At 40.3% G+C, this 138,297-nt stretch overlaps 3 protein-coding genes, 1 long non-coding RNA gene and 1 other non-coding gene across 11 annotated transcripts in view; 2 read left to right on the forward strand and 3 right to left on the reverse strand.

Moving 5' to 3' along the window:
• Nucleotides 1–7,023: 7,023 nt before the first annotated feature.
• LOC102076939 (uncharacterized) lies at nt 7,024–7,590 on the forward strand. The gene is made up of 3 exons (XR_001224525.3): nt 7,024–7,130; nt 7,226–7,347; nt 7,437–7,590. It is a non-coding gene; the product is annotated as an uncharacterized LOC102076939 (long non-coding RNA).
• Nucleotides 7,591–38,227: 30,637 nt separating this feature from the next.
• LOC100710851 (uncharacterized) lies at nt 38,228–48,097 on the forward strand. Its single transcript, XR_002062011.2, has 2 exons — nt 38,228–38,708; nt 45,233–48,097. It is a non-coding gene; the product is annotated as an uncharacterized LOC100710851 (transcript).
• A 2,370-nt stretch (nt 48,098–50,467) lies between these two features.
• igf2bp1 (insulin-like growth factor 2 mRNA binding protein 1) lies at nt 50,468–96,131 on the reverse strand. Its single transcript, XM_003446386.5, is given in 16 exon segments — nt 50,468–57,147; nt 57,913–58,026; nt 58,141–58,272; nt 58,382–58,456; nt 58,667–58,783; nt 58,894–59,016; nt 59,251–59,386; nt 59,555–59,677; nt 59,793–59,927; nt 60,238–60,380; nt 60,383–60,530; nt 60,821–60,884; nt 63,406–63,457; nt 66,333–66,381; nt 94,156–94,216; nt 95,367–96,131. Coding segments are annotated over 16 exon segments (1,803 nt in total). The 5' UTR covers nt 95,542–96,131; the 3' UTR covers nt 50,468–56,991.
• A 10,195-nt stretch (nt 96,132–106,326) lies between these two features.
• Nucleotides 106,327–119,623, reverse strand: LOC102075819 (zinc finger protein 646). 4 transcript variants are annotated; one of them, XM_005468616.4, is made up of 7 exons: nt 119,377–119,623; nt 116,780–117,078; nt 116,439–116,685; nt 113,954–114,043; nt 111,099–111,317; nt 110,876–111,010; nt 106,327–107,985 (listed from the first exon to the last, which is right to left on the reverse strand). In XM_005468616.4, exons 1-7 carry the CDS (start codon nt 119,509–119,511, stop codon nt 107,638–107,640), a joined length of 1,473 nt encoding a protein of 490 aa, XP_005468673.2. In that variant the 5' UTR covers nt 119,512–119,623; the 3' UTR covers nt 106,327–107,637. The 4 variants fall into 4 exon arrangements, with proteins under 4 accessions (XP_005468673.2, XP_005468672.2, XP_005468671.2 ...); XM_005468615.4 differs by having other exon boundaries at nt 110,828–111,007; nt 119,377–119,622; XM_005468614.4 differs by having other exon boundaries at nt 110,828–111,010; nt 119,377–119,622.
• A 4,036-nt stretch (nt 119,624–123,659) lies between these two features.
• rab11fip4a (RAB11 family interacting protein 4 (class II) a) overlaps nt 123,660–138,297 on the reverse strand; it is an 18,685-nt gene continuing 4,047 nt past the window's right edge. The window contains exons 2-15 of one of the 4 annotated variants that reach the window (XM_005468613.4): nt 133,390–133,477; nt 132,845–132,933; nt 129,919–130,064; nt 129,656–129,778; nt 129,116–129,250; nt 128,178–128,213; nt 127,846–127,954; nt 127,242–127,345; nt 126,874–127,014; nt 126,386–126,467; nt 126,017–126,154; nt 125,739–125,885; nt 124,177–124,320; nt 123,660–124,096 (exon numbers count right to left, since the gene is read on the reverse strand). In XM_005468613.4, coding sequence (XP_005468670.1) covers nt 123,980–124,096; nt 124,177–124,320; nt 125,739–125,885; nt 126,017–126,154; nt 126,386–126,467; nt 126,874–127,014; nt 127,242–127,345; nt 127,846–127,954; nt 128,178–128,213; nt 129,116–129,250; nt 129,656–129,778; nt 129,919–130,064; nt 132,845–132,933; nt 133,390–133,477 — 1,599 coding nt within the window. In that variant the 3' untranslated portion in view covers nt 123,660–123,979. Of the gene's footprint in view, nt 124,097–124,176; nt 124,321–125,738; nt 125,886–126,016; nt 126,155–126,385; nt 126,468–126,873; nt 127,015–127,241; nt 127,346–127,845; nt 127,955–128,177; nt 128,214–129,115; nt 129,251–129,655; nt 129,818–129,918; nt 130,065–130,504; nt 131,667–132,056; nt 132,822–132,844; nt 132,934–133,389; nt 133,478–138,297 lie in introns of those variants that run through there. The other 3 variants (XM_003446431.5, XM_025906682.1, XM_019358326.2) reach the window with 3 other exon arrangements.

Raw genomic sequence — 138,297 nt, forward strand, 5'->3', positions numbered from 1 at the left:
GTTTTAGAGCAGTTCCTGAGAGTTCTCAATCCTGAACTGCGCACGTGGATAAAGGAGCATAACCCAACCACGTCTAAGCAAGCAGCAGAGCTGGCGGACGCTTTTCTTGCAGCCCGTCGGCCATTAAAGAACTATGGGAGTCCCAAACCATTAGCCCCAGTAATAGTGGGTAGGACGGAGAGTGGGAACAGTCAAAAAACTAGGAATTTCAGGCAGGGCCCCCATAATTCCACTAGTAGTCGGGCTAGGGAAATCAAGCAACGTGGGCCTTTAGTGTGTCACTCTTGTGGTCAAACGGGTCACTTTAGGGCAGATTGTCCAAGTCAGACTGTCAGTAACACATATATGTGCTTTTCTTCAAGGGGTGTCGAAGGTCAGGAAGATGAAGTTGAGTCTTTAGCGCCCTCTTCTCAGCATGAGCGCACCACATGCGTTTTTATTGAGGAAAAGCCATGTGTGGCTCTTCTGGATTCAGGAAGCAGCCGTACCTTGGTTAGGCAGGAATGTCTTCCCAGGGATGCTTCGTTTTGCGGCAAGGTAAAAGTTTGGTGTGTTCACGGTAATGATGTGGATTACCCGATTGCCAACATTAATATTCAGATTGACGGCAAGCTGTATTTACTTTCAGTGGGTGTTATGAGTAAACTGCCATATCAGGTTGTGTTGGGTCGTGATCTTCCCATTTTGCGGGATTTGATAGCCAGGGAAGAGGAAATCAACCCAAGTGTTACAGCTGGGTCCATGGTAGCCGTCACCAGGTCAAAACATAAGCATCACACAGAAGAAGGTTCAGGTTGGAGTGAATTTCCATTCGCTAACAGTGATGTTCCTGATTTTGAAGGATCAAGTCAGGGTCGCATAAGAAAGAGCAGAGCCCAGAGGCGACAGGCTAAGGTGAGAGGGACAAAGTTCACTGAACCAGTTCCAGTGCCACAATGTGACGAATTACCAGTCGTACCTGGTGAAATAGCTCAGCTTCAAAGAGAGGATCCATCTTTAGCTCCCCTGTTTTCAAAAACTGTCACAAATGCCACAGAGGTCATTGAGAGAGGCAGAGAGCTATTTTTCCTAAAGGGTGACCTATTATATCGCCGCAGTAGGGTGGGAGACCAGTTGGTTGTGCCTACGAGTTTAAGATCCACAGTACTGCAGTTAGCTCACTCAGTCCCTTGGGCAGGACACCTGGGTCAAGCCAAAACCTTCTCTCGTATGTCACCTAGATTTTACTGGCCACAGCAGTTTACAGACACTGTTCAGTTTTGCAAGTCTTGTCCAGAGTGTCAGTTAACAGCACCAGGAAGGAAAGGTGAGAGGGCTCCCCTGATCCCTATGCCAGTTATAGACACTCCATTCTCCCGTGTTGCGATGGACATCATAGGCCCATTAGAGAGGAGCAGTGCAGGGCACAGGTATATTTTGGTAGTGTGTGACTATGCTACAAGATATCCCGAGGCTTTCCCCTTAAAAAAGGTTAAAGCTCGTCAGATTGCCAACTGCTTAATACAAATGTTCTCGAGGGTAGGCATCCCAAAAGAAATCATTACTGATCAAGGGTCCAACTTTACATCTAACTTCATGAGAGAAGTCTATAGATTGCTGGGGATCAAAGGTATTAAGACAACTCCCTACCACCCACAAACAGATGGCCTTGTTGAACATTTCAACAAAACCCTTAAAGCCATGTTGAGGAAGTTTGTGAAAGATACAGGAGCAGATTGGGACCAGTGGCTTCCTTTCTTGCTATTTGCCTATAGAGAGGTACCTCAAGCTTCCACAGGGTTTTCTCCTTTCCAGCTCTTGTATGGCCACGCTGTTCGGGGTCCCCTTGATGTGTTGAAAGAGGCTTGGGAGGCTCCAAATCCCAGAAAACAATGCAATGTTCTTTCATACGTACTGAAAATGAGAGATAAGCTTGAGGAGCTCCAAGAGCTGGCCAATACTCATCTGGTTGGTGTCCAACAACGTCAGAAGCAGAGTTATGACAAGGCAGCTCGACGGAGGATTTTTCAAGAGGGACAAAAGGTTTTGCTGCTTCTTCCATCATCTGAGAACAGTCTCCTTGCCAAGTGGCAGGGACCGTATGCGATCAGTAGGAAAGTGGGTCCAGTTACCTATGAACTACACATGCCTGAGCGTCGCAAGAAGCATCAAATATTTCATGTAAATTTGTTGAAAGAATGGTTTGATCGGCCAGCATCTTCGCTAGAGTGTTGGGCCCGAGCCGTGGTCGAAGAGGAGGAACCACGGGAGCTGTTCTTTCCTTCTCCAGCAGGTCAACAGCCAGTTCCTGATGTGAGTCATCTTACTTCCGAACAACAGACAGAGTTGAAAGCAATTATGCCTGCTGATCTTTTTAGCACCAAACCAGGTTGCACCAATCTCATCCAACATGAGATACAACTCCACTGTCCCAATCAAAAACCTATTAGGGACACCACCTCACGGGTTCCTGCAAAGCTGATGCCAGCATTAAAACAAGAGGTGGAAGACATGCTTGACATGGGAGTCATTGAGCCATCTAGAGGTGAGTGGTGTAGTCCAGTGGTGCTAGTGCCGAAGAAAAATGACTCTAAACAGAGATTTTGTGTGGATTTCTCTAAACTCAATGCTGTTTCTGCTTTTGATGCTTATCCGATGCCGAGAGTAGAGGAACTGATTGAGCGCTTAGGGAACGCTACGTATCTTACAACACTAGACCTTTGCAAGGGCTACTGGCAAGTACCTTTGACTGAGTCTTCGAAAGATTTGACAACTTTTAGAGTTCCCAGTGGACTTTACCGTTTTAGAACAATGCCTTTTGGTCTGCACGGTGCACCAGCCACATTTCAGAGGTTGGTGGACGAAGTTTTGAGAGGTGCAGATGGGTACTCCGCAGCATACATTGATGACATTGTGGTGTTTAGTGAGACATGGGAGGATCATGTTCAGCACCTTTCTGATGTCTTCCAACGGATTAAGAGAGCTGGACTTGTCATAAATGCACACAAATGTCACATTGCTAAGTCTGAGGTGGAGTACTTGGGTTACGTCATCGGGGGTGGGGTCATCCGCCCTCAGGTGTCAAAGATTGAAGCTCTGAGGGCCTACCCACCTCCTACAACCAAACGAAAAGTGAAATCCTTTTTGGGTCTGGCGGGGTGGTATCGCCGCTTCATCCCTAACTTCTCTGCCAGGGCAGCGGTCCTTAGTGACCTTACTCGTAAATCCAGCCCCACAAAGGTTAAATGGACTGCCGAGTGTGATGCTGCTTTTGTTGATCTTAAAAACTGTTTGTGTAGTGAACCTGTTTTGCAGTGCCCGGATTTTACCCAGCCATTCACGTTGCAGACGGATGCTTCCGGAGAAGGACTTGGAGCCGTGTTGCTGCAGGGTGAGGGTGAGAATAAACGACCAGTGGTGTATATCAGCCGTAAGCTCTTTCCTAGGGAAATGAAATATTCCACTGTTGAGAAAGAGGCACTGGCAATCAAATGGGCTCTGGATACATTAAAGTACTATCTAATGGGTGATGAGTTTGTTTTGGAGACTGACCATCGTGCATTACAATGGATGAACAGAATGAAAGACTCTAATGCTAGAATCACTAGATGGTATCTGTCCCTACAGCCATTTCGTTTCAGGATCCAGTATAGACCAGGGCATAAGAATGTAGTGGCTGATTTTCTGTCTCGTTCCATGGAGGAGTGAGTGCCTTAAGGGGGGGGCGTGTGACAAAGTGGAGGAGCAGTTGTAAAGTTCTCCATTTGTCCCATATGTGTTTACTTTATTTTGCACATTGTACACATTCTGTTTCTATGTATTTGCTTCCATTTGCTATTTGTCAAGTAACATTGCTTCACTCACTATCCCGGGTTTGTTTGTGTAAGCGTTCTGTTGCCGGCAAATTAACATTCTGCAAATTAAGACAAATACTAAGTTATGTTTCTTTATATTTTATTATGTTACAGATTAAGTCATTTGTTCATACTTACTTTGTTTGTCTTTTCAGTTTTCATGAGGGTCAGGTGTGGGGAAACGCCCGCCTGGCATTTCCTCATTTTAAAATCCTGATGATGTCACACATGACATCAGCGGGTCAAACCAAGTGGAGGGGTTTCTTTTTCCATAGAGATGCTTCCTTTTGTTTGTGTTAAGGTTTAAAGGAATTTGTTGAATGTTTTTCCTTTTGTTAATATTGCCATTTAGTTGTGTAAATGTGCATATTAGACGTGTGTAGAGGTTTTGTGTTTTTAAATCATTTGTGTAGAGTTTTACATCCCTCAGTTGAGTGAGTGGTACTGGCTGGGCAATTGGAGGGAAATTGATGGCCCTATTTAAAGCCAGTCTCTACCAGATGCAAGAGAGAGGAGAGGTGAGCTGTGTCACCAGAGCCATGTTATGTTGAGTTTTGTTAATTGAATTGATTTGGGGGGAAGTTTTGTTAAGTTCTATTATATTAAGTTCACTGTAAATAAATTGCTCACCTTGAAATCTGAAATGCCTGCCTAGTCTGCTTCCCTACCACCTTCCTTGACGTTCGTGTCCGACTACCTCACATGCACATGTGTGGGTTTGTGTGTTTGATCAGCTGCAAAAGTCTTTGTTGTGGAGTCTGACAGCAGTGGGGAGGAAAGGCCTGTGAAATCTCTCCGTCCCACATCGTGGGTGCCGCAGCCTGCCACTGAAGGAGCTGCTCAGTGCTGTCAGAGTTTCCTGCATGGGGTGGGAGATGTTGTCCAACACCGATGACACACTGTTCCAAAAAATAGTAATGTCAAAGTATCTTACTGTATATTTTACAGTTTTGTACTGTTTTTCTAGAATATCATTAAATTTACATAAGTAGACTGTGATTTTACATGTCAAAGGTAAAATAACATAACATCACTGTAAATATAGTAAAACACAATTTACTTGTTCTTTAAATATATTTTTTTTGTACATATGCATATTTAGATTGTAAAAATACATTCAGAAATGTATCATAATTTCACAAATATTTGTCTGTTATGTGAGAGAATGATCTGTTAAATTCAAATGTAATACTATGGAAAAATATATAAAATGATCGAAAATTAATGAGAATAATCAATAATTAAAGGAGTATTTGAATTATAATTTTGCTGAAAATTTCATGTCATCTAGGTCTGATTCAATAATTCAGAGGTAACAAGTGAAAATATTATTAATAGGAATAAAAACTAAAAAAAACATATAAAACATTGCACAACCACACTGTGCTAATTATATATTTTAAAAAATAAATGTAGAGGTAGGAATTGCAATTAATATAAATTTCAAAGTATTCACAGCATTCCTGAACAGAAATAGGCCTCTGCACCTGGGGTGAGGGTGTGGCCATGAAAACAATGCGACATGCCATTGGATGTTGGGACACATAATAACATGACGCTAAGCATCGGCCAATGAATGTGAACTAACAACCACAAGGTCGCGGGTATGGCTGCACTGTAGGAAAAAATCCTAATATAAAAGTATTTTACTGTGCATTTCACAGTTTTGTTCTGTTCTTCTAGAATATCATTAAAGTTACGTAAATAGACTGTGACTTCATATTTCAAATGTCAATTAACGTTAAATCACTGTAATGTAATAAAACATAATTTTCATGATTATTAAATGTATCTGTCTGTACATATGCATATTTACATTGTTAAACTACATGCACAAATGTATCATGATTTCACAAATATCTGTCCGTTATTTGAAAGATTGAACTGTTGAATTCAAATGTAATGCTATGGAAAAGTATATAACATGATTCCTATAAGCTTGTGTTACATCACATAAGTATTATTATCATTGCTATTTAGGGCGATCGTGGCTCAAGAGTTGGTAGTTCGCCTCAGAAGGTTACCGGTTCGAGCCCCGGCTCGGACACTCTCGGTCGTTGTGTCCTTGGTCAAGACTCTTCACCTACCGCCTACTGGTGAGGGGCCGATGGTGCGATATGGCAGCCTCGCCTCTGTCAGTCTGTCCCAGGGCATGCAATCCATTATTATTTAAACCAACTGTTAACTGTACATTTCTGTACATTTACGTATTATGATTCATATTGCCACATTCATTGACCTTGTTTATAGGTAATTTCATTGTTTAATCACATTAAAATGTTCCTAATTTAATGTCTAAAAGCACTTGGAAAAGGCAGAATCCCATGTAAAAATAGCGCAACAAACTCTATTTTCATTACTGAAAATAACTGTATTTTTATGAGAAAGTTATTTTCTGTTATTTTACGGTATTATTTTGGCGCCCCAGCTGCCGGAATATTACTGGTTTTTTAAGATGTTTTTTTAACAGTGCAGCTTAGCCACCATTCTCCTGTCCCTCATCACCTCCACTGGGTCCAGAGGGCATCCTAGAACAGAGCTGGCCCTTCTGATCAACCTGTTCAGTCTCTTCCTGTCCCTGGCAGAGATGCTGCCACCCCAGCAGACCACACCAAAGATGGCTGAGGCCACCACAGAGTCATAGAAGGTCTTCAGGAGTGGGCCCTTCACTCCAAAAGACCTGAGTCTCCGCAGCAGGTACAGCCTGCTCTGCCCTTTCCTGTAGAGGGCTTCAGAATTATGAGTCCAGTCCAGTTTGTTGTTTAGATGAACTCCAAGGTACCTGTAGCTGTCCACAGCCTCAATAACCATACCTTGGATGTTCAGTGGTTGCAGTGGAGGATGTTTGTGCCTGTGGAAGTCTACCGCCAGCTCCTTGGTTTTACTAGTGTTGATTTGGAGGTAGTTCAGCTGGCACCAGTCCACAAAGTCTTGGGTCAGTTCTCTGTACTCCTTGTCGTCCCCATTAGTGATGAGGCCAACTATTGCAGAGTCATCAGAGAACTTCTGCAGGAAGCACTGGGTGGAGTTGTGGGACAAGTCTGCAGTGTAGATGGTGAAGAGGAACAGAGCGAGAACTGTTCCCTGTGGGGCCCCCGTGCTGCAGACGACCCTGTCTGACACACTATTGGTGTTGGTGTTTCTGGGGTTTGTTTTCCTTTTTCGGCACAGGTAGGCGGGGGGCGGTGTTTGACGGCATGCCGGCACACCTGTGGCGCATCGGACGTCATCAGTGGGAGCATTTAGGGAGCTGAGTGATGGACGTCTGATGTCGGATTATTGTCGTTCCCATAAGTGGTAACAGTGCTGTTGCAAGTTTAGTCTGTTGGTTTCGAGCGCCTGAGCTACATGTTTTAAGATTCATCTCCTGTCTGTTTTTTTCTCTGCACCAGCCTGTCTCGCCGCCTGCTCGCCTGCCTGTTTCTTTGTGCGCTGGCCCATTTTTGGATCTATGACAGAGACTTACCTGGCGCTGGCCTGCGATCGTTGTTATTCCTGTATTCTGGTGTTTCAAGTAAGCTCTCCAACTCTCTCCGTTCGTTTCAGTTTCATTCTCGATTTTCGCCGGTTATCCGCTAATTCTGTTTTGTCCCTCGTTCTTAGGTAGCTCTGGTTTGCCCATCTATCTGTCTGCATACCTCGGCTCCGTTTCATCCCCCTCGGCTCTGTTTATTTGCACATTTACCCGGTCATTGTATATAGCCCCGTCCCCCTGTAAATATTTCCTGACCACTGTTAATAAATCTGCTTCACCGCTGTTCTGTGCCTGTGTGTGTTTCTGCCACTGAATCCACCCGTTTAAATGCACCTAACACACACAGCCCTGAGTTCTCACATACTGTGGTCGGTCAGTGAGGTAGTCCAAAATCCAGGTAGTGAGGTGATGGTCCACTCCTGTGTTTTTCAGCTTGTCCTTCTGGACCATGGGAAGAATAGTGTTGAAGGCACTGGAGAAATCAAAGAACATGATTCTCACAGTGCTCCCAGCGGTCTCCAGGTGAGAGATGGAACGATGTATGAGGTGAATGACGGCATCATCCACTCCAATGCCAGGCTGGTAGGCAAACTGAAGTGGGTCCAATGATGAGCTCCCCAGTCGCCGAAGCTTAGCCAGGACCAGCCGCTCCATGGTCTTCATCAGGTGGGATGTCAGAGCCACCGGCCTATAGCTGTTGAGGTCCTTGGGGCGTGAAGTCTTTGGCACTGGTACGACACAGGAAGTTTTCCAGAGCTGTGGGACTCTCCCCAGCCTCAGGCTCAGGTTGAAGTTGAGTAGAGTTAATCCATTAAAAAATTACATTTGAGCAGGCACTGGTCTGTGGAAGTTGCCATCTTGAATACAGTGGCCGGGATGGAGATTGTGGTTATGTATATGGATAGAGAGATAGAGACTGGCCATAGAGCTCACAAATAGCTCTTTCAAACTATAGGACCATTTAACATTTGTACATGTATGTTTCCATCTCTTTCTTAATACATCTTCCTCCTCTTCATCTTCCTCATCAATCACTCCTCTCTTTCCCATCTCATTTCCATGTCATCCTTTTTTTCATTACCTCAGCTCTCATCTCTGAACTTAAGTCAGGGCTCTAATGCACATAAACATGCTTATTTATTTCCATTATTGTTACAATTACCTATTTTAAAATAGGTATTAAAAAAATATTAAAAACCAACATAACCAACAACAACAGCTAATATTATGCCAGCTAATGTTAGGCTTGAGTGCCCTAAAAGTCACACTTTCCCTCTGATAGAGTTTGAACACATTCTCACATAGTATGAGAGTTTATACACAATGTGTCCCAGTCCAACAATGTTAGATCCACTTCAAAGAAACTTTTACTGGATCATAGCAGCTAACAGAAAAGAGCTTACTGACAGGAAAGGGTGAAAAAGCCCTCAGCCCTGTTGTAAATTTGTGGACTCTGCTTAAAAGCCAGGTTCGTTCCAGGAAACCAACCAGTTTAAATAAACTCTACCAATTTTGCCCAGCAGAGTGGTTAAAGAGTGGTACATTATGTCAGAAGCTTGCTGATGGCTAAAATAACAACTGGTTGATATGCAATATGCTAAGGGACATTTAACCAAATATTAGTGGGGAGTATATATGTATATATTTAGGCCTATGTGTATAAGTTTGACCTCATGGATTAGAGAAAATCCAAAATAAATTCAAACTTTACCCAATTCTTGTTTTAGTTTTTTAATCCCTGAAGTCATTTGCTGTACAATTATTCCACCCTGTAAAAAGAGCAATACAAAGAAATCATTAAAATTCAATTCAATTCAATTCAATTCAATTTTATTTATACAGCGCCAAATCACGACAAAAATTGCCTCAAGGCGCTTTATATTGTACAGTATACTCTATAATAACAGATACAGAGAAAAACCCAACCATCATATGACCCCCTATGAGCAAGCACTTTGGCGACAGTGGGAAGGAAAAACTCCCTTTTAACAGGAAGAAACCTCTGGCAGAACCAGGCTCAGGGAGGGGCGGGGCCATCTGCTGCGACCGGTTGGGGTGAGAGAAGGAAAACAGGATAAAGACATGCTGTGGAAGAGACAGTAAGCTGTATTATTTCATAGATTATTCTAACAACATTTCCAGAAATCACCAAGTCAGCAAATCAGATGTAACATCAGTGAAATTAACCAACTAACAGACAGCTTTCAGCTGCAGCTGATTGCGCCAAATGCCACCTGTCAAAAAACATGGCTACACATGTAATTTGTGGCCAAACGAGTTATAAATTGTCCCTCCATAGAGTGATGAAGGAGTAAACTGTCTATAGATGCCAAAACCATCTTTCTATGAGACTATAGACATGCTTTTTAATGCTGGACAAGCTTGGTTTTTAATACGGGAGTCTGCAAGGATTGATTTGCTTTTGGAAATCAATCAGGTGTCACTCAGGTGACAGTTAAATGACTGCAGTTCACTGCACTTAGATTTATATTTCAGTCCCAAAGGTTGCCAGTTGTCTTACATTAGCCACCATCTATAGCAGGTTTGAGGGATGTGAAACATGATTATGAATAATGAAAGCAGCAGAAGTGTATCCATCACTTTGTGTGCAGCATCAAGATTAGCAGTTTTGAATCCAGACATAATGAGCATAAAAGTCAAGTCGTCAAGGCTTGTGACTATCTGTTTAATTTATCTGTTTAGCTTTATGTATTTATTATATATACCCTGCTACACAGGAATAAAAAAAATCCTGCTCAGTGTTGCATAATATTCTACATACTGCAGTTTGAAATATATTCAGTGTAGTGTCCTTTAAATAATGGTCAAATAAGTTGACTCAGGTCAACAAACACACCCTTCAGATTGTAAATATTTTGTTATTCGTCTTCTCCACTGTACGTCCAAGTCTTCCCTGACTAATGTCCATTCATCGTCTTTGTTTCTCTGTCCCCATCTCTCTTCAGGAAGCAGAGGGTGTGTTAGGTAGCTAATGGCTGGAAGCTTTTCATTCCTCCCAGCCTCTAATGTGTTACATACACACACACATACAGATGGACACCTACACACCCGAATCCCACTGTGACATCATGATGAAGTGTCAGGTGCTGCTGGCTAATTTCTGTCTCAATGTGTGCATGGAGGAGAGGTAGCGTGGACTGGTATGAATACTAAACAGCCAGCTAATGATCTCTATTTTCAGTGTGTGTGTGTGTGTGTGTGTGTGTGTGTGTCTGCAGCAGCTAGCTAATGATATCTATTTTCTTAGTGAACAAGCCCACTGTTTATCTCTGCAGAGGCAACTGCTCTTTTCCACTTCTGCTGCCGACTGTTACAGGCATATGTGTATGCAAACACTGTCACACAAGGTAGGATACATATCACCATAAACATGAGTGATGTTCCTGTAAATTCATTTAGGAAGCATAATAACATTGCTGCACTATGAATGAGTGCTGATGAGATTCACTACTTTGAGTAAAAGTCGCAGAATTGTGTGCTTGGTTTTTTTTTCTTCCCAAATTTTCGAAGAACCACTACAGCAAAAAAGAGTCTACATGTTTGCCTAAATAATGGTGAAATATTGTGGGGGAATGTTTTTGAAAAGATGGATGTAGCCACCATGCATCTTTTCTAGCGTGTGGCCAGTAAATATGTTTTTAATGCTGTAAAGTTGGACAGCTTGACATGTGAGTCTATAGATACTGAGTTCCTTTTGGAGCCAGACCCAAGTGGCACCTAGAGGAATTGTAGTTTTTACCCCTTGGTGAAAATACAGACAATATCACATTGTCTCTATTGGCTTTAGCTGTTGGCTGTCTGCTCGACCCCGCCTCTCCTCTCTCCCGTTACTGGTTTTCTTCACCATTTCTGTGACTTTAGGGCAATTTGAAGCATTTTTAATCTGACAAATAATATCAGATAATTCACTATAATTCACTTTTGATGACTGAAATTATTAGTCTGTTAGTGTCTGTGTCTATGTGCTGCACGGGTTTATGAAATTTATGAAAGAAATTTTCCATCCAAGGTTTCTAGCTTAAACTAATAATTTAGCACTCCTAGTTAACCTAGTTATTCAAATACTGTCATTTCAGGCACCAAAAGGCCATGTTGGCAGCCAAAACACTAACATTAAAGCTTCAGAATGCACAATCCAAACCTAATGGTTAATGTCAAAATGGCTGCGTCCAACTGTTGTATCACCTCTGGGTCATTCTAGGTAGGTGCAGTGAACACTGTGTTACAACTATTTCATAACCTAATTCAAAACCAAAAGTTCTTGCTCAATGGCAAATATATACATCACAGTTTTCCCTCCAGTTGTGTATTACACAGAAATACACCACTTCTACTCCTGGTGTCATGAGTGCTGACCTCGCTACCGATGTCATTTCCGTTGCCTCTTGGCAAGTGATCCCTGAGGAGAGAGGGATACAGGCAAACCTCTGTTGATAAGTGTGTATCTGCCTCACACATGTACACTGTGTTCTGGAGGTCTACATGTGCATGTGTGTGTGTATTGTCATAGCTCAGTGGGTGGCCTGTTTACACAAAGAACCTTCTTCTGAACCACAGATTTTAATCTTTCCTAATGAAATTATCACAATCCTGTTCCAGACCATGCAGTCTCTGTCTCTCTCTCTGTCTCTCTCTCTCTCGCTCTCTCTCTCTCACAAAGACACACACAATGGTATGCTCCATCCCTACTCATTACTCTTAAATCTATGTAGTGTGAAGCTCATAAACAAATGCATGTTCAGAGGTTCTCACAGATAAATACTCACAATTTCACAATACACACACATTCACACAGACTTCTCAGGATGCCATTCATCACTGTGGCAACAGCAGCAGGCTGGAATGTTGACCTCTGACCCCTCAGAGGTCAGTTCCCAGGGGTCAGCATAGCTGTTTGAAAAAAAGAAGACGTGTGGGCATCTGGTTTGAAACAACGATGGTCTATCTGCACTGACTGGTGTGTGTGTGTGTGTGTGTGTGTGTGCTTGTGTTTGTGTGTGTCTGTGTGTGTGTCATATATGCATTTATTGTTTGCTCTTTGTGCTGAAAGTTATGTAAGAAACAGACAATAATCATGCAGTGTTTCATATTCAAATACATTTAATTTACCTATGCAACAAAATCATATTAAAGAGCACCACTAAAAACAGCAACACACTCAAGTGGGCAAAGAAAAACCCCAGGGCTTCTATGCTTTTTAAAATATTTTTAAATGTTGAAAAATGCTCGCCGATTTTTTTGTACAATAAAAATCACTGATTTGATGAAGCATAAAGTTTAAGCTAAATGTGCACATCTGGAATTATCCACTCGTTCTTGAGTCTTTTTTGCTGCTAACTGAACAGCTCCACTTGAAGCACAGATTTCAAAATGGGAGGGGCGACTCTTCATATGGAAACACAACAGGCCAAAAGCCTACTTTTCTACTATTGAAGCGCAGATTAATATAAAAGATGAATGCCAAATGAAAAGGGAGGAGCCCAATGTGGAATTGCCTTAAACGCTTTCATTTTTTTCAGTGGCCAGCAGGAAGTGACTTTGCTGACTGCAAATAGAATTTCAGTCGTGTCGATGTTTATACAAAAAAACTTCACAGATCACAGCTGGTGTACTCTTGCTGTTAAAAATACGAGCATTGGTTATAGAACAAACATGCTTAACAAAAGTGTGTTAAGCATGTTTGCTTTGCTTGTGTGTGTGTGTGTGTGTGTGTGTGTGTGTGTGTGTGTGTGTGTGTGTGTGTGTGTGTTAGGGTGGATAATTAGAGGTGCTTTAAAATTGATTGGTTGATGCTTTTTAACAGTTTTAATATGTTTTTTCATCTCTGATAATTTTGTGAGACTATTGTCTTTACTTTTGAAGGGATCACAAATATGAGAAAAAATAATGCAAAAGTGCAAAATCTCGACCCACCCTTCAGTAAAATTTCATAGTAGAGCGATAAAATTTTATACGCCTTCATTACATATACTAAAATTAGTAGGTTACTACTTCCACACTGATAGCTGGTATCTATGATAGCTTGTGTGATCAATGGCAACTAAAATACATACATTAAAAGGTAATCACCTACTGCATGTTAAGCCTCGATGCTGACTCAGCAGCAGTTAAGGCTGCTGCAGTTTAAATGTCTTTATCACCAGTTGTATGTCTAGACTTGAGACCAATCTCCAAATCAAAGGCAGAATTTATCAGTTTTAGGCAAACTACTAATTAGGACCCATACATTTTGGGAATATCTTATAGACACACATACTTAGTGATGAGCCAAAAGGCTCTAACAGCACATACACAGTCAAGGGGACCAGTTCAGGGACTGAACAGCTGTAGTTAAAAGCAGTAAGCTTATGTAAACCATCAGTCAGTCATAATGCCCTAGTTTTTATGTATAAGTTAATATTAAAACTCTCTCCCCATTCAGTTAGCTAGGTGTCACTACATAGTGTTCATTCATTCAGACCAAATGGGAAGTGGGTATTTATGCAGCACTATTACATACATAGCCTAAACTCTGATTTAAGTCCAGAAACAGAGTTATTAGTTTATAAGATAAGAATTTCCCATAGAATATAGATTTTCCTGACACAACTGGCAATCAAAAATGGAGTGCAAGCCAGAGACTTAAAATTTATTTATTTATTTTTTTTAAAGGCAACTTCTGGTAAAAAAAAAAAAAAAAAAAAAAAAAAAAAACAACAACAACAACAACAACAACAACAAAGAAAGAAAGAAAGAAAAAATAAAAATAAGTAAAAAATAAGTGAAATCTTTGGACTGCCTGGTAAGCTCTGAAAATGTGTTCCTGTAACTTGTAATTTGGTTGTACTCTTCCTCCTGTCACAAGCTGTCATCACCAAATATTTGTGTTTTTGCAAAAACACTTTAGTGACTTTATTTGCAAGATTACCTTAAAATGAAATGGTGCTTTGCATTTGGTCTGAGCAGAGCTTGTCACTTTCCCGGGGAATTTCTGCAAATGAAAACTCTATCCATAGACAAAATCGATGTTGCACAGTTCTGGAATAGCGATAAATCAATTCAGTAAAGAGGTAATGCAACAAAACCCACCACTGCACCCTTGTGTTTGTCAGGTCTGCCTCGCAAAATCAAGTTATACATTTGATTTCACAATACAAATTCCCATGTCACCACAATACAGGCATCAACCACTTCTTATTGTGTTTGTGTGTGTGTGTGTGTGTGTGTGTGTGTGTGTGTGTGTGTGTGTGTGTGTGTGCGTGTGTGTGCGTGTGTGTGTGTAATATGAATTGAATTGACAGCACTTTTTCACCCCTTTCCAGCTCAAGCACCCTATGTGTTCTGCCAGCTGTCCATCACATCATTTCCCAGTGATGACCCTTTCCCATAACCCCTTCCCCAACTACACACACACACACACACACACACTCACACACAGAAAGAGAGAGAGAGAGAGAGAAAGGAGAGAAATGGTGTCAGTGTTAAAAGTATCAATCAAAATGACAGAAAGACTGACAGAACACAAATAACTACACACACACACACACACACACACATTGACACAAAAAATACACACACAGCTACTCTCACTCCCTCTCTGTCATGCACCCATGCAGCCATATAATCACTCCCACCACCACCAAATACACAAACACACACACACGCGCACACACCTTTTTCTCGGGCTCTTATATACACGGGCGTGCGCAGGCAGCCAGTGTGAGTATGAGTGATGGTTTCAGCTTGTGTCTATCCATTACGGCGGTCTGGCTGCAGACAGGTGAGCAGGCTGATACATGAGCAGGGTTTTATCTGCACCCACCGACTCCCCGCGTCGTTTCATTCAGCGGCTCGCAGTGTTAACAGCCCCGACCAGCCCCCCTCCACCACTACCACACACCCTCCCACACCACCTTCGTCGCCACAAAGAAGGGAGGAAGGAAAGAAAAATCTTCAGCTACCATTAAATATAAATTCATTATTAGAATATTATATTAATAGCTGGCAAGTGTGAAACATGAGGTGGGTGTTATCTACGCTTCACCGGTAATATCACTCAGTTTTATTTAATTGGCATTCACACACTTAACATACAGCAAGTGAAGTGCTTATTTCTCAAAAATATATTTCTGTGTGCATTTTGAAAAAAAAAATAATTAGTGAGAGTCATTATGTCAAGCTCATAATTCAAGTTAAAGTATAGAGCACTCTCAAAAACTGTACTTGCAGGCAGAATGAAAGAGCAGTTATATTTGCTGGGTGTCACCTTTTTTAAATGACCTGTGTGCCGTTCTGAGACAAACCTTTTTTATACTCAAATGTAATCATTTACAAGCTTTCACGTTAAAAAAAATCCTTTTCACAAAAGAAAGTGTTGTAGCATCCTGCCATCACATACTGATGCTTGATAGGCTTCACAATGTGGCACATTGGGTAGTCCGATAGAGTTCAAGCTATAGTTCAAAAAGAGTAAATTTGAACCCAAACCTGATGTTATTCCTCAATGTTCCTCCTCGATGTTGTGCCTTACATCAACTAAACATTTATGGACCAAAAAATGATGCTCCAACCAACCTCTTAACATGGACTTTTGTTGGTTTTTAGTTTTCTTCAGGTCAAAAAATTGTATCCTGATGCTGAAAAAATCCAACTAAGGTGAAAACCTTTAGTCAGTATGCGACGAGTTTGGAATGAGAAGGTGTTGGCAGACTCATTAAATAAAGCTCTTACAAGGCAAGACAGAAAAGTTTAAAGATTTAGCTAAAAAGACATATACCTTTGGTGTGTATATAAAGACAGATCAGTTCAAAAGCTGACCAAGTGTCACTTACAACTACTGCTACTATTGTACTTACTGACAATACTCCCATGTTGCATTGAGTATTTCTTCTTCAGTCACCTTTCTCACTCACCATGTGTTAATAGACCTCTCTGCATTGAATCATACTTGTTATTAATCTCTGGCTCTCTTCCACAGCATGTCTTTGTCCTGTCTTCCTTCTCTCAGCTCAACCAGCTGCGGCAGATAGCTCCGCCCCTCCCTGAGCCTGGTTCTGCTGGAAGTTTCTTCCTGTTAAAAGGGAGTTTTTCCTTCCTACTGTCGTCAAAGTGCTTGCTCATAGTGTGTGATATGATAGTTGGGTTTTTCTCTGTAGTATTATTGTAGGGTCTACCTTATACAATACAAAGCCAAGGTGACTGTTGTGGTGATTTGGTGTTGTATAAATAAAACTGAATTTAACTGAATTGAATCTGGTGCCACTGTTTTGATGCTTTCAGTTTAGACTTTTACTTTTGTGTTTCTCTTTGTTTGTGTTTAGCTTTAGGTTAGGATCACTGTGAAGGTTAAAATACTTCCTTCCAGAATATTAATCACATTTCAAGGCAAACATTTCCCTACTGCTTGTCTTTGGTTTCCAAGCTTCTTGACAACAGTAGCACAGCACATTTGGCTGCCCGTTTTAGAGATTCAGGGACTTGGTGGACTCAAACTACCATACATGCTGAAAATTATACTAGAGTCCACGGTGCTTTAAACACCTCAGGGACAAATATAAGTAATTCATGATATTTATATTTCATTTATTTATCCCACACTTTTTCAGATTTGAGACAATTAAAAAAAAAAAATTATATCGTGTGATTAACTATAGTTGGGTAAAGATTAAAGTTAAGGTTGGATTTGTCACTGATGTTGAGTTAGACCTCAAATAGATAAAGGATTATGATCAGCATTTTGTTTGTATGCTTGAATTTTGTGCCTGGCAGTAGTCAAACTGAGCTGAGTTTATGACAGATGATGATATTCAAGCTTTATTGTCCATTTTTGCAGAGAATGACATTGGGAGGAAATTCAGCAGATGTTTAGCAGAGCTTTAAGTTGTTGATATGTCTGTGGGTCAATTTATTTAAACTTCCCAAGGCCTTTTCCCTGTTGTAAGAGAACAATCCATCCTCATCCCATAATGTCATATAATGCCATTTAGTCAGATGATTCTTTCCATTATGTGCATGTTGTCCTGTGGAGTCAGTTTCCTGGTGCACCACCCATAGCACCGGGATAACAATCCACTTTTTAGAGGCTTGCTAAATCCAGTTGGAGGTTGGAAGGATGGTAATGGAATACAATGTTTTTTCTTCTTCTTTGTGTTTTGCATTTTATTTGGATATAAGGTAACAATGTATCTTTTTTTCACTGAGTGAATAAAATACTTGTAACTGTTTAACATCATGATTTAACAGCTGAGCGTCTCACTCCTATCTCACTCTCTACAAGAAAGGATACAAGAAAGTTTGTAGTTGAGCAGTTGCTAAGAAAGTATTGAATTTCAGTAGCATGTAAACACATTCTATATGGAAACAATGAATCCTTTTTCATATTTTGAAGTTTTAATGTATAATTAGACTGAGTTCTGGTCTTCTTGATGGATTTTTCCCTTTCACCACGTTCCAAAATCATTTTCTGATCCAATCAAATCAAAGTACAATATCTGCTACTTTTATAAATTGGAGATGGAAAGATGGACAATGAAGACAATCAATAATCAAAGTAGAGGACTCAAAGAGTGCAATGGAAAGAAGGAGAGCTAAATAGAAAAAAAGAGAAAGACCAATGTTTCTTCTTGATTTGAGAAATTAAAGACTGGGTGAAAAGGTAAAAGTGAGGCAGAGAGCAAGTGGAATGAAGAAAATTACACATGGCACATAAAAAGACACACACACAACACACACACACACACACACACACACACACACAGACTTCACTAGTTTTCACCACTCATGGTAAAGCACACAGACACATTCAGTCACTGTTACTGTGGTGAAGTTAAACAGTGCTTAGTATGTGACACCACCATCTATTACACTAAAACAGGAGAGTGTGCGCCAAAACCTGAAACTGCACAGACCATGTCTGTGTGTGTGTGAGTGAGAGAGAGAGAGAGAGAGAGAGAGAGATCCATCCATCACACCTGAATACTACTGATCTGACAGGAAGTGCCTGTGGCCCTCCTGCTTCCTGATTGGGCTGTCTCTGTGGGGTAGCACAATAAACAGGGGTTAAATGTTACATGATGGTGAATTTGAACAGCACTTTCAAACTCTAATGGTATCACTTACTTGTTCGGTCCTCGAAAAATGCCTGCCACTGGAGGGCACCAATGTGAAGATAACTGATGGATTTTAAGTTTCTTTTAAATCTAATGAAATTTTGGCAATACGTGTTGTTGGAATATATGAGATGTGGTCACTGTGGTCACAAAAGGATGACATGGTCAGGTACGCTGGGATTAAACAAGGCAGAAATCAGAATTCATCAGATCAGACAACTTTTTCCAACCATCTATTTCCTGTTCTCAGGTCACAGGAGTGACATCCAGTGTGGCCTAATGCTGCTGTAACCCATTCAAGGATCGACACGTGTGTTTAAAGATGATCTTTTGCATACTTTGATTGTAACAAGTAGTTGCATTACTGTTGCCTACCTATCAGCTTGAAGCCAATCATTCTCTTCTATCCTCTGCCACCAAAAAGGAATTTCTGCCCAGAGAACGGACACACGGGATATTTTCTCCTTTTCAGAACATTCTCTGTAAATCCCAGAAAATGTGCAGAGTTATCAGCCTTAGGAAGAAGGCTCTCTGAATGCTTCATTATCATTTCTAACATAAGATTTCTATTATGATTCCTGAAAGATAACATTATTGGTGGGATGATTTAAAGTAAACAATCATACACATACACTACCGGTCAAATGTTTGGACACACCTTCTAATTTAATGGCTTTTTTAATTATTATTATTTTTACTACTTTCTCCATTGTAGATACATACTGAAGACCTCAAATATATGAAGCAAGATATATGGAATTACAGTGGCTTGCAAAAGTATTCGGCCCCCTTGAACTTTCCCACATTTTGTCACATTACAGCCACAAACATGAATCAATTTTATTGGAATTCCACGTGAAAGACCAATACAAAGTGGTGTACACGTGAGAAGTGGAACGAAAATCATACATGATTCCAAACATTTTTTACAAATAAATAACTGCAAAGTGGGGTGTGCGTAATTATTCAGCCCCCTGAGTCAATACTTTGTAGAACCACCTTTTGCTGCAGTTACAGCTGTCAGTCTTTTAGGGTATGTCTCTACCAGCTTTGCACATCTAGAGACTGAAATCCTTGCCCATTCTTCTTTGCAAAACAGCTCTAGCTCAGTCAGATTAGATGGACAGCGTTTGTGAACAGCAGTTTTCAGATCTTGCCACAGATTCTCGATTGGATTTAGATCTGGACTTTGACTGGGCCATTCTAACACATGGATATGTTTTGTTTTAAACCATTCCATTGTTGCCCTGGCTTTATGTTTAGGGTCGTTGTCCTGCTGGAAGGTGAACCTCCGCCCCAGTCTCAAGTCTTTTGCAGACTCCAAGAGGTTTTCTTCCAAGATTGCCCTGTATTTGGCTCCATCCATCTTCCCATCAACTCTGACCAGCTTCCCTGTCCCTGCTGAAGAGAAGCACCCCCAGAGCATGATGCTGCCACCACCATATTTGACAGTGGGGATGGTGTGTTCAGAGTGATGTGCAGTGTTAGTTTTCCGCCACACATAGCGTTTTGCATTTTGGCCAAAAAGTTCCATTTTGGTCTCATCTGACCAGAGCACCTTCTTCCACATGTTTGCTGTGTCCCCCACATGGCTTGTGGCAAACTGCAAACGGGACTTCTTATGGTTTTCTGTTAACAATGGCTTTCTTCTTGCCACTCTTCCATAAAGGCCAACTTTGTGCAGTGCACGACTAATAGTTGTCCTATGGACAGATTCCCCCACCTGAGCTGTAGATCTCTGCAGCTCGTCCAGAGTCACCATGGGCCTCTTGGCTGCATTTCTGATCAGCGCTCTCCTTGTTCAGTCTGTGAGTTTAGGTGGACGGCCTTGTCTCGGTAGGTTTACAGTTGTGCCATACTCCTTCCATTTCTGAATGATCGCCTGAACAGTCCTCCGTGGGATGTTCAAGGCTTGGGAAATCTTTTTGTAGCCTAAGCCTGCTTTAAATTTCTCAATAACTTTATCCCTGACCTGTCTGGTGTGTTCTTTGGACTTCATGGTGTTGTTGCTCCCAATATTCTCTTAGACAACCTCTGAGGCCGTCACAGAGCAGCTGTATTTGTACTGACATTAGATTACACACAGGTGCACTCTATTTAGTCATTAGCACTCATCAGGCAATGTCTATGGGCAACTGACTGCACTCAGACCAAAGGGGGCTGAATAATTACGCACACCCCACTTTGCAGTTATTTATTTGTAAAAAAATGTTTGGAATCATGTATGATTTTCGTTCCACTTCTCACGTGTACACCACTTTGTATTGGTCCTTCACGTGGAATTCCAATAAAATTGATTCATGTTTGTGGCTGTAATGTGACAAAATGTGGGAAAGTTCAAGGGGGCCGAATACTTTTGCAAGCCACTGTATGTAGCAAAGAAAAAACTGATAAATAACTCTAAATATGTCTAATATTTTGAATTCTTCAAAGTAGCCCCCTTTGCTTTGTTGACAGTGCTGCAAACCCTCGGCTTTCTCTCAATGAGCTTCATGATGTAGTCACCTGAAATGGTTTCACTTCACAGGTGTGCTGTGTCAGGGTTCATTTGTGGAATTTCTTGCCTTCTTATAAGGGTTGGAAACATCAGTTGTGTTGGACAGAAGTCAGGTTAGTACACAGCTGACAGCCCTATTTGATAACTGCTAGAATTCATATTATCGCAAGAACCAATCAGCTAAGTAAAGAGAAACAGCAGCCCATCATTACTTTAAGAACTGAAGGTCAGTCAGTCCAGAACATTGCTAACTTTGAATGTGTCCCCAAGTGCAGTCGCAAAATCATCAAGTGCTTCGATGAAACTGGCTCACATGAGGACCGTCCCAGGAAAGGAAGACCAAGAGTCACCTCTGCTGCTCAGGATAAATTAATCCGAGTCACCAGCCTCAGAAATCTCACGTTAACAGCACCTCAGAGTAGAGCCCAGATAAATGCCACACAGAGTTCCAGTAGCAGACACATCTCTACATCAACTGGTCAGAGGACACTGTGTGAATCAGGCCTTTATGTTCAAATAGCTACTAAGAAACCACAACTAAGAAAATGGTGCAAAAATTTATTTTTCAACAGGACAATGACCCCAAACACACCTCCAGGCTGTGTAAGGGCTATTTCACCAAGAAAGAGAGTGGAGGCCTGGCCTCAACAGTCACCTGACCTAAACCCAGTGGAGATGGTTTGGGATGAGATGGCAAAAGGACCAACAAGTGCTCAGCATCTCTGGGAACTCCTTCAAAACTGTTGGCAAACCATTTCAGGTGACGACCTCATGAAGCCCATTGAGAGAATTCCAAGAGCGTACAAAGCAGTAATCAAAGCAAAGGGTGGCTATTTTCAAGAATCAAAAATATAAAACATGTTTAGAGTTATTTCACAATTTTTTGTTTCCTACATAATTCCATATGTGCTCATTCAAAGTTTTGATGCCTTCAGTAAGAATCTACAATGTAAAAAGTCATGAAAATAAAGAAAAACCATTAAATAAGAAGGCGTGTCCAAACTTTTGACTGGTAGTGTTTGTTATTGTAAACAAAAAAAATCTGTTTATCAACATCATTATTATTATTATTAAGGGTGGAAATCGAGAACCATTTCTTGTTGAGATTGCCTATCAATCCCATTTATCGGTTCCAGTTGAACTTGCACTACAATCAGCCGATTTCAGTTCATGAATTCAGCATGAATTTGGGCATTACTTTTATTTTTATAGTAATTATGCAACTGTGTGTTTCAGCTAATTTCAGTTCTCAAAGCGAAGCTAGTGAGAACCCAGTGAGCGTCAATAAGTGACTTAATAAGGAATCAAATCGATATTGGAATCGGAATCATTAAATTCTTCTTATTATTATTATTAGTATTATTAGCAGTAGTAGTAGTAGTATTAATAATATTATTAACTATTAAAGTGCAAAATTTTGCACCTTACTAGTTTTGCACCATTTGTAATACAAATGGTTCTTCAGATTTGCTGCCCTGACCATACTTTGCTATGCATGTCTGCTCTACAGACATGTAGGCACATTTTGACATGTTGATACGATTTACTGTTTTGATTTTATGAGTCATTTTTTAGGCTGGATTCCACACACAGACTGAATCATGTTACCATGGTAACTCAGTGGCTTTTCCTCTGACACAGTTGCAAGCTAATGACAGCTGATGTGTGGATTCATTTGAATATTACCATTTCATTGGGTTGAATCTCTTTTGTTCCATCACCTTTCTCTATTGGTATGCTATACCGTAAATTTTGATATTAATCCGAGGATAAGGGTTATCCTTGAGTACATCGTGTCAGTGGGGGTTTCAGAATTCAGGCCATAACATGGTTCATGTGCTTAGAGGGCAATTTGAATGTGTGAATACAAAGCCATAAAACTGCCTTTTTTGGTGATTAATAATCAGAAAAAATCCATAGATCTATAGTTTGTATGCCACAGCATGTTAACAGCATGTTGTTAAATCTTTGAATATTTATTTATGAGTCAAATATTCAAGGATTTTTAGAAATATCCTGTCTCAGAGGGATGCTGAAAAACAATGCAAACAAAAACAAAAACATGCATTTATTACTTCCAGGCTGGACTACTGTAATTCATTATTATCAGGATGTCCTAAAAACTCCCTGAAAACCCTTCAGTTAATCCAAAATGCTGCAGCAAGAGTCCTAACAGGGATTAGAAAGAGAGAGCAGATTTCTCCTATATTGGCTTCCCTTCATTGGCTCCCTGTTAATTTCAGAAGTGAATTCAAAATCCTGCTCCTCACATACAAGGTCTTAAATAATCAGGCCCCATCTTATCTTAATTAGTTAAGTACCATATCGCCTCATTAGAGTTTGGATTAAATTTGGGAGACACACTCACCATGTGTTAATAGACCTCTCTGCATTGAATCATACTTGTTATTAACCTCTGTCTCTCTTCCACAGCATGTCTTTATCCTGTTTCCTTCTCTCACCCCAACCAATCACAGCAGATGGCCCCGCCCCTCCCTGAGCCTGGTTCTGCTGGAGGTTTCTTCCTGTTAAAAGGGAGTTTTTCCTTCCCACTGTCGCCAAAGTGCTTGCTCATAGGGGGTCATATGATGGTTAGGGTTTTTTCTGTATGTATTACTGTAGGGTCTACCTTGCAATATCAAGCGCCTTGAGGCAGCTGTTGCTTTGATTTGGCGCTGTATAAATAAAATTCATTTGAACTGAAATTAAATTGATTAGACAGCAGATTTTAACTGCAAGACTCCAAATATTTTAAATTGGTTCATTTGCTTTGTTTTTTTTTTTTTAAACAAAGCAAATGAACGAATCATAATCAACAACAGGCAAATCATAATATTATGATTTGCCTCTTGATACTATACAATGATGGAACAGAATAAATATAGTTAATTATTATATTTACATGATAAAAGAGATTTATATGTATATGTATTCATATTATATATCATTGTGCTTTCAGTAATGTCATAATCACCCTGACTGCTATTTAAGAGTGACTTTTAAGAGACTGACAGGTGATCAGCAATGACAATGATTCTGTCAAAGTCCTCAAGTCGTCTTGTGCTGGCTTATCATTTTATACCACTCTTTCGCTCTCTCTTCTGCCAGTGTGAGTGAGTGTGTGAATGGGTTAACATCAGTTCTTGTGTTTCAGGGGTGAGACCTTTCCAAGACTCTTACATTCTAGCTCTGTTCAGCTCCAAAGGAGCCAGAGCTCACTTGTTAGCAACCCGCTGCTGTTTGAAATATATTTCATCAGCATCCAGACAAGAAAAAACATGGTTCTAGTTTACTGCATGGGCATGACGCCATTTAATCTGTCACAGCGAGTGACAGATTCACACTCACTGACATCACTCCTTGTCTCCTGTATTCACTACAGCTGGGATGTTTTTCATTGTTATTATTATGAGTTCATTACACGTGAAATTTGAAACCCCAAACTCCCCAGATTGAGGACATGTTTACAAACTATAGGAACTTAAAATTACTGATGGCCAAGTGAAGCTGTCTTTAGTACCAAAGCTTGTATCAAAAAAGGGTTCATTACTCAAAGCTTTTCAACACCGACCTCCTTGGTGACATCTGGTGGTCAAAAGTATGAAGAGCAGCTTAGATCTGCAACTCGAATGGCTTTGTCTGAATTGCCCACTGTACAGAATTTAGTTGACAACTTCTGTTTAACATCATGTGACATTTATTTTTGTGTAAAAATTAATGTTGTCTATTTGATTAATAAATAAAGCTTTCCCTGTTTAAACTTGTCATGATGTGGTCTCTTTGGTTGTGACTTATTGACATTTCAAGATAACAGGATAATAAATATTTAAAAAATAAAGCAAAAAGACAACATCACCACCAAAACACACCAGAAATCAAACCTCTGATGTACTTCCTTATAAACCACTGAATCGGGTACAGAGGCAGTGACGTACTGAATGAAGCTTCTGAAGTCATTCATCACGTCACTCTGGTCAGATAAATCAAGCCTTGCTACATTTCTTCTGATGCACCGTTTTTACTTATTTATTTTGACTTGTGCTTCACTACCCAGAATTTCTGCTGAGTCTGTCTGGTACTTTCCTTCACATTTCAGCCAGACTACTCCACAAATGGTGGCAGTGGTGGCTGAAGGCCAGTAGGTGGCAGTAATGCGCAATGGACTGCAAGATATAAGTACCCAGATGTAAACTAGCTGCTACTACTGTAGCTAATGAGTAATCTACTGAACTGCATAACATTGCTGAACTTTCTAACTTGTTGCATAGCCTGAGGCAGCAGCAAATTGAGTAAGAGGCAGGATGGGAACTGGATAGGCAATGGCAGGAGGAGCATTGGTGAAAAAATGAGCACCAATTTGCTCAGTTCCAGAAGTAAGTACAGTCAGAAGTGTAGTTCTTTTTTTATAAAGGTAAAGAATGACATTCTTTAAAAAACTGAAATATGTGCAGAGACTTATAGGCTCAGATTATGCCCCAATATACTGGAGGTTGATGAGACACCTAAAGAGCTGTGTGCCTCAGAGATAGCTCCAAAAGAAAAGTAAAAAAAGAAAAAATACTAGGAAATAGAAGATGCCATTGTTTTGGAGCAGTTTCTGAGAGCCCTAAATGCTGACGTGCATACTTGGATAAAGGAACACAGCTTAAGTGCGTCTAAGTAGCATAGAGGGCTGACGCTTTCTTTGCAGCCAGTGCAACTTCCACTGAAGAACTATACAAATCACAAACCATCAACCCTTCCAATCGTGAGGAAGATTCTGGGTGAGAATGGTGACAAAATTAGAAATTTAAGACAACCGCCTTAGATAAGCACAACTCAGAAGGACTTTAAGTTGGAGTGAGTTTCTGTTTGAAGAAAGCAAAGTTCTTGGCCCATCAGATTGCAAACTGTTTAATGCAAATGTTCTTGGGGGTGGTGATCCCCAAGAATTTAATACTGACCAAGGGTCCAATTCTGTCATTGCCTTCAAATCAACAAAACCTTTATTCAAATGTTGCACTGGCAATAAATCAAGACTATATAAGATAGGCTCCATCTACATTTCTTACACTGACTGTAGCCTGTTGTGAGAGAAGACGGGCTTTTCTGCTGCTTTATTGCACTTTTTTATAAACAAGGTCTATTATGTAAAACAGGGGCCTCCAACTCCAGTCCTTGAGAGCTACTGTTCTGCAGCTTATAGATGCATCCCTACTCCAACACAGCTGAATCAAGCGGTTAAATTACCTCTTCATCATGCCATCAAGTTTGGCAAAGGCAGTAGCTCGAGGACTGGAGTTGGAGACCCCTGATCTAAAAGGACTGCAGGAATGCCCAAATACATTAGATAAGAGTACAGACAGTAACAGTGGGGAAATGTAACTTCATACATTTGTGTTTCCACTGTCCTACTGTATTTTTAGACAGTAGGACTCTTCGTGGACTACAGCTCAGCCTTTAATACAATCATCCCGGACATCCTCATCACCAAACTGGTCATTCTTGGCCTCCCTCCTCTCACATGTGCCTGGATAAAGGACTTTCTCACAAACCGGCCCCAGACTGTAAGACTCGGCCCTCATCTCTCCTCCACTCGCACACTGAGCACCGGCTCCCCACAGGGCTGTGTGCTGAGCCCCCTCCTGTATTTTCTCTACACCCACGTCTGCAGTTCGACCCACAACAACAATCTCATCATCAAGTTTGCTGATGACACCACAGTAGTCAGACTCATCTCAAAGGGAGACGAGGCAGCCTACAGAGAGGAAGTCCTGAAGCTGGCAGCATGGTGTTCAGAAAACAACCTGGCACTGAACACTAAGAAAACCAAAGAACTCATTGTTGACTTCAGGAGACACAGCACTGACTTAGCCCCCCTTTACATCAACGGGGAGTGTGTGGAGAGGGTCCACACCTTCCGGTTCCTTGGTGTCCTTATCTCTGCTGACGTCTCCTGGACAGACAACGTCTCAGCGGTCTGCACTTCCTGAGAGTCCTCAGGAAGTACAAGCTGAACTCCAACCTGCTGCTGACCTTCTACCGCTCGTCCATTGAGAGCCTGCTAACCTACTGCATCACGGTATGGTACGGCAGCTGCACTAAGGCGGATAGAGCGAGGCTTCAGAGTGTAGTCAAGACAGCACAAAAGATCATCGGCTGCCCTCTTCCCTCCCTGATGGACATTTATTCCTCCCGCTGCCTCAGCAGAGCAGCAAACATCATCAAGGACAGCTCCCACCCTGGTTTCAACATGTTCAGCCTGCTTCCCTCAGGGAAGCGCTACAGGTGCATCAGCACAAAAACCCACAGACTCAAAAACAGTTTCTTCCCTAAAGCCATAACCACCCTGAACTCACACATGCACCGATAACACACTTCCTCTATGAACCACCACTGTGCAATACCAAATTCTATGTGCAATAACCCAACTGTATATACACAACACTATTTATTACATACTACTTTTTTAAAACCAGCTTGTATATTTGTAGATATATATATATATATATATATATATATATATATATATATATATATATATATATATATATATATATATATATATATGTATATATATATTTTTCCCCCCTCTGTTAAAACTGTTCATATGTATATAGTGCTGCAGAACTGTGTCCCAGAAGTAAGAGAGAGGACTTATAGGCTTTTCACCTATAAGTCCACTGAAATCTGCTAAAATCACCAGTCTCTCAGTCCCTACATTTGGAATCCCCCCTCCCACAGTCCTGCCTTTTTTTCCTCTCTTGCTGCCTCCTACCATCCCCTCCTTCTCTTTTATTCCTTTGTCTATGGGATACGGATGCACAGTTTCCACTGGCTCCCTGGTGGCCCACAGGACTCCATTTGCTCATTGTTAAACTCATGCCGAGAAATTCCGGTCTTATCTTAAATCTTATTGTTTATGATCCCCGTGTTTGATTTGGCCAAAACTTTATGCCCTGATGCAACCCTCAACATTTATCCAGGGCACTAGAAGTAGAAGTAGAAGGCTTGTGGCCCCCTGGTGGCTGAGTTATTTAATTAATCAGATATTATATATTGTAATTCTTATATGGCTCAGTCTCTAAATTGAGTGATTTCATTTTTTTGTAGTATTATGTGTTTACTTAAGTAAAGATTCTTTTGTGAAGTTTATCTTACCACTTAAATATATTTTATGTGTTTTCATAAAAAACCACCAGCACAGACCTGCATGTGGTGCCACACATTTTGAAACATTCATATTATGTTCTTATAATACTTATAATTACAGTCCATGTCATATTTAAGGACAGAGCCAAACTGTGGCTGTTGTTATTCAAATCATATTATGTGTGTATGTATGTTTAGCATGTGTGTGTGTCGCCAAGTAATGAACTCATTATCCCGCATTTATTAACTGCTCATCTGCATAACAGCATAAAGACAAAGCTGGACAGCCAACAGAGACTGAATTCACATGGAATGAACCACATGCATGATAATGGGGGCAGGGGGCATGATTTAATGCATGCACTTTGATGATGTGTGCGCACATGAGAAACAAAGAGAAGAGAAACAAATTTAAAGAAGACAAATATTCCAAAAATCTCAATTTTCTCAATCTCAACTTCCTTCACATGGTCTGGATTTTGTTGGGCTTAAGTATGTGAATGTATGTTGGTGTGTGAGTGCATGTTTGGCCAAGATAAATGTAGTGTCTCCGTGTGTGCAGATGAACCTACCCACTATCTAGGTAGCTACATATCCCTGGAATAATGAATGTATGTGAAAACTTGCATATAAACCTGTTATTTGCATTTTTATTTTTATTTATTCAATATTACAAAGATTACAAATTAAGTAGTCTACAAATTCCAAGGCTGACACTATATCATGTGGCATTTGCCATAGAAATAAATTAAAGTAGTAAACGTACATTTTAAAAAGCAGCAATAATAAGACAGCTACACGATATGGGGACCAGATTAAAATTTGCCTCTTCTGGTACAAGTCTCAGATGCTCAGAAAAGGACAGCTTTTCTCCAGTCCAGGTGCACTCTGACCCTCTGGAGTATAGTTTGTGCTGTGAGCATGAGTAGTAGTTCCAAGTAACCATATTCTCTGTACTTAGACTGCGTGAAGGCCTTCCACTGTTAACATCCTGCATTAAAACCCTGCAGGCTCAGAATGGGACAATAATAATCAAAGTTCTTAAGCCAATCAGGAAGTTCATTTCTCTCTCCTCCACTCATAACAGTAAAAGTATGTGAATGATAAACTGGGGCGTGCAGTGTAAAGGTTCTATGAGTGGTCAATGGAAAATGGACTGGCATTTTTATAACACTTTGGTACTCATATTGATGAGTCAAACTGGATTAATGCAAGCAGCTTTACCATTAGGCTTTTAGCTGCTCCTCTGTTGCTCTTTGCTCAGCACCATCATCTGATTATTCTGCACTTTTTCCTCTTTCAGTGAACCCATGCTGGCTTTCTCTTCTTGAAAATGTCCTCTTAACTTCTTAAAGCTACTTCTCCTCTATGTCTGTTGAGGGTAGACTATAGGCTGATTAATTTAGCATCTCCTTAACATGGTTTTTAAGCTTTTGTCTTCTCTTTAGGGGCTTTTAAAACTCTCACCAATTTTCCTACTTGTTCCAACTTGAGGGGCATGAACCAAGGCCAAAATAATAAAGAGAACTAGCTGTGTTTCACGAACCAATGTGATCCCTGAAACAAACAAAAAAACGTGCTAAAGCTAATCACCCTAAAAGGCAACAGCAGGAGAAAATGGCAGTCCAAAAAGGCAGTTCAACCTTTCTAACGCTACATAAACAAGCCACATACAAATAGGCTGATGTCCACAGGGCCTAGCAACACTAAGGCCTCACTACAGAAAACTCGAGGCTATAAGGGGCTTGGAGGCCAAGGAGAGGACCAGAATGCTGCTACTGTGAGTTTTTGCTGGGAGTGCTGCTGGAACTTGTTTTTTTAAAATGTATTTGAGTGTTGGAAATAACACCAGTCTCACTATTAGCCTGACCAGAGTTTCATCGCACTGATGTCCAAAGGACAGTATGGCTAAGATGCCAGCAGATATCTGAGAGTGGAAATGAGAACAGTCTCAGTTATCTCAGCTATTTGTTAATCTAAATTCAACATTAATAAATGTCAAAATAACAGCAGCATATCAGTCAAGATGCAAATTCCCAGTGATTAGTAAACTAAACTAAACTACACTACTCAAACTGTACTAAACATATCCTGAGCAAACTACAGTGTTTATTCTATCAAGAACAGTGAATGAGTCATCAAAGAGGTGATTTTGAAGCATTCTGGGAAAAATTCTTAAACCTTTCCTGCAATACCTGAACATGTCAAGTAAAGTGAAACAGAAATGTTATTTATATATCACCTTCTAATATAAGTATCACAAAATGATTCATAGAAAAAAATGCTCAAACAAATAGACTGGTTCTTGTTTAGTACTTTACTATTCTGCTTGAACACTTTCTCACAAGCCTCTTACACAAATTAATACACAATCATTTTTTCTATATCTAAGCAGCTCATTCAAACTATGATGAATCCATCGGGAGCATCTCAGAGCTCAGTATCCTACCAAAGGGTACTTTGGCATGCAGACTGGAGGAGCCAGGGATTGGCCTGCTCCACCTCCTGAGCCACCCCAAGGGAACAAAAAGGGTTGGTTGGTTGGTTGGTTGGTTGGTTGGTTGGGGTCTTTTTACATTCTGTTTTTATCCATTTTTAAACTTTTTGAGCTTTTGGGTAAATTTTTAAAAAATGGATCTCAGAACTCTTGCTTGGTTTAATGTCAACATTCAGCAGGTATCCAGCAGCACATTTAGGTTCAGGGCTATGATTCAGTTGCATTTTAGTGAAAAACTTAATAACAACAAGTTATTTGTCATATTAAGTGTCAAAGTCCAAATATTCACAAATCCCAAACATTCTAAAATGTAATGAAAGTAATGCTAACCTCATTATGCCATCCCTAAGTTAGGATTAACATATACTGGTAACCTGGTGGATGTTATTAAACTGAGGCATATTGAACGCCTGCTTAAACCTAGTAGGAAGTGCCAGAGAAGAAAGGGTTAAGATAAACAGGCGGTCTTCACTTTAATCTTCATAATGGAAGCTAAAGAGAACTAATGATGCCTCCTCTCTCCTCCTCCCTCTACTCCTTTAACCTTCCTTTTTTCCACACCTCCATTCTTAACCTCAGGACCCTATCATCCTTATTGCTTCTCTGACTTCCATCCTTCACCACTCCATCATTCCTTACTCATCTCCCTGTCTTGTCTCTGCCACGTTTCCATTTGCATCCCTCCCTTCTTTCCCTCCTCAGACACAGTCAGGCATTACCACAGTGAAAAATGGATCCTCCTACAGCACAGTATTGCCCGCTGTGTGTGTGTGTGTGTGTGTGTGTGTGTGTGTGTGTGTGACTGATAGCCAGTTGTGGTAAACAGTGCATAACTGTGCAATGGGTGGAGAACAATGGAGGTGGTACATAGGTAAAAACGTGGAGGTTAGAGAGCTGCAAGGCATTCTTATCCAAATGCATCATGAAATGTTGCTTTTGTCCGTAAACACAACTTATTTCATGGTATTGGTTCCTTGATGCTGGTTTTCCAGAAAGGAGACAATGGCCTGGTTCATTTTTATTTTCACTCACTTTTTTATGTTTAACTTTATCCCCTGGTTGGGTTCAGGCAGAACAAAGTGGTTGGAGATGGGAAAAGTTGTGCTTGCCCAAAGTGCTGTTTCTGTACAGCACTTTGGGGATATTTAGAGTACGTGAATAGTGTTGTGTAAGTAGACATAATGAAGAATCTGAAGCTGGTAATTGAAGAAGTGAATTTGAGTGTTGTCAACATGTAAGTGTCACAGTCATACAATTAGAAGAGAGAGAGGAATTCTGGAATAAATTGGACAAAGTAAGAGAGTGTTCTTGAGAGCAGATTGGATCAGACTTTGATCAACACACAGGTGAAGGAAACCATGAAGCTGTCTTTAAGAAATGTGTTTAAAGTTTTTAGAGCATGTTTAGTGCCATCTTGTGCCATTACAGAACATGACATCACTGGGTTGGTTTATGTTAGCCAACTAGTGACAGGAATGATAACTCAGTGGAAAACAAGGACACTAAAACTGAAAAGCAGTCAGTTACTTTTTTATGGTAAAATTCAAGGATTTCACTCTTCAGCTCTTAAACAGTAAGATGTTCTCCACCACTGATTTGTGGTGATGATACAGGCAAACCCAGCTATTAGCCTTAATGTTAGGGTTTGTACAGCACTTTTTGACTGAGGACAGTTTGGAGAATAGCTTCTTTGAGTCAGGTGCAATGGTGCTTCACCAGATTGTGAAGCTGGAGTCAGACACTCTGCTTGATATCATATAAATTAAGTCTTATCTGAAATTGAATCATCAATTTCACATGTGTGTTTTCAGCTGAGTTTAGTCTGTCTGTCTCTCATGTTCTTTTCATCCTGTTCTCATAATAAACATTGTCCACATCCTGAACCAGCCTGCAAGTCCCATGTTTGGGTCCTCTCTTCTCCACATCAACACAGCGACCGTGACTTTTTTTTTTTCTCTAATACATAACTGATAATAAAATACAGGGTCAATTTTTTATCACTTTTGAAACCTAAATTGTCCTCCAAGTGTAGAATGACCCAGCCCTTATCACTGACCTCGTCCACTCACCACTTTCAAACATAAGCAAAAGGTTTGTCGAGAGATTACAGAAGTTCTATTTTTGCACCTAAACAAATATGAATAAGTAATATTGACTCAGTACTATAGACTGGTAACACTATAGTTTAATGATTTACACATCTGCCTAACAAGTGAAAGATTTCCCAGTTGGATTCCAGGAGGAGAGACAAATCTTTGGGGTTGTGTCAGGAAGGCCATCTGTTGTGATGACCCCTCCCTTTAAATGAGGGAGTAGCTGAAAGTAGCTGTCTTACTCAATATCACAGCCGCCAACACATTGCACTGGACTCCATATTTTTTTTGCTGAAAATGTTTGTTGAAGATCATCTTCCATCTTAGTCTTACGCCATCTCTGAAAAACGTTCTCCGGAGTCCCTGTGGGAGTTCAGCAGGTTGTGTAGATGCACTTTACAAAACTCACCACAAGATGGCAATGTTCGACCAAAATATGTGCACAACACCACCCAGGGTTTCCTGACCAGGGCTGGTAAACATGATTTTTGTTCTTTTTTAAAGCTGGTATGTTAATATATGTAAGAGAAATGTATCAGTTACAAAAGAGTGTTTTTACTCTGTACTGTCTGTGAAATGGAGAATCCCATTACATACAGTGTTCACACAAAAAATGAATACTGTATGCATTTCTCTTAATTCTGTTTAAAAACAATATTTCAACACTGTTGATTAGACATGCACCAGTCAGCTAGGAAAAGTACAAAAGTATTTTGTCAATCCTAAATGCTCATTTAGATTGAGCTGTTTGCTGATATCACCATGGCTCTTATTGAAGTGGTACTGATCAAGAAAAGACAGGTTGAGTTGAAAAGATTCAGCCTTTTTGGTCTGCTAGTTCAACAGACGTAGTGCACAAGTGCGTAGGTGGTGGTACTACACTGGAATTCACTGAGCTCCTGAGTCTTTTTGGTGCTTGATTTTATACAACTGTGGCCATGGAAGTGATTGGAACACTCGAATTCAACGATTTGCTTGGGTGAGTCAACACTTTTGGCACTATAGTCTACATGTAGCAGGAACACAAACCCCAGGGAGTGGTATGTATGTCTTCCTCAAGCAGGCCCTCTACCATAGGCCTGGGTGTTTGTTTCTTCACCCCTGAACTCACACATGCACCAATAACACAGCCCCCCCCCCCCCCCCCCATTTTTTTTTCTTCCCACTTCCTCTATGGACCACCACTGTGCAATACCAATTCTATGTGCAATAACCCAACTGTATATAGACAACACTATTTATTACATATTACTTTTTTTAAAAAAACGGCTTGTATATTTGTACATTTTATATATATATATATATATATATATATATATATATATATATATATATATATATACATCTTTTTCCCTCTGTTAATACTGTCCATATGTATATAGCGCTGCAGAACTGTAGTTGGTGATTTCATATCTCTAATATGGAACCTCCTCCGAAGCAGGTTAGTCTACAGGATAAATTACCACAGCAATGTACTTTTTTACTCATTACTTCTTATACTGATGTTTTACAACTTATTTTTACATCCATTATACTATAAGAATGGATAAATTCCTCAACCAGTCGTCTTGGAGAGAGGGGACCTTGGGGCTTTTACCTACTTTGACAGGATGGATGCTGGATGCATAGTATGTAATAATATATAATTCTATAAAAAATGTAGAATTATATTCAAAAAGCCTGTGTCACCTATGAATAAATTGCACATCCTTATTGCACATTTAGAACATACTACATGTGTTCTGGGATGATTTTATTATATACATCTCAGCTAACTTAAAAAGCAGTGCCACATTTTTATAACAATGATACTATAAAGTCAGAAAAGAAGGTCAGCCATGCTTCATTAAAGCTGTTTCATCTGCATTCTCATGTGTCAGCATGTCCGAGAAATTCTGCTTTAGTTTAATAAAGATTTGACAGCTTTAGTTTCCACCATGTGATCTATTTTAAAATGCATTTAGAGAATATTCACCTTCTGCTAAAGGCTGCATTATAACAGGTGTTTTAACATGTACATATCACTATTTTTTAATATCGATGCGTCTACTGTTAACTATACCACCACAGTAACCTGGATAAAGAGATTAGGACATGCTGATTAGGCTCACAGGGCTGCTATTGTTCTTGATTTGCATGAGTCAGTGCTGACAGAGAAGATACAGTTTTCTGTCACCATGTTCAACAGCTACATGTCCTATAGAGACAAGTGTGCGAGTGATGGGTACTTGAGTATTGTACTTCCATAAAGTCTCAAACAAGTAAAACAAAGAAAAGTACTAGAGTAGGAGGTAACAACAGAAAACCTTGTGTTAATTTTTTAGATTTTTCATGTACTGAACTAGTCAACAAAGAAAAATGCACTTTCAATGACTATGAAAGATAACCATGTAAACATTTCTTCTGTTGTTAGCAAGTTCACTTTCTTTCCCCAACATTTGTTTCCCTGAAGATTTCGTAAGAACAAAATACTATGTTCAGTTGCTCCATTGTTACTCACTGAACATTATAATAAATTCAGCTTTCTGGTATCTTAAAATTCACCAGCTGACTGACGAACCGCTTAGGAGCAAGGTTAGGTTGCATTGTAACCACACATTAAACAAACATAGAATCTAACCTACTACCTCTACACAGGTACCAAGCCACCTGGTGCATGCTAAGAGATAGGGTATGGTTAAGGTTGGATCTACACCCATTTTTTTATAAAACATAACTATTAGGCCAAGATGCATGTAAAAGATTTAACTTGAATGGTAACATCTTCCAGTTTCTGATAATATGCTTGTTTATTATGTGGCTAAGGTGCAATCTAACCATAACCCTGCGCCTAAGTGGTTTGCCAGTGACCTGACCTGTGTTCAGAGGTAAACGCATACAGCCCAGTTTGATCTTAAGTGGACCAGAGCAGTGATACTCTCCTTTCTATCAGTGTACAGAAGTTTAACTAAATCCTCACTATATAAGAAAAAGAAGTGCAATTTCAACATCACATCTCAGTTTTTTTGACATGATAAAGAAATGTTGCTTGTCGTAAACGAAAGAAATCTTTCAGTCTAACTCATTGGGCTTAAATTGTAAGAATTAACTGTATAAAATTAAAGAAAAAGTTCTAGTAGCTCATTCCTCAGACTGTGCTGTAATTGTAAAACAGAAAGATTTTGTTAATTTGGTCCTTTTCTTGTTTTGTTTTTACTTTAGATCACCTTATAAGAAACATACATTTCTATAGTAGAAAGTCCAAAACGGATGCCTTCCTTCCCATTTCCGGATTGGAGTTGTTGCCAGGTTGATTCTGGCCTTATGTTTCAGTATAGGTGATGATACTTACCATAACCCTACCCTTGCTTCTGTCTTTGGAGATAATCTTAGGAGAGCACCTGTGTCTGTTATGTGTAGTACTCTGTCTTTTGACTCTGTGGCCTCCACAGTCCTCCTGGGAAATACTGGAGGGGCTTACTGGGAATAGTGAGCATACTGGCTATTGTATGCACCAAAATCAAAAGAAACGGATGTCATGTCTTTTCTTTTAGTTTTGCACTGCATTCTCCCCATCCAAAATTGAGGGAGCACTGCATGCGTTTCAAGGACAAGTATCTGCACACTTGTGACATCGAGTGATTTCCAAGTTCCTCCTCTTTCTTTTCATTTTCATTTACTTCATTATTAATCCTCAGGGCAGGGTTCAGCTTCATCAGGGTTGTAAAAGGCACAGTTCCAAACTACACACTGAACTTTAGTCTAGGCAGTAAACACCTCGCTGGAGAAAGAATGCGAATGCATTATCTTCAAGAAACCAAGTCATAAATGCGAGACAGAGGTCTGGCTTTGAGGTTGATTTATTTGCTCATAATTCTACATTTTAAAAAAGCGGTATCAGTTTGTGTGAAATAAAGATAACATTAAAACACACGCAATCCTGCAACACCACATGTACATGTGCGATTCTGCATGGCTGTATATGAGCAAAGATAGAAAGCAAGAGAGTAAACACATCCCGGACCACTGTGTGTGTGCGTGTGTGTGTGTGTGTGTGTGTGTGTGTGTGTGTGTGTACTGGTTCTTACTATCTTGGTGGGGACCAACAGCCCTCTTAGGGACCAAAATCCCAGTCCCCACCAGTTTGAAGGCATTTTTCAGACTCAAAATGTGGTTTTAGTGTCAGTGTTACAGTTAGGTTGCGGTTAGGTTTAGGCATTCATTTTTGATAAGCAGCTAGGGAAAGCATTATGTCAATGTGACGTCCCCACAAAGATATGAAAACACGATACTGTGTGCGTGCGTGTGTAATGTGCGTGCTGAGGATATAATTTGGTTGTTTATTAACTTCTGTTGTATTTCATGAAGCAACAGATATGAATACATACTGCTCACAGAGCAGTTTATTCACCAGTTCTGTCATTTATTGACAGCTGGAAACCCCCATGTGGTATCGATTTAGCAGAAAATTATCAGTTAATAATAGTGTGAGTAAAAGGTTTTTACTTTTCATCATCTGGCCAAAGGACCAATGAGCTTAAACCATGCTGAGGCATCTGTCATCTATCTGTTTTTCCATTTTTCCACTCCTCCTACAGTGTTGGTCAGAATTTAGTCAAACTTGCACAGAATGATCAAATAAATGCATCTTCATCCAAACTGTGCTCAAGGGCATGGTGAAGAACGTTTGGTACATTACCAGCATTGACCTGTGAACTGTGAAGGACTCTGAGCCACATGAGCTACTGTATAACTGACATTCAGCTTTATAAAACTGAAACTAAATCACTTAACAACTGCTACAAAAAATATCTTTGGAAATAAATTTAATTGGTGCTGAATTTCCAGTCAGAGTAATAAGGAAATGTTGATAATTAACATATGAGTATCTGATACTGACACTGATTATGCTGTACAGATATGACACCCACGTAGAGGTGTCTACAATATCTTAGATTTTGCTCAAAGTACAGGTTAAAAAATACTGTCATCTGGTTGATGACAGTAATATAATGTAACATTGGTCTGTCACATTATGTCAGGACGTCTATAGGCTCAAAGCTAGCGTGAAGGAGTAAATACTACAATGAACCACTACGGCTCACCTTGGGAACCTTAGTAACTCGCTTAACAGCAGTTCCTACTGACCAACTAAATCACACTAGCAACTATTTAGAAACAGCTCAACAAACTAAACATTATAGCAACCAAGTACTCACTACAGGGATCCGAAGCTACTATGACTTCTGCATATGTTGTGAGGGTACAGTATGAATAGCCAGCTTTGTTATGTGTGAGTCAATATAGCTTTCAGTTTGACATTATAGGTATTATTGTTAATAAATAATAAATTTACACTGATTGCTAGGCTACGGTAATCAAAACATATGTATTGCATAAAAGTTATCAGCAAATTTGGATCATTATTTGCTGACATACTTTAGCCGTTTTAAAGTTTTGTATGAAACCTGTAGAGAAAGATGTAGGCTGAGATAAAGTGAAGGTTAGTTTAAGGTCAGGAAGTGAAATGTGGTTAATATTGTGAGTTTAGCTGAGTTCCTCGTGTGTATAGGTTTGTACAGTCTGTGTGTGTCAGTGGGAGGGGCCAGCTGCAGCACCTGTAATGCACCACCTGGGAAGAGACAGACAGAGCAGTGAACAGAAAAAAAGGAGGAAATACAGAGATGCACACAAAGACATGACTGAACGAGTGAGTTGGCTCTCATTCTTGTATCGTCTGTGAGTTGGAGCCTTTTAGAGAGACCTTCAGCGGGGTGGATGATGTCAGACGTCCTCATTTAACCACACGGCCTCCTGATGCAGGTGTAATCTTTCTTAGGGTAGTTGTGCAGGAACAAAATGGATTGTGGACACTCTTGTATGAAGAAACGAGGATTGAAAACTGTCAAGTGAAACATTAGATTCCATGTTTCTGCCACATTGCCAAGACAGCTTATCATTAACTTGGCCCTTGTAAACTCAGACCCACTTTCTGTCTGAGAGAGCGGTGAAACAAAGGTCAGCAGGAACTTTTGTGACTGGAAGTAAAGAGGCTGGAAAGTGATTGGGAAACTTGCTAAACACAGCTACAGCAGGTGAGTCCAGCATCATCTTTGCCTTTAATAAAATATCTAAACTGAGATTTGAAAAAGTGACAGCTGCAGCGGATTGTTGCCATGTACGTGTTGCCTTCTGAAGACTTAAAAAATAGAAATGGCCATTTGTCATGTGGGTGTTAGCAGCTCTAAAGTCCTTGCATCGTTAAAGTAATACATTTTATCAAATGTTATTACAGTATGTAATGTTTGACAAACAGCATAAAGATTAGAAAAGAAAAAAGAAGCAGAAAAAGATTTTTCTTCAAATATTTTTTTCTATTTTTCATCTAATTCCAAGCACAAGGTCAGTACATTTGATTAGGAACCACTGAATAAAATGATTTTTACATTTTACTTTACTTTAAAGTAGCTGCATGTTAATAAAATACTTCTTTCCTTTCTGCATCAGTAGAGAGCTAACATGTTAAAATGTGAGTGAGCAGAGCCATTGGACTGCTGAAACACTGCTTTTATTTATCTTCTGCTAGTTTGACTACATTATGCTGTTAATGCTTAATTTTTTTATTTAAATTAACACTATCAGATTCTCACTTAATGATCAAATATTGTCTTTTTTCTCATCACACTTTCAAAATAAGTTTTGACTTAACTTTTACACAAACAACCCCTGATGTGAGAAAACGTTGGCATTGTAGGTTTTCCACAGGCAGAAGAGTGTGAGCTCAGACCACACATTCTTTTTTCTCCTGCTATCCCAAAGATATTTAACACTGATAATTCCAGGAACATCATTTTTGTTTAGTAAGCCTTTATGCGTTAATCAGGAAATGTTTCTGAGCTCCTGACATTTTCTCACTCTGCATTCAATCTTTGACTATTAAAATTTCCAGTTGGATTAATTCAATACATTAAAAAAGCGTTACATTCATCAGTGGGTTTTTGGTTTCTTAGGTACATCTGCCTTTCAGGCTGGCTATCAATTTACACAATTTACAGGGGTCATTGAATTTGCCAACATTTACTGGACATATGTAACATATGTGCATCTATGAATCTGCTCATTGATTGTACAAAACATTTGCATTCTTGGATTGTAGAAATTTGCTCCTTAGAGCTGTTAAACTACAGTGTGGCTGTAAGCACATGCATTCTAATGTCTGCTTTATGTGATCATCTGACAGCACTACTGTGGTCTAGTACCTGCCAGGTACAATACTCTCTCACACACACACACACACACATATCCTAAACATTATGGCTGGTAATGCAGGGACTACACCCAGAGCACCATATCTGCAGTGACAGTAGTGTAGTGATAGTTACAGTAGTGATCCAATCTGTTGCAAAGAGTTTTCTTAAAAATGTATGATTCTGTTATTTAACAGGACAGTTATTCTTCCTACAACGCAACAGCCAACACAACAGACACCAAGCCAAACTGAATAGAGCTTTGTGGAGCATCGGTAAAGGAAGAATAGAATAGAATAAACCTTTATTATCCCACGGATGAGAAATTTCGGTGTTACAGAGCTCTTACAGCAAGGGAAAATAAAATATGAAAGGAAGACACAAGGTGGTCCTATAAACATAAGCAACTGAAGTTCATATATACAGGTAACAATGTACAGAATATGTATAGAAAAATTGTACGGAGATATGTATAAAATGTACAGGGTTATTTATAAAATGTACAGTAAACAAACAAGCTGATGAGTAAGATGACCAAAAGAATGTTAAGCTGCATTACAGAGTCTGACAGCTGCTGGTAAGAATGACCTGCGGTAGCGCTCCTTCCTAAAGTCTACTGCTGAACAAGCTGCTCAGTGCTCATACAGGCTCATGCAGGGGTGGGAGGGGTTGTCCATGATGGATGTTAGCTTAGACAACATCCTCTCCTCCCCAACCTGCTCGATGGACTTCAGCAGACAGTCCAAGACAGAGCTGGCCCTCTTGACCAGTTTATTGAGTTTCCCCCATCCCTCTCTGCCATTCCACCACTCCAGCAGGCCACAGCATAGAAAATAGCAGACGCCACCACAGTGTCATAAAATGTCCTTAGGAGCGTCCTGTTCACCCCAAAGGATTTCAGCCGCCGTAGCAGGTGGAGACAACTTAGACCCTTTTAATAAAATGCATTTGTGAACCCATTCAATCTTAATTTTCCTTTTCTTTCAATTTGAAACTCACAGCATTAAGTTTGGCAGAGGATCCCTTCTAGATGAACTGTTTTACCTCAAGGTTCCTTTGTGGACTTTAACCATTTGGTGCCACGGAGTTGCTTTTAAATGCATGAATCTCTACTTTGTGTGTACATTACAGGACAGAGAATACTCAGAACCATGGGTTTTTGGACTCTGGTTTTAAGACCTTAAGTTGGACTTTGGCAGCTATTATCTTAGTCAGCAACATTTATTGGTTAACAATGTGCATCTGTGACATCAATCCACTAATCTCATCAGCTAGTTTGCTAAATTGCCCCATTTTTTCAGGACCAGTGGATTTTCAGGCCAAGATTTCTTCAGCCAGTTATTCCTTACAGACAGAGGCGCTGCTTGAAATTAAGCAGGCAGGCAAACTTTAAACTGCAGCAGTGGCAATGTGTGAAGCTTACAGTTGGAAAGACCTGATCAGGGCCCACCTGACTGATTTAACAAAACTAAACCTCTCAGTGTGTCCATCACTGCAGGGTGTGACACGATGATTATCAAACAACCAACGCTGACCCCTCTAACCAGCATTCATCAGACAATAGTGATAAATTCTTGGAGGGGCCCCCTGTGACTTTTTGCCTATGGCCCCAACAGACTCTAGAATTGCCACAAATGCAGATAAATGGAAAAGCCTTGAATTTAACATTACCATGCTTACCATCCTCTTTCAGCATCTCAGTATTCGCTATTTAGCATAAATTACAGATGACAGTTTTAAAATATGTGAATAATTAGGCATGTGATCTGATGATCGCACTACAGCAAAAGTCAGAGGATCACCAAGCTTACTGCGATTTATCCTGATGAGAAGAATAACCTAAATAAGGAGCTACCGGTTGTGAGCACGCATTGAGGAATTGTGTGACAAATACGTGTTTGAGCCGACCAAAAAAAAGAGAGATCGAAGATTTAAATTTAAACAACAAGCAGGAAATTGGCTGCCGCAGTTAAAATGTGTTCAAAGACGGTGGTTCAGAAGTCGATGCTCACTGTCACTTCAAAGTTGAATAGAACCTACATCAAAAGAGACAAAAGAAGCGCCACAACAGTCAGTTAGCTGAACGTATCATATGCTCCTGAAACACAGAGAGAAAGAGAGGGCATGTGTGTGAGCGAGGAGAAAAGAAACAGAACACAAAATAAAACAATGTGGTCAGTTTCTATTTGCTCAGCTGTGAGAAAAACTTGCCTGGGGCCACAAGGCGATCAGGAGCTGGCCTGCAGCCAGTTTGCATGCCAGCTGGGAGAGTTATGTGATCTTTAGTTGATAGGTCATTTTAAAGCCTAAATAATAGAACATTATGTTTTTAAAAAGGGGCCTCAATGTGAATGAAGCTGGGTGATTTCCTTTTTTTCCCCTTTTACCTATATTAAATTTAATAGTATTTTGCCCCGCCCAGTACGCCCATCGTTATGCTCAGTGGTACCATTTGATCATGTAGGAGACTTTAACACTATATGGCCTGTGCTGTCCACATATTGTTGAATCAGAGTCTACTGCAGCCAAAGAATAGTTTGGATTTATTTCTTGCTTTGCTGAGAATTGGACAAATGATCTGTACCAATCTCAAATCTGTATGCAAAACACAGAATAAAGTCACAGATAAAAGAAAATTAGCCTAGCTTTGCATAAACACTGATGCCATGGGAAAGAGTTAGCTTCTCTCTGTCCAGAGTTACACATGAGAGTATTAGCGTGCTAATGTTCAGCAGGTGTAACAGTAAAGATTAAACGATAAGAAAATTTTATGTCAGGATTATTGCAGGGCAGCACTGTTGGCTTCACAGCAGGATGGTCAAACTTCACAGCAAGTTCAATTCCTCCATCTAGTTATTAAGTATAAACACAAAGCTGACAATGCAAAGCAAGCTGCAAACCAACCAAAGTGACTGCAACTGCAATTGTACTGTAAAAACATGAGCAGGTAGAAATAGAGACGACAATGCAACAAGCTTGCTGTCAGACTGTTTTTTACACACACACACACACACACACACACACTGAAAGGAAGAAGAATCTTTTAAAGTGTTGAGAGCTGGCTGTCCTGCTCAGTGTTGCCAACTTAGCGACTTTGTCGCCATATTTAGCGAGTTTTCAGACCCCCTAGCGACTTTTTTTCTTAAAAAAGTCGCTAAAACAAGACGTGAAAGCGCGTATCGCTTTTACTCTCAACAAGCAGCGGGTGCTGTAACACAGTCAGTTCTTCTTTTACTCTTTTACTCTTATGCTGTTTTGTGGATCACAAGGTTTAAAACTACTTATAAACACACACACACAAAGTAACTCCACCAGAGTGCCTATTTCGGATCACTTTTGCCGGTCCAAGCCCGGATAAAGGAGCAGGGTTGGAATTGTGACATTAAAAAAACCAATAATTGCTAAAAGAAATTTAATTTGTAGTTCTAAATAAACTCTAAATGCATTTAGGACGTTTTTTACTCACTTTATGTCTCTTCCACAATGTTATTTCTCTCTCCAACAACATAGGTTACAATTATATTAGCATGACCAATTATGCAAATTAGGTGATGACGTCATTTAGCGACTTTTAGGACAGCCAATAGCGATTTTCCTTACTGAGGAGTTGGCAACACTGGTCCTGCTCGCCTGGGGTCACTTAGCTTTGTCATCTCTCTGAGCTCCTGACTAGCTTTCTGTTAGCTTTCTGTTAGCATGTTATCTGTGCAGATGCTTATAGAGAGCTCTTGTTGTGTTTTTCGTTAAACCCTTCATCATGCAGAGAACTGAAAAGCTTTGTAATGCAGCTATCAACACAATTGTTATACAATAATGCATTATATTACTGTATTACCCAATAATTTACAGTAATTAAATTAACTTGTTAGTTTGCTTTTTGAAATATGAAGTGACCATATTTTCAACCAAGTTTAGTTAAAAAGATACATTAATAAACTGTATGGGTGCAACACACAGGCCCATATAGGGATTATTGCACTAAAAACACACAAGTGGTCAAGGGGTTCACCTCAGCGAGTACAGTTAGTGGAGGTAACATCTATCAAACAACTATTAGATACAGCTGCCTATCAGATACATAGATATGTTATAAAAATGTTCGTGCATGTTGGAGGTTTACTGGGATCAGTGTTGGGGTTATTTCTTCCCTAATGAGGACACACATATGATCTTAGTATTTAGGTATTAACACAATGTGGACGACACAAAACACAGATGAAAATAAGCCCACTGAGACTTCCAGTGATTCTGCTGCAGAAACTTGAACAGATAGAAATGGAGGCTGCTACCTGACTGGTTGTTGGTTTGTTAGCTGTTGAAGTCCAGTGAATGGCTGCTGGGCTGGGGTTGGTCCCTCAGCTTTTAATATTACTCTGGGTTCTTGGCTAGCTTAGCGTTAGCATGCTGTCTGGTGCAGATCTTTGCAAAGGGCCAGAGTTATGTTAGCGGCATAATGCGGCTGTTTCTGTTACGGACAGATCGCCCTGTAACTCGTGCTTCTGTGCAATAAAAATAAAAGTAATGTGCAAATCCACTCTGTAGTCTGAGAGACTGAACTGAAATCAGCTGATTGCAGTGCAAAGTGCAAGTGGATCTGATAAGCAGGCAGACTAAAACTTCCAAGGAACTGAACTGCTGGGAACCAGAGCTCTATAAGAACTGGTTCTCAATTCCCATCCTTAAGCATATCAATTGTAACTTTAACAGCAAATCCATTCAGTCATTATTATAGGTAGATATTGGGCCAAAATGGTTATTTACTAACAGTAAAGTATAGTAAGATTTACTATAGACCTGCACTGTGTTTATTATTATTATTGTTATTATTAATATTATTGTGATTGTTACTGTTTAATCTACTAGTGCCATAATTCTTCCTATCCTTAAGATAAACATGGCTTAATCACACTGTAATCACAAGTATGAAGTTTACAGCGCACATGTCACGTTTGTCAGCTCATCATGACTCCAAAAATCACAGTGAACAAACAGCCAGGAACACGATAAAGCTGTAACATATCATCTGACATCAGACATGCACACACCCCACACACACTCACTGGGGATTAATCACAATGACTTCCTATATGTTTGCCTTCCTATTCAGCTTTTTTTACACAGACATGCAGGCACACGCACATATAGTAATATGAGTATGTCCGTATCCACAAAATGTGGAAACTATTGAATTACACTGAAATATTAACAATGCCATGGGCAGAAAGTGCTTAGATACACAGACACACATATAAACATAAATTATTACCCACACATGCATATTATTCTTGATTAAATACAATTATTTATAACAAATTAATGACTCTCTAGTTTTCTTGTAGCCATCCTAATTCTTTTTTTTTTCTTCTCTTCAGGTTTATTCCGTCCCACATTTTATTCATCATGGCAGAGTCATCGACAGGCTGGTGGAAGCTCACTTTTATCAGGAGAAAAAAATCCCAACCAAAGGTTTTGTATGAAATCCCTCCAGAGTTTGTGTCCAACTCACCCAGCAGTCAGCATCGTTCAAGTGCAGCCTCAGGAGCTGCTGCCCAAACAGAAGATGCCCAGCTGGAAGCCCGACTGGGGAAGATCGTGGACAAGACGACAGCCAGTAAGGGGCGTCACGTCAAAGTGTCACACTCTGGGAGGTTTAAGGAAAAGAAAAGAGTGAGAGCCACACTGGCAGAAAACCCAGAGATGTTTCCTGGGAGTGGCCCTGCCAGGGATGAGAACCAGAAGGCTGAGAAGTGAACATTACACGGATGAAGATTCACAAACATGTAAAGACTAACGCAGACGCATTTATGAGAGAAAAAAATACATACCCTGTTCAAACAGTCCAATCAGTCAACAGGAAGGAAAGGAAAAACTCCACAACACAAAATCCAGCCAAGGATCTCTGGTAGATCTGTATCTTGAGGCACTTTCAGTCTGTTTTCAGCTTTGGTGATTGTCAAACACATGCTGCTGATAATAGGACAAAAAGTTGTTGCAGGGATTTGAACAACTGTTTAGTCTATTAGCCTTATCACCTTATAACGACCTCTGGATCACCTGGACTACAGTTCAGCTCAGACACACACACGGACTTTATCTACACAGCAATGTGTCTTTAACTCGGGCTCCAAGCAGAAACTGGATAGAACACGAGCTATGACAGTTAGCATAAATGTGTCTTATATTTAGCATATTCAGTTCAGTGCCTTTAACAAACCAGACCCACTGAGTGGTGATACTAGTAGTGCAATAAATAGTTTTTCAAATTAATATCATTTCAGGTCCCGGTGATCAAATATCAATGAAAAGTTTTCTCCTTTCTTTTTTCCTTCATGTGTTGCATTGAATGCATTTAATTATAATTGAACTTTTGCACTATGATAATGGGCACAAAGAAACACTTCGTCAAATGACTGGTTCAAATAAGAATTCCCAGATTGACTTTAAAGAAATCATTTTTTTCTCTTTTACCACCACATGTTATAGTTTATCAGCTGATATTTCAGATTTCTTACAGTGGCCAACAATACAAACTAAAACAATATGTGGATATTACTTCTTTCCAATAGAAATGTGGAACCACATTGTTTTGTTTCTGGTTTTTCAGACAGAATTATGTCCTTATGTCCTATGTTTGTATGGTTTTACTGACATACAAACAAAAAAATTCTACTAGAAACAAAATTTGGCACCATTATAGCACAACAGAACTACTGGGACAAACACTGGAACCATTAAGGTTAGTGGCTACAGGACTGAAATCCACCACGATTTCTTTAAAAAGAAATGACCCCACACTCTTCAGACTTCAGACTCTTCACACTGAGTTAAATGTTGGGGAACATTTACCTCTGAATTTCTACAACTGACCATATCAACCAGAAGGCTGAAGGCAGATGTTAGAAGTCACTGATGTTAATGTCTATAAAAATGAAATGCGGGAACTTCTAAATTATGGGGGTTAACTAATAATTAGTAACAAGTTATGGAGCTTTTGCACTTAAATTGTTTACCCTTTTTCATAAGCTCTTTAAGTGAAACCAGTGTACTCTTTCCAAGATCTAACATTGAGGGAGAAGATGCAGCCGAGTAGCGAGGAAACAGAAGGAAAAACTTTAATGTCATTGGTATGATAAGTTGTGGTGGATAGCTAGCATGTTGAGCTTAGCTCTCGACCAATTCTCCAAACTCATCGGGACATATTTCAGGTGTGATACACATGTATGAAAGTTCTAGAATTGAGAAGAAACGTGACTGTCTGACAACTTTCTGGACACTGGACACCACGAGGCAGTTTTGTCCTTGCAATGAATTTGAATATGTCCTGATTTTTGTCCATGTGTAGCAGTACGCTTTTAGTCAAAAAAAGAATGCTTTCTTTTTTCTTTGTAGATCTATAGAAGTGTAGAAGTGTATCTGTTAAGCAATATAGTTTGTGTGTGATTTTTTTTCTTTTTGTTTACTTTGGGGGGGGGTGATAAAGCTGATTAAGCAGGTGTGTCTAAATATACATTTGTAATTCCAGTTTAAATCATCTGTAAAATTTTCTTCATGTATTTTACTAAACCAGCAAACCTGGAGTAAGAACATTGAACACGCTGAACAGACATTATTGATGGGGCTCACAGCATACCCACACATTCATTTTTTTATCCAACAGAGGAACACATCCAACTCTGACTCAAGTATTGCCTTATCATTTTAGCTGGAGAAACACGCTTTTCCTAGAATCGCCCACTAGAGGGTGCCATTGTTTAACTCAAAATAGAATTTCACTGTTCAGCCACTGCTCATCGTTGGTTTTCATGAGAACATTTACCTGGTCAAAGGTATATAACAGGTGAGCCCCTGAGGCAGTTTACAGTGCGTCTTCCTGCTGGTCTTTTTTTCTTCTTCTTTCTATTGTTCTATTTCAAGAAAGGCCAGCAACCCTGAAAGGTGTTGTGTCCACAAAAATAGAATAAAAAGGAGCTTGTAATTGACTTAAGAAGCTTGTTTCAGAAAAGTGCTCATTTCTTTTACAGCATCTACATTGCAAACATCAACTTTTAGTCTGTTTAGTAGTACTTTTAGTTTTAACTTTGTGTGATAGTAAGGTGGTATCCTTCAATTCTTTATTCAGTTCAATTCTGCAACTGATTCGACTGTAATCAACTGATGTTGGCACTTGGCATTGCTATTATATATTTGTGATATAAATAATTGCTATATGAATAAAAACTGCAACTTTTAACCCCAAATGATTTGCTTTTAAGTTTATGGTGTGTAGTGCTATCAGCTGTGGAATTGTTCATTTATTTATTTATTTATCTACAGTTATTCAAAAAGTTATACAAAATGAAACGTCATAAAGAGTGTGACATTGTTTGATAAAACTATGCCCTCTAGTGGTTAAAGGCATAATAAACCGACCATTTGCATGTTTGGTTTTGCAGTAGTATAATGAACCCAGTGTTATAATTTGGCAGAATTTTAAAATCACAAGAAGAAGAAAAAGAAGAAGTGTAATGAAGGTCCTTCACTGCTGAAGGACATGAGAGAGACTGAAGGCAGGAGAATGAGACTTGCAATTTAAAGTATTCAGATTGACTTGAAGAAGGTGGGAGGAAAGACGACTGGACTACAGCAATAAAGCATCGAGTCTTACACGTGGGAGGTTTAGACTAGCAGTCGGACAGCTGGGAGAGCAGACAGATGAGTGAATACAGAGCTTCCTTACTGACCTTATGCATAACCTTCATGTCTATATTATATACAGATATTTAAATGTAGAAAATATTAAAAGTAAACAAAGTTGGGGTTTTTTGTTTTCTTTTTATTCCCAGTCTTGACCCACACCTCATTCCTTTATAATCTGGTGAGGCTTGCAGCAGATTATTGAAACACGAGCAAACATGCATGCAGCTTGAAAAGGCAGTATGACCGTCTTTATTCCTCAGCACAGCCTGAACTCTCGTAGACAATCTTTGGTCTTGCTTCTAGTAGTTCTCCAGGGTTCTTGTAAGACATTCTGAAGTTCTTCTTTGATTGCTGTCTGTTTTTTGTTTTGTTCACTGCCAAGACAATCCCACACTGCTTCAATGATGGTGAGATCCGAACTCTGGGGAGGTCAGTGTGTCACTGATATCGTTCCACTGTGTCTTTTTCAGCACAGGTATGCCTTCATTGCATTGACAGTAAGTTTGGGGTCATTATCATGCCAAAATTTAAAGGCAATCAGATGTTTTCAAGTGGATCAATATTTGTGCTCATAATTCCATCAATTATGACAAGATCCCCAAAACCACTGACCGAAATGGAGCCGCAGACCATGAAAGAGCCCCCACTCATGAGCGTCTATAGACATCTGTTTTACATCTGTAGACACTGCTGTTCCCCTCTCCTGCCCTCTTTGTGTTAAAGAGAATTTTAAACAAAACAATTCAAAATTGGATTCATCACTCAGTGATGTTCCCACTGATTTTCATTCCAGATTATGTGTAATAAGGCATACCTCAGCCTTTTGTGCCCATTTCCCTTCTTCAAAAGGTACTATCATTTTTAGGGTTATTTAATTAAAGGATGTAAAAATAATAATTTAGTCAAAAATACATTGGTATGTAATTACGTTCAACAACAAACTGAATTGTTATCACAAACTTAACATCAATCCTAATCGAAAAATACATAGCTGCTTCCACAAACTCGTGCCCTCTGCCATCTTCAATACAGCAGAGACGGACACTGCTACTATGACTAATTGTGTTTTATGTACATGGTTAGAAACCATGTACATATGTAGCACACAAGAGGCAGGTGTTTGCACGCCATTTTGAATCTACGCCTCCAGACTCAATTTATGAAGGATCATAAATAATAATAAATCACATTATTCCAGCCATTCCACTTATTTTGTGGTAATTACCTAACATTTTAAAGACACCCTGCACATCATACTGAGAAACTATTTTGAAAATTTCAACTTTGATTTTTTTTCCAAAATAGTAGTAATAGCAGTAAAATATTAATATAATAAACATGTAAATATTGTAAATAAATGTAATAAAAGTAAATTATAAAGTTATTTACAACCTTATAAACAGTCACTTGCACAATGACTAAAACTAGTCAACTGAATGAACAGTGGGCTGTGAGGTCAAAGGTTCTCAAAGATACTGTTTACTGGGGAAACCTGCAGTCAGCTGAGACTGAAGAAGCCACTTGGAAGTCACATTTTTTAAAAGTACCTAAAGATGCAACTTAAAATTGGTTCTTTGCCAATTTCTTATGCCAATAGAAAATTTGGGTTAGGTGTCTTTTTTTATACTTGAATAGTTCATAGGTTGGTGTTCAGTGGACTAGCAAACAAACCTCAATGTCCAATGAAAAAGCAAACAATTTTGAGAATGCCTTGAAAACTACAGCTGAAGACCACTTAAGAAAAAAACACAAGAAATCACAATGGGTCCTTGAAATGTTTTATATTTTTTAAAATGGCTCAAGGCTTCTGTGCAGTTAAGTACAGCTGTACAAATCCTGAAAATCTCACCACAATAGACAAATCATTCATTGTCTTTGTATAATGTTTCAGATTTTGTGAAGGCCACACAAAAAGACAGAAAGCCAAGAAGGTCAGTTCTCTCGTCTTTTAATAACACATTCATATCTATGCTCTGTTTTGTTTACAAGGAGTTTAAAACAAGTGTTGATGACGACTAAAGGAATCAGGCAGGCAGAAGGTGAAAGTCCATATACTGTAAAGACCAACAGTGCCATCTGCTGGAAGGAGGGAAGACCTGACACTCCTGATGAGCGAGGAGTCGCCTCGGCGCAGTCAACAATGAGATGGTTTTTTATATTAATTTGAAGTTAGGTCAAAATGTGATTATTCTAGATCCAGCTCAGTACAGAGGTCCTCCATCCTTCCAGCTGCAGCTACATAGTCAGCTAAAACAACAGGTCCTTTTGCTTTTCATTGGAATTGAAAATAAATCATCAGTCGGCATAGAAGGTCCTTGCAGGGCACTAACTCATGTAGGCTTTTCACAGAGAGAAAGAAAATGCTAAATGCACCCAAACACAAGAGATTCAATCTGCTGTCATAAAGAAGAGAGAAAAATGTAAAATTCAACCAAAAGAATATTTTGAAGTTAAAGAAAGCTTAATGAAACAAACTACATAAGATGCAAATTGAATAAAGAAATCTCTTATGCTGGGTTGTTACAGAAGAAAATTAAAAATTGGTGGCAAGTGTTTCCATCTCCCAATTTCCTTAATATTCCATTTCAAATACAAGTCAGAATGCAGAAAGAAAACAAAATCATCTTTGGAAGAAGTACTTTTTTTTCCTTTAATAGACTATCCACTACAGTATATGGAGATGCCACTACCCAGTTATTTATTTACCTATATTTCTTTCAAATGACTTTTTTTTTTTTGTTTTTTTGTATTTTGTGTCCTTTTTCCAAAAAAAAAAAAAATTACCATTTATCTATTTTTTTCCTTTTCCTAAGAGGTAGATCAACAAAATAATTACATGGTTATAGGTGTTGTGCCCCTTGATTCGGGAGGTGAGCAGCAGGGCAGAGCTGAGGGAGGGTTATGAGTAATTTTAGTGTGTGGTCAGAGCGAGACGAGCGGAAGAAATTAAGTTTGTGTTAAGCTGTGATGTGAAGTAGGGTTAGTGAGTAGCATCGGTAGCTTTGAGCAGTTTAACTGAAACACCTTTCCCAGGTAAAAAAGTTGACGCCTTGCTATGACTGGCTCACTTCCTCCCTACGCATGAAGAAAATCTTCATCCCGTCTAGCCCATGTCGCCCTGCATCACAATGTGTCCATAGAGTGTGTGTGTGTGTGTGTGTGTGTTTTCTCTTTTTTTATTCATGTATTTTTTGTTTTATTTTATTTTTTTGCATTTACTTTTACAGTCCCACCTCTAAGCTGAAGAGGTACAATTGCAAAAAAACTGAAAAATAAATTAATAAAGTCCAAGAATGGGGAAAAAGAACGGGGGGGGGGGGGGGGGTGTACTAAAACACTGTCACTTTGTTGTCTGACTCACTCTTACTTTTTTTCTTTGTACAAACCAACAAGAGACAATCTTCTAGCTGAGTTTGCTTGTGTTTTGAGGTAGCGTTCCTAGTTATGTGTCAAGAGGTTTGTTAGTTAGTTAGTTTGTTTGTTTGTTTGTTTGTTTGTTTGTTTGTGTTTTCTTCTCAGGAAAGGAGTCCCTCTGTCAGATTCTGTTTCTGAATTGTCAAAGCCCCATTCCTGCTGATGCACAGAGGGGTAAGAGGTGGGGAGGTGTTAGGGACACAACATGGAGGAGTTTGTGCTGTTTTATAACAAACTCTGCCCATCCTGGAGTCAGTGTGTGTATGTGCGCAAGTCTGTGTGTGTGTTTGTGTGCATGTGTGTCTTTTGTCTGGTTTTCGATCAGGTAAGATAAGTTTACTTAAGTCGGAATTTCCTTTCAGTCGGAAAGGGCCAATACCAGTCAGGATCTGTTTTGCCAGTTTACTGCGTGTGCTTCTCATCAGTGCTGACCATGTTCTAAAGCATGCCGGGTTTAAAGTACAACAGCCATAACTCAGCCAAGAATCATCACCAGGAGCATTTTAGCTTCTTTCAGCTCACAGTTTTCGTTTTTTGGCCCACAGCGTCAACTTTGTGATCGTGTAGAAACAAAAGCAAAATTCTGGCTCTGGTAAGTTGTGAAAACATGTGACTTTGGAACCAATATTAGGGCTGAATCTGTTATAGGTTACAAAATGACATCAGTGACTAATTCATACAAGCCACATGAGGTTTCACCATCTACTTGCTCAAGAGACGGGGAAAGATGGTGCAAACAACTAAACCTTCTCCCAGAAGTCATAACAATAACAGGGACTGTTATGAATATTAGACTTATGAGAGGACGTTTTTTGATGCCCCAAATAACTGTTTGTCAGTAGGTTTGCCTTTCTTCTTGGAGCTCTATATTAAAGTGAAATGAAACCAGTGGGGAAACGTTGTCAAACAATGGTCAGCCATAATAAGCACACAAGCAAAAAGGTAAACATGTCTGAAACGCTCGTATGGTCCTTTAAACAATGTTAGAAACCGTGTCGGTTTTAACTCAAATGTTAGCGTGCTGGCAATGATACTGATGTTTTTATACCATGTGGCACCTCTCACTACCAAACTCTGTCCACTAGCTGATACAACTTATTAGCTCAATCACTCAAATTGCAATTAAAAAAAAAAAAAACAGAACAGAGAGGAAAACCAGATGAAAATGAAGAAATAAATGATTTTTGTCTCTGTCTCCAGCTGCAATTTGTGTGAGCCATTCTTTCTACATTCTTACTTACAGAGCGGGCGTGGCGAGCAGCACGGGCGCACCTCGGTTTAAACTGTACTGTCATCTCTGTAACGAGACAAGAAGGGTTCAGGTGAAACTTCACCTGACTTCTAAAATACTTCAAGTCCTTCTCAGCGAGCTCATTTGCTTAACGTGGCTCTATACTGCATTTTGGACTCCGCCCCTTCCTGTTTGTTTGGCACAGTCATTGTGACATACTGAGCTACATGTTAGTACTTCGTCTCATTAAGTAGCAGTAGATTTCTGCATTAAAAAAGCTAAACAATAAGATGGGGTGAAATTCAACTATTTTCCAATAAAGACTCAGAGTGTGGATTCTGGGAAAAATAAAAAATAAAAAGTTTTTGAACAGAAGCGAGCAAAACGAACACAATGGAGACCAGCGCAAGAGAGGGCAAGGGACCCTTACATTCCCGCCCACTCCAAAATCACTCTTCTACCAGAGGACAGAAGAGCAACGACAAAGCATGAAAACGTGGTGTGAAGAGCAAGAAAGGAGAATACTCTGACTCCTCCCCTCACCCTCCACTGTTTTTGTTTTTTTAGATTTGCATCAGATGTTCTCAGTTGTTTCCGTTGTTTGCTGAAATGTTTAATCGATTAGTGCAACAGTACGTCCCCAGATGTCACTTCCAAACAAAGCTTGCTGTACTAAATAAGAATGAAAAATAAAAAATGTCGTTCTAACCACTCCAAAAGCCCGCAGGCTGAGGGATGAATCCTGAATAGCATCTTGGTGGTTGTGAACGGAGCGCTGTGATTTAGAAAGAGGTGGAAACTTAACAGAGTCGAGCTGTGACGTTAGCGCCTCTGGGCAAAAATACAAGCGCAGACAAGGTGGAATAGATTTTTCCCTGTTTGTTGATGAGCTGGTGGGGTAGCCGATTAAGCTTGTACCAAGCACAGGTAAGACATTAAAAAGACAGTTATTTGGCAGTGTCCTTCGGCAACTTGGCTAAGCGCAACCTTTCTGTCTGATGGTTCTTTCCCACTTTAATTTTTAAGGTTTTTTTCTCCAAAAGTACAAAAGGTTAGAGATCACATTTCGAACATGTTATGTACAGGTTAGAATCTTATCCCAGCTGCGTTGCTGTAGCTCCCATCTTTTTCCTCTAAAAGATTTGTGGATTTTCTCCACTGGGTTCTCATCCTACTTTTATCTGCTTATTTTTTCCTCAACCACATCACCCAACCACATCCCCTGACTTTAAAAAAAGGAACATTTAAAACCAGCGAACACAGACGCGCCTGCATTCACACATACACACACAACAAGCACACGTGTAGCCAACAGGGAGCATCTGAGGTGGCACGGTCAGTGCACAGGTAATAAATATTCACATTCAGAGAAGTCAGAGCTAGTTCCTGTGTGTAAGTAGAACACCCGACATAGTACAGCTACTCTGTAGGTGGACCGCTAATATTTAAACTCCCAACCTCCAGGTGAGAAAGGTCTCATTTTCATATGCCAATAATGCAGGTCTGTAAAGCCGTCTCATAATGTTTGGCGCTTCGTGGCAATGTCGTCAAAATAAGATGAGGAGAGGAGGGTATTTCAGGGCACACGGTAGGCCAGAAGCCACAGGAACGGGGTATGACACAAAGGTTAACCGATTACCCCGGTGGCGAGCTTGGTCACCATGTGCACTTGAGGATCCTCTCTCGAGTTAAACACAACTCCCTTTTGGCCATTTCTCTGTTTCAGACTACAGAGGCTCCACGCACACGTCAGGAAGACAGAGCATGTTTCCCCCCAAAAGATGGAAAAATGGGACCCGTTTCTTCTCTACACCAGCAGACCGATCTCTCTCCACTTAGGAAAAAAGAAAACAGCATCTTTGTCATCCTGAACTCATTCAACCATCACACCAGAAAACACAAAAAAAGGGAAAAAAACTACCAAAGCCATAACTCAATACCTAAAAAGAAAAAAAAACAAACTTTTTCTTAAAAAAATAAAAAAATATTCAGGACTCTCAGCAATTTTTTTCCTATTATATAGAAGACCAGCAAGCAAAAAAAAAAAAAAGAATACTGAGGTAACTTTACCCTGAGGTAGGTTTTTTTTCATTTCTTCTCTAATCTGTTCTAATCTTGGCGAGAGCGTCCAAGCATCAACCCCGCCCCTCATTATCATACGCAGGCAGGGTCTGGAGGCTCCGCCCACAGGCCTTCAGCAGACAGGGAGAGAGAACGAGGAAGCTGCTCCCTTTCGTAACGATATTACCATTGCTGAGCTCAAGGCAAGGAGCTTTGGAAGACTTTGCTTTTTGTGCTTGACCAAGGTCAGCCTCGGACTGCCTTCATCACTGCAGACATTAAAGGCATTTTCATTTAAGAGAACAAAAAGAACGCAGGGATGGCTGAAGCACCCCACTGTCCGTCTGAGACTGACCTCGACTTTCTGCACAACGTAATGAGCAGAATGTCTGTCGCTGACACACTTACTCATACTTGTTAAGCAAAGCCTCACACCTGCCGTCAATACATTCACACCAGGGGCCGGGCTAACTCACATATCATATATATATAATATATATAAAATATGCCGTTTGGGGTGCAGGCCGCTCGCCAGCGAGCACAGCTGCTGGCAGCTGTTTGGTTTTTGTTTTTGTTTTTTTAGTCTAACACGTGAGCTAAGCCGCTGCAATATAACTGCAGGACCAGCTGCGACCTCCACTCCCATTACTGTCTCTTGCTGCGCCTTCCGCCACATAGCTAAACATGGAAGGGCATCTTCAGTGCCTCCCCAGCCCCCAGCCTTATTGTAGGCTAAATGATGCTACACAGTACAGGCAAGGGACTAAGAAAAATAGAGAAGACGTCCTCGATTTTTTCTTTTTTTTTTTTAAAGAGAAAGGCAAGGCGGCCAGGCGCAGCTTTTTTTTTTTTTTTTTTTTTACATTTACATGAAGATTATATATTTACAACCTCATATTTTCTCTTTTTTCCTTCTAATCTCTCTACTATCCTGAAAGGTTTTAAAAGAGCAGTGTTAACATCTGCGGCCCCTCTTCTGCGCTCTCATTTGGCCAATAGGTTACGGGCGGGCGAGGCCGGTGCCAAACCCGCACCTATCCTCCTGTGCCACTACAGCAGTTCCCCTGTTCCTTCTCCCAGCTCCGCCTCACTGCATTCTATTAATAATAGCTCTGAATAAAACATTTCTATACATATATCTCTATGTTAAAAAAAAAACCACCTTTAAAATATAGGACTGACTGCAGATGGTTGGAGAGGTCTCTTGGAGGCGATAGGACAAGAGGGCACCTGCTAGTGTGCCTGGGAAATGCAGATCTGCTATAAATCGGAACCCACCATAACGTTGTTTCATCCATACATGGAGAATAAAGTCGGCCATGTTGTTTCGACTTATCTGGGTGGGATCCCATAAAGTTAGAGCAGATGAGGAGCTGGCTGCAGCCATACCGAGGCACACTAGGAGGAAACTAGACCCTCTCTCTCTCTCCCTCCATGTTCCTCCTTACCTTCATCCCACCATCCTCACTCAGTTTCTCTTCTGGCCTGGAATCTGGTCTCTGTTCTGTTTCTTTTTTCTTAATCCTCTTTTTATTATTTGTTTCATCTTTTTGATTTCATTCGTCTTTGTTCTTTGTCTTTCTCTGTGATTATTGGGCGTACTCTCTCCCTCTTTATATCTCTCCCTGTCTCTCGCTGGGTCCGTGTGTCGCTCTCATGTATCCGTCCGTCTATCCGGTCGTGCATTTGTCTGTCTGTCCTTCCGTCAGGCAGGGGGCCCGCGGCATGTGAGAAGGGTGCAGGGACCCCTCACTTCCTGCGTGGCTGGTGGTCCTGAGTCAGTCCCTGCGTAGGTCTGCCCATCTCTGTGAAGCCCGGCGAGTGAGGGCCAGGGCTCATGCCAACTCCACCTTTCTGCGTCTGTTTGACCTGGGTCAGAATGTCTCTGATCTTTCTCTGGGCCAGCTAGGAGACAGAGCAGAGTTGAGAAGATGAGCTGCATGAGTTATGCCTTTTTTCCCCCGCTGCAGGGAGACAAAGTTAGCAACACGTTGTTAAATATAGCAGACAAAACTGCGACTTCAGAGTTTGGTCAATTTTAGGTTTTTAGAAGGCATCAAGAAAAAGTTCAAGTACACAAAAATGATATTTTAGACAATCAAGGATGACAAGAAGATGAACTTTCTGTGCATCAGCAGCATGAAAACCAAACTGGGTTACATATGCACTATTAAAATGAATCAATGTTAGCACAGATACTTAACCTCACACCCGCATTAGCTACTCATAAATGCTAACATCTTTTTGTTAGCTAAGCTAACATAGCTTAGCATAGCGAGCATACAGTATTGAATAAAATAAATATGACTAAGCCATGAATGTGTTATAATGTATGGGGTGTTAAATACGCAACAGGGCACTGGGTAACCATTAGCACCACCTAGATGTGAGTTCAAATTTCAACCAATCAGAGAGGTTTTTTCTTCTTTTTTTTTTCCATCATTGCTAATTAGAAGTGGTCACTGAATTTGTCTCACACTCACACTTTTTGGATTATGAGAGTCAAAGAAAAATCCCTGCAAACAAAAACTGACACATAATTATGTGTCAAAACAAAATGACCCATTACAAAGGTCATTTTAACAGTAGTGATACTTCATAGCTTATAACCATAGAACAGTTTGTTGAAAACATGATATATGAGCACATTATGAAACAGTAAAGGTGTACCTGGCTAGCATAGAAATGCCCATTGATCTTGACGATGACCTGGTCGTTTTCATCAGGTGTCTGTTCTCTGGGAACCACCACCTCAGCTGCTGTCAGGTTTTGCAGCTCGTTCACCTGGAGACATGAGACTTGGTTAGTGAGGCAGCAACAGTCCTCACTTGGAGCACTCTGGTGTGCAGAATATATTACTACTGGAAGTACAACAAGGTATACGGTTTTGTGGCTTACCGTCTTGCCTCCCTTGCCAATCACTCTTCCTGCAGCAGCAGCTGCCATCTTGATGTGAGTCTCAAGTTTGACCTCTTCCTTTGGCCCAAAGAAGTTCTCTTCCTTCAGTTTGCCATAGATTCTGCCCTGAGCCTGGAGGAGAGGGCAAACAAAAGAAGGTTAACAGTTTCCAACAGCAAGTTGTTCCACCAACCAGGGATGTTATGTCAAACAAAAGAGGCGAATGACTGTCAGTGATTACCTTAAACTGAGCCTCAGGGGGTCCTGTCACAATCACCATCCTCATTTTGGAGTCTGGAGATTCAGCTGGTGCGATCTGAAGGAGATACAAGAAATACATTATTAAAATCTCAGTGTTTGGTTTGATCAAATCTAACTAGAAGTGTAAATGCTCTGTAGTCCTCAGCATCTAGCAGTATTTGGAAAAGGAAATATTAGTATTTTCAAAATACTTTGCTGCAAATGCAAACAAAGTATTTTTCCCCTGAAAAGTGTTTAAAAGATGCATCAGAGTTTATCAACACACCTTAATGGAGGCTCCAGCAAAGCGGCTCAGCTGTTTGATGTGCTGTCCTTTCTTTCCAATGATTGCTCCCACCGCCTGTGCTGGGATGTAAACATGGACCGTCTCCTGTTCTGGAGCCTGAAAAAAAAAAACAAAGCCACGAAAATCCCATTAAATAAATGGCAACAGTCTTTTAAAAAGAAAAAAGAAAGAAAACTATAATCAGCTGATCTCTCAGGTAATCTTACCCCAAAGCAGCCATAGGGGGTGCCACCAACTGCATTTCCAGGCGGTGGGGGGGGCATATTGGAGGAAGAAGGGAAAAGGCCCAGAGCACCCAGGTTAAGGCCAGGGATCAGATGTGTCTGTTGCTGAAGAGAAGGACAGTGTAGGTAAGAAACCGCAAGGACAGTTACAATAGGTGGGCTGGTTCTAGTGTTGAACCAACACAAAGAAAAAAAGAACATATCTCGTACTTGTGCTGTACTACTGACATTATTTGAAAACGATTCAAACAGTCTCGCCATCATATTGCAATCATAAGTTCGCTGTGTTCAAAGTCTGTTGCTGCGCTCCCCTCCAGTTTTCTGTGCGCGTGCACTTACATTCATCGCTGCGATGTCGTTCTCGTAAGCCTCTCTGACCTTCTTCATGATCTCCACCTCAGCCTGACAGCAGGCTTCGATGGAGCCTTTAACTGTGATGGTTCTCTCTGGATTATACAGCGTCAGGTCCTGGAGACTGCACACAGAGACGGCACACGGCAAGGTGTTACTCACTGATGTGGCTCAACTAGAAATGTTATCCGCTCATGGGTGAGCTGCAGTGAGGTGTCTTTCTATGCTTTAAATTAACAAATCATTCACCTCAGCTAATACACAACCACAAGTTGGTGTGTGTATGTCTTACGGGGAAATGGTGATCTTGGTATCCGTGTCCTGCTCAATTTTCTTCAGGTTGCGTCCCTCTTTCCCAATCAGCCGGCCAACAAAGTTGTTGTGAGCCATGATCTTCAGAGGGACCTCATCAGCACTGCAAGTGGAACCCACTGTTATTTTCATGCTTGCTGCTACAGAGAACTCATCAGCTCCAGGATCAGTTTTACTGCATCAGGTTGTTACCGTGCTGGATCACTACGATAACTTACGTCTTAGTGTCTTTGGCCTCCTGGTGCATAATGTCCAGGATCATGCGACAGGCTGCTGAGCAGCCCTCAGGGGTTGAGTGAATGCTGATGGGCTTCTCAGCAGCACCCGCATTCTCCTTGCGGTGGACGTCAATCCTGCAGCAACAGAAAGAAATACACACATGGAATTTTGTATCTCCATTCTGACACAGGGAATAAACTCAAAAGCAGAGTTTTAAAATATAAAAAAGCATTTTTTTTTAAAAAAGAACCAGACTATCTAGATACATTTATGAAAGCAGATTTTTCTTTCTAGGAACAATAAATATCAAATTTTTATATTTGAGCATTTAAAGGCATAAATTTAATCTGGAGTGTTCATATCAGAATGCTGTGATCCATCAAACTATCATATCATATACATCATACATTAAGTGTGAAATAAACACATCACACTGTTACCCACTTGCTCTGTGTCTGCTTTGTGATGTTACGAATGGTGGCTCCTTCCTTGCCAATGATTGCGCCGACGTACTGTGTGGGCACCAGCAGTCTCAGAGGGATGTCGGCATGTGGAGGTTTGGAGGGCATCCCAGAATTCGGGGACCCACCGCGGGGCCCGCCCCGGGCCCGTAGCCAGGTCGCCGGCCATTATCAGGCCCCCGCTGGCCTCCCTCCAGTTCAGAGGTTTCATCGGGGATGTAGGAGACACGCAGGGCATTGTTTTCAAACTGGTATCCGTTCAGCTTCTGGATGGCTCTGAGGACCCAGCACAGCAGCAGTAGGTCATACGATACAGTTTTTTTCATTCGAAGTATTTGATTATCGACACAGCACATTTTTAAGAGGTCACCGCAATAAATATATATATAATACATAATTAATTAGAGCATAACAACAGACTCTTTGGAGGTAGATATTGCAATAAATGCTACACAAAGTCATGATTCAACTTTTCACACACCTCAGCGGTTTGGTATACACAAAATGGAGCAAAATTCAAAAGACTGTGGAAACAACAAGAGACAGAAAAATATTAAGCAACTTACTGCCTGGCTTGTTCCCGGGTTGCATAGGTAACATTAACCACTGCGGTCTCACTATCTGTGTTGACTGAAAGAAAGAAAAGAGGAAGACTGAATACATTGTAACTTGTAACACAGTGTCCTGCTGCAGAAACAACACAACATCCTCACTAACTGACTGATGTGTGTGACACATTAGTGCACGCGTGCTTTTCTCATCAAAAACTACTTTTTCAAGTGTATTCAGTGAGATATTTATTGCTTTATTACTGGTGGACATGGGTGATTACAAGCTCCTAGGTCAACATGGATATTTATCATTGGCAGAACCATACTTTTTGCACTAGCCTAACTGCATTTAAACAGGCAAGTTTGGCCACTTACAATGTGATTGTACAAAAAACATTACATAAAGGGGTGAAAACACACATTAATCAGTCATTTATTCCTAGTTATTTAGCATCTGGTGTTCTGGAAAGTTTACTTAAGCAATCCTGAGTGTTCTCTCTAAGGCAGTGTTTAACAAAATCTGTGGCCTGCACACTCGAATACACCGAAAGCCCAAAGTGTGAAAATGTGCTTTGACCTACAACTACTTTTAGTGTATTTAAAAGTAGAATAGGCGACAGAGCCTTCAGTTTTCAGGCCACTCATCTGTGGAACCAGCTTCCAGTGATACATTAACTATTTCTTCTTCAGTCACCTTTCTCACTCACTATGTGTTAATAGACCTCTCTGCACTGAATCACACTTGTTATTAATCTCTGTCTCTCTTCCACAGCATGTTTTTAATCCTGTCTTCCTTCTCTCACCCCAACCGGTCACAGCAGATGCCACCACCCCCCCCACCCCGAGCCTGGTTCTGTTGGAGGTTTCTTCCTGTTAAAAGGGAGTTTTTCCTTCCCACTGTCGCCAAAGTGCTTGCTCATAGTGTGTGATATGATTGTTGGGTTTTTCTCTGTAGTGTTATTGCAGGGTCTACCTTAGAATACAGCATAAGGCACCTTGAGGCAACTGTTGTTGTGATTTAGTGTTGTATAAATAAATAAAATTTATACACTTCATATATTGCTCCAGCTCATGTAAAACACAGAAACATACACCATCTCTGCTAATCTGGCAGCTACAGGAAGGTTCTTTGTGTTTTGCTACTACATTTAAAAAGCACATCACAGAGAGTTACGTTTCTCTTTAAAAACAACTAAACACCAAAATGGTTTAGAAGACATGCCGCTGAACCCTTTTTGTGTACTGTGACTGAATGACTAAAGCCCAGATATGCTTTCTAAAGCATGAATATTGGCAGCCACAGTCATTTGTGAACTTTTGGAATAACTTGAGTATCTCTCATCTTAAACGGTGGAAATAACAAGCATCCAAAAAAAGTGTCTGCAGTGAGTACAGGTGAAACTGTGCATCACTAATACATAGGTTAATGTTTTCAATCAATATTAGCTTAACCACGTTGTTTTTGGCTGTAACTGTAAGTTACTGTAGATGAAGATCAGAATATATGTTACCAGCAGCTAATGCAGAAAGAGTTGCTGTGTTTTTTCCTTCCACCGTATACTCTAAAGTTTATGGATCAATAGCATGCTGTCTGGTCCAGGCTCAAATTGAATCAGTGATTAATATCCACAGTTAGCCAGTCGGTTATATGATACTGCCAGCATTTTCTACTTCTGTCCCATGGAGTACCTCAACAGTGACGTTCCTGCTAGCTCTACTTGTTCTCACTAATGTCTGAGGAACTGATGGCTTGCAATGATAAAAAAAAAACTAAATAAATAAATAAATAATAACAATAACAATAATAATAATATATGGGATAGTGTGCTTGAAAATCAGGGAGCAGGGGTTTAATCTGTGTGAAAGGTGTTAACTGGACTTCTAAAAAAAAGCTTTCCTCTTTGTCCACTTTTTAAACAATTGAAGCAAAGACTTGATTAATTACAATAATCAAGTGATCATTAATAATAACCTACTACTTTGATCAAATCACTGGTTTTCACGCCGCAAAACTGAACGCTATCATCTAAAATGTGACAAATCTGAATTAATCAAATATCTTTTGAGCATTGGATCATTAATTGAACGCCCTGCGCTTTAGTAAAAATCTTTAAAAGATAATAGTAATTATTCATTTGATTAATTGATGGTGAAAATATAAAATAAATGTAACTGAACCAGTGGGTTTAAGATGAGGACCAAGTGAAAATATCTTGTGGATCCACGGTGCAGTGCTGAACATGTTTGGTTGATTTGGTTTGGTTGGTTTGAGATTAGGAGCTACTGTAAAGTCTAAACTCTGCTTTGACACCAGGTCAAAGAATTGTGCCAAATCAAATCTGCTAATATGCTGCAGAAACCTCTTTGCCAAAAGGTTTTTGGTGGTTAACTTTCTCCACAAACTCGCCCAGCTGATCTGCAGTTACCAATGTGCTGCCACTAGGTGTCAGCAAAGCGTTATGCTGTCCAACTATAGCGCACAAGGAGAAGTTGGCAATTTCACTGCCAGATATTTTCATATAATGACACATGTGGGAGAGAAAAGCAATAAGTAAAAAGTACTAACATAAAAATGTGCTTCAAGTTTATTGAGATCTCACCTTGTTCACAGTTTTCTACGGTTCCACACTGGCCCAAGAGTCCATCCAGCACCTGATGGACAGACGGAGAGAAGGGAACACCATCAGACAGTGGAAAATACCAGCAAACCATTTTAGGGAAATCCAAGACAATGTCATTCAATTAAAAAATGCTTTTGTTAGCACAAATTATTTGACAAACATATGTGTAGAGTAATATTAGACACTGATGTGCATTCACTTAAGTAAGATATTTCATCATTTATGTGTTTGTTGACAGGTCTGCAGGAAATATTCCAACATCCTGGACTTGACCTTATATCAAACCACCTAAAGAGTCAGCTCAGAAGCAAAAGACACAATAAATGAGGAATTACACCACTCAGCTGGTCAATCTTTGACAATGAAATGACTTTAATCAAGATAAATTTAGCAGAAAAAGACTGAGAGAGAAATAAAATGAGGCTGCTGGACAATCAGTTACAAATGTTAAACATGTAAATATAACCTCAGATCACACCAGTCATAATTGATGAGATTTAAAAGCAAACCCAAAACTCAGATCTTACTTTAGAATAAAATAAAATAAAATACAATGAAAATAAAATAAAAAGAGTCATCATGACTCCCCAACTCCACCCCAAAGACAGACATTCACATATTTACACAAACTTAAAGCTCTAAATTTACCAGGATAAATCTGGATTGTTTTATTTTTCCCCTTTGAAAATTTTCAACTTAATAATAATAATAATAATAATACATTTTATTTGAGGGCGCCTTTCAGAAACCCAAGGTCACCTTACAAAAAACACAATTAATAAAAGGAACAGTAGTCATAAAATACATAAAATAAGTTAAAATTACAAAACAGAGTGTGACAACAGATAAAATCAGCATTAAAGCGAATAAGCCAGTTTAAACAGATGTGTTTTGAGCTGTGTCTTAAATACGGAGAGGGAGTCTATATTTCTTAGTGCAGGGGGAAGAGAGTTCCAGAGCCGGGGAGCAGAGCGACTGAAAGCTCTGTTCCCATAGTAATAAGGTGTGAGGACGGAACAGTAAGATGAATAGCAGATGATGATCTGAGAGGGCGGGAAACAGTGGTGACATGGAGCAGGTCACACAAATATGAAGGAGCAGATTTATGGATACACTTGTATGTAAGAAGTAAGATTTTAAAATTTATCCTGGCTTCTATGGGCAACCAGTGAAGCTGCTGAAGAACTGGGGTAATATGAGCACTTAACGGAGTACGGGTTATGATCCGAGCTGCAGAATTTTGAAGAAGTTGGAGTTTATGAAGGGACCTTTTAGGGAGACCAAATAGGAGGGAATTACAGTAATCAATACGGGATGTAATAAGACTATGGACAAGGATGGCAGCAGCATGAGGGGTAAGGAAGGGACGGAGTCGGTTAATATTACGTAAATGGAAGTAAGCAGACCGGGTTGTGTAATTAATGTGAGACTGGAATGAAAGAGTATTATCAAGTATGACACCCAAACTCTTAACCTGGGGGGAGGGAAGGGTGGGAGAATTTTCAATGTAAATGGAAAAGCTGTGGGATTTGGTTAAGATAGATGGTGTACCAACAAGTAAAACTTCAGTTTTATTACTGTTAAGTTTGAGGAAATTGGAGGACTTAAATGTATTAACAGCAAACTATTCAACCCAACATATTTACTGAACTTTCATTATTTTACATTCATACATAGATGATGATGTCGTGAATGCCTGACCCCCAAAATCTTTTATTCTGACGTTAAATCATGTGCGCCTGTAAATTCTGGATGTTCATTAAGGTTTATTTAAAGCACGTTTCAGTCAGCTTTGCATTGAGACGTTGCCCTCACGTGGACAAAGGCAGAAGTCTGGCACACATATGCACATGCACACACGGAGCCACTCCCACAGCCGCTCGCTTGCCAGAAGAGGCAGACGGGTGTGCCACGCCTTCACAAAAACAATGAAAGTGCACAGAGCTACACACCAAATGTAGGGAACATGGTGATCCTTCCACATTCCATTCTTCTGTAGTCAGTCATGTTTGATGAATCAACAGATTTAAAGCCTAAAGGGGGAAGAAAGGTCTGTAGTTTTGTCCTAAAAGTGCCTTCTGCACTCTTCTTTCTATTCCATTTCTGTTGCATTATATTATTAAATTTTCTTTTTTTTTTTAAATCTTCCCCTCTCACCCCTGTGGGCAGTCTATCCTTCAAGCTAGGGTCTCTACCAGAGGCCTGGGAGCCTGAGGGTTCTGCACAGTATCTTAGCTGTTCCTAGGACTGCGCTCTTCTGCACAGAGATCTCGGATGTTGTTCCTGGGATCTCCAGGAGCCACTCGCCTAGCTCATCCTATTCATGTAGCATTCCAACAGCGCCCTAGTTTCGTCTGTTTCCCACCGACGCTGTCTTGCTCCAGTAGCCCAGTTCTCGTCAGGGTGTCCTGGTTCCTCAACACCTGATGCAGACGTTGTTAATCTGGGCATGTCTGAGGTAGGCTTGGTTAGCATGGGGGGAGTCTAGCCCAGGACTCTTACTTGATACAGACGCCCCAGTCGGGGCTCGAACCTACGTCTCCTGTTTCAATTTTTTTTCTCCCCCATTCACTTCAAACGTTTTTTTTTGTTTAGCTTTAGTTAACTCTAATAAACTTGGTTCCTAGTTTACCCTCATTATAGACCTGGGTTTTCTGTCTGGCACCTTTGCCCTGTGTTGAAGCGCCATTAACACACAAAACAATAACAAAATACAAAGATCACTTTTGTTTAAAATCCCTGCTCAATGCAGCCAAGCTGGCTTGTTTCACTTTTACCTGGGCAACAGTTTACACATATGTAAGCAAGGTATTTGTAATATGATGTGGCCATCTGAAGTCTCAGTCATAAAATTGGTACGTTATAATACTTAAAAAAAAAAAAAAAAAAGGGAAATGGGAACTAACCTCCCACTGCAGGTGAGGTGGAATGTTTCTGATCTGGAGTTTCCTGGTTCTGTGGAAGGAAGAAGAGGAGGATTTAAGGAAATATTAAAGCTTTGCAAACAGAAAGAAGCAATTAAAACCTTCAAGAGAATGAAATAATGCTTATGATGTTTAAAAAGGACGTGTGTGTGTGTGTGTGTGTGTGTGTGTGTGTGTGTGTGTGTGTGTGTGTGTGTGTGTGTGTGTGTGTAACTCAGAGATACAAGAGAGTGACAGGAAGAAGCAGCTACTGAATGAAGCCAGAGCGTGTCCTGAGTGACAAACAGGTGATGAAAGCAAGATAGCCTTTTGGTCCAACACTAAACCAAAACAGTGCACCAACCTTCTTTGCTATTATTAGTTCAGATGAAAAAGTTTATATTACTTAGAAACAAGCCCTGTGAGCTACAGATCTAAAGATGCACATTTGCTGTTCAAGCAGTGAACAGTTAGGTTTCTCTACAACAGACTGGTGACCTGTCCAGCGTGTACCCTGCCTCCTGCCCTGGGACTCCAGTGAACTATGATGATAGCCACTATCCACAAGTAGAGACAACTTGGAACAGTGGTAAACCTTCCCAGGAATAACAGGCCAGCCAAAATGATTCCAAGTCTGCATCAATGTCTCATGCACACATCAGTGGATGGAGTTTCACAATAAGTCAAACCAAGTATTTTGAAACTACTGCCAACGATATTTTACAACACTGGAAAATTATGCCAGGACAAGACAGCATTGGTAAAACTAAAGGAACACCATCTCCAGCGGTTAAAGCAAGTTTGCAGCTAACAAACATGGTAATTTCACTGAAATACTAATTACAATGAAGGTTTCCATTTTGCAACCGTTTAGTTTTTCATCAATGACTTAATACTGACTCTGTAAACTTAAAACTCACCTTTAACCCTACATGCTATTTTCAAAACAAAGCTTTTTGAATCGTCTCTATCTGAACATGTCAGACTCGAGCTAGCCAGTTGGCAAATTCTCTGCATTTCTCATATAGATCTGTCCTATATCACCTCGACATGTTGCCCATAAGGTGCTGATATTACTCTGCCATCTGTACTGCCATCTCTCTGAACTTAGATAACATGCTTGTTCTTGGCTAGCATGATGGATCCTGATTCTAGTGTGACTCGCAAAATATCTGTTTTTTTTCCCTTCTTGCTTAGATATATGTACTTCCTCAAATACATTATAACCCCATCCAACTGCCATAGGCAAACATTGGAGCTCTAGTTGCTGAAGAGTAGTAAACCAGGATCTTGCCACACCACCCACACACAACGAGAGAACCATAGTCCGACACATTTTTTCCCCCCTCTAATAAACCCATTTGTATCAGCTTTTTTAAATGTGTGAACAGATCTGGTTTTCCTGCCCACATCTCTTTTTTTAACCAGTTTACCAGTGGATAGATTTCCACAGGCATGAACCTTCCTCATTTTCATCCTTACTCCAGACTACCCTATCTGCTACATCTTTCACTTTTAATGAAGCCGTTTATATTGAAGAATCATGCTAGTGGCATCTTTTAATGTTAGCCAAATAAAATAACCATTCTAAATAACTTAAAAACCTTTAGCCAATCATTCTTCCATCTTTACCGTCTTTAAGAACCATGCACTCCACCCAACTGAGCATCAATAGCTTTAAATAGCCAACCCCCATACTAAACGCCAGCCTAACCCCCCAGGAGGCTGGAGCACAGATGAATAGTCTTTTGTACATATAGAATACCTGACATCCTCCATCCATACTCCATTCCCCCCACCTCACCAAAAAAGAAAGAAAACCCTTTTGATCCTCGATGAGTGCTTTTTGGACAGACCTGTCCAAATGTTACATGTTTAAATACCACCGACTACACCAAAGTTCAACTTTATCAACACATTAGCTCCTCATTATCCTTTCCGATGTCATTCCAACCCATCACCCCCGCAGACAAATATATCCCAACCCCCCATCAGGCCACGGTCACTGAACCTGTTTGACCTCTGGCGTCACCACCTGCCAACCAACAGCCTACACCATTGGCTGAAACCATGGCAACAAGTTAAGAATGGGCGGGAAAAGAAGATGGATGGGTGGGCGGATGGACAGCACAACAAAATGCTTCACATTTACTTATGTGCTACATTGCTCATCTGTTATCTTTTCAGTTTTAAGTATCACCTTTTTTACTTACATGTGGGTTTGCCTGCCTTTGACATATCTGTTCAGCTGCTTCACAAAATTAAGACGTTATTCTCTATAATATATGTTTTGTCATTAGACATAGGAGTGTCAAGTGTCAAACTGCACAGCTTAAAATAAACATAAATTAACGAAAAAAGAAAGAAATCTGCTTTGAGACGTTCACCCCCGGGTCCGCGTTGATACGCAAAGATGGAAACCCATTGTCAATGCAGCTTGAAAATGCCCAAGGTTGAATATAAAAACTGAAGGTGATGAGGTTCCCTCAGCTGTGAAGGCATTAAATCCATGCTCTGCTCTAGTCCCCAGCAGGACAATGGAGCAAAGAGAAAGAGAAGAAGAAAGGAAAGAAGCCAAAAGAATGAAAAGTGAGGTCCTCAAGGAGGTGGTGGAGGAGAGGAGAGAGGAAAAAGTCTTTGCTCTAGGAGGGGGAGTCAAAGGCCGAGGGTCAGAGCTCTTCAGATTAGCCTCCAATACCACAGTGAGGCAGGTCTGTGGGTGTAAACGTGACGTCCTAAACTTTCACAGCAAAAAGTACAACAGGAACTCAATAACGATCCCGTTCTTGGATCCTTCTATGTCCCCCAAATGTCATCATGTCCACCATCAAGGCAGCTATACACAAAATAGTTCCAACGCCTGTTCAGAGCTTCACTAATGATGTGAGAAGTATGCTGCTGGTTACAAGGCTACAAAGGGGAAACAAGTCGTCACAAAAGTACCTTTACTGCTGCTTTACTCACTAAATAGATTGGGACCTTTCTGAACTCTTAACTGGGCATACTGCTAATAGATCGTTACAGTCAGCTGATCAGATACTTCTGGTACCATGAAGCAGACGACAGCAGAGGAGACCGGGCCTTCTCCCTCTTCAATCTAGGACCTCACCAACATTTCACATCTCCAAAACCACTTGAAGACACATCTTTAGTCTCTGATGTATACATGTAGTATTTCTAGCATTACACTCACTAGTTCATGAGACACATGAAAACATCAGTGTTTTAAGAGGAAAACGTTACTTAAACAAAAATGCATTTTTGTAATAATTCAGTCTACTTTTAGTTTGTTTTGCTTACGGAGACTCTCGTGCCATAACGAAACCATGAGTTAACCACGAATAAATTTAATGGTTGTTTCACTCTCTATGAATAAGGCAAAGCATTTCCTGTTAACATCAGAAATCATCCAATTGGTTTTAGTTATGCTTAATGCACAAAGTTTTAGAGAAGCTGTGTGTAATGGCACTGCAAGCAGCAGTGTTTCTTTTAATTTCATTTCTGAAATAAAGAGAGGCTCAGAGCTGAAAAATCAATGAAAACTGTCCCCAGCAGTCGAGTAGCACAAAACGCACATACATGTAATAACACACACAATCTAACATGGCAGCATTCAAAGCCACAAAGTGTAAAGTCACCCACAGTCAGGGCTGTGATGTGTGGATGCATGTGTTTTACAGTGCTTTACTGCTCCCAGTGGGACTTTTCAGTGACACAAAAAACATGTTTGACAGGTTTCACTGCCATCTCTTCCAGCAGAACAAATAAAACCCAGATGACATGCGCTACTATTTTTATTTACTGAATAAACATTTATATTAATGAGACATATTTGGAGAGTCTTAGGTGTAAAGAGAAAGGATACATGGTCAAAGACAGAAGATTTTCAGCATGTGGCGTTCAGAATGGTTTCTTGTCAGATCAAATCAAACACAGTTTGGTTAAAGTCTGCAGATAACAAACCTTAAAATATTAAGATGATGCAGCTGGATTGACCTCAGTCAAACAAATACTCCCAGTAATGGGAAAACAACATGCATACAAATGGTGCCACAAGTGCTCATCAATACATCTCAAAGTTTTTTTATCTGCACTTTTATTATTGAGCATTAACTGCTTTCTGCAGAGTCTCAAGTGACCTCACCTACAATCACTCTACTAAACCACAGTGACAAATGAGCCGAACAGGCTCAATAAACAAATCGAAAGACGCGAGTGTGGCTTAAAGAAGCTTCTAGGAAAATTATGATTGTTTAAAATAAAACAGCTAAATTATAAAAACTGGAACATCTTTGCACTTTATTTAGCCAATAACAACACTCACGGCTTTGTTTTTACCTTTCATTATTAGCGACCACGGTGGCTAACTTTCACAGAACTAAACATTTATTTTTTTGTGTCTAAACAAGCGTGACTCTTTTTCCAGAGAGAGATATGCTGTAATTAAGCTAACTAGCTCTAGCCTTATTGCACAAAATAAATCTCTTTATCCTACTCTCCCCTTGGAAAATAAAAATATGTGACTGAATTAATTTCTTTGGCTAGGTGTGCAACTACTGATTGGCAAAGCCCATGAACACAATTTGAAACCATTGTGTAGAGAGAAGCCATTACCTGCTTCCATTACAAAACCCTTACAACACTCAAATATCCCCTAGCAAGAAGCAAAGCTGGTTGCTGGCACAAGAGCACAGAAGTGCAGGGGGTTAATATTTTATAAGAGCTATCTGGCCGGCTTAAAATTGCAGATGAATATTTTATTGCTAACGGTGAAGAGTGAGAGGATGATGGCAACCAAACACCATGGCCCAATCTGCCCAACAACTTTGTCACCGGCCAAAGACCCATCATCCAGTCCCACCTGTACATCCGTCAGTTAGATGGACACCATCCTTTCTCTGCCCGGTTACCCTTCAAAGACAGTGTTCCTCAAAGCGCTGAGGTTAAATAGACACAGAATGACCATCGATGGTCAGGTGAGATAAAGAAACGCTTTTCTGGTCCGCTACAGGTGGATCGGCGTTTGAATTTAAAAATCTGGTTCATCATAAATTCCTTTAACCACAATAACTTCACAGACTGCAATGAGAAAACCGTCACAGTGGGCTATTTTCACTCTTTATTAAGCAAACAAGTGGTGCCTCCTTATGAACAGCCTACATATTTTTCCAGAACTTTTCGAGCAATATGCCAAAGCCAGTAGAATGAAAGTCTGCTCTCCGGGAAATCTCATTTGCCTCACTGTGGGTGTGGAAAACCAGGCCCAGGTGTGTCTCATCCTTTTCTTCCATACGTATTCCCACTCCTTTCTACATCTCTGTATGGTTTCTCCTTCCTCCATGCCCTGGAGTTTTCCCCTTACAGCCTTTCCCCTGGAGTGGCTGGAGTGACAGTTTCAGTAGAAGTAACTTGAGATGCATGAGAGCTTTAAATAGACAGCACAAACCGGAGGAGGAAGGAGGAAACTGAGCAAGAGGTGGTGGGAATAGGGGTGAGGGAGGAAAAGAATGGGTGGGTGGTGCAATGTAAGGAGAATAAAGCCGTAGCCTGTCCGTGCTAGATAGAAGAGACAAGTGAAGCACATCAGTCAATGGAAAGGATCGTCACCTACCAGCTGGAAACATGTGTTAATGCACAGGTGTGGAAAAGAACTGTTAAAGAAAAGGAGGGAACATTTCCTAAAGAGTAAATCCACGTGGAATTACAGAAGGCAGAAAACCGCATGCTCTCAATGGGTTCATGATGTCTGGCAATTTAACTGTGTGTAAACAAAAGGTTAGTTACTGATTTTGTTGTCCAAATAAGCAAACCCACGATTAGTAACACTCCCCATCTTCAGCATATTTGGAAGCTGATTCCAGTCTGAGCCAGTCTGTTACATCTGTGAACTTCTCTTCCTGTAAAATACCAATTCAGCATTTTTTTTCTAAAAAATAAAAAACAAACAATATTGTGCAAAATTAAACACAGACCTGGAGAAAGAGGGAAACAGTCAGGGAGAGGGTTGTCCTGTCATTACTGTCACCATTTCTCGATTTGCCTGGATTTATAGGGGAAAGGCTGTTTCCCTCACCGACAGCACTCTCATTGGTCCATCAACACCTAATTCCACAACTTAAATATAAGTCCAGCACAAGCTTTGTGGAGGAAGCTGGCAGTTCAACAGCTACATGCGAAGGCACTAAGGTACACAACATGTGTGTTACTCATAAATATCCCCGACTTATAATAACAGAGTTATTAACTTGGGTTAATTAATATGCAAAAAATAATAATAATACCATTTATTTCCTACTTTTATTTCTTTATTCTGTTTTACATTTTTCACATACTCATGGGACAAGAACAGAATAAAAGAGAAAAAACTGAAAAACAGTTGCTGATTCACTGTCTGTGAGAACTTTGAATTTAACGTGGCTGTAATGTTGGCGAGAGAGGCCTCAGTTTGGGAATTCCTTTAGGTTAAAGGGGGGGAGGGTGTAGCAGTAGGCTACGGGTCAAAGTTCAGGCTCTGTTCGCCACTGTGACCCCGCCCGCTGCTCGTGCGGTAGGTCTCCATTTTGGAGAGGCGAGGGTCTCCATTTTGAGAAGTTGGAATTGCGCCTCGCTGTTTAGGTGGGCCGTTTGTATTTTAGGTTTACAGGCACAGCTTCCACCTCAGGGTTACGCCTGTGACATTGTTACCGTGGAAAAACTTACCAGATCAGACTTTTTTAATTATTTGACATTCAACGTGTGCCGCTTATAAAGGCCTGATTCAGCCTCTGTGAAAACCAGTAAACCCGTTACGCTTAAAATAATCCCTGCGTTTAACATTCGTCTAAATTTGTATTTAAAATAATAATATTAATAATAATCATCATATGAGCTATTGGTGTTTCAGCACCTTCACCAGCTCTCCCCTCTGCGCCTCCGCCCCTCCTCCTCTTCTCGCCATTTTGTGTTCCTATAGCCGTGTCATGTAACCATTACACCAGGCGGAGGAACTGCGGCCCCACGGCAAAGCAGTGGAGTTAACCTATAGTAGGAAATGCAGTCTGCGCAGTGATACGAGCGGGATCAGGGAGTGATCCTCGCGTGTTACACTGTTGCACAGTTTATCAGAAAGCGGTGACCTATTGATAAACGGGAGACGAGGCCGGTGACTGAGGTGCTCCTTATGTTCAGATTGTAAGGTCACATGTTTGTGCTCCATTCCTGCTGATTGTAATAAAGTCTCCACGGATAACCCGCGACGTGGAGACAAAACACACTTGGCGTTGTTGTCGAGTTAGAGAGCTTTACGGTCCGCTCTAAAATGGTATCCAGCATAAACACAGGTGTTATAAACACAGGTGTTATAAAGCCAGGTTTGCGGCTTCAATAGAAAAGCATATTCCTTCCTTGTATGTCCCCCTCTCCCTCACACACACACACACACACACAATACTATAGACTGCATACATGTGAGAGCCAGTCATCGGCCATGTTGACCAGGCAACGCCCATTTACTACAATGAATGTGCAGTCACATGACAGTGGAGAGCACATACAGCACATGAGAGGAGGAGGGCGAGGAGCCCACATACGCCATTACATGAACATGGGATCATGCGGGCGATGCGTTGGGTTGTGGGCTTCTTCATAAGAGATGTTTTATCTCACAGCTACCACCATAACAGTTGATTCATAGTCCTGTTATAAGCTTTACAGTTGAGTAATATTTCAAACACGGCTGTGGTGTTCCCAACAACAAGAGAGTACAATTCACCCCTTTAACTGTCACACATCCCTCCGCGAGCGCGCCTTACTCTCAGTCTCCGCATACTGTCAGAGATAACTCCGCCACGAAATGTTTACGGGAACTAATATGCAGACCAGGAGTGCGTGCGGGACTGATCTCGTCTTAATCACCTGAACAAATGAATTCACTGTGAGCGCGCGCGAACGCTGCTTCCCCTCCACGCGCAGCCTGTGTAGTGGGGTGACATGAACGCGCATGTCCATTCATAAAGTGCTTAAAAACTACTCTGAAGTTACTCCAGCGGCGCGAGGGAGGAGGGGGCTAACAGCCTTCGAGTGTGTGCCACGAGTGCTCGCGGCTGATATAGCAGACACGTTTGGGGGGTTGTTGTGCGGGTTTGTGTGGCCGCGAGGGGGGAACGAAAAGTGTCGGCTTCTGTTTGCTTTTTGCAACCGACAGCAACGATTAAACTCCACGCCGAGTAAAGGTTATAGAGGGGTTTTTAAAAGGTCCTGAATGGACGCTTCGAGTTTAACACTTCAAAGAACGAGCCGCTGTATGACCGCATCTCTACCTTTTTTTGTTTGTTTTTTCGTAGCTCAACCGACAAAGCTGTGATGCGGCAGAAAACAGATTAATGTCACGTAGAGCCACGTTCTCGGGTTTAATTTGAACACATAAGGAAAAACTCTGACTGTCTCTCAATAAAATGACAATATTAAATTACTGTAACATGGCGAGTGTTTTCTCTGTTACTGTAGGGTCTTTACTTTACAATATAAAGCGCCTTGAGGTGACTGTAGTTGTGATATATGAGTGAAATGGAATAGAACTCAATTGAGAACCGCCATGTTAACTTGTCAGGCCTCATAACATGTATTTTAATGACAGGAGACGGTCGGGAAAATATTGAAAGATTTGAACAGTAGTTCTTGGACTACTTAAAGACATTTAACTCCAACAAAAATCTTGGTTAAAGAATCAAGAAGAATATTACCATCTAAATCCAATTACTACATTTTTCTGATTTTTTTTGTAGCTTTATTTCTTGAAAAAAAAAAAAAATAACAGGGAAATATTTTTACTGTGAAATGTTTCCAGTTACTTTACGTTTTATAACAAATGTGATGCAAAACAGTCAGAAGGAAAAAAGGAATAATCAAGATTCCCCGCAGAGAAGTGAACAAAATGAGAGAAAGGGCCTGCCTATTTTTCACCTGCAAACAGCAAACAAACAGTTTTAATGTCACTCACAAACTGGTTTTAGGAACGGGGTTTTTTTGGTTCATGTTGGATTCCCTCACCTGTACAAAATAAACAATATGAGCTGATAATGTACCATAGAAAGCCAAGTTTACATTATTTTAAAGGACAAAGTTGAAATGTCTAAAACTAGGGCACACTTCTGTCAACCAGGGATAACAAATACCAAAATCTACTATTAGAATTTAAGGATTAACTTTGCTCTTTACATATTTATTTTAAACTTGTCAAATGTGAACAATTGATTTATGATTAAAAAAAAAAGAGAGAAATATTTAAGGTGGAATTTCAGGGAAAGCTGAAAATGGGACGCATGAATCTGAAGCAAAGAAATTAAATACTTTGAGGAAAAATTGTGTTATAATCTTTCAGAAGAGTAAATCTTAGTACTTCATAAACAGACAGATTCTTTCTTCATAATATGTCTCTCAACAAAAATACAGAGTCCAGCCTATTCATCCTGTCACGGTCAGCAGGGAACTAAAGAAAAATGCCATCAACTTATTTTTAACATAGCAGCTTTCTATACTGTGGAAACATACAGTCAGAAATTGTGCAGAAAAAAATAAGTGAAAGCGACACATGATTGTTTGATTTGTTACATTGGTTTAATGTTCAGCTGTGAAGGTAAAGCACCGTCGCGCGAAAGCTTCAGGATTCAGTTTTTTTCAACAGCATTAATCTTCTGTTATAATGAAACGAGAGTGCGTCTGTGCATTTAGGAACTTCAACAAGCTTCCAGATTTTACTCTCTCAACAGACTTTTATCGAGTCATTTGTGCAACTGTGTCTGGTTAAGAACACAGAGTTTTTTCTTACTGTTCATTAAAGAATATTTGTCAGGACAATAATTCTGGTCCAGAACTGGAAGACTTCAAACACATAAAACACAAACACTCCAGCTATTCGTTCCTTAAAGGCAACACAGCCATCATATGTTAGAAAACTGACTCTTCTTATGTTAATATTTTAGAGAGAGAGAAACAACAAGTTACCAAGTTTTGCATTTTTGTAAGGATTTATTTCGTGGACAGCAAACAGTGGACGAGGGCCCAGCTTCTGCCTCTCCCCGCTTCAAAAACAAAATGGGGGAGAAGGAATAAGAAGGGAGGGGAGTTCCTGCTTTGTCTTGAGAGAGAGAGAGAGAGAGAGTGATGTCAGCCTCTGCTTTGTTTTGAATCTGTGAGGAACAGGGTGGGGCCAAGAGTAGCCTATAGAAAAGCAGCAAGAAAAGGGGCCTGTCTGCTCACCACCCACACACCCACAATTTTATATATATATATATATATATATATACATATATATATATATGTGTGTGTGTGTACACACACACACACACACACACACACCAACTACACACTTCTCCTGCCTCACCACCTTGGATTTCATTCCTTTAGTTTCCAGCTTTGAACAGCAGAGGGCCGAGTGAGTCACCGAGCTCCTCATTGCTCTGCTGTTCAGACCTCAGTGAAACAAGTTTTTATAGCATAGCCAGCAAAACACTGACAACGTGGAGTTAAGTTCATATTGAGATGAGAATTTTAGGTCTGTGCTCACTCCAATGAGCAGTTCAGGGAGAAAAAAGGAGAAAACTAATCAAGAATATCAATATAAATATATTACAACTGCAAACTGTACTGCAATAAACATAGTAATGACAAAACACATCATTATCATACTTTCACAGGAATAAAATCCCTGGTTTTGCATCCCCACACTGTTGCACCATGCAGCATGGCCCACCCAAACGTGACTGTGGTGCTCAGCAGATTAGGAGTAAGTTGTGTCTGACAAACATGACAACAATAAAAGTTCAGAGTGCAAACAAATCTTTCAAACTGTTTTCCCACAACATCCAAGCTCAGTCCTCAGACTCAACTTTATTTTTTATACTGGTAATGAGACAGATAATTAACAACATTTTACATGTACTGAATTTAAATATTTAAATGTTACCAAAGCTTTCAATTGAACTCCCTTGTTGTTTTAATAATAATAATTATTATTATTATTATCATTATTATTATTATCATTATTATTATTATTATTACTATTATTATTATTATTATTACTATTATTATTATTATTATTATTATTATTTTATTATTATCATTATTATTATCATTATTATTATAACAAATAATAACTCATAACAACATTATAATAAATATCATTTAAAAAACAGTTATTTTGTTTAGAATTTTTGTTTTTGCTTTTATCACAATTTAAGTCAAGTAAAGTTTGATCTAAAAATAAAAGAAAAACTCCTCACCCAGTTTTAACAAAATGACCTCTCCCTTTGTGTGCAAATATTATCCAGACTCAGATGTATAATTAAGTTTCTCGTGTACAAACTAAGTCATGCTTCATAAATCCAGGTGTAGAACAGTAAGCTGTAAACCGAACTTCAGCGAGTACGGTGGGGAAAAAGGAAAATTTCCTGCACACACAATGTTTTGCAGAGTGATACCTAATCGTCACCATGAAACACTTTTTAAAATATTTTTGTGAGACACGAGGGGAGCTTTCATTCCAACTTTATTTAAACCACTTGTCTTCACGTTGTATTTCATATAAACCTTATTTGGTAGCAAACAGCTACATCAGATTTAAGTGAATGAAAAGAATTAGTAAAAATACAAATTCATGTTGCAAATGTAACAAAAACCAGCTGCATTAATAGGGCAGTGTACTCAAAAATAAAATAAAAAAATAACTAAGATTTTTAAAACAATTTTAAAATGAATAAATATGCAGGAAAATACTAATTAAATAACTAACACAAATTAGAAAAGGCATAAACATCTTCTATACCATTATCACCGCTTTCTTTCATTTAAAAAATAATTTTAAGAGGGAAAAAAAAAAATCTCCTCCAAAAATGGTAATTTCAAAATGAAAGCCAGTCCAGTCAAGAACAAAGACATGAAGATGGTAAACATTCATCATCAGAATACTCTAAAGTTCATGGCAGGAGTCTGGGCAGTGGCTGTCGTTACATCAACTGGTGCTCACTTAGTCTGAGTCTGCCGGCCGTTTCTCTGCTAACTCATTACCAACACCATGAAGATCATCTCTCTCATACACCTCGTCTGAGACTCATTCCCTAAGCTTCACCATCACATGCTGCTGAAATGCAGAGCCAATAAATACGCTCTCGTAGTGGCCATGCACATGGCAACTCTCCATCACCCTGACAGAGGAACTGAGGCCTGCTTGATTTAGTTTCAGAATAACAGACTACACTGTTAGGACGACTCTGACCTGTGCAAACCCCTCAAACTGTCACAGTATCTTCTCGAAGGTTCTCACCCAACATCACAGCATACAACCGTGGCACCTCCTTCCACATACACACATGCCTCGGCATCACGTGAGCTAGTGCAGTGGATGTGATATGGCACACCCCCAGACTTGCACACACCCACTTCAGTGAAGGGAGGAGGGAGAGTGGCATAGCACACTTTTATTGCTGGGGGAGGGGTTTCCTCTTTCTTTCTCTCTCAGCCCTTCTCCTTCTTCCCTCTGCAGCTCATGTCTGCGCGAGTGTGCGTATGCATGTGCACAGCCACACCGCATGCCTGTGTGTCAGACATGTGACCAGCAGGCATAGCTTCTATTTTAACTCTGAGAACGGCAGATTAAAAGGAGAAAGGAGAGGAAAGTTGACAGAAAGCAATCAAAATCTATAATGTGGCTCAGGAAAAAGCTTTATGTATTTCAGTTCATTTAACCTTCATTCGGAGGCAAAGCATTTAAAACTGAAGTAACATTTATACACAAGTTCCCACAAAGTGATGTCCAGAAACCCTCAGGGTTAAAAGTTCACCCAGATTTATGTGTCCACAGCAGGGCTCAAGCCACAGGATGATTCGATAAATCACAGCGTTGACACATCAAAAGCGTGATGATCACAAATCCCCACCGTCATCCTTTGGACAATGAAGCCTGGACTACTACTTCAAAATCTCTGCCCACTTCCCCTAACTGTCAGCCACGAGTTGCTGCTGCAGTTTAGAGCAATACTGCAGAAAACACTAGTGGATTTGACCAAATGTTGGCTTCTCTGAGTTCCTAAACCTACAGAAGTACCAGCTTCTCTTGCAGGGACAGTTTTGGAGGACCTTTGGAACCACGTCTGTGGAAAGTTGAGTACTGGCTGAGCTGAGTACTACAGTTTAGTTATATGATAAATAGCAGTACAAGTAGTCATTCAGGCTGTATCCAGAAGGATTCTCCCACAGCAAGTAAAACACATCTGGTTCCCAGGATGGTTCCCAGTACTCCCAAACAGAACTAAACAAAGGATGCAGGACAGTGAAATCCCTGGTTGAGACTAATAATTCGTCAATAAGCCTTTACTTCGATTAATAAGAGTTTCAAAGTATCTCGGCTCTTCATTCCACTATTTATTAACATTTAGCATGATAAATACAAATACATGAACCGTGTCTTGGTCTCTTATCAGTCTCCAAGACTGATATTCAGACGTTAAACTGTTTGGCCAATCGCAGCTGTGATAGTGATATTTTACTCCTTTTGCAGCCATTTATTCCTGTTTATGGCAGGGACAAATGTCATAGTAACAGTGTGTCAAACACAAAAGGTTTTCAGCTTTCCATCATGTCTTTAACCATTCATTTATGCACATTATTGGCCAAAATATTGGTTAGTGTCATCCCATTTGTTGATATTAGTCAACAAAAAAGTTTTGGTACAGAATTTCTGCACTGATACTGATTGGTGGATACCTAGGATAAATGTATATGTCGTAAACCTTGACACAGAATCACAATTTACACACACACACACACACACACACACACACACACACAAAAAAAAAAAACAATCCTTCTCCCAAGGACAATGGCTTTTGCTTTTGCTTACTCTTTATTCCTTTCACTCCGAATGTGATGAACCTAGCACTCATGCAGATTCTCAGCAGTGGAAACTCAAGTCACAGACAGTCAGACATAGTGAAGCCATGTTGGACAGAGTCAGTGGGTCACATTAAAAGAAAGAAAGGTTGCTAGTTTAGCTCAGTGGGTGACCATATGTCGTATTGATAGACAGAGTAGGCCCAGGTTCGAGTCCCACACACCCCTTTGCTGCACATCTCCCGCCCCCCCTCTGTTTTCCTGTCTATCCACACTGTCTCTATCCAATAAAGGCTAAAATGCAAAAAAAAAAAAAAAAAAAAACCTTTAGAAAAACCAAAACACTCAGAAATTTAAAAACCATCATTCTGAGTCTAAATATAGAGCATGCAGCCCGTCAACGTATTTTGCTGATCAAAGGTAAAAGACTTGCCTGCAACGCATTTATGTGGCACAAACATTCATCCAAAGAGAGCATTTCAACAACTTTTGCAAATTATGCTCAATTTCACACAGAAGTTAATCAAGTGAGAAAGCAGAAAGAGTGAAACTCTTTAACATCTTACAACATTCCAGGAATCACATGGTCCCTGACAAGCAAACACTTAAGTGACAGTGGAGAGGAAGAACGCCCTTTTAACAGGAAAAGGCCCCTCTCAGAACGAGGCACAGGTAAGGACACCCACTTACTGCGGCTGGTTGGTGGCAAGAGGAAATACAAGAAAGTGGCGTGCAGAAAAAACACTTTCAAATTAATGTTCAATTTTAAAAAGTTAAGAATCCTTAAATTAGTTACAGCCGAAGGGGGAGACTAATGGGAGCTCAATGCTTCAGTGGGGCTCAGTGGGTGAGCAGGCAACTATACTGCACATGGCTAGAGTGGTTCAAGTACAACCTGTGGCCCTTTGCTGCCTGTATTCCACATCTTCACTGCTCTACTATCAAATAAAGGCCAAAATGTCTAAAGAATCGTTTAAAAAGAAGAAGAAGGAGAAAAAAAAACAGAGCAGACCACACATTAAGTTTAGTCTTCTATCAAAGGTTGAAAAAAAAAAATAGAAAACCCAAAATCACATAATTCCTGAATTATGGAACTCACGAGTTCCATTATGGAAAAGTGGTGTAAATGTTCTGATTGGTTCCCCCACCGCCACCACCAAGGGAAATCCCATCACTACAAGACACTGAGAAGTGTTTAACACTTAGCAACAATCTTATTAAATGCATGTATTTGTCCCAAGTCCTCTGATTATTAATCAGTAGATCTTCTTCAATTTCCTGACATTTTAAATTTTCATTTTAATATTTAGACACTGAATTTTACGAGGGTCTGCAGACACAAGACTCTAAACTACTCACTCTCATGTGTGTTCTTACAGATATTTATTAAATAGGCAAGGCCCATTTTACATAATCAGATTATTTGACATGCTGCTACTAGTACTACTAGCCCTTGAAAACAGCTGTGAAATGACCTCTTACTGACAACACTGCTCAGCTGCATTATGGGAATTGCAGGATCTAACAGATGTATTGCTTAAATTATGAATTGTGGAAGGTGTGATACTTCAAAACAATTTAAAAATCCGCCATTTAATTGATTGTTTTATATCATTAGCATGTTTGGTTTTTTTTAAATTTGTTTCTACATCACTATTTTGCTTTCCAAAACACTTTGAGTGGCTGCAAACTTTTCTAGACAAATTAGACCAAAATTAAATGAAATTAAACCCTTTCAGCTTGAGCAGAGTTCCAATTAAAACACACCAGGTCTAATTTACTTTCAGTCTTTCTAATACAATTTTTTGCAGCACATAGGAAAAGATATCATATCATACAAAATAGTACCGGTATACATTTTTTCATGATATAAAAGTGTGATAGTGATATCGCTGCTATAGCAACACCGTGCTTTTATGCTCCCTAATGCAGATCAGCAAGAAAAGCCTGGGCATGTCTGAAAGCTTCATGTCAGCCACCGATGACGATTTAGTACCTAAAAGGAAGCTACTTCAAACACCTCCCAGGAAGCACTGCATTTTGCAAAATGTGTAGGAAAACTGATCCTAAAGATTGAAGCAACAAGCACGTTTCACCAGAGGCAGAAACACATTAAGGTACAACCCGGCTACAAAGGAGGAGATGCTAGTAGGTGGTGATGTACGACCCAAATGTAAACAAATGACTCCACCGAGCGCTGCTGGAGCAATTGCTAGTTACACTAAACGTGATGGTTCACTTACGTTGTGTCACTGGATATAATGCTGTGTTGTGATAATGTTTGAGACTATATTACCCAAACCTAAAGAAATAAAATGCCCCCCACAAAAAAGCAAAAGATAAAGACAAATTGCATCAAGGCTGATGCCTCCTGTCTACAAACGTGTGTCCTGTCGGGTCCCTAATGGCCACGTTCTTTCTCATTACCGATGACAAAAATTTCAAGAATTCAGATCTAGTGGGCAATGGCGTTGGGCCCCAGCTCCCTCGGCTCCATCTGACAGACACACACACAAACACAGACGCGTTTTCATCCCCTTTAGGAACAGGTTTTTGTCACCTGTTGGTGATGAGCCAAAGTTTGTAAAAGGTCATAAAAAGCTACTAAAAATTCATTGATTGAAATAAAAAAAGTTAGGGAAATAATAAGAAAGAGTGTGGAGTTTGATTTAGATTAGGTGACCATTCTCAACATATTGTTTTACAGCAGCTGGGTAAATGTTTGAAAATTTTTAATTGAAGGACAAGGGTTTTGTTTTTGTTTTGTTTTTGTTTTGTTTTTGTTTTTTTTTTAAGTTTAGTTTTTTCCTCATAGACGTTTGATGTACGGATTCTATAAAACTAAAAGCATCCAAACTGTGCTGTAAAGTTATGGATTTCTACTCGCTGGTTTACGTAAAATCCACTTTGGTCGGGAGATTAAGTGAAGCTTTGTGCTCTTTGTCTGACTGTTTATACAAGAGGCCTGTTGTTCTCAGAAAACAGAAGCGGAAGTGGAGGAGCTGAAGGAAAATGTCTGCAATCAATGCAGTTCAGTTTCCTTGCATAAGCATGAAGGAAGACTTCCATTTCTGACCTGTTAGAAATACATGAAAGGGTCATTCGCCTTTGCAGATAACTGATCTCACGCTACAGTTCCCTTCGAAATCACAGTTCCTAATTAAAACGAATGTTGCTCCGATTGTTTTATGCAAAATTACAAAATTAAACTAGCTTTTGTATTTAAATGTTATTAATCAATTTCAACATGTAGGATTTTTGCAATTTTACAGCATTTTTGAACTGTGTTCTCTGTGGTGTCGCATTTTTATTTGTGTAACTGTGTCTGCTGTCAGGGTTAATGTTCACTGAGCTTTGTAACACCCTGAAATGATTGGGGTGAAAACACCAGCTCAAAATACATGACAGTGACTTACATCATGTAAAACATTATTTTAGTGCTTCCACATTCAACCAAAAGCTGAAAAATACGAATTTAATTTGCAGATTTCCACTCAATGTATAGAACAAATGCTTTAGCAACCTGGCTAGCCAATATTTGTAGGGAAGCTTCTGCTTTGCTAAAGAAACGCATTATCTGTATTGAAGGCATGTATTATATTTGGTCAGCACTGGTTTTGTGGCTTGTTTTTACTAGTTGGTAAAGTTTTAGCTTAGCTTTAGCTTTTCAGCCTAAGCAGTCAGCTTCTAAATATATATGTCATATAATAAATAAAAATTAAAAAGGTTAAAAAAAAACAACCTATTGACATTATTGTCAGTCAATAATGGGCCATAGTACAATTTAAGCAATTCTTTACAGGACTGTAAAATCATTCAAAGAGAATAACTACGACATTCTTAACAACTACAGACTAGATGTACCAATCTTGTGACAGCATTACTTCTATTTAACTCGACTTTTCTTTTCTGTTTTAATTTTCAGTTTATTGATTTTATTGCAATCTTTGTGAAATGGTAGTAATAGTTTTTACTCTTTTTTTTATAAATAGAGCACAATTGTAATCATATGCAATATACAGCACTAACATTTTGGAGGAATAATAGGTGCAGTTCATACAACTCCAGTACCCGTTCGACCAAATTATGGGATTAAATGTGCACGTTTTAGTTTTTTAGAAAAAACTAAAAACAGCAAGTGACTAAGAATGGGGGGAAAAAAATCTGTCCTATTTCATGCCATGACTGTGTGCAAGTGAAGCAGGACTCACGTATATGCACACACACACACACACACACACACACACACACACACACACACACACACACACACGTAAACATGAGGGGCCCCATCTACCATGCAGACCCGACCCCTGGCCCCAACAACCCTCCTCCCTTTCCTACTTTCGTTGTCTTCTTTTCTTGATCACTCCTTCTTCCCCCAACCCCTTCAATGTGTGTGCACCAACTAATGTAGGGAGAGGACAGATGGTTTGAACCAGAGAGAAGAAACAATCAGAAAGATGGGGTGGAGGGGGGAGGTGGGGGTCTTCTTAAAGAGACAGATCTCATTTACCCCTTCACCTACATTACACGCGTGCCTCCACTGTCCTCTTCCCTTCATTTTTACACGCTCTCCTCATCTTATTTTGGCTTGGGCCTTTGTAATTACATTCTACATTAATATTGTTCTTTAAGTTGAAATGTCTTTTCTCTCTTTTATAGACTTAGAAATGAAGAACCAGTGGTTAGCTAAGTTTCTTTTTTTGCCATTCAGAATAAGAAAGTAAAGGAAAATGCAAAAGGAAATGTTTTAAAGGCTTCAGCTCAACTAGCTGTTCAGTGCCATTCACGGTGACTACCTAACATCACTGTACAACTACTGCAGGATCAAAAATACACAGAAAAAAAGCGGGGGAGGTATGAGCCATTTCTCATTAAAAAAAAACAAAAACAAAACAAACTTCCAAAATTCTATCAGTCATCTTAACATAAAACTAGCAGATAAAGACTCAGATTGACTTTGAAGTTGGTTGAGATGTAATTCTCTAATGTTTCGCTAGACATTTGTATTGTCAGGGCACAATCATTATGACATTATTGGCTTTTTTTCCCCTTTTTTCTTACATATTTAAATTTCGCTTAAGCTCACATGTAGCCATTTCTATTGCCCAAACTGCTCAGATAACACTGCTAATGCTGCTTCCTTCCTTTTGTTACATTTGAATTTAGAAACAAAACAAAAAAAATCTGACAATGCTCCACAGAAGATTTTAAGCAGTCATGGGCCAGGAAATAGACCAGTTCATATAATAGAATTGTGCATGTAGAAATTAAACTTTTTATAGTTGGCTCAGTACAGTTTGTTTTTACAGAGTAAAAACTTTGAAATCGAAATACTTCGTTAAGCACGTCCTTGTGTTTGCACAAAACACCATTTCTGCATCTATGCTGACAGAAATAATAACTACATGGGATAAAAGCATTAAACAGCTCTGGCAACACAAACACCCATATGAAACAAAGCTTTTACACAGATAGGAAGACTTTCAGCATGAATATATACGACACCAGTTTTTCCCAAAAATGTAGACCAAGCGAAACCAGTTACTGCAAGAACTCAAATATCACAGTCATATCACACAATGCAAAATGATTTTACGTTGTCTGATTAGATCATTGATGCACTAATTAAAGTTAAAATAAAGCACAAACATTTTTATTCATTATTAGCTTTCATAATCAGTGATTAGATTTTCACAAAAATAAAAACAGATCATCAGTGTAATTCCATTACTTTATAGCAAATTATTGACTTCACTGCAGTTCCTATTATTTCAATGCAGTGAGCATCACCAAAACACTTCTATATTCACCTAAAAGAAAACAAAGAGCAGCATTTTGTGTGCTTCTGTGTGACTACAGTGACCCTCAATGACTAAATACCCTCATTAATGTTTTGCTATTCTCACTGTAAAAGTAATGAAATACAGAACACACTGAAAACTGAACTTCCACAATACACCCAGTCTGGATGTTGGAATACTTTTCATAGAAGAGTGCAGACTGCACTAGATGCACACAACAGCAGCTCTGTGAAATGACATCTGACTTAATCAGCAAATGGAAAATTGTTTATACTGGTAGCTTCCATTTGTGTAAGACGGCAAATTACTAGTAGTAGTAGTATAGTAGTAGAAATTGCAGTACTGATGTATGTTAATACTGTTGCTGCCAAGTGGAGATGTTTTGTTTTTGTGGGTTTTTTTGTAACTGTAGCTTCAATAATTTGCATTTCAGGAGCAGATTGTATCTATTGCAGGAAGAAATGAATTACACAAGTATGTGGGACATTATCTCCCTGCAGTAGAACAGAAGTATAAAACTGATGATGAATGCCAGTTAGAACAGTAAAATGATTATTCTTGTTTCTGTGAAGTTGTAACTGGCATAGACAAATGCTGGCCTTCATTTCCCTTCGCGTAGCTGCAGTTGAGTTGAGAAATCTATTCATGCCGTCTCAAAATTATCCACAGCTATTCTTTTAGTTTGAATGCACGGTTTACCTCTCAGTGCATCAACCACTGCAGAGCAGCAGCAGTAGCCTGTCTAATCAGATTACAACTGAGCTATCTCTCAAAACTGTGTGTCCAACATCCCCGAGCAATGCAGTTCAGCTGACATCAAAATTTAAACCACATTCATCCTCCTGCCTGTAACTCTCTCTGGATCCTTTTGGTTTGTCTGTCCGTCTGCTCCTCATTCTCTTACCCGGTCTCAGCTCTTGTGCAGACAGGGCTGAAATGGTTCGGGGATCACGGCCATATGCCAAAGGCAGAGCAAGAAGGAGAGGCAAAAAACAAGAGGGCGAAACGAACACACTGTACCAGAGAGTAACCAAAACAGCACAATGAAACCATGAACACGCTGAGCAGAGAGTGAGCGAGAGAGAGAGAGAGAGAGAGAGAGAGCAGAGAGCGAGGATAAAGTATAAAGTCAGAGCATGCATGTGGGTGAGCGAGGCACAGTGCTGCTACCAGACGATTGGTCGCACCCCTCTTGCTCCCTCCGCCCACTTGTCCCCTCCTCCTTTGCCAGCCATGAGAGAGGAAGAAATAAAACCACAGCTCGCCTCTCTCCTTCAACTCTGTGTACTGCTGTGTGAAAGTGCTAGCCCCCCCCCCCCCCCCCCCACACACACACACACACACATCCAGTTCCTCACATGCATGATCGTTTGGGTGCATTTAAAGCTGCAGCACACTTTACATGGGGGAAAAGGAACACAGCTTCAGCTAGTGAAATTACACAGAGGGAAAAAAAACTAGAGCAAAGATTTACACACACTGCATACATTTCATAGCTAAGAAAAAACAAAGAAATCTGTTAAAAAAAACTTTAATGTTTCGATAGCATAGTGTTCACTGATATACAAGATCTATATTCCAACAACACTTTGTCAGCAGATATTCAGGTATCAGATATTTTAAACACTGCTTTTTATGAACAGTGTTCAACTGTGGTGCAAAACCTACAGCCCCATCACGTATGCAGGATTTTCTGGGCTTACCGGTAGTTTACAAACTCATAACACACATTTTTGGACGCTAATGGAGTTATAAAATGTCACTAATTGATTCCTTCTCTGTACTCCATTCACTGCCCATACATTTTGTTGGAATCATGTAGAAAATATAACATTTGCATTCATGTACCTTAATGATCCAAATGTTGGAAAAACCATTCATTTATTTAAGGAGAAGAGAATACTGGCTGGTTTAGCAAACTTACCAACAAGGCTACAAATGACCAGTGATTCAACACCATGGAGGAAACTGGTAAACTTGCGCCATCCTGACATTTTGGATAATTTGGAAGAATAAAATTGGGATGTTTTACACAGTCATCATCTCTCGATGGGAAAGGGTCTGCTTAAGATGCATCCAGACTACTGGAAATACAACTTGTTAAATTTAGGAACTGCTTAAATAGAACGCGTCTGACCGGTGAAGAAGGCTAAGAAATGTCATAAAGTGTCCTGTTACTTCTGGCATAAAACCAATACAGCATTTCATACAAGCATAACAGTCAAACATGGTGGTGGAAGCATGATGACTATGACTGTTTTGCTGCTTTCAGGAGTTGGAATGACTTGTGGTAATTGATGGAACCATGAATTGTGCTCTCTATCAGAAAAATCATACAGGAGAATGTCCAGCAGTCAGATTGTGCCCTGAAGCTCAAGTCCGCTTCAGTTAAGCAGCACAGCAGTGATCTGCAACATACCAACAATTCCAGCTTTGACGAAAACTTTTTCACACCACTGCATGTTAGCTTCACCAAGAGATTCAAACTTTAAAAGCAGGTAGGACAAAGTCTGAGGCCATGGTTCTGAGCCAGAAAAGGATAGATTGCATGCTCTGGGTTCAGAACAACTTGCTTCCTCGAGGTTGAGCTTGGGTATCTCAGGGTCGTGTTCATGAGTGGGGAAAGAGTAGAACAGAAAATTGATTGACAGACTGGTGTCTGCAGGAGAGGCTGCACCAGTCTGTTGTGGTGAAGACACCAGCGTGATGGAGAAACTGTGGATTATGGCCACGGGCTGTGGGTAGTCACCAAGATTATGCATACAATGGCAAAAATTAACTTCCTCCAAGGGATGTCCAGATTCACCCTAATGAGCCCACAATGCTCACTGAACTGGTCGTGTTGCACGCAAACGGTGATGTCACCATAGCTCCATACCATTTATACCAGTGCTGAGGGCATGAGTACTAGTCCTGCAGTATTTCCCAAACAAATGTCAACACTCAGACAAAACAGTTTTTTTTCCCCAGAAAATCATCTCTTTTCAAACTGTTGCAAGATCTCCCTCTAAAATGATGGTCACATGATCACACACTCATGTCTTCAAAAAACTGAGGACTGCACAACCAGCCAACATGACACCAAAATGCAGCTTGCACTACCGGAGGTGACATCGCTTTTAGTGTGCAGCAAAACTTGAGTGAAATGGGCCCATTAGAGATTGTTATGAGTGCTGTCACTTGGGAGGGGCTCATAGTAGAGCTACCGCTCATCCACAGTAAAAGGAGCCAGTTAAGGTAGTTCAGGCATCTAATTACGATGGCTTGAACGTTAGACGTCTGGGGCAGACTCAGGACATTCTGACTTTGGTCTTAACATCTCCCCAGAAGACCCGACACAGTGGCCAGGAAGAGGGATGTTTAAACGTTACAGGTCAGTGAGTTTGGGAATAACTAATGTGATGAAGACAACATCACCTAATGATGTACATACAAACTTTGAAAGACTTCTTAGACTTGTCAGAAGTAGAAGAGCAGTTTTGATCATAGGAACTGTTTTGTCCACTTCAGAGAAAAAAACAACTAGAATGGGAAAGTGTTAAGATTTTTTTTTTTTTTTGTCAAATCTAAAACCACCTCCTCGTCTTCACAGTCTGATTTGGACACTTCTTTAAATGCATGCTAAACAGTGCCCCATTAAACCAGGTAGCAGGTTTATTACAAAAGCATTTACAGCCAAGCTTGTTGTGGAAATTATTTTATATACGTCAAACTCAATTAAAAGAATGGACAAAAAAATTGTGCCTAAAATATCTAGAATATAGCTGTTGCATCCATTAAAGGACAAAAAGTGGGGGGGACACAACGTGTACAGTAACTTCACTCAGCTGCTAAAAAACAAGCCAATACAAAATTTGTAACACCATTACATAAAGAGAGGAAATGACATTTCATAAGAAAAATGGAAGGATATCAGTATTTCAGAGGATATTCCCAGCCATGGGTTGGACTTTTAACTGCTAACACTGTGATGTTATTTGGATGTGATCTATCAGTCTGTCTATGGGTCGCAGGAAAACTGGAACGTCATCTTTTTCTCTTTTTGAGGTTTAAAGCAATTCAGTGAAAAATAATAATAATTATTGTTATTTTAAAAAAGATTCTTAAACAGTGAAACAATGACAGCAGATATGTTGGCATGCTTCATGTGCAGCAGTATTCAGGATTCCATGCATTTTTTTTCCCTTTTGAAGGAAATGCAAACAGAAACCTGTAACACATGAAGACTAATGCATGAAGAAAGTAGAACAGGTTGCAGCCTCCAATGCAATTTTTCCTGTTTTGAAATGAGCCAACATCATCATTTCTTTTTTGGCTACAAATGGCAAATGGAAAAATGGGTCGAGATTCAAAGGCGACTGGAATTAAATCCCACAATTATGAAATTACAAAATTTTGGTGTGCTGTGCATAATAGCCTCATGTAGCGGTGAAGGCGGGGTGCAAATCCTAGCACACTGAACGCTACAGATAACATTTTGGTGCCAAAGGTCACAGCTTACCAGAATCAGACACTAAACCCTGCCTCCATAACCAAGGACATGCAAAAATACTCCAAAGTGGGAATAATAATTATTATTATAATTGTTTTTAGCAACATGCTAATTATAGGTGAATTATGTTTATTCAAAATTCCAGTCTTTTTCTTTTTACTTTGTTTGTTGTTTATAGTTTTAGTGCAAGGAAGAAAAAGTCTTCAGTGGAAAATAAATAAATAACTGGTCTATTTTAAAGTACAATTGTTTGCATAAAACTGACCCAACAACTAAGTACTGGCCAATGACCTCTGTAAATACCATTATATTTCCTGATATCAGTCATCAGGGCTAATACCAATTGATAGTGATATTCTGCAAGTAGCCCATGCGAATGTTTAGAGGGAGCGTAATACAAAAATGTGAACTTGGCAGGAATGCCCCTAAAATCAAAAGCTAATTTTGATTTGTAGAATCAGTGTAAGACAATTATTACAAGACTCTAAAGACGTTAAAAAAAAACAAAAACAAAAACACTACCATAAATAAGCTAGCCTATAGTCTGTAGCAGCTCTCTCTGTGACATCCAACAAAACTTTTTATTTTATTTTATTTTTTTATGTGCCAGGTTGCCATCAGAATTTTGCAGAGCATGGGTAACAGATAAAAAATGCACACACGCCCACACCTACCCATGCCATTTATATTTCAACTGGGTTTAACGGGATTTTTGGTGGGCGTCACCACTGATTTGCTTTACGCCAACAGTGAGCGTTCTATACATTTCCCCTCTCCAAAGAGGGAGGCTTGTTCTCTCTGAGAACCCACACACACAAAAACTCCCCTCCCTTCTCTTCCTGTAGCTATACAACCCCAGCTTTCCACCTCGCCAAACCCTCTGCAGCCTTACACAGTAACCAAACAGCTCTCTCTGAAACTTACAACTCGTCCATCTTTAACGTCCATATATACAAACGCAAAAGGTACCCGTTCAAAACACGTCAGGGGTCAGGGCAGCCAGGGCCAGCGCCCCCTGCGCCTAAAATGCATTTGGCACTGAGACTTGTGGAATCTAAAGAAGGAATTGAACCTTCATTCTTTTAGTTAAGGGACTGACACCCCCACCCCACCTCCTTCAAATAGCCCAAAGGGCTTGTTCCTTCAGAACAGCCGCCACTCCCACACAAACACACACACCCTCCTTGAGGTTCAGAAGCAACTGCAGGAGAGCAGTTTTAAGACGTTTAAACGTATATACTCTGGCAACTTTATTTTAAACACGAGTAGAAACGCAAGCACCCCTGAAAACTTTTAGTTCCACGTTAGAGTCACAATAAATGAGAAATATTCAAAACGGTATCAAAACAAGCAGCTTATTGAGTGAAAGTAGGTAAAAATAAAATATATGCTGGAATCTATTATTTTGAGTGTTTTTGCCCAAATGCGCACGTCGCCAGAAAACGCCTAATTCGTTGCCCCACAGTTTTTGTTTGACAACTGGAGGATTTTAAACATTTACAAAATAATTTCGTAAAATTAGCGTTTGCTCAAACAGCTTGCACACGCTTGGATGCTGGAGATGAGCAGATGTTTTTTATAAATATTTAAACGCGATCATTTTGCGACATAATTTGGATAATTTAGCTCTGGCTGACGGACTGCACGAACAGCCATTTTAAGATAGGGCTTCCACAAATACAGTTTTCCGTCATATTAACACTTTTCTAATTTTTTTAATTTATTTAAATTGAAAAGAAAAGCACACACACACACACACACACACAGGAACACGTGATGTAAGCCACGGGGCGACCCGGGCGCTGACGAGACCCAAAGTGACACACTGTGAAAAAAAAAAAAAAGAATAAGGAGCAATCTGTACAGTGGCTGCTTCATTCAAGGCTTCGCCATTTTGCCCTCCATGCCTGACGTGGTGCAACTCCTCTTTGCGTGGACGCACCACGTGTTGTGAAGTCACGAAGGGCCACAAGCTCGTCCCCCTACTCACAAATCACCTTTATCATTATGGTTCTTTAAGATGATCACAGTCAAGGTCTGGGACTCTTCACGCACCCGCTAAGACATGTGAAGGCATTACAGCCTACAGCCATGTTAGCTCTGCGTGTAAGGCGAGTTTGGCAATAATTGACCACACTCGGCCCCACTCATCCACACAAAGACCACGCTGCTGGGATGTGTGCCACAGCCATGTTGCAACGTTTTTACTCTGCTTTCGTGGCGCAGGGCGGGCGCCCCAAAAGCCAGCTCTATTTGAAATATTTGGCCTGTTTCATACAAAACCACGCGAATAGTGATTACGCCAAATCGTAGTATTTATTAAAAGCCAACAAGTGTGGAAATGGGGTGGAATCTTCTACGTTTCCTGGCCATTTTGGCTCATAGTGAATACACACACACATACATACATACATACACACATACATAAGCACACATGTGACTAAATGGCGGAACATGGAGAACTGTGCTCACCTCGTATCTGTGCCAAAGGTTACGGGCATAAATGATGGGCTATAAGAGAATTGCATAGTGTTGTTTGAATGAAGCAGGTCAAATGAGCACAATGGACACCAGTTAGAGCTACTACTGAACCGCAGAAATTTCATTGACACTCACCCAATTACAAAGAAGCCAAAGCTACAGGTACACTATCAGGCTGCCACTTAAATGTGTCCGAGTTGGCATGAAGCAAAAGGCATTTAAATGTGAAATATTCACACCCAGTACCTATTCTGGGTTAAAACGAGCATTATATATTTAAAAAGAAATACTACAATTAATAAACAGTACCGCTGTGTTTTTAAATGGAAAGATGTGTAATTAATTTAACATAAAATTAACAGCTCCATTAAATCACAATTTCCTCGTCAAATACCTTCTAAAAGAAACCTATAAACGAAATAAAATAATCAACACACCGTATTTCCGTCACAACTCACAGTATCATTAAAAACTGATTTCTTTTCAGAGTTTGAACGTTAAACCGAAGAGTTTTAATAAAAGCAAAAAGCTTGGGAATAATGTGTACAAGCGAATATTATCCATGCATACATTAAAGCACTGAAAGGTTGTCCAACACGTGAAACCACACCACGTATACATTTCTAAAATACATATATGCCAGTGTATTTTTTAAATCGTGTTAAAGAAATTGTGCAGTGACTGTAGTGTAAGGAAAGAGTAACTACATAAAAGGCTGGGCCTAGAGCATATAGTAAACCACAGGACGTGCTCACATCAACACTGTGACTTTACGAAGAACCTATATCTACGTGCTTGTTGAGCTCACTCTAAAAACACAGCAGCGTTTTAAAAGGACGAGTAAAAATCCAACCACAGTGCACAGAACGGCAGGCACCTAGCTAAAGCTGTCACAGTTCAGCTCCACAGCAATGGCCGACAAAGTTGAGGGTCTACGCTACACTCCCACACCAACAAACACAGCCAAGCTAGCCACTGCTAGCCTCACAATGGCTTTTAACGTCAAGTGGGCGCAAGGGCAGATATCTGTGTCCCACTAATAGCAAATCATTCAGTGAACTCGTTGTTTTCACTTATTACATGGCAGAAAGACCCACATAAGGTGATGCAACACATGAAAGGTTTTTTTCCCCTTTTCTTTTTGAGAGAGGAGGGGGAGGGGTGATACAAGTGCTCAATGTACCTTTGCTTCTTGGGGACGGAGTGCTCGACCTCAATACGTTTCCCATGAAGTTCCACTTTACCTGAAAAAAGGAAAACTGGTTCAGAACAAAGTGTGGCTAAATGCTAACTGTGTACTAGCTGTAAAGGCCTACGAAGGGAATCTACTGTATTCAGGGAACACAGCTAAAGTGTGGGTTGCCTTGCGGTTCACTTATTCCCAATTAAACCTGGTGATCGTTCAAGCACTCATGAAAAGTACTAAAAAAGCAACTGTGTTGAAAGTGCTCAAAACATGCCTTAAAAGTCAGGGAGCAAGTGAATAGTGTACATCACGTCACTTTCCGTCTTATAATGCACTGCTTGAATCCCTCAGAAATACCAAGCGATAACTATACGTTTATCAGTTTAACTCTGAGTGGCAGTTAAAAGGTTTCAAGCCCACATGGTTGTAGTGTGAGAGGGTTGTTTGGAGAGTTTGGTGAGGGTTCAGGAAGGATCAGAGAGAGCTGACTGGCATGGCGACCTTGCCTCCTCACGTTACATGTGTAGGAAACCATGAGAAATGGGCCACAGAGCTGTCGCCACGCAGGAAAGCGAGCTGCACCATACCGGGGTAGGTTTGTGTAAATTCTGGGTTGGTCTGAGGCCAGGTTTGGTAAGGGCTAATTTATTTGTTTCTGCCTTTGTCATAGTGGACTCCCGGCTTAAAGGGGGAGGGGAAGCAGCAAGGCTTCATCCTATATCACAAGAGAGTAGGCTACTCTATCCAGTGCTAGGGGTGCAAGATATCAAAACGCCTACCAGAAGCACACATTAGCTTGAAATGCACGTGCCATAATTAGCACAGTACTGTTAGAATCTCCTTTGATAAATTACAACGGTATCAAGGAAAGCTTCGCCAACGGCTGTGTTTTACAGTATAGCTTTACACTACGTGCGTCCCTCCCCCTGCAAAAGTTGAATGGCTCCCGTGGGTGTGTAGCTTTCCACACACTATTATTCCTTATGCTAACACCAATAAAATAATTTCAGGAATTTATTTATTTTTTAATCTCGCGTGGAGCCTCGGGAGGCGAACGGACAATAAAACTGGGATACACCGCTGAAGGTGAGCATGCAACCGGGGCTGTGCGCCGGCGTCTACCGCTTCCCTATATATAGAATGAATGAAATTAAAGGTGGAAATAAGAGAAGGCTTTTTTTGGTGACTTGTAGTCCACCTTAACTCACCAGAAAATGTCTCGATAGCCTTCATGGCCCAGTGATCGTCCGGACAATCCACAAACGCATAGCCGGTTTTCATTAGAAACTGTCCGGTGTATGGGATCTTGTGTTCGTCAAAGGTTTTTCCTAAGTCCTCGGCAGTCACGCTTTCGCCTAGATTCCCAATGTATAGCTTGTGCATTGTGGAAATTGTTTTCCCGAGCCCAAAAAAGAAAACAAAAAATAAAGCCCAAAATAACTAAGATTGGAGCCAGCAAAAAGTTTCTGCTGAATGTGCTAATAGCGCAACAAGATATTGTCACACTTGCCACTCAAACAGAAAGTGTAAATCACGCTAGAGGACAAAAGTACGAAATAAATTTGAATTCACGATCACAAATTCAAATTAAAAAAAAATGTAAAAAAGTATAATCAGGTGGTAACGTTGAATATTGCTGTAAATCCAGTTGAATAAGTGGAGCAGGAGAAGAAATGAAATCCCCTGACTTGCAGCCGGCCCCAACAGACGAATAAAGCAGCAGCCTATAGCCTCTATCGCGCTGTGGAGGAGGTGGGTTGGACTGGGTGTATTCTGATGATGGGTCTATGGCAGAAGAGTGGGAAAAACTATGGCGGGATCAGATCGGGAGAAATGTTTTCCTCTCTCTCCGCCTCTCTCTCTAGTTTTCTATCCTTCCCTCTTTCGGCGATCCGCCTGCTGCCGGCAGAGGGGTGACGCCGCCCCTCGTCCACTCCAATTCACGGGGTTTTTTTTCGTTTTTTTTGGGTTTTTTTTGAGAGAGAGGAAACCACGTGGTGTAGTTGGAGTAGGTAAGCAAGGAGGAAGGGAGGGGGCATCCCCCTCTCATCCCAGGGTATTCACCAGATGAGCGCGTATGTGCGCGCGCATGGTAACACAAGCTGAGACTCCCAATTCCGTGCTGTCCTCCCTCCGTGCCGTACAGTAGTGGACAACAGTACAGTTTGCGTGTTTTCCTGAGGGGTGGGGGTATGCATCACGATGTAGATGTAGACACCCGCGCTTAATGCGGGCGAATATGGAGAATTGCAGCTAAAAGCTGATAGTGGACAGCGTGTGAGCGTCTACTTTGTTGGTATTTATTTTGTTTGGGGGGTTATTTTCCTCCACTCTTCAGTCTAGTGGAAGGCCTCGGTGGCCATAGCCGTTTCACATTTAAATAACAAGGCGCCGCCCGCTCACTTTACTGCGTAGCACCCCCACCCCTGCTGTTGCTGTTCCCGCCCTCTGGATGGATATGATTTGTGCTAAAGTTAAAGAAGTTGTCCTTGTGACGTTACATAAATGACCTATGGTGAACCCATGGTGGCTGTCAAACAGCGGAACGGGGCCTCCATTTTGTTTCAGGGGCCACAAGTGTGCTGTAGTTGGAACTTGGAGGAAACCCATCTCCTCGTTTTCATACGTTGTCGCCAACGTCCTTTTCCCCACCAACTGGAACAATGTGTCAGCCATGGCGTCGATGCAGTGCCACCAGGCTACAATCTCGGAGATGACGTCTCGCTTTAAACACTTTACTGTGTGTTGTAGTTTCCCTGTGAGGTCATGGCTCCCAACAGGCGATACCCAGAGTTAACGTACAGCGGGAACATGGCGCGCTAGCTTCTTCTCCAGCAATTTCTGCACATTTCTCGGTGTGGGGCGCACAGGAAGTGATACCATGGAGAAGTCGCTCGCTACGCTTCACACACACACACCGCGTGCCCCTCTGGGTGGGTGTCTGCTCAAAATGGAGGCAGTGCGTGATGCAGGCCTGCCTCTCCCCCACTCACTCATCACGCTGGAGTTTGGCTGCGGATATCGGCTCCGTGCTCTCCAGGTTGTGCCAGTCTCGTCTCATGGTTTTCTAATTTTGACGAGCTTGGACTTGGCTTTTAAAGGGGCCCCTTTTCTCTGTGCACTAGGTTTGGACTTTTTAGCCATACTGCACACGCCCGGGGGGATACGTGGCACTCTGGTGAGGCTCGCTTTAGTTAGAAAATGGCTTCCACTCACAAAATGGATCCAAACCCTCAAAGAGAAATGGAGCTCTCGCCAGTAGCTTTTGAATCATCAGGAGTGTTTTGTTTTTTACAGGGGAAGACATTAAATCTGAAAAGCACATCACCCCCCCCCCCTTTTTTTTTTTTCTTCAAACTAGGCCTACTGGCTGTATTTTGTAACAATATATTTAACAACAATATATTTAATATATTTAATTTGTCCACTTTTTCCTCAGTGTCGTTTGACATTTAGTTTAGGTGTAGTTTAGTACAGCCATGGTTAAATACTTCTGCACTAACATATTCCTTTCAGGAATCAACAAATTTGTCACCAGTTTTAATTCAAAGTCAGATTAAGTCCACGACTGCAGTCTTAATCACAGACAAACATCAGTCACAACAACCATTTATTGGAGTTTAGCTGAATTTAAAAACAAATGTTAAAGTGCTCAGTGTGCTTAGTGCCTTAGTTCACCTTAACTTAAACGTCACAATAGCCTTGGTGGGGTTTTGTCCTGAGATGGATAAGGCACAAAGGACACCTCCACCCAACCCCCACTTGTCCATTAAAGCCTCAGCTGTGATTAAGACCAGGAACTAAAACGTGGCTGTTTAAGATTCAAACATAATCTCGTGTTTTTGTTGTGTACCGTTAAAACAGACACCTTTACGCTTTATGGAAATTATTTTTTTAAACAGAATTGTTTGTTTGGCTGACGAGGTGAACATTGTTTTTATGAAGTCAAACCTCTAAAATCCAATTTTTCATTGTGTCAGAGTTAAAATATACTTTTTTTTAGTGTGTGGGGGGTTGTTACACTGTCTAGATAACTCTCAGCCGTCTCAGAGCGTCTGTCCTCTGTATTCAGTTTTCCATGAAAACTGTAATAGTGTCCTCCTGTGCTTACCTGGAGCTGAACCATCTAAATGAAAATGTGAGTAATTAGGTTGATGAAGTTTGCTGCTAACCACCAGATTCCTCCTACAAATCAACAAATGCCTTCCTTTGTACTCTGAAACTTTCTACAAACTGTATCACAAGACCCTGTCTGCAGTTACTCTTCCGTGTGTGTGTTTGTTGGAGGCAGAAGGGTTGATGGGCGGAGGTCAAATGCAGTAGAGGAACTGCAGGAGGAGGGGAACAGGCTAAGGAAATGTGAATGAGTAAATGTCTTCTGTTATTTCCTGCCACACTTGTAATGTGAGATCACTGCATTGCAGGTGATACAGTTGTTCTTCAAAATCACCCGGATGGACAAATGATGATGTTTGATTTTTGGAACTAACTTTGTGAAGACACAACTCAGAAACAGCCTGTCTGTATGAAACATTCTGCCCTCCAACCACATTCCAGTGGAAGTTCAGTTAGCTGCTGTGTGTCCATGATCGTCAGCAGCCGGCAAAAGACGAATTTCTGCCAGAGCTGAACCATCGCAGGAACCTCGTTCCACTTTGAACTGAAAGTTAAGATCATTTTTATTCAGAACGTTCTCTAATTACATTAATTACAACCTTTTAAGCGTGAGGTGAAAATACAAATTATTTTAATCTACTCACTGTTAAAAATCAAAACCATCAGTGTGTGTGTCTATGAAAGGCCACTCTGTGCCACTGAGCTACAACCCCAGCCTAACAAATGTGCGCGGGCCTAAAAGCTGCAGGTAAAGTGTTTGTTAGAGATGCAGTAACACGCTGTTGTCTCAGTGTTTTCATGGAAGCCTGAGGAGCAACCAGAGCAGCCCTTCAATGAGTGCTGCTGTCAGAATAAGGCAAGAAGTAAGAACATGGTTATTACTGTACACACACAAACCTCTGATACTGCATGAAGGCTTCAGTTTGCTGCAGAATCCACAAAATGAAGTTTTTATTCATCACTTAAAAAAACAAAATACACAATCACTGTTCTGAGAGGCTGCGAGGGCGTTTATGTCCAAAAAGTTTAAGAAGAAAAGTCGGACCTCTTGTCTTCTTCTTTGTGCCGGTATTAGGCCCAGTGCTCCTCCTTGCAGAGCCTGCAGGTAGGAAACATCTCGTGTTACTTCACTATCTTTGTGGAGAAAACGTGAAAAACAAAAAGACAAACAACAAGCTGAGAGGAACAGTCCTCATTACTGTAATGATGAGTTTGCTCAGGCAGGAAAAGTCAGGAGAAGAGAGGAGACCTTGTTCAAAATCAAATAATGAGGTCTGAGCTTTTATTTATTTATTTATTTGCCTTTCTTCAGAAATGAGCAACAGAGTTTGACAGCAATTCCCATTTTCTCTACAAAGTCAGCTAAATATGCTATGAAACATTTTTGCTATTCAATGTAAAGAGAGCACTCCCGTCTTTCATTCAAACTGTATAATAGTCATTTTGTTTATGTCACGTTTGAAGAGTTTCAGTTATGCTTCTTCCACCACTTCCTTCTTAGTGCCCTCTATCTCTGGGTTGCACAGAGCAAACATGCATGTCAGTCATGTGTTACTGCTCTTCCTGTCTGCAGTTCAAAACACATCTATGCAGATGATCTCCATGCTATCTGCTGCACACGCAGAGCCGGTGGAGGATGTGCTGCTGCTGCTGGATTAATGAGCTCCACCATCAGTGTGCACAGCCTGTACGTTAGTCCTGTTCATCTCGGCCTTTCTCCCCATTACTTCTGCCCCATATTGCTTTTTCATAATTATGACCTCAGACTTATTTTCCAGCTGCTCTGACCTCTGGCCTCGTTGCTGTTTGCTGTTGGCTGATTGGGACCATTACAGTGTAGGAAAGTTAGTCATGTGACCTGCTGGACAGCGAAGAGTCTTAATATGTAAATGTGGAAGTACCAGCATTCACACTCTGCACTGTTTGTGTGCACACAGTGGAGTGTAAGTATCTGCTCCATGTGCTTAAACAGCACAGATTTCTTCAGTGTAGTGAAAGCGATACAGATGTGAGCCAAGAGGCAGTTGTTTCATTCCAGATGTGCCTCTGCCACCTGCCAACACCTCTGTAATCTGGTCCAGAAACAAATGTTTGCACCTTTAAATATTTGTTTCTGACTGATCTATTCTGATTAGAATGCTTTATAATATCAGAAAATTAGAAATGAGAAAATGAAACAAGCATTCCGATGTTGGACGTTTAATCTGAAACTCCAGAGTAACTAAAGCACTCACAGAAATGAAAATGGGGGAAAGTACACTTTTTTAAATCCTTAGCACTAAAGTTGAGTACATAGTTATTTTCCACTGCTTCTATGAAGACCTGCTCTGGTGTTTTCATTTTTCTGCAGCAGCCTCAGAAGCGATCAGACAGAAAGGATATTTTGAAAGGACTTCGATGACCACTGGGCTCCCATCGTGACCGAAAGCTCCTCATCGGCTGCTAAATGGACCTGGAGGAAACATCCCTCTGCCAGTATTGTTTGCTTCAAGTTTTACCACAAGCACTGAGGGAGAAAAGAGACAAACAAATCAGCTGTATATATTTCTTTGCTATGTTGGTTTTTTCTATTTTAAAAAACAGTAGGTAGAAATGTAAGTAATGAAAAGTACTCAAGCAGAGTAGAGTCTGCATGTTTTTAAAAAGATGTTTGATGAAACGTGACAGGAATGTGAAAAAGGCTTCAGGGGAACTCATGGAAAATGTATAAAATGGGAAAGAAGGAGAAAGTGTCATTTATAACCTCATCACTTCTTGTTTTAATTTGATCGGTTTTAAGGAAGACAAAAATGACCACAGGAACACTTTTACTTCCTTAGTATTGCTGTAGATTCGATATATATCTGACTGCTCCGTGTGCAGTCAGACAAACAAAAAGTAAAAGTTGTTGAAAGCTACAAATAAAACAGAAAGGAGGAAACTGTCCTGAATGTCTCCTCGTGTTTTGAAGAGATCCACGTGGAACTGTGGAAAAAACAGTTTGAAGTTTTTCCTCTCATCAACTTATTTAGGAATGTTTCACGTTTTAGATCTGGAAGAAAATTTATGTTTTGTTTGTCTGCCTTGTTTTTGCAGTATCATTCAGTGGTGAAGGCCTCGTCCATGTTTTGAGATCCAACTATTTAAATTTTTGCTGTATCTGTGGATTTACCTAATAAAAAAAAATCTTGAAATCCCAGCAGGGTGGAATTGTCAAACCACATTCCTGGAGGAACCAGGACATTTGTTTAACTTTTTATTGTATTGTCTCTTTGCTCACTGGTCAGTGTAAAAAGAATGGAGAACAGGTCTTATTAGAAAGATACAACAATAAATGGTCAAAGAAAAACTACCAACCCGAGCTTATTGCAACCAAGTAAAAGTTCCACAAAAAAGTTGGGAAAAATTTATGCTCATGTTGAATAAAATGAGCCCGAATACACGTTTTCATTTACTAACTAGTATTGACAAAAAGGATAAATTCGAAGCTTTTTGGTCAATATTTACTCCACAAACCTTGTTTTTTAAATGTGTGTGTGTGTGTGTGTGTGTGTGTGTCATACAGATCATTTATAGTTCAGTCTCAGGAATCATTTCTACAACGTTTGATTTGTAGCGTGACGTTGCTGTCAATCTGATGCTTGTGGTTTTTGTCAAACATGGCAGACTTGATTATGAAAAAAACTACATATTTTTATCTGCCCAAATTGTGCAAAAATAACTAAAAATTAATATTTCAATATTCAGCGATACTGAAATAATATTTTGAAATTCTCACAATAGCAGGCTGTCAGTGTTTGCTTCCGTTTTTGGAGGTCGAATGTTAACTTTCAAACATGTTTAGGATTTTAAAACCAAATGAAACATCTTATGACACAATACTCTCACTTCCTGTGTCGACATGGAAACAGGATGTGCTGCCTGCCACTAAGAGAAGGATCATCATCGGGAGGATGACAAATCCTTTGTGTTCGAGTGAAATCCTGTTTCTTCGTTTCAAGGAAAAACAAACGCATGTATAATTATGTGGTAATGTGCAACTGATTTTATACAGGGCTGCAAACAAGCTGTGAAGAACAGAAACATGTATGTATGCGTACATACAAACGTATGCAAGTGTATTTGAAACTTTACGGAAATAATAAGTGAAATGACTGAAGATGCTGTGCATATGTCAAAGCAAGATTTACAGCAAACACTGTATTATCTGTGCACGGGGGACTGAATAAAGACTATTTCGTTGTGGAATGAATGAAAAATACAGACCTGTGCGTGCACACCGGAGCTGAAACACATCTGCACCGTGTGTATGTCTCACTGATGTCTGATGATGAAACTGTGGTAAAGTTTTTCTTGTTACCCGGCGGCTTTTTCCTGGGAAGTGTGCAGCTGCTATAAGCGATGTGAAGGATTGTATTTGTACAACCGAGCAGAGTGAGCTTTACAGAGTCAAACAAAGTTTTTCGGGAAAAGATTGTACAGAGGAAAACAGACGCGCATCAAACCCCAAAGTTAATGCAACTTAACTAACTTCGTTAAAGCTGAATGGGAAGCCGTGTGAATTCATGAGTAAACAGGATGTTGCCTGAGAGCACTTCACTGAAGCCTTTTCCACGTTTCTCGGGACAAAAAGGAACTCAAACGGGAAAACGAATTTCTACGTGAAATGAGATGAAAGCATTGATCACGAATCACAGCTCCGTGTGAATTAGCACGATCAAAAGCATCGCTTGTGTCCAAAACAGATGCAGCTCCACATTTTTACGATGAAACAACTAACTGCCTTTGGTCAAATAAAAAGAGACATTTAAATGGCTGGTTAGATTTTAGTTCATGTGAAATAGGTTAAACAGAGGGGAAAATGCGCGTTGATTTCAATCTTTTTCATTTAAGATGTGGAGTCCTCGTGCATCTCGGATCCTAGATCAAACAGCGTGTTGTCATTATGGTCGCACAGGATTGGATGACCGAATTAAAAAAAAAAGAAGAAGAAGAAGGGACTTTAACTGTTTGTGTATCGGACTCACCGGCTACGACCTCGATCAGAATAATAGTCTAATATCCCTCACGCGGTGGACAACGAGAAGACCCGGGGGCGAGACCTTTGAGCAAGCACACTAAATGGAGAGACGGGGGCTCCACTCTGAAGAACCCGCTGATTTGAAGAAACAAAAAAGCCATGACGACTGAATTACCCTGTCCACTGAAAACGAGGCGGGATAACGTAATAAGTACAATTTCATGAACGGAAATGGGCGTTTTTATTGAGCTGTAAACTCCTTGGAGTGGGCTATTGTTTGAAAATGTTGTGTTTACAATTAGCATGAAGTAGCATCAAGATTTAGAAGTCAGAAAAGAAAGCAGCACATGGATGTAGGCGGAACTATGTACTCTCTAAAACTGTTAGTCTTAGTTCAACTTCCTTTTTATCCTTATAAATCCTTTAGACAAGAATCTTCCCGCCTCATATGCTGTACGAACATTTCATTTTATTTTTTTAATCTCACACTGCCGCATTTAAATCTTGTCAATGAAGCCTAAAATGACATTAGCTTTGTGTTCTGCTTGTGATTTGAGGTTGCAAAGTAAAACAGCCCACAGTAAATTTGCCTGCATGCGGCTTCTGTCCTCTTCTCCGGCCTATTACCGCCACCAAGCGGCTGACTCAGGCCGCTGCACCGTGTCGTTAGGCCTGAAAGAGGAAGTCGAGGCCTTCAGCCGGGAGGCCTGTCGAGACGCAACAGTCTCAACCAAGTAACGCAGAAACGTAATTATTAGCCTGAAACAAAGTACTTAAAAAAAAACTTTTTTCTTCGTAAAACATATTTAAATAATGACTTTTGACTTTTTCATTTTTTTTAAACGGCCCTTTTCGGCGGTCATGTTTCTTCGTTATTAAACGGATTACTTATAGAAAAATTATCTAGATTATTATCACGCATTAAATAAGATTGTTTTATAGCATTTATAATATTTAATTTGTAACAACCAACTTATATTCAACGCACATTTCGATTTTTTTATTAAACAAACAAAGAAAAACACGTTTTTGAGTCGTTTAACGCAACAACACAGCTGCTAGTATTACACGCCCTGGTTCGTACATCATTGGCTGTCGGGGTCAGGTATGGCACACCGGTCTGTAGGTAAGTCAGCGAAAAGGGGACAATTTGGAGCCGTTTATACACGGGAGTCGGATCCACCGAGGCCCACACACGCTGAAAAATCCGAGCCTGGCCATCGAAACGGCAAACGATTTTTCATCAGTGACCAGCGTCCACATGGAGCAAACGCTCCATCCACTGACGAGTGGAAATTAATTCACTGCCACCCGCGCCGGAGTGTCGCGCAGCGGCGAAGTTCACAGGCTACAGGAGGTCCGACAAGGACGCGCGACCGGCTCATTCACTACTTCAGCACAGAGAATACAATGCGCGTTCCCGGCATGTGCACACAGTCTTATATACTATATGGACTGATCAGACTTAAACTGACGACACCTGCAGACCTTAGACTGACATAATAAATCAAATCATTCCCCTCATTATAAATATTTAATCTCTTACCGTAAGGTTTCCCGGGTTTCCGATTGATCACGTTAATGATTGTGATTATTCGATTAAAAGACGTCGCTGCAGTGTAAACGCCCACGTCTTTGTTGTACAACTTTAGCCTACTTTCACGACCAAGGCATTTAATTACTCTCCATTTAAATAGTCTACCTCCCCCCTTTTGTTTTTAGAGTTCAGTATATTAATTTTTTTTTTTACAAATTCCTCCAAGTAACGTAACGTCCTTCCATCCCAGTACAGCGGTCTCTTATCACGTGGCTGCAGTCCTGACTGACTGGATCCTTTAAGATATAATACATGCTAACGCTAGAGAGACAGCTTTTACCCACAAAAAGCTAAATGCAAACATCCTAAAGTGCCCATTGCTTCATATGAGGCAAACATGAGGTTTGAAGCACCTTACCATTCAATGATTTTCTTTTCTTATACTTATCAGACTAACATTCAAGCTGCACTGTGCCGTTTGTTTTCACATTCATGTGGGAAGAAAAGTTCATCACCTGGATGTATTTGACATCAAATCCTAGTATGAATTTGGACAAGAATGACTTGGAATATTGAACTGTTATATGAAAATTCACAGATTTAGCATAAGGACTTTCTGACAAAGTCAAAAAGTCTTTGTGGGAAAACCTTTGTGGCTTAACTGTTAAACTACAGACACTTACCTGAAGACCATTTGTCATGTGATCATGTCCATGCAGAAGACCAGGCATCTTCATCTGATCAGCCATTCATTCGAAAAGTTCACTTTTATTTGGATTAAAATATAAATCAGTGCTTTGGGTGCATTTCAGCCAGTGATGTGATGTGATGAGCAAACAGATGTGTAGCTCACATCTGTTTGTTTTGCTCTCATTTTATCCCCCAAAATTCAGAAAATAAACACGTAGAATCCAAAAACCCATCGTTAAAAAGTTTACGGAGGTCACAGAACGAGAGAAATGAAGTGCCGTTTTTCCACGGAGGTCTTTAGAATTGGAATAACATCCCCCTGCTGGGCATTACAAAGAGCACAGGTTTAACCTCTGAATATTTCAAACATAAAAATCCACCTAAATGCCACATAATCATTTAAATTAACCCACATCTTGCAAATATACACACCCGTGGATAGGTCGCTAAGAAAACACAGCGGACTGGACTGATGTTAAATAGCAGCACACCACTACTACCTCATTTACATCACAGGTCCGATTCCTCGGGTCCCATTTTGCTCATGTGTGGACTATGATGATAACGATGAAGAGATGCGTTTCTCCCACAGGATAAACTTACTTATTCTGCAATTGTAGCTACATCACCGTCTTCAGCAGGGGTTGGCATTTCTGTGAGACAGAATTTAATACTTTCCAAAACTTCAGGCAACTTTTAGACTGTAAAGTGGAGCGTGACCAGTGTGATCGTGATCTCTCAACACCTGCTGTTGAGCAAAGCAGAAATTCTACTTCCAAGTCAAATATTTACATCTATGTCCTCTCTGTGAGAAGAGCAGCACTGATGGTGATAATAATAAAACATTTTATTTGTATAGCACTTTTCTAAATACTCAAAGACACTTTACAAGGATAGAGAAAGCAACAATGAAAACATATGAATAAAAATAGAAACAACTTTAAAAAGAGAAAATACAATGTCAGTAGAACTGTGGGTATTTCAATGAACACCATGTTAGCGAGAGATAATCTAACAGAACTACATACTGGAGCCATTATTTCACTGTCAGATTGGACTAAATTCTTATTAACTTGGCCAGAGGTGATTGGCTGCTTACTGAAATCTAAGCTTTAACTAAACCCTGGGAGTAGTGAGAGTCAGGCGGTGTCTTGTGTGTGTTTGATTTTTCCCTACAGGAGCTGGAGGTGTGTGGGAGCCAGGCCCGGTGTGACTGCTAAGTCACTGGTGATGGCATGAGTGAGTGGTGGTGGGAGGGGGTGCGATGTAAGGCAATGTCACATCTTTACAGCAGACACAGCTCTCGGTAGAGGGGTGGAAGTGAGACAGTGATAATTATACAGCACTTCTTCAAATGCCTCAAAGTGAAAGGAACAAACCTCGTAACAGTCAGTTTGGAACAAAAGGGATGGAGACTCGCTCTGTTATCTTCTAGATTCGATTCCCAGCCAACATATTATTAAAACTACAATAACCACAAACCACCAGTCAGATGCAAGTTTAGAAAAAATGTGAGCTTTCAGTTGTGTGTTAAAAGAACAGCGCCCCCGACTGTCCTTGTTCGGTGGCTTCAGTCTCCACAGCACACCTGAGCCGAACGGGCAGGAACAGGGAGAAATGGGTTTTTTGCAGAAATGTTTCTTTTGTGGTCCTTGCTGAGAGAACGGAATTCATTACACCCCCTAACGCACAATATACACAATGTTCGTTCTGGAGCTCGTCCGAGGGGAGGGTGAAAAAAAAAATACAAAGAAACTGTTCATGTTTCCCCCGTCCATACTTTTCCAGAAACCTCATTGGACGAAAAATAAAATAAAAGGGTGTTATGTTAAAAACCTTTAACAATTATTTTTACAACTTGGCGCCAGGAATCCATTATCATGGGTTTGGAACACACTCTTAATAAAAATAGGCTTCATTTAACATACGGAAAAGGTGGTGGGGAGACACTACTCATAATGGGAAGGATAAATATTTCATAACTAGGGTGGTAGAGGAGGATGAGGGAGATAAATTCTTAGTGAGGACAGATTAGGAGACAGACATTTTAACTTATATCCAGTACATGGCATAGATCATACATGAGGGTCAAGGCAACACATCGTTTTAAACCTAACTACTCAGTAATCAATCTCAACTAGTTCTCAACGGTGCCCTCCCCCAATCCCAAACAACGTTCCAGAGGAGGACTGAAGGAAAAGGCAGGCGTCCGGCAGTCGTCCGTCCTTGACGCTGGATCTGAGAGGGTCGGGGTGGAGAAGGAGGGTGCGTGGTCATAGATGTGACGCGAACAGGGAGGTGTTGGTTCCCCAGGTGTCTCATTGGTTGTAGAGGGAGCGCTGTTCCCAGGGCATGGCCTGGATGGTGCGTGGCACGGGGGAGGGCTTGAGTGTGGGCGCTCCGTTCGGATGAAGGGAGTGGCCGATGGGGTTGATGGTGGTGAGAGGTCGCTGGGGGGCAGAGAGAAAGTGTCCTGGTGCTTCGGCTGGAGAGGGAGGTGGAGAGACAAAGAATTGTGTCACTGGTGCAGATAAAGAGTTGGTGGATAAAATAAAACGACAGTCATGAATAATGCAGTGGATGGACGAGGAGAAGGTAAAAGGAAAAAAGTCACAGCGATGCATGAACAGTGGAAAAAGCTGCTGCAAGGGCACAAAACACACAATGCAATGGTGGTGCAAAGCTGCAACACAACACCTGACTGCTGTGATATATATTGTACCTTCTTACTCAAGTGGAATTAAACCATCAGGGCACAGTAACTCGTACTGAGAGGTAAACTCCATTTTTCACTTGCTGAGGGAATGTGCACGAGTGGACGCGCTACACAGAAGGAGCTGACATTACCTGCCTGCCAGGTAATGTCAGCTCCTCCTGACGTTACCTGGCGAGCAACGTTTCCTAACTGATTTAATGACTAGAGTTTAGTTTTTGGTCGACAGTGTTTCTAGTTTTCGTTAGCTTCCACACTTACTGTTTATTTTAGTTTACCATTGAAAAATCTTTGGTTATTTCACTGCTTTCCTTCATCAACACTCTCACAGGTGGTATCAGAACAAGAGCCAGTGTTAAATAAACTTCACAGTCAGTCCTGTTGATGTTATTGTTTTTACAAACAGCGTGTTGAAACAGTCGACCACTCTATGAAAGACTAAGCCTGGACAATCTAATAAAATAATGGCACCAAAGTGGAATGTTGGTTAGAAGAAGGCTCTGGGTTCAAATCCTACAGTCTTCAGCAAGCTTTCTCATTTCTTTAGACAATATGACAAATTATAGCAGCATAAATATATTGTAAATACTCCAATCTTATTTGTATGCCTTGTTTAGAAGAACTAGTCAAAATATTTACCAGATAGAAGGCATTTATTCTTTTAATCATATACTACTCCATAGAAGGAAAACCTTTAAATTAACTGGATGATTATTAATTCTGAGACATAAAGAACTTTTCTGTTTTCATTTACAAGAGGAGCCTTATGGAAGCAAGCACATTTATTAATAGAGCCACTGGTTCTTTATCATCAGCTAAGAAACACTGGTTTTCTCTGGAACAAGGGTGTACGAGGATTTGTTCTCTTTAATGTAATTTAATCATGCACTGTTTAAATTTAAGACAAGCCAGTTTTTATTTCTTCTTTTAAAAATTCTGAGCTGCTGCTCAGTGGGGCTTAAACTTGAACTTCTAGCCACTAAAGCAGCACCGCTGAGCAGCTGACAGAGAAGATGTAGCACTGTACTGCTTTTAAAAGGTTTTCTACACAATGACCTAACAAAACTGTGTTTTTACACTGATTTTTCTGCCTTTTATTCACAGGTCCTGTCTGTCTGACCTGGAGCGTGTTCCTCCAGGGTTTTTAGAAGTGTTTGCAATTACGACAGATCTATGTTGCAGATGTCCAACTTTTTTTTAACTTAGTTTTGGACTGCTGTATGAACATGGATGTCAGAGAGAAGTTAATAAATATGTTTCAGTATGTGATGGTGTAAAGCCTAAAATACAACATGGAAACGTGCAACACAAGCTCACAGGGTGACTGGTGTGAAAGAGCAGAAGGCACAGCCCCAGGTTACTAATGTTAGAGAGCCTCATACCGCCAGTGAAGATCCACAGGTCACAGCCCACGACAAAGGATCACCTTAGCAGCCACATTTTAGCCTTTCTTTGCTGGCTGACTAATTGAAAAATGAAATTCCTACCATAATTGCAGGCCGTTAGTAATAAACATCCTTCTTATGAAATGTCTTTATTTGATTCAATACAATGATAAAGGTTTAAATTAAAACCAGGACTGCTGCTCAGATGGGCTTATCAGCTGACTACAAAGGACATGGAAGAAGATCCATCAGCATTAAACTGGTTTTATTGCGTACAACCAAGCAATGACTGAAGCCCTTTATTGCTGTATTGTTACAGCATTACTGTAAAGACCAAGTTAACACTAACATGTAGTATAATAATACACTATATACAGTGAATCACTGCCTGTGTACGTAAGGTTACAGACTGTGAAACTACCTGGATTCTTTTAATAATTTTCCTTAAATTAGAAAGCTTAGAATTTTACATCCTAACCTAAGTTACAAGTGACCACGTTGAGCAGAGGGTCAGCTAAAGGTCAGCTCTAAATCACACCCTGTACAGTTATGAAGGGGGAAGCTATTCACAGATGCCCAAATCATTTTTGTACCATGCTGTAAACTTGTTCATTTCATTTCTGAAGTTGAGCGTTCTAACACGGGACTCACTCATCGTTGGCACGATGAGAACTTCTTCCTGTTACCCAGTAATAAACTCTAAAAGCCTACAGTTGTTCTCTTCAGACAGCGCTTTAAGATCCAGCGTGGGTCACAGATTTGCCACTGAAGAACTTCCACAGTGGGAACACTTCACAGAGAGTGGACACTGAAGGGGAGCATCTTGAAGTCTGGCTCAGTGATAGCTGTGCGCAGTTCTGCTTTTAAGCTACAACCAACAAAGCTGAAAATGACACGTACAGTTAACTGACACTAATTTGGCGTTGTGCAGACAGACTCGCCAGTCTGCTGGTCCGCTTCACTTTGCAAAGAGGAAGCCACGAACTTGCCACCTTTATCATAACAGAAACTCATTTCTGTCTCTTAGAGATGAAACTGTTTCCTAATAGCAACAGAAAATGTTTCTCTGTGACTTTGTCAAGAGTTAGAAAGACCTGTGAGGAGAAGCTCCTGGTAGAGAGAGCATTATAGCACTAGTCTCTCTCTCCTGGCGTTATTAGGTAAGATAGAGGAAAGGCAGCTAGCCAGCAGAAAGCAAACAGCGAGTGTGTGGCGGTGCTCTCTCATACCATGGGGTTGGCGCTCAGCCTAGTGTATCCCGAGCTCATCTCCTTTACCTCAGGCACCAGGGGCTGAAGAAGGGAGTAGGAGGAGGACGGGGTAGCGTTGGACGAGGAGACATGTTTATTGGAGGACGAGCTCCTCATGTTCTGCTGGCTGCCCTGAGAGGACACCGAGCTGGGGCGGCCCTGCTGAGACACAAAGAAAGCTCGACGTAAACTCCAACAACAACAGAGCTACGAAGAAACAATCGTTCACCAGAGCTCCTCCTGACAATACCTGGTGGGGGTCAGGCACAGGCTGACTAGCCACGCCCCCACCCTGCCCTCCTTGGGACATTGGTGAGACGCAGTGAGAGGGGAGAGGTTCCGGCTGGCCATGTCCGCCATGCGGTTGCATCATGGAGTTAGCATTATTCTGCTGCTGCTGTTGCTGTTGTTGTTGTTGTTGTTGCTGGCGACGAGGTGTAGCTGAGAAGTTGGAGCGACGACCGCCGGACTGGATGGAAGCAAGGGTAGGAGAGAAGACACAAGAAAGGGTGATTTTACCTGTCGTTAGACACGCTGATAAACAGAAGAGGTGACAGATGAATGTGATGTTACTGTCGAGGTTCGTCTCAAACCTCTTGTGCTGTTCAGACCTAATTCTTCCACATCTATCTCACACCTTTCACTGCCCTGTCTAAACCTATTAATATGATGAAGATGAAGTGGTAAAGTTACACACACATACCCACGCACGCAAAAACATATACACACACACACACGCACACACTCAAACAGAAATCCAGTATTTCTATTAAGGTTGCCGCTCCTAAAACGGGACAGTCGACTCCAATCTCGTCTCTGTCATTTAATCATGGAAGACACCGTCGTCTCATCGTGCCGTCCTCCAACCCCGACAGCGTCAGGATTTCTGCTGACATTAATTTAAACCTAACATGCTCTCTGACGTTTTCCCTGAGCAGCACATAAACACCTCTCAACCATACCTTTGCCTCCTCACACCTCTAACAAAACGAGGTATTTTATGGGAATTTGTGGTTGGTTGATTCTTTCTGTCTGTTTTACTACCTTCTCATCTTTGTGGATATCTCTCATATTTACTTTTGTCTACTGTTATACAAAGCAGTGACATGGCAGTGAAAACGAATGCGAATGTATGAGACGCGGGTAGTATTAAAGTATGTTTGAGTATTTAGAAATACAGACACTAATGTGTTTTTAATAATGAGATATTAAAATGTAGCATTGGGATTCTGTGTTGTGCCACCATGGCAACAGTAAGTACAAACAAAGTAACTGTTGCACTGAATTTAGCCCAGCTGATAAAGGTGAGCCAGTCAGGAACAAAGCTGAACAAAGCTGTGTGACTTCAGCCCGCTGACGTCCGCTGCTCCAGCAGCTGTCTTCAGCTTTAACAGCCAGATGTTTCCTGAGCTGCTGATTTTCTAATCAGTAACAGAAATTTAAATCGACATGACTGAGCTTGTCTGAAAGCTTAATGTAGCCTGTGCTAAATTACAGTATGGGCTACATACAAAATATTCAAAATATGGCTTTCCACAGCAGAAAAACCACACGTGTAATCAATACATTACGAGCTGCAAAGCACTAGAGATCAATGTACTGATATTGTGTTTTCACAAACTCTCAGATTCAGTCCATTTAAACCAAAGTCTGGACAGTGTTTGACTTTGATGCTACTCATTTGTGCAAACAAACAGTTACAATTCCAGGTGTGGACCAAAACAGCCACAGCGCGACCCTTTGGTGGTCTCAGCCCTGTTCCAACAAACTCTAGAACAGCGATGTTGCCTTGATGGTGAAAACATGATCGGACCTCAACCCAACTACTAGTTATGGTAGCTGGATGCAGCAGATGTCCAGTACACTTTTGCCTTAAATAATGCCCATTAAGTAAATTAGGAGCTATCCACTAGTCCACAATTCAACACCCAACTTCCTGTTTTTACTTGTGTCTGCACAGACCTCAGACATATCTGGCAGACTGAACATCCTGATGTGGTTTGTAGTCACACATTTTGGTTCGCCTGCTGTTTTCTGTGTATGAAAAGAAACCAAACCGTGGGAAAACGCTACAAGTACACAAACATATCAACTGATTCAGACCAAAGTAAATAAACCACAGGTCTGAGAACAGCAAAATTAGGAGTTGTTTAAAATAATAATTTAGCTCATGGCCTCTTTTGGTATCAATATTTTTTTTGTTTCCTTAATTTCTTTTCTGCAGTTTCCAGGACTGATACTGGCTGATGCTTGTTATAATCTGCTGATACGTCGCTGCATCCCTACAAGCAATGCACACTTCAAGCAGAGATACTGCTCAATATTCACCATTCATCAAACGGCTGTGCAAAGCTGGGGTAGACTTGTGGATGTGTTAGCTCTACCTGACAGGGTTTGCACTGGATCTCATTTTTGCTTGGTGGTTTTGTTTTAAAGAAGATGACTGCAGTAGTCTTTACTGTTCCATACTTGTGCTGTTTTTTCAGTTACCGCTGATCTCACAGCTCTACAAAAAGGTCAAAAGGTTTGCTAAGTAAACTGACACCAACTCTACTTAAATATGGTCAAAGAAGTATTGTTACACACCTGCACGCCAAAATAAGTGGAAAAAAGTGGAACCCATAAGGCTGTGCCTGCTGGTCACCGTCTCTACTTTTGATTGAAGTTGGATTGCGATGTGTCCCATGACTAAGGTTTAGTTTGAGAGTTCGAACATTGATGCTAGTACTAGCTGAAGTTACCCACTTTGCCCACCTCGCACTCCATCTCCAATATCAGCAGTCAAGTGTTAGGAAAAAAGGACTTGAGTATTTCTGTTATGAGATTTTAGATGTTATAGTCAACAGCAAGCTCCAAATATGGAATCCAAAAGTGTAGAGTATACGGTCTGTGAAGACAGCGCCCAGGAAAAAGATCCGATCCTAAAAAGAACATTGTGATGGTTTTTATACTAAAGAGCCGCGCGTACATTAGAGGCAGGCTGCATCAGGAATTCGATCCTGGCCATCATGTCTAAAATGCCCGTATGCGCTGCTTCTCCCTGAAACTGCCGATTCTGCCTCACACGCCACATTCACACACATGCTCACTCACGCTCACACCAACCTGGTTTTTGGCCGCGGCGCTGCAGCGGTGCTGGGCCAGGTCCAGCATGGTTCGGTAGCTCTTAAAGCAGGACGGGCAGTTGAATCGGTTCTTATGAACCAACCCCATGCACACACAGACACACACAGACACACACATATAAGTTTGGATTACTGTACTTGTTAGGAAAATCAGCTGAAATGTATTCATTCTCTGTCATCTGAGCCCTGAGCCTTTCCCTAATCTCAGCCTAAACCTAGTCTAACCCTAGTGCCGCGGCACACTTCCACTACCAGGATGACTGGATAAACATTCTCCCAAGCAGGTCAGTGGAGTGAGGAAGGAAAACACAGTACAAACTACACTGTATTACATGCACACACACTTCAGTGTAGAAAAAGTCCTAGCCATACACATCAACATCCATACATGCCAGTGTTTCCACTAATATACATATACAGTGGAACCCTGACTTACGAAATTAATTCGTCTTTCGTAAGTCGAAGCACCCATCGCGCCTTTTGAGTGAATGATAGGCTATAGGCTAACTGCTAACTGCAACAACAATACGTTGTTCAAGTGGAACAGCGAAGCGCAAGTACGAAAGCCAAGGGGTTGTCACATGAATCGGAAGGCATTGTGGGTATTCTGGGCTCAGCCAATCAGAGCCAGCGGATTTCGTTATGCGGGCATTTTGCCGTAACGTGGGCAGAAATATTGCCGTTAACTGCCTTCATAACTTGAATTTTTCGTTAAATGGGGTATTCGTAAGTCGAGGTTCCACTGTACATACATATATTATTATATATATATATATATATATATATATATATATATATTATTGATCCCCACCTCTGTTCCAGCAAAATCAACGAAACGTCTTTACAAGAAAAACACATTTTCTGAAATATCAAAGTCTTCTTTTACTCTTCACTTCAAATATTCACCCAATGCAAAACTGGTGTGACACAACAGATAAAGCGTCAGTAGCTAAAATGAGTGCATCCCTAATGTTAAAGATTAACAGCTGTAAAATGAGTGATGAACAACATAACATACGTTATGTTTGATTAGACATCAAGTGTGTTTTTTGTCTGTTCAGGAGCATCTCTATCGAGCTCTATAGCTACTTGAACATAAGGGGAGTAAGGGGTAATGCCAGGTAACGGAAAAAAAATGATATAAATGATCTTTCATATTATTCTTTATGTTTTATTAAAAAAGATACTAGCTTTGTTAGCAAACTGTAAGCTACAGCATACCAAAGCTACAAGTCAGGATCTCCCTGCCACTGCTTCATCATTTGAGTCTTTTAATCAATCCTTTTCAAGTTCCCTAACATGAAGCACAACACTAAGTTGCAAGATTACCCTTTAAGAGATTAGCTAATGAGTGTGATGTTATTCCACAAACTAGTTACTGGGAACAGCTGGTTTACTAATGTGTATTTTATGTGCATAGTAAAGCTGGGAGTTTGTAACAGAGGACCCAGCAGATACAATCAGGTTGGCTTACATGGAGCTCACATTACATCAGTGCATTGAGCTAGCAGGGTCTGGCTTTTTCACTCTTATGCAGGTACACTTACTTTTAGGACCAACTAAAAGGTAAGCTGTAATAACTGTTAGTTTTTCTGATGATGGTATAGCATTTTATCATGAAAGTGATCACACAGAACAGCTTTGTATTGATGTGCAGTGTCCCTTATAGCAGTGGTCCCCAACCCCCGGCCCACAGACCGGTACCGGTCCATAAGTCGTTTGGTACCAGGCCGCATGAGTTGAGGCTCGGGTGGGAAATGTATGGTTTTCAGGGTTTTTATCGTTTTTAGCATTATTTTGTTATAGTTTTTAGCGTTAACTCGGTTCCCTGGGTCTTTTCCCGTGTGTTATGAATGAATCTTCTTCTTTTTTGGTACTGGTATTGGTTTTATTTTGTTGTATTTATCCACGACACCTTAAAGGCCGGTCCATGAAAATATTGTCAGACATAAACCGGTCTGTGGTCCAAAAAAGGTTGGGGACCGCTGGTTTATAGTTAAGAGGACAAATGGACCCAAAATGCACAACTTCCACAACACATCAACACAAGGGTCAAAGGTTAATTTGTAACCAGTCTGTGTATTCATTAATTCATGCTAGGAAAAAAGAGAAAGCAGACTTCCCTTTAATGATATTCTATATTGCTCTAATTGTGTAATTACTTTACCACTGAAAATAATCCCTAACGAACTACATTTCCTCCTGTGAGTAAAGTTAAACAACTACGATACCCAGGTGTTTCAGGAAAACACTGATCCTTTTTCTTTTAGATCACGCTGTAGAATAGACACACTCATCAGTGGGATGTGTTTTTGTAGCAAAACAAGTCACATTTAAACGCAGCTGCATTTTACATTTCTTTCAAATACAACACAAAAAACCGCTTCGAGAGAACTACAGTGTTAGTCACATCAGTTAAGCCCACATTATCACCAGAAACGGCAACCGTCTCGTCACAGACCTACCTGGTTGGACGCAGCAGCGCTACAGCGATGCTGAGCCAGCTCTAACATGGTTCTGTAGCTCTTGCAGCAGGAGGGACAGTCAAAGCGGTTGGGCCCATCGTCGTGGATCCTCTGATGGTTACGGAGGTACCGGGCCAGGCGAAAGGCCTTCCCGCACAGGTCGCACATGTAGCGCTTCTGACCGTGGATTCGCATGTGGTTGCGCAAGGACATGTAGTTGGTGTAGGGCTTACTGCAAAAGTCGCACCTGAGTTTTGGAGTTGAAAATGGCGTGAACATTAGTAACAAGGAAAGGAGTAGAACATTTCATGCCTTTATGCAAACAAGCCTCACGTCCCAACCTGAAGTCTCCGGTCTTGTGGGTGAGTTTGTGGTTCAGCAGGGAGCTGGCGTGTTTGTAGGCGCAGCTGCACAGGTCGCAGACGTACGGCCTCTCGTCTGATTCCATGTCGTCTGACACTGTTGTTGCTGGTGGCGGCGGCGCCGGTGCTGGTGCTTGGGACTCCATAGAGAGCCTGGAGCTGGAGAGCGACGCTGAGGAAAGGCTGGAGCTGGAGAGCGATGCTGAGGAGAGGCTGGAGGTGGAGAGAGCTGCTGAGGATGAAGGAAGCTGATCGCACCAGCTGATCGTTGAACTTGGCTGTGACAGAAATATAAAGGAAATGTTAACACTAACTACATTCATACATTAAAGAAGAATGAAGAAAAACTCCTCAACAGCGATGCAAAAGACGCATCGATAGGTGCAAACACTTGATTGCAGTTACTGCTACCAAGGTGCAACCATTGACTGTGAATTACTTTCTTATACAGGGCGAGGTTTTCTTCCCTTAAATGAATTCATTATGCAAAAAATTAAATCTTTAAGGGGTTAAACACTTGTTCATAGCACTGGATATTCTTGATATTTAATTCAGCATTGACTGTTAGCTGCTCTATCTTTCTGAAAACTTGAAACACCTGACAAACCTGCACATGCAGCTGCCTGGTGTGATATGTGGATATCTGGGATGACAGATAGTTCTGAGACAAAGCTTTACACAAGAAAATTGCTAGGAATACAATTCCAGCCAATCAGAGCACAGATCTGACATAGCTTCAGTACCTAGTGGGAACATCTAGACACTTCAAATAAAGGGTATAGCACTTCTTAAATATTTATTAATATGTATTAAACTTAAACAACATTTAATTACATTTGCATTAAATGACAGCTAACGACTCTTATTATGTATTTAATACATATAATTTTACTCTTTCACACGTACGCATCTTCATGTAAGTTCAATCAGTATGTTGAGAGTAAATTCTGAAAAACTACTGCAGTACCACATGTAGAACTACACTGTGGGCATAGAAACATTAGAACCAAACAGACACACAGCTTCTGTGGAGACACTAAAAACTCAAAATCCTCAGGTCATTCATTAGACTGACACCAAGCATAGAGCAGAATGGAGTAATGAGATAAATCAATGCTTGTGATGCTTTGACAATTCAAACACAGGCCTAATATCAGCCTCTAATGTGTATCCCTAAATAAGATGTGATCTATCAATGGGAGTCTCTGTTTATCTGTTGTGCCACATCAAGTTTTCCTTGCCCCCTGCCACAAAGGGGTAATTAAAGAAAAAAACAAAGCACACACATGACGGCAGCAAAATGGTGATTTTAATGCTCAGTATCACTATGATCATTCTTACAGCTAGTGCATCCTCCAAAAATTCACTATGTTAGTTGTAAGAATCTGAGATGAACACCAGAACTGTCTGCTAGTGTGACAACTTGTTTTCTCGGCCCCAGAGTGACTAAAACATCAGGACAAACACAGAAATGTAAACATTAAACTTCCATATTTGGCACTACATGTTTGAGATGCTACGTGACAACACACCAGCAAGCGTTTTATTGTTTTTACATATCAACTCCTAAGGAGCATCTGTGGAAGAGTATACACTGTGAGACAAATATCATGCTGGTGTGTCCACTTTACACTGTTGGACACTAAGGGAGAGAGGGAAGGAATACAGAGTGACACACGGCATAACGGCTTCCACAAGTCACAAATCACAACAGATGCCTTGGACCCCAAAGCTACGGGACGCTATGAGAGCTACAGTGAACTCAGATGCAACGGTTCATAGCCCCGCAGGCCGTCCCACAGACTATTATGCTTCGATTCTAAAGATTAAAGTGTGGTTGTGGTCGCTGATAATCTGTCGGAGACTGAATGAAGTGCAGTCCTCCGCGGGGCGTCTTCCGCTCCCGTTTCCTGCGAGGTAGCCAGCCGTGTTTACTTTGCGCTGCTCGCTAACAATATTGTAGGCCTGATACATGTAAAACTGGTTCCACTGTCCAGAAATGCACGCTTGTGTTTGGTCTTACACCAAAGACAGGTTAACGTGTGGAGGTGTACACATTTAAACTATTTTTCCAGTCTTGTCATAATGTGCAAAGACTGCTGCTGGCTAAACGTACTCGGCTTTGACTGAGACAGTGTTGTGAGAAGTTAGCTTAACCGCAGTGCTTAGCTGCTCCATCATTATTTTCCTAGCAGGTAGTCACTTGGTGTTTCTCTTTCCAAGACAGCAATGACAGCATGCGTGGACATAAACGTCCAATTTCGCCAAACCGTTTGTGGAGTTGTAACAGAAACGAAATTCAAAAGGAACGAGTTATTAGCCACTTAGCTCTGCAGCTATGAGTCAAACTAGGCCAGAAACCGCTCAGCATGACGTTAGCCGAATGCTAACGAAGCTGCTCTGTGACACAGCCTGCAGCTTCAGCTCACCCACAGACACTCAACCAAAAACCACGTGTAACAGAGAGGCTGCGCTAAATGCTTAGCTGTAAAATTGTCGTTCCACTAGTTATTTGGTGCAGCTATTTCTACCCATGGTCGCTAGCTAACAGTGATGGCAGCTGCTGGCTTTCTTACTCCGGAGTCGTTGGGGTCCTTTTTCCAGAACAATTGAGAGCAGTGGCCGAAAGACTCTGTCGATGTAACATAGTTCACCCCGTTTCTATCTTGGAAGTCTCCATGTGTGCTGCTGGTATTTGTCCGAGCGTACATCGTCGGTTTTCAGATTTTCGACTATGTTTTATTTTTTTTAAGCTGAAAAGAAACAGGGCCGCTTTGTCGGGATCTTCTTCCGAAAAGAAAAATATTGTTTCTGTGAAATGAGCGTTTTGGCGGCGGATATATCAAAGCGTATAGAGCATTACTGCCGCCTCCTGGACCGGAGTATGACAGCGAAATGAACGCATAGACACTAAATTTCACCCAAAGCTTCATATTTCTTTGCAATGGTTTTTAAGACTAAGCGAGCAGTTTATTTACACATCGGATGCTGACGAAAATCTTTACCATAATACAGTGTGTGTAATTTTTTGAGAACAAAATGACCCAACAGCTGCCAAAACAATATCATCAACTCTTTGAGAACTGGTTTTATAATTACATGAGAAATACTTTTTATGTGTTTCCTTGAATTTTTTTGAGTAATAACATGACAGTATTTCATTTAAGGTAATTAACTTATTTACTAAAACTAACAGAGCCACACTAAATTTTACCTTCGCATGTAAATGGTCCAAGTTACAGGCCTACGAAGTATGTGTTAAAATTTGCTGTATTTTTTCCAGTAATTTTGATCCCTCATTGTTTAAATAGGAAAACAACACCCATTTAATATATATACAATTTTTTAAGGGGTTCTGCTATTGAAACTCCAACGTAAATAAGACCTAATAATATTAATGCCAAACTTAAGAATAAATCCTGTTAAGTTATTTAGATATGGTGACTTAATTGCAGCTTTCACAGAGCTTAAATATGCTTTCATGTGACCAGTTCCTGTATGTAAAAATGAGGGCTAAAAAGAAAATGAATACCCAAAAGGAATCAAATTTCAACGCTGTAACGTGGGGACAAACACCCAGTTATTAATTCACATGACTTCATTAAACATATTAAAGTGACTGTATGTATGTCCCAACTGAGGTTGGACAGAATTCCTATCATTCTGTGTACAACATGAAATCACACCTGCATTAACATATTTGTTACTTTGTACCCAGTAACAAGACAAAAAAACTACGAATAAGCAACCAGGACCAACTTTGTGGTGCTAAGCGAATGGATTTTATTTACACATCTAGTCACCCATTGCTCCATGTGTGGTACAAAAATAAAAGAAATCAATGTGAACATGTGAATTTTGACAGAACAAGAATGTTTACACCCTATTTTAAAATCATTGTTCCAGGTATATATACTTTGCCTACGAAACAAGTGTGTTACTATATCACATGCTATGTGATTTCATAGTTGGGCTACAGTGCACAACCCGATTTTAAAGGCGCCCCATGGAGTTTTCTTGTAATCTATATTCTATGCAAAGAACATCATTAGTTCAAGCTGTTAAAATCCTCGAGCTTCACCACGTGTCACATGTATTCATTTCCTTGCAAAGCTAAATAGAATTTCCTGAACCTGAATATTTTCATATTTGGTGAGAAAATTTGGAATAAGCTCAGATCAGAACAGCACGGTACGATCTGGACTTGCAGTTTTTATGGTGTGCGCACATTTCTACACATCTATTAATAAATGCGTGTTACAGTTCTGGATTCATAGATACACATGCTAATTTGGCTGATATACAAGTACATGTAAGCCATCCAGCTCTGCAGTATGATGCTCTTCATCTACTAGATTATTTGTGGAAAACACAAATGATTTGGCACATAATTCTGTCCATTGGCGCCTTTAAATATCTCTATTGTGAAAAGTCTTCAGAAAGCAAAGGCTTCATGTAGTTACTGACATTAACATTTGGAACTACTACTGAAAACCGATATAAAAGCATATGGTTCAATGTAAACATTCGGCTGTGTTCAAACAGCTAAATTAAAGGGTTAGAAACGCAATCAAATGATCACAAGAACTGAAAAGTTGAGTGTCACCAGAAAGGCTTACATCAGCGTTCATGTACTGTGTAGCTATCTACAATCTCTACAGAACAACTACAGGGTGGGCCATTTATATGGATACACCGTAATAACATGGGAATGGTTGGTGATATTAAAGTCCTGTTTGTGGCACATTAGTATATGTGAGGGGGCAAACTCCTCAAGATGGGTGGTGACCATGGTGGCCATTTAGAAGTCGGCCATCTTGGATACAACTTTTGTTTTTTCAATAGGAAGAGGGCCATGTGACACATCAAACTTATTGGTAATGTCACAAGAAAAACAATGGTGTCCTTGGTTTCAACGTAACTTTATTCTTTCATGAGTTATTTACAAGTTTCTCTTTGTTCACAGCCATTGACATGTCGAAGAGGTTAACACGTGAGGAGCGGATCGAAATTGTGTTGATATCTGGTGAACGCAGTAACCAGGTCATTGCAGCAGATTTCAATGCAAGACACCCTACGAGACCACCCATCTCCCATGCTACAGTTAGCAAACTGCTTGCTAAGTTTCGTGAAACTGGTCCAGTGTTGGATTTGCCAAAATGTGGACGCAAGAAAACGGTCACTAATGAAGAAACATCAGTGGCTGTCCTAGCTTCATTCAGCAAGAGCCCACAGCGTAGCACTCGCCGCATGTCACTGGAGAGTGGCATTAGTCGAACATCCCTTCGGTGGATATTAGCTACTCACAAATGGCACCCTTACAAACTCCAGCTACTGCAGCATCTCAACGAGGATGACCCAGATCGGCGCACAGAATTTGCAGAATGGGCAAAACAAAACTTGGAACAGGACCCTCAGTTCACGCAGAAGATTTTGTTCAGTGATGAGGCAAACTTTTATGTGAATGGTGAAGTTAACAAACAAAACCACCGCTATTGGTCTGACACTAACCCACATTGGATGGATCCCTCCAAGACTGTTGGAACAACAAAAGTGATGGTTTGGTGTGGTATATGGGGTACAACGATAGTGGGTCCATTCTTCATCAATGGAAACCTCAAGGCCACTGGATATTTGAAATTGCTACATGATGATGTGTTTCCCTCTTTATGCACTGAAGCTGGCACGTTCCCTGAGTTTTTCCAGCAAGATGGTGCACCACCACATTATGGGTGCCAGGTCCGAGCATTCCTAGATGAACAGTTTCCTGGAAAGTGGATTGGTCGTCGTGGGCCAGTTGAATGGCCCCCAAGGTCTCCCGATCTGACCCCCTTACACTTTTATCTTTGGGGTCATCTGAAGGCAATTGTCTATGGTGTGAAGATACGAGATGTGCAGCACCTGAAACTACGGATACTGGATGCCTGTGCTGGCATTTCTCCTGCGGTGTTGTTATCAGTATGTGAAGAGTGGGAGAAGAGGGTTGCATTGACAATCCAACACAATGGGCAGCACATTGAACACATTTTATAAGTGGTCAGAAACTTGTAAATAACTCATGAAAGAATAAAGTTACGTTGAAACCAAGGACACCATTGTTTTTCTTGTGACATTACCAATAAGTTTGATGTGTCACATGGCCCTCTTCCTATTGAAAAAACAAAAGTTGTATCCAAGATGGCCGACTTCTAAATGGCCACCATGGTCACCACCCATCTTGAGGAGTTTGCCCCCTCACATATACTAATGTGCCACAAACAGGACTTTAATATCACCAACCATTCCCATGTTATTACGGTGTCTCCATATAAATGGCCCACCCTGTAGTTTCTGATTTTACTACAGAAACGGTTCACCTTCCCATTTTATTTGCTTCACTTCTTAAATCTTAAAGCTGTTTTCTGCTCGGTGCCTGTAGGTGAGTCAAAGACAGTTGTCCAAATTACATAAAATACAGGAAAGATGCTTTATGTACTTTCAAACACACAGTGATAAACACCGGTGGATAAGATTAAAATGGCAAAGTTGCTCTACAGTGATTCCTTATAAAGACGCGTTTACTTCGGGTGGATATGGAGACCAGCTGCTGTGGTAATGTACATACATTTGTGTGCAAGTGTCAAACATTCAGAATGTTAGCTGCAATGTAAAGTTGTAATCCTTTAAATTTTTGTGACATCAGATTCTGATTGTACCCAAACCAAAAACTGCCCATTTACTGCATTATCAGTAATTTGTGGTAAGGAGCACACATTAAAATGTGTTACCAGATTCAAAGAGGTCACACATTAAAGGGATTAAATATCCAGGGTTAGTGTCACCCTTTACTCTCCAAGTAAAAGCAATGATACCCAAAGAGTTGATGCTGAAATGCAGGAAAGCTTTAATGTGAACTGTTTGCTGTACTGCAGTTCACCAGGAAAAAATATTTATGTCCGCCAATAGAACATTTCCTGCATTTTGTACTGCAGCTTAAGATTTACATCTCACAGGGGGGACCAAACGTGCACAATATCTGTGAAAAAAAACATCATTGAGTGAACAATGCAAATGTGTTTGTCTGTAGTGTTAACAGCTCCATCAGCTTCAGCCAGGACAGGAATCTTATGGATTACAACTTTACGGACTAAAGGTAACGGTAGATCAGCACAACTTCACTAATACAAATGTGCATTGTGTTTAATTCTTGATCTCCAGGATGGAAGGATTGTGGTCGAGAATGGCCAAAATGATTTTGTCCATGTACTGCCTCAGACGCAGGTTGATCTCCTCCTGCTCCTTCAAAGCATCCACAAGCTGAGAGAGAAGAGGAATGCATTACAAGCGCAGTTATATCAAGAATAACCGTTTCATCCAACCAACAGTAACAGACCAACCTCATCTCTGGAAGCGTTGTCAATCTCAGCTGCCAGGCACTGGGCCTTGGTGTGACAGGAGAACAGGTTCTTGGCCTCGTACAAGCTCAGACTGAGAATCTGAGCGTTCAGGTCGTCGTTTTGATCGCGCAGCTTGTGGTTCTCCTACAGACACAAAGAGAAAAGGTTTCCTTAGACCCAGTCCTGACTCGATGTGTGTGTGAATTTGAGAAAGCAGTGAGCTTTAATGAGAATCTCACAAATATAACTGAGCCATATCCATTACATGTGATTAGGACTGCCTGCCTTTGACTGTGGGTGCATGTCTCACTCTCCCTCCAAACATCACACACACTTGGGTTTCTCTTCAATTCTTCTGAGTTGAAAGGAAGATTTTTACTTTATGAAAATATTGTTTTAATTATTTAATCAAGTATGAAACCACCGCTGACCAATGCCAGTTTGGCAAAACTTGGTATTAACAGGGAAATGCAGGGTAGCCCAAATGAATGGTCATTACCAGTGATGGGAATAACGGCGTTAAAAGTAACAGTGTTACTTTTTTCAGTAACTATTTTTCAACACAGACTGTTGAAGCTGTCTTCAGCTTACTGGGAGCTACGGGGGCGAAACAATCGCACAAGTGCTGCTGATTGGCTGGGGAAGAATAGATTAGTCATGGTTAAACCAATCACATGACCAATTTAAGATGACATAGCAAATCCTAGTTAGTGTGTAGTGGATAGTTTTGTTGTGTGTGTCAGAACAATGAGGCGACTGCTGAATGTCACAGTTGCTGCCAAAAAACCACCAAAGGGTGATAACAGTGTAAACTGTGTCTCCAGGTAGAAAACAGGACGAGTGATACACCTCCTGCTGTCAGGCCTGCAGGTATCAGGCCTGTGATGTTTTCCTTTATCTTATAGTGAACAGAAATTATTTTTGCACAAATAGTTTGTGTGGCATCTTATTTGATACAGAACACCTGATTGTTCTGTAAATAGTTTGAAATTGTTAATAATTTTTTTTTTTTTTTTTTTTTTTTTTTGTTAAGGTAAATAGCTGCATATAACTTTGTGATTTGCAAAACTTGTGCATAGATTTTTAAAGTTTACAATTTATATTTGCATTTCAAGTTATGAAAATGATTCGTTTGTGGTTGTTACAGTAAAAAATGAAACTTTTTTCTACTCTGATTTTCTGTTTTTTGTCTGATTTCAGATCAACATAAAAGTTTGAAACAGAAATCGATGTGAGAGCAGTTGCGAAATGGAGCGCACGTTACAGGTGGTCAGAATAGGACTTTTACACAGCAAAGTAAAGTTAGCAGGACTGAGCGGTCCATCAGTGTATCAACACAGGTTTGGGAGTTCTCTACTTCAGTATGCTACTTGCCAATACACATTAACGGGGCTCAAGCAGCTCCTTTTTTGGATATATGCAAGCTTCAAGAATTTATTTTTTGTGTGGATTAAATAGAAATAAATGAAATGACACAAATCTGACCATTGTGGAATTAAAAGTAGAAGAGAAAGTCTTTAATGCAATGAGGAAGAACAAGGATGAGTGTGTTCTGTGTGGACCTGTTTCAGTCTCTTCACTTCATGTTCCATTTCCATCTCCCTGGTTTTGGCGTTAAACTCAGACAGCCCCTTGCCTTTCCCAGGATGTTCCATCTCCAGTTTAAACAATTGCAGATACTCGAGCTCTCGACGGAGATCATCAATCAGCTGCTGACAAAACAGTCGGTCAAACACAACTCTAACATGTTCCACATTAACCTTTTCTTATCTTACCTGGTGACTACAGCGGGAAATGACGTTATTTTCATAGAAATGATTGCCTGGGAGGAGTGTCTCACCTCCTGCATGGACTCTTTTTCCTTCTGAAACTCATGGCGGTTTTGCCAGAGCTTGTCCATTATCTTCCTGTACAGGTCCATCTCATCTTTCAGCCTCAAACTAGTGTCCTCCAGTTTGTCTGTCACCCTCTGCTTCTCCTGCAAAAGAAACAAGTCAGGAAACAGTGGCTGAGAAAAATAACCACTCATGCTTTTATGATACATGTAGGAAATTACGCAACATTTGAGATATGGAAACCTAGCAGCAACCAAGATGAGTACAGACAAACTAAAAGAAAAAAAGCTTGTCAGGGTGAAACTACTCATGAAGTTTATATAAAATAATAAAAGGATTACATCATGATGACACAGGAAGATACTTCAGCATACCTGATCCATTTTTTCAGTCTGAGACTTGAGTCTGCACACATTCAACTTCATCTCTGTATTCTCTTCTTCTAACTGCTGTAACCTTAGGGTGAACAAACGCAAACACAGCTTTAGTTTGGTATCACAGGTACACCATTGAACTTTAAAAGACATGAGTAAGGCTAGGTGTTTTTAAAGTGCCAGAACGCTGACTGTCTTTGATCAGCACAGCAGCTTGTAAAATTGCGCTGTACATTTCCTTATTTCCTGTCACCTCTTAATAGCAGGCAACGTCAGGGTAAGGTAACAGGGTAACAAGGGTAACGGCAGTTTCATTTCAAAAGACCTATAGCCAATCAGCGTCTGTGGTAGTTTATGGTTACAGAATACCTGCCTTAATAGCAGATGTGTAGTTGATCTTGTGTCAGAGCCAAATCTAGCAGCAGCCTTTTTAGGATTTGGATTATGGGGGAAAAACTTCCCTTCAGGTAAATTGCTGGTTAGTTTACCTGTTACAGAGCAGCTCTATCTCCGTGTTTCTATCTCTCTCCATCTTGGTGTAAGCCTCCCGGTGTTTCTTCACCTCTTCTTTGAGACTCTCTGCAGACTTTGTCTCTGCATCCTTCACCTGCTCCTCTAGCTCATGAACCCTTGGAGGCAAAAACACAGAGGTCATTCAGACAGGTACAGACTAGTTAGCTAGAACCAAAATACTGCACAGGTTTATACAAGATCTGTGGACTAATTCACATCACATATATCTCATATCTGCACCACATGTAAAGAATGATCAAACAGGTGCAATTAATGTTATTTGTGTGAAAATAAATACCACGCCTTTTTGTACAGGAACCAAACCCAGCTCAAGTATTCTTACCTGTGCACAAGGTGGGTGTTGTCATGCTTGAGTTTAGACTTGAGGTCATTGTTGGCCAGACTGTCACTTTCCAGTTCTGTCACCTTTTTCTCCAGGTAGCTGACCTGAGTGACACATCACACAGGTAAGGCCTAAAGGTTAAAGAGCATCTTCTTCATTTGCATACAGACATTCCCAGTACGCCTCTACACAGCCTGTTGTTAACAGGAAATTAATCGCCTGTTTTAAATTGATCCATCCTCCTACACACTAACACTATTTTCCCCCACCACACAGACTTCAATTTATTTCAGCATTGTTTTTATTTTTCATTAGCTAAAACTAGGCTGCTGCTTCACCAGTTAGACTCTTAGTTTGTGACAGTAGTCCTTGTTCTGCTCTGGAGATGTGCTATGAACTAGAGGAGCTGCTCGATGTGCTGCTGCACCAAGCTCACCGACGCTGCATGGCAGACCAAATCCACCACTGTCAGCTTCAGTTCAAGTCAGCAAAGTCTAGAAACGCACTGGCAGGAAGCTGATCATATTAGTCCATTACTTATTTATCACAAAGAATTTGTGGAGTACCACCTTATACCAGTCTTATGGAATAATTATGCGTTTACTTTCTCTGTGATGTCAAGGTCACAGGAGTCGATACTGTCTGTGAACAGATCCTCTGTGCTGCTGCCCTGACTGGACCCAAACACGCTGTGATTGGCCTGGAACAGCTGACTGCAGGGAGAGAGCAGACACCCGAGAAACAGGAGACATTATTATCTACAATATAAACATCATATTTACACTGCATACACATTTAAATCCTGTATATGCTTTGCATTAGTGTTTACTACCACCATGTTCTTCAGTAGCTGCTTTTTTACATTGTAATGAGCACAGATGATTTAGAGCAGCAAGAATTTAAAAAGGTGCTTTGGAGGAATGTCAGGTCACTCACCGTCCAAATGCTGTGCTGGAAATCTTCCTGTTAGGACTGAAAAAACAGGAGAGGAACAGAGTCACACATACTGACAGTAACACAGGCTTCAACTATCCATTTTAATAATCCAAAAGCCCTTGCTACAACTCTATTTGCTGGTAGTAAAATTAGTGCAATGACACCTGCTTTCATTCACACAGTGGTTTCAAACCATGTTCTTCTGTGGTTGCCGTACGCTACAGTTTTAACCACAGTCAGTGTTCTTGTTTCAGCTGTATTGCTGTAGCATCGCGCACAAGACACAAAAACTCACAACCAGTCATCCCGCCACATTGGGATACAGTTGCTATAGCAACAACTCGAGCTCACCCTTTGACGTGGATGCAGCATCTGATGCCAAGAATGAATAAGAGGGGATTTAGCTGGATGTCTAAGAGAGCTAATCCAAGCTTTGTTACATTAGGGCGATGCTGAGGCAGCAAGAGTCATTTCACTTCATTCCTTCTATCATTATCAATAGCTCCAAAAAACAGATAACTGTACAAATGTGCTATACTGACTGGTAAATTAAAGCTTGATCTTTTAGGCTAAGCTCTCTCCTCCCTGCCTGCATTAGTACTGATGCTACACCATCAGTCTTACAAACAAGACTGCAGCGTACATGAAACATCTCTATCTAAACCCAGAGGGTCGAATCCACCGTTTTCTCACTGAAAATGAAGGCCTCATACTTGGAAGCACTTCCCTGTCTTGAAAGGGTAATCAGGTGTTCCACGGCTAGCATGGTAGCCACGTTGGTCCTCTTGGACCCGGGGTTCAAGGCTGAGCAGTGTGATACTCCAATGATGAACACACACCATTTTTTCTTTTTTAAAAATCTGAAATTCATTCAGTCTTAGAATGAAGACAGTTCCAGGTCACTCCCAGAAATGAACATCAGTGAATGTGAGCTCCACCTGTTGGCCTTGAGGTTTCTCAGTCGAGCCTCCAAGTCATTGAGTAGATTCACTTTCTTGCAGCACTGAGAACAGTAGATGTCCAGCAGCTCACTGTTATACAGCTGCCGCATCTTTTGAGGGGTGTGGCCAGCACTGGAATTATAAAGAATGAATTGATTAATGTCCACATATATAATCAAATATAAATAAGAAAATAAATAAATAAGCAAGTAAAAGTCAGCTTCTCGCTGTTAGCAACACAGATATTTGCAATGTCTGCAGAGCATATTGGCATGCGTCAATGAAATGTCTTCCAATCTCTACTTTTTCAAGCCATGGTTCAGAAAACTTGCAGTACTGTCTAAAACAATGCACTGCTTTCAAATCAAACAGGCCCATTGTTAACAGTCCTGTGCTTTTCCCTTTAGGACAAGCAAACAGCCAAAAAGTCTGAGATTTGTCTTTTTCTGCATGAAAACTGTGTCTTAAGATATGTTTGTATGTAATTCTGCGTGTGCATATGATTAAGGGTGTGCTTCCTTATCATCAGACACCAACCTGGAGGGAAGCGAGGATCCAAGATCTGAGAAACCATTTGTTCGTGTTTCTTCTTCAGGGCAAGGGCTGCTGGGAGTAAAATCTACATCCTCCCCTTCACCGTAGTCTTCAAACTGCTCCTCTCTAGAGATGACGGACGCAGACGCTGAGCCAATCAGGCGGCTAGGGTTGCATTCCAAAACAAAACAATAAAAGAGCAAACCCACAATCAAAAGAAATTCTAAGCCTTCCTAAAGTCCCAACTCATACTGGTTATGACTGACCTGCGTTGCTGTGTTGGGTGAAGTGAGTCAGAGCTGTTGGCATTTTCAGTGCTGCTGTCCATGTCACACTCGCCATCAGCACACGTGCTTTCCTGGTAGGACCGTGTACACATGATAATCGGAGGACCAAGCTTTGCCTCACCATTCTGAACATACAAGCAAAATTATGTGAATTAGGATTCACAATTGAACTTTACAGGACTTCAGAAATAGAAGTAACAGTCACGTTAGACACTTCTCTAACTTCATCTGCATATTTACCGACTGTCAGTGCCAACACAAGGCATCGCTTCATACAGTAGCAAAAGAGGACAAATTGAATTATAAGTTCACTTTACATTTTTTTCCATTTCAAAGCAGAAAACCTTGAGTTCAAAATCACATTCATCACGCAGAGATGTTTACTAAAAACAAATGTAAACAGTTATTCAAAGAACAGTTAAAATCATGCATGACATACAAGTACTATACAGTGTCTATTCACTGATTACACTGAACATAGACAACAGCTCATCAGCATCTTAATATATAGTTCTTAAAAATAAACATTTCAAATAAAAAATGCCAAGATTATAATCTTGCTTACAAGGAAACTGTCATGAACCACCGTGTGTAAAAACACAAAAAGGTGAAGAGTGGCAAAGAAACACAGCTGAGAATAATCAGGTAATAAGAGAGGCAGGAAAACTGAACCTTTCAAAGTAAAGGCAGGAAGTAGCTAAAGGAAGAAAACGGGCCAAAATACACACACAATAAGGTAACAAAAGGCAAAGACAACTACATATAAGACACGAGGAGCCAAAATAAGCTCAGGGTCACTAGTAACTAAAACTAAAAACTAAGGCAAAAATGACAAGACTTAAATTACAAAGGAATTAACAGCAACAATACAAACAGAAAACTAAATACTATCAATAAAAGAAACCTAATACAAAGATGACCTCAAACTAGAAAGAATCCCGCTGCATTTAGACGAATTCAGGAATAAGATCCAGGAATGTCAGCCTACATTTATTAAAAGGCTATTTAGAGAAATCAGTCTTGCCTTCCAGGCTCATTTTAGCAGTTTTAATAAAACAACTGAGTTTTAAGGGTTAAACCGTAGTTTAAATAGAAATTTAAAAATGTTTCTGCTTATAATTTACTGTTGTTTCAATACCCCATCACATACTAACAGTATGAGAGGTACAAACTCAAAGAATTTCCACGACAGATGTTTAAGTTTAAACTCAAGATATTCAAGATGACTTTAATTGTCCAAACACTGGATATTACTAACAATATCCAATGTTTGGACCTTTGTGATTAGCATTAAGGTTAGCTTTAGGTGTGAGCCAAACATTTTCCCCCAGAAATCACTAAAGCAAAGAGGGGAGTTTAAATCAGCGACACAAAGCGACGGCTTTAAGAGAGAAACAGCAGCACAGCCGGTATTCTGACCTGCTATCATGATTTGTACAGAATATGATGAAGTTGTATTTGAGGTAGCCTCTTGGGCTGATTTATCATGGGGGAGTTAGCGTGCCCCAGATACGTATATTATTAATAAATCATGCTGCTGTCTGGCTTAACCCCACTGTGGTACCATGACAAGGTCACACCCAAGCTCTCTTTCACACACACAAAGTCAAGTTTCTCATCATTACCAGTAAAAGCAGTGGCTCCATACTCTGTTTTTACTTAAGATTTTGCTGGATTGTGGAAGTACGTTCACATATAAAGACACAAGACAGATATAATATGGCATCTGAGGGACTGCTACCCCATTTTTTGTCTGTGATGAAGAAGTGTGGGAGCATATATATATATATATATATATATATATATATATATATATATATATATGTATATATATATATATATATATATATATATATATATATATATATATGTATATATATATATATATATATATATATATATATATATATATATATATATATATATATATATATATAGACACACACACACACAAAATAACATAATGTAGTCCAATGCAGATCCACACACAGCAACACCACATAAAATTCAACACAACTTTAAGCCTTCTGCCAGTCTGTGTGCTTTTCCTTTATTGGACTAATCGTCTCTTTCAAAAAGTTAGAAATCAGTTGGTCTGACACATTCGTACAACTTACCAAATAAGTGTGGACACCATCTCACTCATCTCCAATACAAAGTCACAAATCACACTAATGAGTGTGTATGTGTGAATGTATGGCATCTGCTCTGGTGGAGCTAAAAACAAAAATCTACTGTATTCCCAGTGCCTGAAGGCTCAGTGTCCTCAGAGCGTAGACACAAATAAATACGACTGCAGCTCCAGCAGTAATTTAGAAAGCACGGCGATGCTTTAGCTGGGACAAAACCACACCTCGGCTCTCTCGCTCTCCGTCTCGCTCTCGTCTCGCTCGTCCTCTTGTTGCTAAGCAACGATCCAGTTAGGCTAATCTCTATGAGGGACATAATCAGCCACGTAAAGCAACATACATTTCACACAGTAAATTTATGATACAAAAATAATTGAGATATATTTAAGGTAGATGCTAGAAACCAACAGCATTATTAGAGCTGTATGGAAGCCCAGCAGTACAGGTTTGTTTCTGAAAAGTCAGTCACTGTATCACATTTTTGACACTTCATCAGTGCCTCGTGATTTTCATTTATTATGAATATAAATCTAAATCTTAAGAAACACTGTTCTAAATGAACAGTTATCTATGATCTTAGCTTCACTGCTGAATTATTGCTGTTTCACTCCATGTAAACAATGTCCACTTTCATCCTGACATCTGGCATATTTACAAAAACAAAAAAGGGGCTTATTTGCAGTATTAATGGTGACGGTTCAGGGTGTGTTTTCACATCATGCCACAGAATTATGTGCCAGAAATTATGAGCACCATTGAAGATCCAGTCACTGTACCTGGTATATATAGCCATTGTCTGTGACAGATGGCTGGCTGGAGGCATGGCTGCGAGGACCCACAGTCATCTTCATTATTTCTTCACAACCTAGGAGGACAAGTGTGGGGAGGAAAGTAAATAATAAGAGGGGAAATAACATGAGCAGCAGACTGTTTCCTCTGTAATAAAACCAGTAAGAATATTTGTTCTAATTTGAGCTATGTGAATAAAGTGGTATCATCTTCAATGTTTACATATTTCATTTTATAATATCCAAACTCTTTTTGTCATTTTCAAGGTAAAATGAGCCATGTAGCATTAGAAGAAGAGTATGGAGCAGATTGTTTCCATTCTGACAGTTACATGAAAGTGCTGACAACACTGTGATGTCTGTATAAACAACACAAGTGTGAAGTCAGCAGATGTTTGTCTTAGCTTAGCAAGAAAACTAAATAGAAGAAAACAGTTAGCCGAGCTTTAACTAAATGTGACAAGGTTACGAAGTTACAAAGCTCATACATCTTCTCATGACAGAGAGCAGGACAATCAAAGTCCATGTCTCACCTTTGATAGCAAACACTCCGTGGCAAAAGTCTTTGAAGTTGATTTTCCCATGAGCGTTAGGATCCAGGTACCTTGTCAACTTCTTCACCTGCAAGACACAAAAGTAAAGTCAGTCTTTTCTAAAGGAAACCCACTTTACTAAAAACACAGAAGGGTAACTCGTACCGTTGTTAACTGACATCAGCAAAAATCTTAAAGGTGTGCATAGAAAAATATTAGACGATTCACACAAGTACATCAACCACGTTTTACTGTTAGAGGCGTCTGAAGAGACACCAGGGTCCAGTTTCACAAAGACTGCCTGTAACTATGGATTACATAAACCAAACAGCCAGACTTCACAAAGAATTTATCCTAGTTTTCTGAAAAAAATGGCAGACTGAGTAAAAGTATCGAGTCCCTGTTTTCCCCTCCAGAAGATGCCCGTCTTACAGCAACGGTAAATACAGTAGGAAACATCCTATTGCATAAAATTAATAATAAGCTGCACAGCTGTTAGTGATGTCCTTAGATTAGAGCTGTTTTTTTCTCCCATTTGATCTTGATACATGAAAATGAAACTTAAAACACTTTTTCTATTTATTTGTATCTACATTACTGAAAAAAATAAAAAATATAAAAATTTTATTAAAATAATTGAAAATCTATGTTGTAAAGAAAAAATTTCCTGGAAAAAAGAAATTATCTGGGATGTTTAACCTCATATGCAACAATGAGTACTCTGACAGTACTACTACTACTACTCTGATATAGACTATCAGCCTGTCAGAGTGGCCCCTTGGAGGCTGAAATGGAGTGAGACCCTCCCTCTGACAACTAAAATCTAAAATGTGACAAATTTGTAGTTTTATTTGTAAAAGTATGGAAGCCCTTAGGATCGCTGTTCTGTTGACACAAAGATGAAAAAAGTCAAAAGAGGATTATAGCTCCGGTTCTGGAAAGTGGAGGAACTACTATGTGAAACAGGCTTTGATCTTGCGCTCAGCTTTCTCAGCGAGGATAGAAAAGATGAAAATAACCAGTCGAGAGCTGAGGGTATACTGTGGGACAGGTTGTGTTATGTCAGCATCTATAGAAGCACAAGCGGACACGTCCTGGAGTTCAGTGTCACGTTATCACAGAGGATTAAACGTAAACGTCAGCAGCTGTCTAACCGGTTTGACTTCAAAAACCTGAAGACTCTTTAATGTCACACAAGCAGAAACCAGATACTACGAACCTCTTACAACATTAGAATTCACAACTTTAATCCACAAGACAAAAAAGGTCCATCCAATGCCAACAAAACTTAATGCATGTATGTAATAAAACCATGACAACAGTATTTTGTACAAAACCAGAAAGTGGCATCACTGTGGATCTGACACTCACAGGATGGTTAGACAGGAGAGAGCTTCAGGAACAAATACTCAAAACAGAAATACAGACTGCAGCCAACAGGAGCACACTAGAAATGCAGCCCACTTGAAGAATGTCACTGACTATAACTTACTTTGGCATCTTTAAATTAGGGTTAAAACTCTTTTTTTTTTTTTTTTTTTTTTAAATTAGGTGGGGGTTTTTTATGTAGTCGGAAAAATGTGAGGAAAGTTAGACCGAGACCACAAACCTGACACAATTATCAATAATTTAATTTTACCTTAGGGTAACGAGGCTGCAAGCTCAAACTAATAACAAGAACAAAGGAAGACAACGAGAGGCTACTGGGGAACCAAGTCCACACGCCATGACATACACAGAACACCCTTAGAAAAATATAGCACCTCATTGTACTTACAGGTACCTCGATCTGTCACTAGGGACTGCTGCTGCTTGGGGCACTTTTAGCTTTGCTGCCTGTACCTTACAAAGATAAGTTTTCATTCATGTACCTTCATACAGTAGTACCGAGTACATTAAAATAGTGCAAACGTGCAAAATATAAAAAAGTAGAGCTGGGCGATATAAGATTTTTTCATATCACGATATGTTTTTTTCATTTCAGGCGATAACGATATATATCACGATATAAGCCAAATAACTATATTTGTAAGATTTAAATGTGCCGTTGCTCACAAGTAAAATGTGAAATAATCAGCAGCTTGTTTTGATTTAAATATTTATTTCCCATAATAAGTTCAACAGGGTAGATGTACTTAAGGAACATGAGACTTCAGTTTCAGATAAATAAAGGCAAATATTGCAAACTACACAAAACGCAGCCGCTAAAGCGTTTAAGTTTCAAAACAGAAAAAACAAAACAGACTACTAAATTGTCAATTCCACTTAGAAACAAAATTTTAATTCTAAAAATAAATCTTAGTTTGTTTTACAGAAGAACAGACAAAATTGACTAACTTTTGTCAATATCAAATAAACTGAGAACTAAAAGGAAATTCTCAATCTCTCCTTGTTGTATAGCTTAGCTTTTCAAACAGTTTTAACAGTTACTTTAGTCTGACAAAAGCCGAATGACGAATTAGCGCTTTCAGTCAGAGACTGAGCATGCACCGCTTTATTGCATTTCCAGACTTGCTTTCGGCACAATTTACAGTGCGCGCACTCTGTTTTTTGTCAGACTTGAAATAGCCGAAATACCTTCACACTACGGAACTTCTGTGGCCCTTCTGTTTGACAATCTCTCCAGCATTGGAACCATCATCTGTTTTTTCTTCGGTAACCTTCGCTCACGCTCTCGGTTGATTTTTCTCTAGTCGGCACACTCATTTCCTCCATTACCTGGGCAGCCCGACTGGCTGCTTCCCAAACAAATACACATGTGCACCTTGACACTTGTGCTGTACGTAACAAGTCACGTGAGGTGACGCTGCGGCTGTGATTGGTTCGGTTCTGCGCTGCTTAATTTGGATTGGCTGTTCTTTTTTTTTCCTTTTAAGAGGACAAGAGAGATGAGGCCTATCGCAATAGTTAAATTTTTCTATCGAGAAAAAGTTATTTCGCAATACATATCGTTATCGTTCTATCGCCCAGCTCTATAAAAAAGTAAAAGAGATGGAAATGTAGTACATCAATGGCTAAAGAAAAGCACAAGAAGCTAATAAACTAAAAGGATTCATATTAGGTTTATGGATGCTGCTTTTAATTTCCCCAAATAAAAGCTCTGAGTGGAGTGCTCTTTGCCAGCCAGCTCTCATATCTCAGATTTGTGTGTTTCACAAACATTTAACAACACAATACATCAGCGGTAGACCTTTCCAATTGGTCTGCAAATTGTTTTACCATACAGTGACAAGATAATTCTGCCAAAAGGGAAAACAACATATTCAGTGTCAGGCTTTCAGCCAGGAAACGTATTAGACCCAGCGACTGCGACAAGAGAGACCAGAGGGATTCTGTGCTAATAAACGTCACACTTGTTTCACATAGTGGTGTCCATCTACTTAACATGAAATGTGCAACGCTTCAGAGAGAACAGTGAGAGGAGGGAAGAAAGTAACGTCTAAATATAGAATAGAAAGCTCACCAGATCCCAGTTGGTCGTGTCCACATTTAAGCGATGAATAGTTTAGTCTGCCATGTTGAGTGGACATAGATGAAAAGATATCAGGTGTTTTTGTATGTATAAAAAGAAATCAACAGCAATGAATTATTGGTGGCCTATGTATTAAAATGAGCATGTTTTGCACGTATTGCATTGAAAAGAATAAACCAATCGTTTTGGGTCACGCTGAATAAAACATGAAATTTATTTTGTAAATTCTGATCATTCTAATTGTCAAAAAGAGGATAACTTGAGTATATTCAATAACAAATCATTAACGAAAGCATGCATATTCATAGTAAGACCCATCTCTCACTCATTACATCTATTTTCTAAAGACCAAAGTGGCGATGACAGAAATGCTCATCTCTATGCTGTTAGTGCCTCTGGGTGTTACTATAGGTACATTCTCCTTTATATTATCCATGGTCAGAAGCAGATCAATGAAAACGCTACATTAGTGTTGCATGCACATACACTCACCAGCCACTTAGATAAAGCTGTTCAAACTGAACATCAATGCAAATAATCTGATCAGATCGAACGGCAATAAAGACAGCCTGCTTAAGTCCTAATCAAGTACCACAATGGGAAAGAAATGTGATTTAAGTGATTTCAAACATACAGGGTTATTTGTGCCAGAAGGCCTGAGTATTGGCATTACTGGGATTTTCCCACACAACCATGTCTAGCTTTTACAGAGAATGGTCCAAAATATCCAATTAACAGGGTCAGAATGCCTTGTTGATGCCAGAGGTCAGAGGCCAGACTGCTTTGAGCTAAGGAAGGCAATGCTAACTCAAATAATCACTTGTTGTAACCAAGGCATGCAGCAGAGCATCTCTGACTTCACAACATGTCAAACAGTGAAGCAGGACAGCAGCAGCAGCAGCAGGTCAAACTGGGTGCCAATCCTGCCAGCTAAGAACAGGATACGGTTCACACAGACTCACCAAAACTGGACAGCAGAAGATCAGAAGAATATTGCCTGGTCTAATCGTGATGTTCAGATTGTAGGCTCATAATTTTGTATAAACAACATAAAAGCATGGCTCTATCCTGCCCTGCCTTCAGGTTGGTGCTATTGGTGGTTTAATAGTGTGGGAATATTTTCTTATCACACTTTGGGCCCTTTAGTAGCAACTGAGCATAAATCCTACATTGTACCTGAGAGTTGTTGCTGATCATGTGCATCCCTTTATGAGCAGCAGAATGTAACACATGTCACAAATTTCAAACTGGTTTCTTGAACATGACAGGGAGTTCACTGTACTTAAATGGCCCACAGTCACCAGACATCAGTCCAATAAAGCATAGGATGGGGTCGAATAGGGGATCTGTAGCAACTGTGCGATCGTGGCTCAAGAGCTGGCAGTTGCTGGTTCAAGCCCCGGCTCGGACAGTCTCAGTCGTTGTGTCCTTGGGCA

The sequence above is a fragment of the Oreochromis niloticus genome, linkage group LG4 (assembly GCF_001858045.2).
Source record: "Oreochromis niloticus isolate F11D_XX linkage group LG4, O_niloticus_UMD_NMBU, whole genome shotgun sequence".
Classification (NCBI taxonomy): domain Eukaryota; kingdom Metazoa; phylum Chordata; class Actinopteri; order Cichliformes; family Cichlidae; genus Oreochromis; species Oreochromis niloticus.

Bases quoted from the DNA above. Each gene is read 5' to 3' on its own strand.
- LOC102075819 (XM_005468614.4), bottom strand. From the start codon at position 119,511: ATGTACGCTCGGACAAATACCAGCAGCACACATGGAGACTTCCAAGAT. The intron at 114,044-116,438 runs GTAGGTCTGTGA...TTGGTTCATAAG, and splicing joins GCGCTGCTGCGTCCAACCAG to AACCGATTCAACTGCCCGTC. The intron at 107,986-110,827 runs GTATGAGAGAGC...CTCCCTCTCCAG, and splicing joins GGCTGAGCGCCAACCCCATG to CCGAAGCACCAGGACACTTT.